Here is a 144179-nt window from a genome sequence, read left to right as displayed (position 1 = left end):
TTAAACTTTATAGAGTCGTATTAGAGGCTGACTTAGACGACATACTTTTGGTTTATACACAACCTGCGTTGGGAGTCGGTGATAAATCCCAAGTTCGCCGTCGGCTCCGCTTTTGGGACCCATCAATCATTACCTTGCAGCGTCGTCGCTGGGGATTTCGTGCCATAGACTAATTTTGCGTTCATGTAATTATAGTAGCAATGGTAATATCATAATTTATCTTAATTGACATACGATACAAAAAATATCGTAATGTATATTTCAAAATGTATTAGCTCTGCAGATTTCCGTACTGAGACTAATTTTAAACTGTTTCTTTTATGCATTATTTAGTTACATATTTAGTTTCAAGGTAAGCTTATCTTTACGCAACACAGAAAAACTAATTTGTAAAATTATTGTAAATTAGTTTTTCATCCGTAAATAAAACGAATGAATGCAAATGTCAACTGAATTGTTAATTTTATGTTTTAGCTTCTATTTTCGAAATATTTTAAATTGATAATTATGCTCTGTACTCTTTGCTACTCTGCGCGATATTCTAACGACGTCTTATTAAAAACTAAACTGTTTTTAAAGAGGATGATGTCGGTTGGTCGTGATACATGATAACTAGCGGCAAGGAAACGTTAAATCAGTTTACTCGCTCTTGACCGTAAAATTCACTTAATATCACTTAGTCCACTAAATTGGCGTAATGTGGACTCGTTATGGAAACAGGCTCCTGAGGATATTGGAGTGATGGATGAAAAGGCGTATAATTCATATTAATTTTATGTTTGATCGTAATAAAGAATGGTTTTTGTTTAGATACACTTACACATTTTTAAAGTGCATATTATTTATTATCTATTTATAAATATTCAATTTTCTTTTATACAAACTTGGTTCAGATAGTAATGAACACAAAAAAATCTAAAAAAATATTCAATTAGGTAAAATCGTTTGGAAGTAACACGCGTCTTATATACATTTTGGAGATTCGTTAAGTATTTTAAACAGATTGTAAAGTCATAATGAAATAAAGGTAGGTCATTTAAATAATAAATAATCAAATCTTTAGAAGCGCACTTACAGGAATGCTGAAAGTTAAACAATCTGAAAATTTGACAACGACTTTGCACAGTAGTCATAACAAATGACAATTACTGGTAACGAGTTGGATCCTAAATCCTTAAACATGACAAATATTTGTATAGGCTACACAGATATTTGTTATGAACTACTTGGTCGTGTTTATTTTGTGTAAACACATATATACACGTGGACACAATATATTATCCTTTTGGGCACCGCAGAATATGAGTATTTTGAACAATTTTTTTTAAAATATCATATTAAAAATCGACCGTTCCAGCGGGGATCGAACCTGCATCTCCGACTGACCGTGTCGGTGCTCTAGCAAATTTCGATCTAACGGGTATATCGTTCCATAGCTTAATTGTAAAATGTTTAGAATTCCTAATGTGTGGGTAACACAAAAATAAAATCGTACAAATGAGTATTTTGTTTGTTATTATTAAATGTTTTGTTGTAATCGTAGTCGTGTAATGTAAAACTTTATCTCGATTAATTCTACGAAAAATTGCAAGACGTATTTAAAGATGAAGAAAAAATTTGAAAAACACCAAATAAATTTTTATTGTAACGTAAATGAGGTTTTTTATACTTATATAATTATAATTTCTAGCCTATATTCTAATAATCGAAAAATAGCAAATGACAAAATTTTGGTTACAGAAGATGTACTACACATAATGGCTGAATGTGTCCGGAACGAAGCAGAAATGGCAGAATTTCTTATCAGAAGCAATGTTTCTGCAGCATTTTTTTTTTACACATGATCATAGAATAGTATTCTGGCCTTTGCAACATCTGAAGAGGTAAGAATGCTATATAAATTAGTATTGATAGGATTAAGACGTCGATGTTTGTAATAAATAGATTGTTTTAGAGATTAATTGTATAGAAGCTGTTCCTATAGGAGCGACATAATCACTTCGTGACCAAATTTCTTAATTTAAATAAAGATTATAAAAAAATTGGTTATTGTTATATTGTGTTTGAGCTCATGTGTATTTTTGATGTACATATTTATACGTATATTTATTGCTTTTAAGTATTTAACATTTTGTATGTCATGTAAATAATCACAGTACAGCTTTAAACATAATAAGATATAGACATAGGTATATCTTAGGACATATGTATCCTTAACTGATGAATTTAATAACAATGTGCAAAAGGAAACTGGCATTGGATTTAATCGTTGTTCGATATTCATTATTAGATTTTAGCCAGTGTAATCTTGGCTTTTTTTCGTTTAGAATATACATACCTATTCTTAAAAAATTCTGGCTACTTCCATAAAAACAGAATATACTAAGAAATACTGACTTGTGTTTCTGGGTGTGCGATTTATAAATTTATAAATCTATCTAAGTATTATCAACTGAACAGCAAGTCATTAGGGTCAAGACAATAACACTAAAACAGGCGATTTGTAGGCCCCTAGTGGGCATAAACACGTTTTGGCGTGATATTTTGATTGATTCCTGTTTAATATGCACCCAGAGATGTGTAAATCTTTGTTCAAACTTGAACCTTATTTCTGTGTAAGTAGGTTGTGTGAATTTCTGTGTACAATATCCCAGTTTTCAAACTGTACCTATATAACATACTATTTCGACTTTATTACTATGATTTTATGGTTTAATTTTTAAAATTTTGATATATTGAATGTCAGGTGAACGTAAAATTTGCAATAAGCTGCAGCTTTGCCCACAAGCAACGATTAGAACAGATTACGGAATCTTTGTTCAGTTATGTGTAGACATAGATGATAAAGAAGTGAAACAATTTTGTCTAAAATTGTTTATTTAAATTCATAAATTCAGAATCGATACTTCATAGATATACTCGTATATCTAAATTTCCTCAAGACGCTAAGTAAATTATTTGACGAAATTTCGTCACTGTGTGATCTCTGCATATAATGATAAATATTTGTAATTTTGGCCATAATTTCAATGTCAAATGTCAATAAATTTTATATAGTTTATAACAAATCTACTATATACATAATATGTATATATATGCATAGATTTTTTGATACTTTTAATAGTTGTTTATTTGTTATTCAATATTTGAAAGCTCTTCTAGAACAACATCAGTTGATCGTGCAGTGGTTATGACCCAAGAGCGGCAAATTACATAGTTGGCTTTTGAACCCGATGAGTGAGCCTTCATCGCGCCGGCTTACACTCCTAAACTGCTCTTCGATAGCCTACATTTTACTCGTGACAGCTAAAATGTTGGTAGGGTGATTACGCTGCATTTACACATTGACATATTTCAGTGCTTTAGAAACTTTATATAGTAAAATATTGAAATTAGACAGTAAAACAAATTATACTTCAGATTTAAGTGTGCATTTTCTTTTTTGTTGTAATTTATTTTATAATTATTGTGTAAAGAAATGCATAATAGGATGTATGAAGTAGGTACTTGAATAATTTTATTCAGAGTTTTTTTTATTCAAAATACGACTTTTATTCAGGTTTTCATTACCCGTATTTATGTGGGATTTACAACGCATGTCTTTATAATTTCCTTCTGGTGCTAATTGACATGTCACGCTAAGGAAGTATAGTCCCTCAATACGTAATAATGATACAATTAATAACACTCTAAGCGAACAGCGATAGACGGTGAGTTCCCGCGAATCGAGTCCGCAATCAAGTGTTGCGTCATTATGTTGTCGATACTCCCTTCGTGCTCACGAACATCGTTGAGTTACACCTCTATTTACTGTCAAACTTAATTCCTAACTCGTGTCGTTCGAAAGTTCATACCCGTTCAATTTCGCTATTCTACTCTTGCTATTACGGTTCCTTGATAAATTTCCTGAGATTTAACACGAATGCAGCGGCCAGTTACGAAAGAGGGTAAGCGAGGCATTACACAGAATTACAGATATTTGTCAGTTGAAGAGTAAATGATAAGGCTTAAGGTTACACGAGAATTATTAATCACCAAATTATTAATATTAGCTATGAGTATAACATTACTTATATTATTAAAAACTATTTGAAATTAATTACCCGATTGTCGTTCACTATGTGAGAATTAAGTTTTGATAAACAAAGCAAGGGAAAGCTTACCAACGATATTCTGTATTCATTAAATAGCTATTTATTGCTTAAGTATATTTAATATAATACGTTTAATTTATAACATGAAGTACAATATACCTATACCATTATTAGTTTCGCACAGTCACACCCATGGTAAGTGCTAATTATTAAATTATTGTATACTATGCAAAAACATATGTCTCTTAAAAAGATAATCTAATAAAGTCTTGTCTAACATTAAAAAACGAAACTGGCAATAAACACGTATGTACCAGCTAACGTTCAAGATAAAAAATGATATCTTACAATATAATTCGGATGAACTTCAAAAGAGCAAGCGAGAATTTAAAGATGGATTATAGAGATAATTTATTTATCTTTAGAGATTTAGAAGAGGTCAATCCACGCGTAAAATGCTGTGCGATGATGAGTGATTACTTAGCGTGGTTATAATTTAGTCTTATTGCGACCTCTACCTGCTGCTTGTTAGTTTCACTTGTTATGCGCGCTCATATTTGAACACATTAAGAGTTTACTAGTATGGAATGAGTTTCTATAAAAAATATATGTTACTAAATATTTAAATATGTAGGTACATAAATATGGGCAAAGCTGCTGCTGTCAACAACGTATACTAGTTGTTAATAGAAATGAGATCGGATTTTATGATTATTTACATCAATTACTGTTATTATAAATGTTTCTAATAAATACAAACTATTTTACTAACTTACTAATTAATTATCAATAATAACTGACACCTGGACCGACGATCTACGTAAGATTGAAGGTATAGGCTGGATGAGGATTGCGGAAAACCGGGATGTCTGGCGCGAACTTGGGGAGGCCTATGTCCAGCAGTGAACTGCAATAGGCTGTGCTGACTGACTGACTGACTGACTGATAACTGACACTCTAAATGAATATGGTTATAACTAAAACTACCTAAAACGGGTCTTAACTAACTAACTAGACGATTTCGCGAGCCAAATAAATAATATTTTTATATGTATTCTCTCTATACTATGAGTAGAATCTAGCCACAATACATTATATAATATACTTAGTTATGTATTTGACATTGTATATTGTATTTTGACAATAATTTCCTACTCTATTTTTTAGCAACGTCTTCTACATCAATAAACCATAGTGTGTCGATATTATTAAATTTGTTATTTTTATTTGAAGCCACTTAGTATACTACAAAATTAATTAAACAAATAAACATATGCATATCAGTCAGAAAACCGCACTAGATTAATTATTAAATGTTAAAATTTTACTAGCCCGTTGGCGCAGTTTGTAGTGGTCCTGATTTTTGTTCTGCGGGTTGCGGGTTCGATTCCTGCCTGAGTGTGGGTGTAATATAATATTTGAATTTCTATATTTATATATGTATTATTTCTATGTATTTTTATCAAAAAAAAAATAGTCATAACAGTCGGCTGTTACCTGTAATACAAGCATGTGTGTATGTTATATGATATTTATTTATTTAGTATTAAAATAATGAAATCAATTAAAATTTATTAAAAAAACAAGTAATTTTTACTGATTATAAGGATTCCATCTCCACAATAATACTACAATACGGACATTAAAATATTGCTGCACATTTATTCATATTAGTATCATTTCTTTATCACTTTATCGTCAATTGTCTAGAGAAGCGTTATCGATCTATTGTGCCTACAGATGTAATGATAAATGGCTCATGAGCAAATGTAAATATTAAAGGTTTTTTATCGCGTCGAGTTTATGCATGATTAGCTTTGACTGGAATCTTCTTGCTTGTTACAGAACTTATAACGGCCTTAATTTGATTGACGAGGCATCAAGTACAAATGTTGATTGAATATAGGTACTACAAATTAAAGTATACACAATTTAATGTCACAATTTTATATTTTAAACTCTTTTTCCTTGTGTGTTAGTTGTATGGATTAATAAAAGAAAAAAAAATTGGTAAAAAAAACACTGACACGAATATTAAATAGATTAGTAGTTCTTAATTCAAGTATACCACCATAGGAGTCTATTGTATTCAAGCCGTATTAACTGCTTCAGAAGTTCATAGTATTTTTTGTGTTAAATAAACAGTTGACATCTTTTGTTAAACGTCCTTCCTTACGAGTAGATCCTTCATTGTGACTTTTGTGACCCTTTTCACCAACCGCATCTTTTTAAAGCCCATCGTGTCCGCTTTGTGAGAGTATTTTGACACATTACATTGTATTGTTTGAGTATTTGGAGGTCGTAAATTATTTTTTTATGATATAACCTTTATGTAAATGGCATTTGACGATGATATAATGGTTTAGTATAGTTTGACTATATGATTTATGGTATTAAAATGTTTTTATTGTTAACGTTTGGAAGTTATCGGAACAATTCCTTTTTTAAAATACAATTAAAAATCTACGTAAGTATTTTTTAAGTATTACACTAGGATTTCGTGAAGTAAAACGTGGGTTGTTTACTGGTTTGTCTTAGGGTCTGGACGTATGCCCCCCCCCCCCCCGCAGTCTAGGATTATATTAGCTATGGCACAGGAGGAAATATTCTGGTCAATATCTCGAGCAGCCCAACTAGGGAAGTACATCGATCATGAGGAAGATAAAGCTAAATAATAATGCATTCAAGCAGTGTTGTCTGACTGTGATGAGTAAGGTAATCAGAGTTCTTGGGGAATTGGGGGTAGGGTCGGCAACGCGATTGCAATGCTTCTCGTGTTGCAGGCGTCTATAAGCTACGGTAGTCGCTTACTATCAGGTGAGACGGTTGTGTGCCGACCTAGTTGTATTTTAAAAAAAGATTGTTGCATATTTGATTGGGATATATAAGTACCTACGTATCAGTGCCGATATATCTATTTTTCTCCGGAAAAATCATTGAAGAAGATATTTAAATATTTACTATGACTTTGATTAGGGCCAGATAATGATGTCGATTATATAGATCGAAGTAAAGATAAGAATTTCAAATATATATACTAATGTAGGTATGCATTTACTTCTACTTTTTTTTTTGATATGACATAACATGGAACAAACAAACGAAACGCATGCTATCTTTATTTTGTAACGTGAACGAAATATTTTGGTCCTTGAGCATCTCCGATATGTTAGTACAGTTAGTGCGTAATGTGTAGACAGGTGACAATAGATCGCGGCGTCCTTTGGCTGGCGGAGCGCAACGAACAAGTGTGGTAACCGATTGAGGAGTGTCGCCGCCACAATAGAGTCACAGTAGCAGGCTTCCGTGTCGCATCACGGCCAGAATTAGAAACATATAGATTGGAACTTGTACAGCGAGCTGATTGCAAGAATGTTATTATTTTTTTATTATTAGATTATAATTTTTTTTCATAAGGATGCATTGAAGTAGAAAAATAAACAAGGAGTAACATTATATTACTTTCTTTCTTTTATCTTATGTTATGTCACTATTTCAAAGAGTGAAATTAGTGCTTTGTGTGTGCTTCTACAAAGATCACTTTTTTGAAAGTTTCGCCTCAATTATTAGGTACTTATCATACCAGCAATTTTAAATTTTAAAAGTGAGGTTGACCTATGATGTCGATAATTTTTTTTATTGATTTTTGTATCATATTCGATAATCGATACTGAAGCTAAAAATATATTTTTATTATCTATAAGTATGTTTATCGAGAAAAAAAAATGTAGCTATACAAGTCTGCTGTTACCTATATCACAATCATTAAATTGCTTACTTTAAGAACAGACGACCGTGTGTGTATTGTATAGATATTTATTTATTTATTATTTATTATTATTATGTTATATTTTTATTACTTTATTTGTTTGTCTGTCTATATGAAACTTATCTGCAAATAAGTTAGAAACTTTTGAATGAGTTTCATTTATTTGAATTCTTACAACGACACAAAACCGCTTGTATTTTCTATCCCGATTTCTGATTTTCGAGTGATGAATTTTGGTATCCTTGGAAGATGGGATGGAAGTTAAAATGTGTATACGCATTCACGAACTAATTTAACTAGTTATGTGTGACAAATAGGTACCTATGTATCACATAAGCTTTAAAAAATTTAAACTTCAGAAAACAAATTAATTGATAACACATCCTATTTATTTTTATGACTCTTCTATGATTTATTTTTATGACTGTTTATACATTTTTATATCAGTAACATAAGCATAAGAGAAATATAAAATGAAAACGATAAATTTCTGTTTTCTTTAAGTACTTATTTGTTTAAAGATTATTTTACTTACTAGGTGTTGTTACTTCATCCTACTATTAGGTAAGAATTCATTGTGGTCAAAATTTGCCAAAGGTTATATTGATTACATTATAATACCAGCTGTACCTGTGACTTCGTCCGCGTGGAATTTATCAAAAAAGTTATTGTTCAGTTCGCAGTTTTATAAAATAAATAGATTTCTAAAATAAAAGTAGCCTCAGTTAATTTTTACTACATCAGCTATCTGCGAGTGAAAGTTCCGTCAAAATTGATTCAGCCGTTTTGGAGATTAGCCGGAGCAAACAGACAGACAGACACACATAGACAAAAATTACAAAAAAAAGTTATTTTGGTATATGTACCGTGTACAAATATATATTAATTTTGTAAAAAGCGGTTATTTTAATATTACAAACAGAAACTCCAATTTTATTTATTTGTATAGATTAGCTATAGATATTAGTATATTATCATATTTATTTATTTATTTATTTATTTATTTACTTATTGGTTTACCAGCAGTTATTACACTAAAACATTCATTACAAAACGGAACATACATTATACTTAATCTAAAGTGCATAACTCATGTAGGTAAACACCGCATGCATATAGGTAAATACAATTCAGTAGACAAACATAAAATCAGTTACCTAAAAGAGTGATTAAACTAATGCTACAAAACTTACATCAAGTACATCTCCAAAAAGCACAGCGACTAGCAGATGGCAATGGACTTGGCTCCTAAAATGCGGAAATGTTGTACCAAATATATCAATCTGTTTACTGTAGTGATTGTATATCTTACTTAGCAATGAAACTAGCGAGTTACTGCCCAAAACTGATCTTTGAAAAGGGGGATACAGGAGCATAATTGGTTTTCTAGGATATTTGCGAGGGATAGTGAAATTAAATTTTGACAGTAATTCAGAAGAGTCAATATTGTTACGTAACAATTTAAACATAAATAATAAATCGGATGAATTCCTACGCTTCTCTAATGAATCCATTTTGAAATGTTTCAGGCGTTTCAAATAGCTAGGTTGTTTTTTAGCAACACCGGTAGAGTACCTACGCTAGATGATGTACAAATCGCTTTTGGATTCGCTCGATTCTTACGCTATGTGTTGCATAATGAGGCCGTCAAGCTACGACGCAATACTCAAGTATGCTTGTTACAAGACTGTACAGTACATATATAGTAAAATTTTAGTATTTGGAGACTAGAATGATTTTAGGTTTCTAATAAGAAATCCCAACATTTTAGAAGCTTTCTTCACAATATTATCAATATGAGGAACAAAAGTTAGCTTGAAATCTATCTTTACCATTATCCATATCATTTATCTACTTTAGTGTCTACGCGACTAAGACTTATCTCGTTGATATTATAACTATACTGTATCTTAATAAGTTTACGGGTAAAAGTTATTTGAGAGCATTTTTTAACATTTGGTCGCATACCATTAATTCTGCACCATTCAGAAAGTCTTTTAATATCACTTTGAAGTAACAGTGCATCTGTATTGGATTTTATTACGCGAGTCATTTTTACGTCATCCGCGAATAAGTATGGAGTAGAATATAGGAAGCAACTCGGGAGGTTATTAATAAAAATATTAAAAAAAAACAGGTTCCAAATGCGATCCTTGTGGAACACCTGAAGTAATTTTGAATTCATTCGACCTATAACCATCAGCCACAACAAAGAAGGTACGATTTGATAGGTAGGAGATAAGCCAATGAAGCAACGACCCGGAAAAGCCATATGATGACAGCTTTTGAACTAAGATGTGGTGCGATACGTCATCGAAAGCTTTGCTGAAATCAGTGTACACCACATCTACTTGTTTGTTTGCGTCCACAGTTTCCAAAACACTCTCAATAAAATCGACCAAATTACTGCATGTGGATCTAGCGACAGTGAAACCATGTTGGTTTTTGACAAGTATTTTCTAAAGTAATTTTTAATTAAGGGGCATATTAGTGCTTCAAAAGTTTTTGCTAAATTTGGAAGAATGAACATTGCTCTGTAATTGCTATCTATTCCTGCCTCAACATCAGGCTTAAGAATGGGGACCACTTTCGCAAGTTTCCACCGATCAGGAAAGATGCCAGATCTTAGGGATTGATTAAATATTAAACTCATAGGGATTGCTAACTCATCAGCACATTCTTTTATAAAGATTGGTGGAATATTATCCGATCCCGGTCTCTTAGATATATCAAGACTTTTAAGAGATTTAACTACAGTTTGTCGGTCAAATGAGTCAAAGTGATTCGATAACAACTCAAAAGACAAGGAAGATGAACCCTGGGATTGACTAGTTGGATTATATACAGAAGAAAAGTAGCTACTAAACATATTACAAATGTCACGTCCATTGCTTGCCACATCATCGACATGCATTAGTAATGCAGGATAAGTACTCTTGCCATTTCGGTTTGATTTAATAAAAGACCAAAATATTTTGGGATTTATTTTAATTTTGCTTTCAATGTTATTTATACAGTAATTATAGTTTTTTTTTGCTAGGATTTCAAAACACTTATTACATAACTGCATTGAAATCTTATCTAATGAATTTTAATACATTTTATATCATTTTCTATATTTATCTCTTTCCCGTTGTAACCTTAATTGTTTGTGATCAAACCAAGACGGTCTAAAACCTTTTCTTATCACAATAGGTGGTACATACTGATCTATAACGTGATCAAGAATATCATAGAATATATTTAACATTATATTGGGATCAGTGACTCCTCGATAAAGATCACGCCAATCGGTATTGTTAAGATACTTTTTAATAGCAGGATAATCTGCCTTCCTGAAGTTTAGTCTTATAGAATTATTCGCTTTTAACTTATTTTCTGGTGTATATTTTAGAATGATTTCAAGAGGAGGATGATAGCGATCGATTTTACAAAGACCAGTTAGAGCTTCAGTTACTTTACAAACAGATAAATCAGCAAGGACCAAGTCAATAAACCTACCCATGCCATTAAAGATATTATTACACTGACTTAAGCTGTTCAAATGCGTAACATCAATGAGGTTCTGACATATCACAGAATGAGAGCTCGCACAAGAATTATCTCTGCCAGTAACGACATTCCAATCAATTTGGCCTAAATTAAAATCACCGATAAGAATAGTTCGAAACTCATTGATTTTATCGACCAAATAATTAATTAAAAATACGTCTTATACTTTTATATTTTTTGTTAATAAGGTCTATGGTCAATTGCGTCGTTCTTTTAGCATAATAATTTGTGTCGAGGTGCACATACGCTACGGTAAACAATTAGCATAAATTTAAAATCACTGCTCTTTGAAAGAAACCGACGGTCTTGTACGTCATTAACTGTTCGTTGTTGTTGAAAGAAACCCGGATATGTTTGTATATTCGTTATTTCTAAAAGAATACTTCGATTTAATACTGGTCTCTTTATTATTCAAAAAGAATCAACCCAAGTAACCCGGCCTACATAATATTAAGTCATTTATACTACATATTAGCTGTGCCCTGTGGTTTCACATCCATTTATTTGAGAAAAAAATAGCTAAAAATAGCTCCGCTATTAAATGCGCTATCTAGCACAAAAATAATTTTTCAATCCGAACCAGTACTTTCTGAGATAGTATTCCTAGGCTGTGTGGATACGGTAGTAAAGAATATAGCTACCCCCTATCTTACCGTGGGTGTCCTAAGAGGTGACTAAGGGACACACAGTTCCACTACCACCTTGGAACTTAAAAAGCCGACCGATGGCGGGATAACCATCCAACTGCTGGCTTTGAAATAAACAGGCCGCAGACAGGCAGCAGCGTCTTCGGTGCGACAGTGAGCCCCGCGGTCACCAACCCGTCTGCCCAGCCTGGTGACTATAAGCAAAACACGCAAGTAAACTTGTGGAGGCCTATGTCCAACAGTGGACTGCGATAGCCTGAAATGATGATGATGATAATGACTTTCTGAGATTAGCGTATTTAAACAAACAAGCAAACTATTACTAGCAGATTTGTAATATTAGTATAGATTAAAATAATAACATAACATAAAATCGTATATAGTAGGCTTATAAATATACTAGGCTTTAGTTAAGTGTTTTTTTTTATAACAATAAATATTACACGTGATCTTGTTAATTCACGTCATGCTTATCATCTTTTTCATTAGATGATGGCCGTCCACTGATAGATAAATACTTTGAACATCAATTTCAAACACTCTTCGTCTTATGTTAGCTTCTCCAATCGAAACGATATAACATTATTATGGCCTACCTTTTTACTAACATATTATCAGCAGACTTACATATTAAACCATAATTAGCAAACAGAAAAAAAATACATAAATTACATAAAACCAACGATAAGAAAACACCAGTCACGTTATGTTTACTTTATATACTCGGCCCCTAATGCTCATTCATTGGCGAGCATTCCCCTACAATTAGTATTTTATTGACTCTCCCATTGGCCGAGCAATAAACGAGCGACACAATGACGCAGGTACCAACGTACATAGCGAGTTGTCTAACAATAGATATGTTTTTGTTATTATATCTTGTAGACCCAAGATGCAAAAAATTGTAACTGCGAAAATCTCATTGGATCTTACTCATACACACATTATGTAAATAGACCCTAATGTAGTATTTATTAGATTTTTATGACTAAAATTTAATACACTATGTGAAATTAAGTAACAAATAACTTACCTATTTAATAATTTTACTAATTATTCTCTTTATGTAGCATAATGTTTTTAAAAACTCAACTTACCTAAGTAAATAAAAGTTTGGTAACAAAAAAAAACAATGGCGGTTTTAAGCCATATTCATTGATAGTACCTATCTATTAAAATAGAATACCTAATTAAAGTTGGTAATATAATTGTGTGAACTGCATACACGTTATACAAAACCAATTAAAAAAGAATTATTCATACCGTTACATTTTATTATCAGCTTTGGAATGAAAGAATTTTCACATAAAATTATAAAACAATAGGATGTGGCAGTTGCTTCGTTTGAGTTTATCAACTCCATCGCAAATAAATACTTTTCTTTTACATGTCGAAAAACGTCGCATAAAAAATAAATATTTCTAACGAATCGAGTGAAACGAATTAGACAATTGTTGTTTTAGGGTTGTTTCTTTCAAGCTTTTGATATATTTTTCATAACATAATTATAATACATTGTACATTTTCCTATATGTTTATTATTATTTAATTACAATATGTGATTCTATATGTATAAAATAATAACTAAACGAGATAAAATGTGAATATTCGTTAATTGTAGAGAATTTTGATTTAGGATTTCTGTAGAGTACCTAATGTACAATATAATATAGGTAATTATGTAAACGTAAAAATATTTTTTTCTCATAGGTTGAAGTTTGTATTGGTGTTTTATCATTTACTAGAATTAATAATTATAAGGAATTCAATTATGTAATATAATTTTAGCTAAATTTTTGATAAAATGGTAGATTAGTGAATTGATTGTTATCGTCCTCTTAGTGTCGTACGCTTGTATAGGTAATAAACACGTTTCTTCCGCATGTTCTGGTTAATGTAGCTTTACAAAGGCGAAAATCAAAAGAAAGAAGTGAATGAAAATTGATTGGATATAAAATTAAACAATCTATCATTGGTATTATATACCAACTCTTAAAATTTTGGTGAGGGTATGAAATTTGTAGTTTTTACAATCGCACAATCTACACACAAATCTACTACCCTATGCATACCTATTACCATATCTGCCATCACGTCTTAAAGAAGTAATAGAATGAATTTTTAACATTTACATAAGTAGCATACATTAATTTTAGTTATTAATAAAATTTAGATTATGTACAGCGATCGTCACGGCGTCTTCCCCCCGAGGAGACTCGCTTGATGTGTTTTTAATTGTTGCGGCGCAAACACTCCGCCCTTATGTTCCACTTGTAAGTTTCATTTCGATGTTATTATTGTTGATAATTTTAAGTATGAATATATTATTTTAACCGTCATGCCGGTTGGCTAACTTTTGGGCTTATTAAGATGGCTTTTGATAATACCTAAACCGTCTTATAAAGACGTACGTAGGTACCTATTTAGTGTTTTTTATTTTATTATTTAAATTAACAATGTGCCTAGAAATGTTCTACTTTAGGCTATTTATTAGGTAAGAGAACCTAAACCTAAGTAAGTGTTACCTCCTTTACAATGCCGTTGTTTTTTTTCCTGTACAATTTTTAACGTTATTTATTGTTATAGGTAAAATGAATAATTAATTAATTAAATTAATTATGTTTTGTTCATTAATTTTTAATTACGTAAAATAAGTACCTACATGTTACAAGGAATACCTGCAAATTTTTAATCTGGGGGCACGGTAGTGCCCCCGCCAAGACGAACCAAAAAAAAAAAAAAAAAAAAAAAAACGAAAAGCACTACCTATCTTTTCTCGAAGTGCTTCGTCGTTTTTTTGAACCCTCATAACTTGGGTTTGGATTATACTAGATAAACAAAATTCTGGGGATGTGATGTCAATAGTGAACTTATTAAACATATAAAGTTTCAGTTGCATAGCTCTTATACTTTAGATTTTATTGATATCTAAAAAACCCCGATTTCGTCACTCACTGATGATCATCAAAATTCTTAGAGTACTTCCTGAAGTCCCAGAAAGCTGAAATTTGGTATGTAAGCTAGTATTAGTACACAAACAACAAAAAAATTCTAAAACTTGGAACTTTTACCCCCCAACCCCTTAAACTAGGGGATGGAAGTTTGTATGAGACTTCCGCAAATTTTGATGCTAGAGGTCTGAAAATTGATATAGGGACTCCTTAATATGTACGATTTTTATTTTTGTGTTACCCACACATTAGGAATTCTAAGCATTTTTGAATATCATATCAAAAATTGACCGCTCCAGCGGGATTCGAACCCGCGTTTCCGACTGACCGTGTCGGCGCTCTAGCCAATTAAGCTATGGAACGATGTACCCGCTAGAGCGAAATTTTTGATATGATGATTTTTACTTTCGGTTTAAGCGAACCGTGGCGCCGTCTATAGTGAGTTCTTTACAGAGACCCGTAACTATTCAAAGTTTCATATTACAATGAAAATCTTTGACAGGAGACGACACCATGCTATTTTTAATATGTACGATTTTTATTTTTGTGTTACCCACACATTAGGAATTCTAAACATTTTTGAATATCATATCAAAAATTGACCGCTCCAGCGGGATTCGAACCCGCGTTTCCGACTGACCGTGTCGGCGCTCTAGCCAATTAAGCTATGGAACGATGTACCAGTAGTAGTTACGGGTCTCTGTAAAGAACTCACTATAGATGGCGCCACGGTTCGCTTAAACCGAAAGTAAAAATCATCATATCAAAAATTTCGCTCTAGCGGGTACATCGTTCCATAGCTTAATTGGCTAGAGCGCCGACACGGTCAGTCGGAAACGCGGGTTCGAATCCCGTTGGAGCGGTCAATTTTTGATATGATATTCAAAAATGTATAGGGACTCCTTGTTATGAATAATAATAATAAAATACATTAAAAATAAAAATTAGTTATTAGTTTATGTCGAAAATTTACATTTTGTAATTTTGGTATTTAAGTTTTGGCGGAGATCACCGTTTGCATATCAGTTCAACATAAAATCAAAAACAGCGTGCTTAAACCGAATATGGTGAAGATTGGATGATATTTATGGTATAAAATGTGTCGGAGGTAAAATGCAACTATAATATTGTCATAAGCAACTTACAAAAAGAAGTGAAATCCCACCAAAAACATTTTCATGTAAAATGTTGCCAAGACGAGATCATATGGCTCGCACTGTCAAAAAGTTATCAGATCTCATGTAGAGCCAAGCTTCTAACTCTACACGCCTTAACTCTACAAGCCCTAACTTCACAAACTCTACACCTTAGTCAAAATATGTGGCTTGGCCGTTTCGTTACTACCGGCTGCCGATGTTGTAGATGACGACTTTACTGTCTCATTTATATAAATATATTTTCTCTTTTTATTTTTATTTGTATCATATGTACATCAATTATTCTTCTTCTTTTTATTTTTTCTTTAATAGAACTATTGTATGACAGAAAAGTAAAAAACAGTGAAAAAAATTTTCACCTTCACGTGACGGTAGCGAAACGGCCAAGCCACATATTTTGACTAAGGTGTAGAGTTTGTGAAGTTAGGGCTTGTAGAGTTAAGGCGTGTAGAGTTAGAAGCTTGGCTCTACATGAGATCTGATAACTTTTTGACAGTGCGAGCCATATGATCTCGTCTTGGCAACATTTTACATGAAAATGTTTTTGGTGGGATTTTATTTATTCTTTAGAATGAGATCTACTTAGGAGAATTGTACTAACCTACGAAAATAATGATTCAACGGATAGTATAATTATAAAATCAAATAATGTCTAACCCCATGCGCACACCTGTCTAACTACCATCATATTCTTTTTATTGTTTAAATGTTCAAGTGATCCCGCGCCCTGGGTTAATATTTTAAAATTCTAAGTGCCGTGCATCGAAATATCGCAAGGTGTGCGTTTGAATATGATTAGCAGCTTGTCAAAAATGAGTTAAGGGGTCGAATGCGTTCAGAAATAATCAAAGGCTTAAACAGATATTTTTATAAATAATTAATGGATTCTTTTTGTTTCGATAGCTTATTAAATATTCTTAACCTTCGTCTGCTCTATTTTATAACAATATGTTTTTGTTGTACAAACTCTTTGTAAGTCAAGTACATACTATTTTTATACTTTTATCTTCTTGGTTTTTTTTTGTAACTCTTTTTATTTTGTGTAATAAATAATTTCAATGATTGCAGTTACTCAATTCTTAAATTTATGACGATCAGACAGCGTGCTTAGTTTGTACGTTGTGCCATTTCGATTAAGATATTACAATCTCATAAAAATTAAATACGAACTTTTTAAACATTATGTTACCTAACTCAACTGTGTTTCCATTTATTCCTATTCAACTACCCAGTTACCACTAAACCAATAAAAACCGGTGGAGTAAGTATCAAATCTATAGTCAAATATTCAAAAGCATTTTAGCTTAAAGACTCGAATAATCAAATAAACGATTTAATTTTTAATAATGAAAATCAATTATTCTTCTTAAATTTCATCGTGTTAGTGATGTTTCATAACACTTGACATGATGAGTTTGAGATCCTTTGGTACCTACAAACTATGTACTAAATTATGTATGTATTCAAGGTCTGTTATTCTGCCCTTTAGTAAGTACTTATTCATATTATATTAGTTTATACAGACCTAATTACTTTACTATATCGCATGATCTACCTAATTAATACTTTAAACGTTTATTTGTACAACCACACATACATATTCAGGTCATTAAACGTTTTTAGTGATGAAAGGAATATCTAAGTGGTATCAATAATATGTAGATCCCCGATACGCGACCCTTCGCTAAACTAAATGTCTGCCGATACAGAGGGGTGCTAAATCGTCCAGACAACAAATTAACATATCGGTTCTTGCATCGTTTTGTATAATTCCTTGTTATGTCTAAGTTAAGTTTAATATTTATTGCCTGATATCCCTGTAAACGAAATGGAATAATAAAGACGTCTATTTAGCAAACAGACTAACCTCTCCTATTTATATTTGTATCGTCATGAAATAGTCTAGTAAACTCGTTATAGATATTGTTTCTAATCCTTATGAGCATATTTATTGTTGCTTGTATTGTAGTTTAAAGGAAGCAAAAATATGGTACTAATTTATAAGACCGCGAATATTTAGCCTAAAAACAAAATTTTAGTAGCAGATGAGGGTACTGTAAAAATTTATAATTTACACGAAAGTCTCCTCAATATTACCAATTTAGTACATATTACAATTAAATCCAATCAATAGAATAACTTAAGGTCCTTAGATCGACAGTAGATTTCTTATTATTAGGTAAACGAGTACTTATGTTGGTCACCAGATAACTTGCCCATCTTTGCTCAATAGGTAAAGAAAGATTTCATTATTTGTAATAGACATACCTAGGTGTTTGCTTGTAAATAAACAATTGCTTATTACAATATTAAATCGTTTCATACGTGCAACTTATTGCGTTGCACTACTTGATAATATGCTGTTAGTATTCATAGTTCGTGTCTGACATCTGATAAAAACATGTCAATTGTGCAAAGTGCATTGTTTTCATGATGACGATACCTGTCACATGTCGTGTTTATTGCGTGCTACGCGTAATGTGATTGAAACATAATGGTGGTAGTGTAAATAGTTTTATGTTTTTTTCCGTCGATGTTATGCCTGTTGCTTATAAAAATTCTAATTATTTTCTAGATTCTAGTTATGTGAATTCTAAGTTAATGCTTATTTGTATTTGCTACAGAATGACTGATTGAGATTTGAAAATATAGCATTTTCAGTATGATGACGTACGAATAAGAGATGTTTTGGGGTAATACAAATGAGCAAGTAGGTGACTCAATTTTTAAGCCCACCAACGCCTTTATATGAATAACACAAGATTTTTTTTTTTATGTCACTAGGTCGGCAAACAAGCGTACGACTCACCTGATGGTAAGCGATTACCGTAGCTTATAGACGCCTGCAACACCAGAAGCATCGCAAGCGCGTTGCCGACCCAATCCCCAATCCCCCCAGGAGCTCTGGTCACCTTACTCACCAACAGGAACACAATACTGCTTGAAAACAGTATTATTTTGCTGTGATCTTCTGTAAGGTCGAGGTACTACCCCAGTCGGGCTAAATAATAATATATAATAATAATAAGTTATAGACGCGTAATTAGTTTAGAGGAGGAATAAATAGCCGAAACGGGAAATAATTATGTTTTCTAACATTCTCGTTCAAACGAATTACGCAAAGATCATTCCTATTTATATTGTGTATTGAATGTTTTTTGGTTTGAGTAACCTTTTTTTTAATAATTGGAATGGGAAAATCAAAGTATTGCGTCATTTTTATAGATAAATTAAGTTATTTGTAACGGATTATTGAATTAAGAACGTATTTGTATTTCTCTAAATTCTTTATTCTATGAATTCTCACTTCATAATTAATATTAGGAATTTGTTCGTATTACTTAAATCGAATAGTTATGTGTAAAATAATAAGCATTTGTTTTATAAGGATCAAACCAATTATGAGATCAAGTCTAAAATTAAACCTTAACCTTTGAGAAGAAGAAGTGTAATTTTTCTAATATCCATTTATTTCGTTTTTATAACTTTCTGCTAAACTTCTGTGTTGCCGAGCCTAGATATTAGTTGTATAGTTAGCGGCATGTGGCCTGCGTTTACTCTTATTTGATATTCGTTCTTGTGAGTCGTCACCGATATGCAAATAGCAAGTGACATTCGAATACAAAAAGCTCGGGCTCGGTGGCAGCGAGTAAATCAATCGATCAACGCCGGATACGGGTTGGAATACGTCTTCATTGTGTTCATTAGCGTCGTTGGAGCCGCGACCACACCTGCCTTCGAGTATGTCCGGCATTTCACGGGGGACATATATTTACGAAATCCTCGTTTTGTTTAGGCGTTTATTTATGGTGTGCACTTTCACTTGTAAGGATATCACTTACTAAGCAATATTTTAACATCATTAAATGACGTGGAAACTTTTGAAATATTTTTAAAATATATTTCATACAATATGTTATTAGTGTTTCGTGTGTAAATTTATTCAAGTTATAAATTTAAATTCATAAAATACAAATGTAAATCATATGAAAGTAACAATGTCAGTAACTATATGCCTATATTGTCACAAGTCTATCAAAAATATAGAGAGCTACATACTAACATATTTCACAACAAACTAATATGGAGCTTGATTACCGTTTAGAAATGTTGAGAATAGTATTTAATAATCATAATAATACTATTATCATATTATATATTATTATTTTATTCGACCAATTTGAAGGACGCATTCACTTAATTTTCTTTTACGCTTTAAAAACGTTTAGCGTCTCTTTAAATACAATGTTATCAGATCGGGACCGTTACAGCTATTATGCCATTAAATACCCTAATTACAAATCAAGCGTCGCGACCACAAAGCCCTCATCTCGCAATTCGTTTTTACTTTTGTGTCGTATTCACGATGTGAGAGCGGTAGTTTAGTGGTTTTGGAAATTACTTTAGGTTCCGTTTGACGTCTTGTAATAACAGATGTGTAAAATAAGTCTCTATTGTCGCTAGAGCTATCGCATTGGTTGGTGAACTACGGTCGTGCGTATCGAATGCTAAAAATTAGGCTCATATGATTTCATATGGTTTAATTAATTGACAAAGGGAAAATTTATGCACCTACTCTTATTACGATGTTGACGACTTACTCTTTGGACGATGAATTAGCGCAACGGCCCAGCGAAGGCTTATGGCTGTTGTGCTGACGGTCGCAGGTTCGAACCCTGTATGGCATAGACCGTACAGATTTTTCTGTGGTCTGGTCATTTGAGCTTGTGCATTGTGTGTGTTTCCGGATGTTTTATATAGGGAATATAGGATTAAATCCTTGTGGCGGTTGAGTATCAGGCGTTATTTATTATTATTACAATTACTTAATAATAATACGAGTAGGTCGAGGTCAGGTAGGAATCAAAGGTTACGAGTAGTTTTGTTATTTCGAAGACAGAAAAATAATTCTTTGGTCGATATTTATTATTCGCTGTGCCGCGCGGTTTCAAAAGCAAAAAATTTTTTTTGATTCGAATCAGTAGTTCCTGAGATTAGCGCGTACAACCAAACAAACTTCACACTTCATCTTTATAATGTTAGTAATATTAGAGTTATGATATCTGTAATTTCAGGACTATCAAACCAGAGACCTTGTGATATCTAACGAATGACACTTAAAATTTCTACTTTTAACAAAAAAGCAAACGGAATCATCCCTTACGACATTTAACAATAATCTCTTTTCCTTGGGGATAGTTAGATTTAATTCCTTGGGGGTGATGAATTTCGGAATAAATATTATCCAGTGTCCTAGCTCGTAGTATGAATATAATTCGTGTCCAGTTTCGTTTCGATTTATTAAGAAATTTTATCGCCATTCGCACCAAAGATAAAATTACAGATATAATAAATTTACAGATAAAATTACTCCAATGTACAAAATTTGACCAGTTGCAGTATTATGATGAATATAAATACACAAAAAATGATAATTTATGCAAATTTAAAAATATCTTTAAAATGTTATAAAGTGAAATAAAAATATTTCACAATAAATGAAGGCCACTTGCAAGTAACTGTAGAACTAATGTTCTTTAAATTTCAGCAGAATAAACAAGTGTCGATATTTAAACCAAACTATATACATATAATTAACAACTTATATTTATTAACATTGAAGACAGACGTTGTACAATCATTAATATGTTTCTTTGTTACGAGATAAACAAAAATGTCTATGCATGCATATTCCGTTTCTTTAAAGTGCAAAACCTCAAAACCACATGTTCTTCCGTAGTTTTGTTGTGATTTCATTGTTGTTTGTATATTACACGGGGAATCGTAAACACTCATCAACAACAATTCCTCTTTGTTACTAGCACCGGGTGTTGTACGTCGGTACAGTCTACGTATTAAGAACATTTTTTCTGTTCTCGATTAACAAAAGCTATTTAAATAATACTAATAATGAATTAGTGTCTCAGACAAAAAGATCTCATTTAAAAGATTTTAAGGGGCTACTTTGTTGCATGGTTTTAAGTGCTCATTGAAATTACTGCAGTAGCTAACTTTATTTACATATATATACAATACTAGCTGACCTGGCGAACTTCGTATCACCTTATTCTTTTCTGAATAATAACATAATATATCAAAATAAAATATAGCCTATCTTTTAGGTTGGATCAAACTGCACACGGTGTTCAAATTTGATTAAAATCGGTTAAGTAGTTTAGGAGTCCATTGAGGACAAACATTGTGACACGTGATTTATATATATTAAGATAATCGAACTAATGTCATATAATAACCTAATAATAAGAAATATTATAATTATAATATTGCTAAAGGATAGCTAATTTACTCTTATTTTCAAGAGCCTTTACTTTTTAACCGACTTCCAAAAAAGGAGGAGGTTCTCAATTCGACTGTATTTTTTTTTTTTTTTTTTTTTTATGTATGTTACATCAGAACTTTTGACTGGGTGGAGCGATTTCGACAAATTTTCTTTTAATCGAAAGGTGGTGTGTGCCAATTGGTCCCATTTAAATTTATTTGAGATCTAACAACTGCTTTTCGAGCTATATCTAATAATGCGTTTTTACTTGACGCTTTTTTCGTCGACCTACGTTGTATTATACCGCATAACTTTCTACTGGATGTACCGATTTTGATAATTCTTTTTTTGTTAGAAAGGAGATATCCCTAGTTTAGTATCATGATAAGGAAACCAGGATCTGATGATGGGATCCCAGAGAAATTGATGGAAATTCTTGAAAATCCGCAATAACTTTTTACTGGGTGTACCGATTTTGATAATTCTTTTTTTGTTGGAAAGAAGATATCCTTAGTTTAGTACCATGATAAGGAAACCAGGATCTGATAATGGAATCCTAGAGAAATCGAGGGAACTTCTTGAAAATCCGCAATAACTTTTTAATGGGTGTACCGATTTTAATAATTTTTAATTTAATCGAAAGCTGATGTTTGTCATGTGGTCACATATAAATTTCATTGAGATCTGATAACTACTTTTTGAGTAATCTTTGATAACGCGCAATTACTTGAGTATTTTTTCGTCGATCTACGTTGTATTACTCGTCGATGTAATTGAAGTCGGTTTTTTTTTCGTTTGCGAGCAAACACAATTATTTGTTAAAGCGATCAATTTTCGGTTATTTTGTCAGACACATGTCGGATACGAAACCGTAAGAAAATAAACGTTAATAAGCCTTTATCGCTAACATGGAGCGTATTTACTGGAACATGTATCCGCTTTAAATCGAAGGCACTGGCGTCTAAGCCATAAACGTAGCCACCGTCTATTTTCCCGCTATCGCGACTACAGACGGCGAACACGCAGCTCCTTTCTCTGTTTACATCCTAATGATGTAACAAGGAATATTTACAAGGAAAATTGAACTTTATATATTTGTATATGAATACAAAATTGAAAATAGACTAAGTTTCTCATGTGCAGGTTTTACAGTAAGGAGTCTATTAGCATAACGACCCGAGCGCACCTTAACGCAATATGCTTGGTCACGCTGCCCCCCGACGTTGGTCGCAATTTCCATGAGTCGCGCCGTGAAAAGTGGTGTGGAAATAACATGAGACATGTTAAATTTACTCGGCTCTTAGTTTCTATTATTTGAACATTGCAACACTTTGAATCGTTATACTAAAGTACCAATTTTAATTCTTAGAATACCTAACTACAAAAATTTTGATTATCAGTTTTAAATAATAATAATAATAATAAATAATATTTTACTTTTTTGCCTTTGTTTTTTTTTACAAATTTAAATCAATAAATTAATGAAATTAATATAGGTTTAAAACATAATAATTTAATATATAAAAATTTTATTACGTTTAATTTTACAGTAAGTAATGGTTTGTATATTTCCATCAGGTTGCGTTTAAATTTTATTCATCCTCCCCGCCCATACCAATACTGCGTGGCCAACGCTAAATTCGTGTCGCGCCGTTAAAACTCGCTTTTCACGTAAATCCAATTTGTGCGGCTCGTCCGAAAGGGCGATTCGTGGCTGGCTGTAATTATTCACGTGTTATGACATCTCATTTACATATAATCGGTGAGGCAGTCCCCGATGCGTGAGGCAACGGCGCAGGCCATTCACACGAACACAGTATATCTTGATTGAGGCCAGCCTATGAAAAGCCACTAATTAAAAAATAAACTGCCCAAGATGCTTCGTGATTATGCCACGAAAGCGAGCGGAAGAGATTTAGCCCCGAGGTTGTGAAATGAGGATACAAATAATTACTAATCTACTAATTTTTTTTTAAGACTAGCTGCACCCGCAAATTCGTCCGCGTGGACTTTTAAAGAAATAGTTATTATTCAGCTTTAGAGTTATAAAACAAAAAAAAAAAAAAACTAGAATAAAAGTAGCCTAAGTTATTCCTTATTACATCAGCTATCTGCCAGTGATTGTCCCGTCAAAATCGGTCCAGCCGTTTCAGAGATTAGCCGGATCAAATAGACAGACAGACAGACAGACAAAAATTGTAAAAAAAATTATATTGGTATATGTATCGTGTATACATCCATATGTATTAGGTAAAAAATGGTTATTTTAATATTAAAAACAGACACTCCAATTTTATTTATTTGTATAGTTGATGATAATGATTTCAGTTTTTCAGATTTCAATGAAATCACAAAGTGTTTATGTAGCATACGTTTCTATATTTCAAGTGAAATTTGTCAATCATTAAATTCGCTGTACCTTCAACCTCATGTGCGTCAACATTATTTGCGGGTAGGTATATTTTTATAATATGTAGTGCGCTCGTTAATAAGGAAAACCAGAATAAAATAAGTTCAAGAAATGATTATGTTCCAACAACATTTTTTTTGCTTAGATTCCCCTAAGAGTACCAGTATATTTATTAAGTTATTTATTTTCGTTCCGGTTTGACTTTATCATTATTCCTTTATCGTTCAGCTTAAGCCGACGTTCGTATTCGTTGTTAAAACATAAAAATAACATTTGGTAACGCGCCTCGGAAGGCATTTAAAATTATTCGGTTTCGATTGTTTTATAAACACATATAGATCTTCAACCAGTAGAGAATCAATTAATGTTCGGAGTGATTTGGATGGCATACCTCAGATATTATAGTTACAGTTGAAAGAAATAGTATCCTTACAGGTACAAACACACACACATACACACACACACACACATACTTGTTTATTGTCAATTAAACACTAAGTTCATACTGAAGTAATTATGTCTATAGAATAAAAACTTACTAGCATCATGCAAAATATCCACCAACATACGAGGCTTAGACATCCAAGTATAAAGTAGCGTGGAAAGCGGAATGGGATTAGTGTGTACGGGCTAGGAATCTGCATATTTGCATGTGCTGCTCCGCTTAGTGCATATCTTTGCATATCGCTTTCCGAAACCCATTGTGCCTAGTGCAGACCGCAATGTGAGCTAAATCGCCACCTTCGTTTACGAAATGTAGCGATAGAAAAATATATACTTTATATAATTGTCTTATTAACTAAGAGTTAGAATAGTAATTGTGTTAATTTTGTATATATATTATTACAGATGAAGTTTTACATAGTTTACAATAATATATGACCACTTGTACATGTGTTTCTAAAACTTAAGCTTCATAGAAACTATGTACCTACGTGTGTACCTAACATCATGTGGGTTTCATAACATGACGTGTCTCTGATAAGTGCGATGTTGTGATATGTAGCTTATTTGCTTAAACAGTATTTTTATGGACGCTCTAAGTTCATGTTTGTCTCCACCGTCTTTACTTACTTTTATACCATATATATTAAATAAAAAGTCTTCATTTCAGCCTATCGCAGTCCACTGCTGAACATAGGCCTCCACATTTCGCGCCGAAAATGGCGTAAACTCACGTGTTTTATCCATAGTCACCACGCTGGGCAGACGGGTTGGTGACCGCAGGGCTGGATTTGTTGTACCGAAGACGCTGCTGTCCGTCTTTAACCTGTTAATTTCAAAGCCAGCAGTTGGATGGTTATTCCGGCATCGGTCTGCTTTTTAAGTCCCAAAGTGGTAGTAGAACTGTTTCCTTCGCCTCTTACGACACCCACTGCAAGAGAGGGGGTGGCTATATTCTTTATTTATTTATTTATTTACACTTTTTTACTGCTTGCCATAATCTTTAGAACCAAAAACACGGCATAATCACACGCTTTAGCTTTGGCTAAAAATAACCGGGAAATGGTGTCGGTTGCTCGCATCTACTATTATTATTATAGTGCATTTTTTTTGTCTTTTAATGTCTATAAAAGTTTGTTTTGTAAATTACAGGAGGACTTTCTAGATTATATCAGGTAGACTACCAGGTTTCGTTGTTTTCCCCTAAAAGAGCTGTATAACAAATTATCGTGAAAATTATATCGTCCAAGCGCACAAAAATGCTCATAAAATGAAAACTACTGGGTCAAACTAAATCAAATTTTTGTAGGACTAACTATTTTGCATCGTACATAAAAAGAATCACTTAAATCGGATCAGAAATCTCGGAGTGATCGGAGGGCGTACATAAAAAAAGTAGTGACAGAATTGATTGTGTCAACCTTTTTGAAGTCGGTTAGTAAAATAAAAATTTTGCAAGCAATTGATGATTGATTTCCGTGAATATATGAATAAATCTAGGTAGAGATTATTAATAAACAAATAATTATAAATAATTATTAGAATATTAAATATCTAGAAGTAGACAAGTGGTAGAATATTGTCTCTTTAAATTAGAAAAAAGTGTGTGTGCGTGTGTGTGTGTGTGTGTACTTAAGTACGCACGTAAGGAGTTATACTTCATTGGCTAGCTATTTTCACGTTGCTAACTTCTTCTTCATTGACTAGCTAACTTCAGGGTATCGGTTTTTTGTGACGGTGTGCGCGCGCATTGTAAAAATTTACTCTCATCATTTTTCCCTAAAGCGCCAAAAGAACTATAACTTCAAAAAAAAAAAAAATAAGTAACAAAAATACGCTAGAGCTATAGTTTCGTACTTTCGGTTGAGATAAATTTTGCGCACGGTACCGACAGAAGCAGACTGTATCTTAGAACAAGATCTACTCAGTTTAGACACACGTCCAAGACAAACGTTCATCAGTGGAAACCGTATGTGAAATGACGATTAAGAACAGTTGTAAGTAGCCTTTGTTTGATGTCTGATAAGCTGCCTATTGTGCGGGCAACGGTAGATTGATACAATACGCGAAGATTGTTATGATGTGAAAATACTGTAAGTCGATGTCTCAATCGATCTTTCTTTATATTGATAAGGATTTAAGTAACACCTAATCGTTATGCCGATCTATAAAATTCATGATTTCGGTAGATTTTAGCTTAGGAAATAGACTAATTATAAATTAATTATTTATAAATGTAATATACATTGAACTGGTGTTAAAAATAATTAAACTTGTAACAGGTTTACATATCGTATAATCACCAAATAATATAAATCGTAAATGTCACAAACACAATTGATTGCTTGCAATTCTATCGCTCAATTTAACAAATCAAAGGCTAATCCGTCAACATTGTTAGTTGTGAGTAGGTACTGTTGTCAGTTTTTTGATATAGTTGCTGTAGGGAGAATTGACTACAAACTTCTAAACCTTATTTTTTAAATAAGTGTTACTTATTATAGAATATTTTTGTTATTCCGAATTATAAATGTTATTGTAGCTTTCTAGAGATAATATATATATTTGAGATTAGTCAAAAGTCTGATACCTGTTTGATAAAATAAGTATTTTATTAACCTCTATTTTCAACATTACTTTCTTGTATTTAAATTTAAACGATATTATTATCTCTAACACTTTTTCACAAATGAATTGTGATATACATACCTATTATACCTATTATCTATTTATCTATATATTATTGATTTTTCCTTCTTAATTTGTGCACTCTTCTAACCGCTGCTACTGTATCGTGTCCAGTACCCAAAGGTTATCTGGAAGAAATCGCTATTTAGCGATAAGATCGCCTTTGTACATCTTGTATTGTATCTTTCTTTATATGTATTTTGGTGTACATTAAGAATAAATAAATAAATAAATATTATAACAAATCTGTTTATACAGCGAATAATTTTCCGTCTGCGAATTAAAATCGGTAAATGCCTATGTTGTTAAAAAAAGTTTATTTTTTAATTTCTAAATAACTAATGATAAGTGCCTATATATTGATAATAAATTTATAATTTCGCGTTGATAAATAGCTTCCCTTTGAAATTAAATTATATCTCATGTAATACTAATTTGTTAATAGCACGTTTTTTTTTTCGTCTTGCCAAGCGCTGATACATCCCCAGCCCGCAAGATCGACGATCTACCTAAAGTTGGTGGATCGAGGAAAACCGGGATGTCTGGCGCGATCAAGGGGAGGCCTATGTCCAGCCGTGGACTACAATAGGCTGAGCTGACTGACTTAACTTAAAAAAACAGCTTATTATAATTTGTCAAACGCAAGACTGATATAATTTAACGACATTTTAATGACAGAATAAGTGAATAGATACTTTATCAAATTATTGTATCAAGGTTTTGTAAATATTTGTTTTTTCTTCACAAATCATAATTGACAATTATCGAATACTGTCTGTACCCTGCGCGCGTTGCTACGCTTTTTTATTTATTTATTTTTTGGTCGTACCAACTCAGAAACCCTTGTGGGCTCATGTACCATACTTTACTGAAGATCATGTCAAATGCTTACGATTCTCTAACAGACATAAAGACAAATTTTTAAATATATAGATTAAAATATCTACTATTAAGCATAGCGTATATACGTACTTATATGCTATGTGATTACGGCAATGAAGAATATAGTCGCCCCCTCTCTTTCCGTGGGTGTCGTAAGAGGCGGCTAAGGGATAACACAGTTCCACTACCACCTTGGAACTCAAAAAGCCGACTGATGGCGGGATAACAATCTAACTGCTGGCTTTGAAAGACACATGCCGAAGACGGGCAGCAGCGTCTTCAGTGCGACAAAGCCAGCCCTGCGGTCATCAACCCTGCCCAGCGTGGTAACTATGCAACACACACGAATTCACGCCATTTTTGGCGCGAACTTGTAAAGGCCTATGACCAGCAGTGGACTGCGATAGGCTGAAGTGATGACGATGACGTATTTATTGATTTGTCACTACAATATTCCGACCCACATTTACCCTCTTAACATGAAAACTTGCAATGTTTCAGCTTGACTTATTTTTATAATGTCATGCAATATTTACCATGTCACGCAAATATTAATCTTGAAACAGTCATGTTGATATGTTAAAAACATGTACATATGTATATTGTTCTCGTAAGTGGTAAATAAGAAATGATTTATTTATTCTAGGGTTTTAATACGACTACTTACTTTATGGTGAGAATTACTCGTAGTATTTTATTGCTAAAAAATAGGTGTGCTATTGGCAAGCCAAGGTAATTTGGTAGTGGTAACTAGTCTGTATTTGTTTTTCTTTATTCTATCATATTAAACGGGAACATAATTTAGTTTTTGATGCTATTGATTCTTTAGATACAAGTATTAGATAAAATTAATTTCAATCTTATAAGACGAAACGTTGTTTTATGTCTTACGTTCAAATCTGCAATATATGTAAGTGCCTTTTTCAAATTTTCAATCTAATTTTTTACTGACTAAACACCCATACGAAACAGCTATATATGCCTATAATATTATGAAAATGACTTCGAAAGTCAACTTGAATAAAAAAAAGTATTATACATATTGGACGAGCACACAGATTGTTAAAAACGATTAAATGTAATAAGAAATTCATTTCGACAAAATGGAGAAAATCGTTACGATTTAAACGCCAGAACTTTACTATATATCGACCGTTACACATCATGTTTTCCGATTTGAATATAACATAATGCCTCGGCCATTGTTAGTTTTCAGTTCTCACCGTCAATTAATTACCTAACTACCGTTTCGTAATTAGGGGCTTGTAAATGAATTGAAAAGATGATGATGGACTGTTCGATGTCTTCTCTAAATAATAGATTTTGCCGTTAAATTGATGTGAACCAATTACCTTCCTGTTATATAATTTTTCGGAAAAAATATTATGAATTCATTAAGTATTACGTAAATTATTTATAAACTCGTTCTATATTGTAGACTGTTTAGGGAATATTTTCTAGTACCAAAGTCTTGTCAAATTTAAGTATAATCTTTTACATATTTTAAAATTAATCTTTTAAAACTTACATAGAAATTAAAGGGCAACAACAATAGAAGTCCGTTATTAAATTTTATAATTTCGTTTGGTATGGTCGTGCGCGGTGCCGCCTTAATAGCGGTTCGTGTGGCTATGTAAGCTCGTATTTACATAGTAGGTCGAGCGTCAGTTGCGCGAGTTTTTTTTCTGTTAATGTATGTAAATGGGAAACAATTAGGCGAGTTAAAACACGGGGTAGGCAGTCTAGGCAAGTGCGCCTCGCGCCCCTTCCTTCCAAACGCCATATGTTAGTGGGCGGGCGGCCAACGAAGCGAGTTACGGTTTGCTCGCGTTTCAATTTTACTATATTTTTTTTAAATTAGAAATTTTTGATTTTTATAGATTTAGATATTTTAAACGGTTTTATTGGTTTTTCTTTCATATCTTATACAAATAGTAACGATTAAATATTAATTAAGTAAAAAAAAATTGCATTGGTAAATTGGGATTCACGCAATTAGATAAAAATGTATAATTATATTTATATGAGGCTCAAAAAAAGAGAAATTGATTTTTTTAAAATTGTTTTCTCATTATTTCATTTTTTATTCTACAAGAAAAATATTGAAGTCCTGAATATCTCAAGTCGAAATTTTAACATTTAAAGGTCACTCTAAATTTTTCAGTTTTCCGAGAGAAGTAATTTACATCTTTTCGAGCTATTTGTGAACATGAATATCAATGAACTTGATATGCCTTTTTCGAACACTTAACTTTTTTATGTCTCGTGGTTTAATTCCATTCTTTAGTATGTCAAATTCACGAGCTTTTGACCACTATCTACTACTTATCTTCTACTTTTTTTATTGTAACTGAAAAAAAAATATATATAGAAATCTTCCGAAGCATTATTAATTATATAACAAAGAACACACTTTAGCCTTTATTCACATTCCCAGGAGTTATAAAACACCAAATTTCCGTACCTCGTGGTATAATCTCAAGTTTTGACCAGTTTCATCAAAACCAACCTCAACTTTTTTGGCGTAACACGGGACTAATTTTAAAAACGTATATTAATATAAGGAAAGCATGTACCTACTTCAATAAGAACAAAATAAATAAAATTTAGAATGCTATTATATAACAACTACACACAAAGTAAAACTAGCCACAGCAATTTATGAGGCAAAAGTCAAAAAGGTTAACAGTCAAAAAGTTTTTGAGTTCAATAACTATTGTTTCAATGAGTTTATCCAGTTATGTGAGACCAGTAATATCCATATTTTAAATTTCCGAGGTGATATCTCGTTATATGCAGATGATATTAGCTTATTTTACTATGGAAATAACTTAGAAACTATTGTAAAGGATGCTCAGAACCATTTGGATATCTTGAATATTTGGTTCCAATCTAACTTGGTTACAGTAAAGACTCAAAAACTAAATATATTGTATTTGCTTCAAAAAATAAAAAAGAATATCTTATAAGATATCTTTAACAATAAATAATCAAGAAATAACAAATGTTGACCAAGAAAAATATTTAGGATTAATATTGGGTAGTAAATTGACATGGAAACCACATATCCATAAAATAAAATCCAAATTAAGGGAGCTATAAAAAGCATCGTCAGATGTTTGCCACATGATGTACGTTATATTATATATAATTCTCTTATTAAGCCACACATAGATTATTTGGTTGAAATCTGGGGCTCAGCAGCAAAAACAAACTTAGAACCTTTACAAGTAGCACAAAATAAATTAACAAAAATTTTATTTAAATATAATTTCAGCACCCCCAACCAAAAAATTTACAAGGTAACATTTCTTATGAATGTTCATCAAATTTATGTTTATTATAATTGCTTATTGATACGTAAAATTTTAAACAAGGATTTACAGTCTAAAATGACTTTAAAAAAAAAAAAACAAGAAATACAAAAAATGAAATTAAGATCTGCCAATGATATTACACTTTATAAACCACGCACTAACTATGGGAAAAGATGTGTTATGTTCGAAGGTACCCAACTATACAATAAACTGCCAAACGACTTAAATCGCTTTTTACTTTCAAGAAACTACTCAAAAGCTATATAAAAAATCGAATAATATAATCATAATAATTTATAATTCAAATTCAATTTCATAAAAATATCTAATCGAAGTAATCTAAATCGAAGGAAAAAAGGATATCTAATAATAATTGAAGAAAAATTTATTATGATAAAAAAATTACTAAAATTTATAATAAAGCAAAACAATTGATACGTTTTCACTAATAGAAAAACAAAAAACAAAAATTGACACGTGTATTATTTTTTTGTTATATAAAGAAATATAAAATAACTCCTTAACAATGACACTTCCAGTTGTGCATATTTCTGTTAACTTGTGTATATATATTTTAAAACTACCCTACATATTGTTAATTTCTTGGCTCGACTATAAATTGTTTATATATTGTATTGCGATGTACCCGACATATAAATTTTTGTTTAATTTTAGTGTATGTAATTTCTCATGTAAGTGAATTGTATTCTTTTGAGTAGTAAATGATCTTTAACCTTATATGAGTATTAAATTATTTATTGTTACGTTAATCCATCACCTTTAGACCTTTAGAAGTGATGTGTTTGGTGTCCTGCTGTCGCGTAAAAGCAGAGATCTTTTTTTACTTGATCTATGCGTAAAAGTTGATTTGCTAATGTTGTCTCTGTTGAATTGCCGATTGCACTGGCAAAGCACTTTGATAATCTATTACGTAAATAGAGCTCAATGTTTCGACGTTATATTTCTAATAAAATCTAGCATAGTGTATGTAAAGCACCGACAGGGTAAGTCGGAGATGCAGGTTCGATCCCCGCTGGAACGATCGATTTTTGATATGATATTAAAAAAATGGTTTATATGAAGATTTTTTCATTGATGCTTATCCGATAACGGTTAGGGTAAGAGTTGAATAGTCGCCTCGCCTCATTTTCAAATGCACAATATTAGGCTAGTTGAGTGTGTTAGCGCTTTATAATAATCGGAAGTGTCCATCGAGCAGGCCTCGATGCTGCATAAGCGGTTGGTACTCATTTGTATTTTATCCTTGTGAGCAAAGATCTTCCGCGGGGTAACTTTGACGAGCGTCGAAATCATTATAGAGCAATTATAGAGTCAATTATCCGCAAATATAAATTCTTTAGCGAGCAAACTTGTTTTTTTCTTGTTTTTTTTTTCTTCATATTTTTCACATGTATTTCATCTTAAATATAATGAGAATTTAATGAAAGTCAGGCATAGTGGCGCGCCTCATGAGCTGGACAGGAAATAGTTTAGCACTAGCGTTCGATGAACTGGATAAAAACCAAAAAGAAACCAACGCAGTATCCCGAATTTATGGCATATCCTGTTGAACCTTAACAAGACAAGAAAATAATAACAACTAAAATGTATGTAGGGTAAAACCGGGATAGATGACTCACTTTTTGAAATAGCCACCTAATTTTAAAAATTTGATTTTTATACGAATAATTTTTATTAGTGTAACTAGCTCGGTCCTTTATGTTGAATTACTACTATTCTTTTTTAACCTACCCAATGCAGATTAAGCAGAAATTAGCTTTTCGTGAACCCCTTTTTTGAGGATAGATGCCTTCCTATATGGATAGTTGCCCCATCATGAAAATAGTGAGTAGGATAGATGCCCTTTAAACCGTGTAAACGAAAAACCCAAACCAAATGTTAGGTAGTTCTACTCCTAATACAAAGCTTTTGTTTAACTAAAATATAAATTCTTAAGTTTCAACATGAGTATGATATATGTATATAAATTAAATTAAATTTTACAAGCATTTATTCAACAAAAGTATAAATTCTTAGTTGTTGGTCTAAAATATTCATATCAAGTGTCAACATGCACATTGCACAACCATACTTTCTCATCGAAAGCTGACTGTAGGTTTTCTATAGTCCAAGAACATATTCGAGCTCGCATTCCTCCCTTTCTTTTATATTTTCGTGGCATAGTTCTGCTAGAATCAGTAAAACATCCAAACATAAATATACGGAAATACATAAAAAATATAACAGACACAAAAAAAATTAAACATATAAACTTACTCTGTATATGGTGAATGAAGGGATAGATGAGTAAGGGCACCTATACCTCAAAAAATCAGGGCAACTATCCTTTGTGATTGGGATAGATGCCCACGTATTTTTTAAATAAATTATAAACATAATATCATCTATTTACAACTATAAGCAGACTCAATGACCCAGTATATTGACGTGATAAAAAATATAACGGAATTACTTACTATTTATAAAATTATACAACCTTAAATACTAACCTTTCAAACTTTGACATGTTTGTAAATTTCGCCACGGAGAAAATTACACACATGAGCCAAACGCGTCCTTGCCACACGAATATCTGTGGGTATCTGAGGTACGGGGTGACTTCGACTCCTACTTAAGCGATTAATTTTTATTTGTGAGTTCGGGATGTTAGGTTTTTAGAACACGAGGCATCTATCCCACTGCGGCATCTCTCCCGGTTTTACCATATGTCTATATATATATATATATATATATATATATATATATATATATATATATATATATATATATATATATATATACATACATATGTATATATTTCTGATAAAAAACATTAATATATTATTTCGTAATATACATGTTTCAGAAATATTAATGTATTCTTTGCTAATATTATTATTATTATCATTTTTATATATGTATATAACTTTCCAAATATGCCGTAAATTGTTTGTTATTTAGTTCCCAAGGATATCATTTATATTCATTATATTCATTTGAAAATTATTTTTTTCTTTATCCGGTTTGATATCCGGTGATAGTTTACCATGAGGCAAAAGCGCACGCTTGTTTGCCACCTTTTTAGTATAAAAATATGCTGAAATGTATAAAACAACATGCTTATTAAGGGCTACCTTTGACGACGACAGGACGACAGATCAATACTAGTAGAATGGTTTCTTAAATATCAGTGTGAAAAACATGGAATATAACGAAAAGTCTGGTCTTTAGTAGTGATAACAAATATGACGAAATAATAGACTCGAAGGTCACTCTTTAGGAATCCTATGGTTGTCGATACTATTTAAATAAATATTACATTGAAGTGATCTCTATTTGTGTTAAAATTACGGCAAAAAAAAAACAGAAAGTAAAATAGCGCAAATATTGAGGTTTATAGTTTTGACGCTGAGACTACGAGGTTCTGGGCCGAAAAAACATTTTTGTAAAGAGCGATAGACAGGAAAATGAAAAATTCGCTGCTGGACTGGTCGAAATACTTTTCTATTTAGATATAAAATTTTGTTTCAGTTAAATCGACGACTTCTTTAATTCTTTAGGTGGTTCTTGTGGGTACTTATAGTGTATTTAGTAAGTACCTACTATGATACTCGTTTTCTTATTTATCTACTGTCTCACTTTAATTTAAAAGTTTATATTATAGGCAGGTGTACTTAAGTTTTTTAACTTATGAATATTAATATTTTTATTAAAATTAAAAAGTGGCATCAATTTGAAACAACAATAGCGAAATCAAATGCGTCTCTAAAACCCACAAACATTTAATATTATTACATAACCGACTGCACATATGTAATTTTATACCATTTACCAAGAGTTCGACTATTTATATTACCTAGGTTCATACCTATGTATTTTCTATTCAAATTTGATGAGTTGATTTGGTGAGTAATAATTTGCTTACCCTCACGATATCTAATATACAAAATTCTCGTGTCGCGGTGTTTGTAGTCAAATTCCTCCGAAACGGCTTGACCGATTCTCATGAAATTTTGTATGCATATTGGGTAGGTCTGAGAATCGAACAACATCTATAATATATCTATATAAAGTAATCTATAATAAAGTAATTTTTAACTTTACAAAATATCAGGTGCTGTAATTTTTTATTTTTCTTGTGTCTTTAGTTATACTTTTAGTTGAGAGTATTTATACCAGTCACCTAGTATTTTGTTTGACTTACCTATTTGTCGTTACGTGATTCGTGTAATCTACATGTGAAATTTTATTCAATTTAAAAGTTACTAATAATTATTTTTCTTTTCAAAATCAATAAAATAATAGTTTAATACTCACAGGAAATTACGATATGAAAAACATGTAAATTGTGTAGCGGACATAATTAAGAAAAAAAAAACAATTAAGTAACATTAATGAAAGTATTTATCACTAACCTATAACATAGCTGTAATAGATATAAGTACATAAATAATCGGATATTCAATGGCATTTTGAACAAAAATTATTACAGATAGGTGACTATAGCTTCCTTAGAGTTTTTATTTAACATAGGTATTACGTTGTTACGTTTTTTTAAATTTTGTACAAACGCTTTAATTCTATTTTTTTTAAACTATAACTATTACAAGATATACGTAGATACTTGTTTTCCTATTGGGTAGGTATATTTTTTTTATTCTACGTTAAAGTAAGCATAACTAATGATTGTTTTTTTTTTTTATATAAAATGGTATAGAAAGTGTGTGTGTAATTCACACATGGCAGAAGTAAACATTAAAAATAGCCTAGGAGAGATTTTTTTCACTAAAATATAAAATACTGCGTAATGTACCTACCTATCCTATTTCATTCGCTTTATACATTTACGTGCTTGTTTCTTTATTTTGACGTATTTTCGTTTTATCGAGTTTCAAATCAATACAATTTTAAGGAAAAATTACTTAAATTTAAAATAAATAAAAAATAAAAACAAAAAAAGTTCGTAATTAAAATAAAACTAATTTAGCTAGATAATTTAATATGGAGATAATATCGTACAACCATACAGACTGTATAAAGTGGCGAAAAATATATTTTTATTTTGAACTTAGGACATCGTGCGGCGCTTACGGGTGGGGCTTCGGAGGCGCCGCCCCTCTCAAAGCGCGCAGGGGGCGGGCACGAGCGCCTGATAGACGACGTGTTACCGTTACTATACAGTACCATGCTCTATGGTTTGCGGTCTTGAGAACAAATTGCTACACTATTGAGCGCCATCTTAATAGACTAACCCTTCTTGTATGTAATGATGTTTAAGTATTTAGAAGATATTCAGTTTTGTTGTAAATTAGTACAGTAATTTTTTTTGAATAATATTTTGATTTTTAATAAAATAATCTATTTTTTTATTTCCACTTTTTATTTAATTTTAGTCTAAATTTTAATGATACCTACTTGTTATATATATCTACATACACCTACACCTACTACTAATGCATTAACGTAAAAACCGTTCCTATTTATTAAATGGTATTATTCCTATTTATTAATAAGTCATGTCTGCATGGAAAAAATGTTTTTAAATATCTTGATAATAATTCCTTGAAATTCCATTATTATAGGTAGGTATGGAATAACTATGATATTTTTATTATGTGCCCGCGCTTCAGCCTGTAATATCCCACAAGTGGGCATAGGCCTCTTTCCCCATGTTGGGGAAGGATCAGAGCTTAATCCACAACGCTGTTCTAATGCGAGTTGGCGGATATACTCCCTACTATGAGTAACGATCGCTATCAGGTGAATGTGATAATAATCGGACCGACGGCTTAACGTGCTCTCCAAGGCACGGTGGGGAGACCTACAAGGACTGCACAAACACCCAGACCACGGCAAACACCTGTATGGCCAATACAAATGTTTGTCATGTGCGGGGATCGAGCCCGTAACCGCCAGCGCAACAGGCACAATCCATGACTGAGACCGTTGCGCCAACGCGGTGTCGGCGTTTTATTATGAAAACATATTAATTTATTTTTTATATTAATATGAGAAAATCCACGCGATTTCACTCCAGTTTACGACACCGTTCCTGCAATAGTGTTATGGAGTCATTGCTTCGGTAGTGATTATATATAGATCCTTTTTGTAAAAAGGTTTCCGACAGTAAAAAAAAATTTCCTCTACATCCAAAGAGCCAATTAGGTATAACAAAACAAACTAACATTTCGGATAGTTTTTTTACTCGTGAAATTTTAATAAAGGTATCTTATGTTAATGTATATTATGTATATTAAAATGAAGAGTTTCTTTACTTACTTATAAAGAATTTTGGTATCTTACGTAATAAGAAACGGTGATCCCTGTTACAAAAAAAGTTATTGTATTGGCAAGATTTAATTATAAAAAAGTTAAATCGGGCTCAATAGAGTAGGGTGTAGTGATTTAAATACAAGGAGATAGTTTTGTTCTAGCAGGTAGCTGTCAGATCGTATGTCACAACCGCCTGGGTGGTCCGCGGTAGATGGCACAAATATTTTGAACGTATTATAATGTTAATCGGTGATGTATGCGAGGCGGCAGAGGCTTTGTTGAGGAACCACGACGAATGTCGCGTGTCGAGCACTACGAGTGACCATACCATGAAGACACGTGCAAGCCGAGACCTAAGGAGTTCGTCTATGTATTTGTGCGTGGTCGGAGGTGTGAGGGAGACCGTGTTATGTTAGTCTCGCAGTTCTGCGCGAGCGACGTGTTGAATCCCGATTGCAATGCAATACCTAGTGGGAGAGGCGTCATTGTGATTGTTGGTTGACACCTCGTGTATTGTAAGTAAGAAGTGTAGTGGGGGGCGATGTGAAGCCATTCGATGCTGTTAAATAGTGCGGTAGTGTGTTATCTATCATGGCTGCCCACAGCAATGGCTGATTGAAAATACATATGTTACAAGTGATTGGATTTTTATATGAAAATAACACACTTCGATAAACCAGTTTTTCTTCCAGTGTAAGAAAACAAGCTACAGCAATTTAGGTGTTATGATTAAAATAAATAATTATTATTGACCAATTTCATCTTTAATTAATCTAATCGTTGAATATTAGTGTAATAAAAATTAGGTTACGTATCTATACAAAAAAAAAAAAAAAATAGATAGCATTGCTATTTGCATGTAATTAACAGATTGATCTTAGATATTGAATTAATTTGCGCGCATTTGAAAGTAACTGGACAATTTAAAAAGTTAATCGAGGAAGTTGTTAAAAAACAAAACATAAACTATTCAATAAAAGTGTAATGAAAAAATTTAATGCTTCTTTCATTCACTGCATAATTGTAATTGATTATTAATTGATAAATATTGATAAGTACTACAGAAACTAATAAGAAAGCGGAATTCCAGATACCTATATAATTTTACGTCTAGTCGTTTAATGAATTTATAAAATATTATACTTCATGAATAATCATAAACGTTATAATATAGTAAAGCTTACAAAAATTGATAGGATAACTTAAACTCTTTGACCAATATTTAAGTTGAAGTAGAAAGTAGGTGAACTACGTAACATACTAATCATATAATTATTACCTACCTTATATTAACGGCCATTTTTATAAACAAGTTTGTCAATGATACATAAAAATAACATCCATGCAAACTATCCTGAAATAAATCACCGTAGTCTAGTTTAAAGCTTTTAATACCGTAAGTAACAATCCCAAGCAATAGGGTACCTAACCTGTAGGATTCTAGATAGGGCCTGTCTTCAGTCGTTGTCAGATAAAAGTGCCGAGCGGCATCACAAATAAATATATTCATTAGGTGACACCCACGCGCTATCTCGACACTAAATCCTGCGGTGTCGGCGTCTGTCCCAAGGAGCCGGGAGACTCGGGTAAAGCAAACAAAACTATACCAATAAGAAGCCAGTGCTATCATTAAATAATAATAGTGGAAATTGTTTTATTCGAAACACGATAAAGAACCTTAATTGGATTCGGGTTCAGGAAAATGGCGTCGTTATATAAGTAACGTACTTGTGTTTGGAATCGAGAAGATTCAATTTCTTTTATACTTATATAATTTTACTAGCTGACCTGGCGAACTTTGTACCGCCTTCTTTATTTTTTTCTTAAATATAATAATTAATATATCAAAATAAAATATAGCCTATCTTTCAAGTTGGATCGAACTGCACATGGTGTGCGAATTTTATTATAATCGGTTAAGTGGTTTAGGAGTCCATTGAGGACAAACATTGTGACACGAGATTTATATATATTAAGATAATGCTTAAAACGGAGCTTTGAATAACTGTCATAAGAATATGTCAATGTGATTGAGAAATAAAGAAATAAGTTTTAAATTTTATCAATGATTAAATTATTTATGATATGTTAAATATATATAATTCAATACTAAGTATTATATATATACCTATATAATACTTAGTACCTATTGAATTTCGTAACTATTTAAAAAAAAATATATAAAAAAAATATCAGAGCTGTGTTTAGCTTGTTCTATTTTACATTATTTATCGAATATCTTACAAATACTTGTTAGTGTTTGTTTGCGTATTAGATTAACATAAAAGCAGATTTTTTTCCTAATAGCATGAAAGTTATCAATCGTTTAGATAGTTTTTACTTTTTGACAAGTAAAGGACACTAGTTTTCTGTTTTTGTTTATGTATATGTAAGTGTTATAAGATTGGAAAAATGATAAATGATAAAATATATACCTTAAAAATAAAAATGTATCTTCAGATTAAAGCTCCTATGATATTACAATGTATACGTAAGCGTGTTTTATAAACTATTTATTTAATAATTTAAAATCACATTAAATAAAATAATAATATTCGATCTCACAAATGTGCAAAGGTGGCCGATTATCAAAAGTGATCTCTTACATACAATATACCTATATCTTCAATAGATAACAAATCTACTAAATTTTTTATTATAATTATTTATTTATTTTTATTTTAAAGTTACACCACAAATATATTACAAACAGAGCATAAATATAATTACAGACAGTGAAGTACAATGGGCGGACTTATGGCTAATTAGCCGTTTCTTCCAGACAACACATAATTATTATTTTTTCTAAATATTATTTTCGTTTTACTATTAATATCAATCAGTTAGTATCTTTATATTACTGATTTTGACCTAACATTGCTTATTAGAGTGAGATAACAACATATTCTAATAATGATAATAATAATAATAAACAACTTTATTGCAACTGAAACTAGCTTACATAGCAAACCTACTACTTGATATTAAATACATTTAGTGCAATGGGCGGTCTTATCGCTAAATAGCGATCTCTTCCAGACTAAACAACAGAAAGGAGCTAGCAGTGTAACGGGCTTGCGCATCGGCCGATATCTAATATATGAAATTCTATTGTCGCGGTGTTTGTTGCCATACTCCTCTGAAACGGCTGGATCGATTTTTATGAAATTTTGTGTGCATATTAAGTAGGTCTGAGAATCGGCCAACATTTATTTTTCATACCCCTAAATGATAAGGGTGACCCACCACATTTTTTTCGACAAAATTTTATATTTCTATCTTATTATGATTTGGCATATAAAATACACGTAACAATAAATTTTCACCCTTCTACCACCAACCGTGCCACCACCAAACGTTTGCCGGGTCAGTTAGTTAAAAATATATTTCTCTGTGATACGTATGTACGAAGCACAAGTTCCTACCTACAACCAAAGTTATCTTTGTATCTAGGAAGAAAGTGTTAAAATATTTTACGATAGAACGAAATTAACATTTTTAGATATTGCTACTTATTAAAATTTCTTAAATATTTCATTAAAGTCGGTTAAGTGGTTTGGTATGAAAGTCAGATTCAATCGTGCGTCTTATCTTCTGCATTTATCGATTACATTCAAATTAATACACATAATCGATGTAATATTAATATTATGTAAAAAGCTCTAGCGGTTTCATGGGATGTTTAGCTACGCTAGAATAAGTCAATGCCAAGATGGTGTGTAAAAAGGCTTACAAAAATTTGAAAACAACTTTTTGTATGTTAATGTTTACGTAAAAATTTTACTTTAATTCGGTTATTGATTGTTATAATAGGTACATGAAGTCTCTATACCTATAGATCTAGGCCAGGGTGTGGGAATCCAATAATATAAGAGTAGACTATTGTGAATTGACATTAAAAAAATATTTGCTGTAAAATAGCCCGTTGACGCAGTTTGTAGTGAACCTGCTTTCTGCTCCGGGGGTTGTGGGCTCGATTCTGACCCTGAGTCTGGGTGTAATATATATATTTATTTATATATGTATTATTTATATGTATGTTTATCAAAAAAAATGTAGCTATGCCAGTCGGCTGTTACCTATAACACAAGCATTAATTACTTTAGGAACAAATGACCGTGTGTGTATGTTGTAAATTTTTATTTATTTATTATTTATAAAAATAACAAAAACATAAAAGTAATATTGAAAGGGTTAAGTTTTTATTTGGAAATTTTACAATATTATATATATTTACAGCCGACCTATGGCGAGATAACCATCCAACTGCTGGCTTTGAAATACATAGGCCGAAGACGGGCGGCAGCGTCTTAGGTGCGACAAAGCCAGCCCTGCGGTCACCAACCCGCCTGCCCAGCGTGCCCAATTTTTGGCGTGAGCTTGTGGAGGCCTAAGTCCAGCAGTGGACTGCGATAGGTTGAAATGATCATGATGATGATGACATATTTATAATACATAACATAAGAATTAAATATTCACAGAATGTTTACGTTATAAATAATTTCCGCGTGGAATGGTGCCAAGAATACTGGCAGCATTTCCCCGTAATAGTAATTGTAATTTGTTGTCATATATCTAATTACACATCGCTCTTTAAATAGTAATTATGTTACATATTTCAATTAAATTAAATGATAAGAGATTAAGGTTGACAATGTTATTTTTAATTATTTCATTTCTATAATGCTATAAATTGTTGTTTTCTCACTATTGTAAAAAGTATGATATTTTTTTATTAGTCGAGATCAGTGGGTAGAGCTCATGTAATTTCTATAAAAGTTGTGTTAAAGGTCAATTTTAAAATTTTCAATCTATAAAAACAACATCTCATTGTAAGAGGTAATAGGAAATTATAATTTCATATAACAGAGTAAACTCTAAGGTAGGTAAAGCAGCTAACCGCAATTCGGATTAAATCAGTGTGAAGAATTAAGCTCTACTTTATTTTTTCTCTAAGTAAGAAATGATTTTATTCCAGCGGATAAAGTAAATGAATAAATAAATAAATATCCTATAACATACAAACAGAACTACTCAGATCACGGCAAACATCTGTATGGCCAATACAAATGTTTGCCATGTGCGAGGATCAAACCCGCAGCCGTACTGTGACCGTTGCGCCAACGTCGTAGGTATATCTTATTAAGGCTTTTATAGCTAAAGTGTACTATTTGGTTCAAATTATACTAATATTCAAGATATCTAAGTGACGCTGCTTCACATGAACATACGAGACATAACTAAATTTATAAGAAATTACGATATGGTAGCAATGTGACCAATAAAGACGAATAAAAGTTATTTGAAGACCACTTAAATTAATTTTCGTTTTTGATTTTGATTTTTTGACTAAAATAGCTACTATTTTTGATTACAATTCTTTTTTTGTGTAATTTGTTCGCCGTCAATTACTGTCAATTTAAAACAAATCAGAACAGATATTTATTCACCATTCGTTGTTATAAAGACAGGCTACCATTAGTATCTAATGAGGTCTGAAATAATGGTTGTCAAAGGATTGATACCGGTAAGTGCTTTATTAGAACATTAGTCAGGTTGAAATAGACATTAAAGTAGCGCTAAGTTTACAAAAATTTATAAATTATTACTGTGTCTTAGGGATCATTTTTTTAATATAATATCAAAACGACGTTCCTACGTCGGTTAAATATATTTGGTTAGTAATAATTATTTTCCTAAGTCTTGTAACAGTTTAAAATTGAAACATCTATTCGGGCTGTTTTTTTTTTAAATGGTATCCTAATTTTTATGCCTTTTTAATTTTATCACAAATAAAATTTAGTATACTTATTAGTAGATCTTTTGTTTTAGATTACTATTTACCTAGTCTTCCATATACCTATTAATAAAATTATAATTTAGTCTCAAACAATATTCCTACAGGATAAACATTGAAGTAAATAAATACTTTTTTTATAGCTTGCTCACTAAATCCCTACATAAATATCTCTAATATAAAATATCTTCTAGTACTAAAAGCATATAGTTACCTAATTTGAAGAAAAAGGGCTTATTTTCTTGGTAGTTTTTTTTTTTTTAAATGCTAACTGCATAAAATAATATAAAAACAAAGAGGAATCCTTTAAACGGCTTAATAAACCAGAATGAAGTATAAAAAGATCGACATATTAAAATAATATTGAATGTATTGATTATTCTATAGAAATACCATGAAAGTAAAACCTAGTACACTCACTCTACATAAAAAATAAAATAAAGATAGCAAGCCATTGTATCTGTAAGCGGAAACCACAACGTCGATCGAGATTGCTTCAAATTAAAGAGCTAGCACAATGAAAGTGTATTTACGATCAAAAGAACGATTCAAAAACTACAAGGTGGTAGCAGTTGCATTTCGACCAAGACCTTCCGGCAATCCTTTTCCCTGTAATTATAAATAAAAACGTTGCACTGATACACGTTCTATTATATATATTATTGAATGCGAGTACTTTATGCCGACAATATGAAATAATTGCTGTTGTTTTATTAACAAAACTGTTGATAATTAGATTCTACCTAACTCTTATTAAAAAAATAGGCGGCATGTTGTGAAGAGAAACTGCCATATGACGTCTATTTTTTATTTTCTGTAGCTTGTATGTAAACAAAAAAATATTCCTTATTTAATTTTTCTGCTATTATCAAAACACTAGTTAATTCCCATATAAATAATAAATACTAAAAATACATATAACCTCAAAACGAAGTGCGCGAAGAATGTAATAACGTCTCTACTTCAACATAATTAGAATGGATAGAATTGCGTTTGTTACATCAATTATTAGAATGCTAAGCATGATTAACTAGACCTACGTTTAATTAAGAAGTCGTTGTTTTAATATCGCTATCCCTATTACAATGCGCCAACTATTAAAAGATAAAGCAAGAGAGGTATATATTAACACCTTCGCTATAAAGAAATGGTGAAAGATCACCTGTGCTCACTACTGTAATACTACTACCGAGCGGTAGAGCACCTGTCCCTTTCATACAGTTCAAGCCTAAGCTGAATCGCACGAGTGTGAGTAGGAGTAGATTTATTCAGGCGCGATTATAAAAGATCTTAAGTCGTAGCATTTTTTTGAACGACTAAAGCCTTTATAGTCGTTCATTCAAGTATCATAGTGTTTTATTAGGTTCGATAAACTCAAAGAACAGGACGGAAGGCTGTAAATGAATCGAGCGCTGCCGTAGTTTTGCTTTTGACGCGTTCGGAAATCGAATTAAGAGCGTTAGAGTGAGAGGTGTATTGAGGTTCGACTCAGTGAAGGCAGTTTTTTGTTATTGTTTGGCGGCGGTGATTTTTTCCGAGGCGTGCTAATGGGAGTAGGCGCGCGAGTGGGCGCGCCGGTACGGCAAGCGCGCTCTTCAGTGTTCTGGCTGAGCTTCAAGCGAGCGCGTGCTGGCCGAGTACGTCCGTAGTTTCTCAACTTGTTTAGGTTAAAGAACTGATCGTTCGTGAACTGTTGTGTTGGTTGGTGCTTATGATCTCGTCCGCGGTGGCTCGACCATGTTGATATCGGCGGGCAACGGCCCCACACCCGAGTTCTCTCCCGCCTCGTGCTGCGCGTCCTGGAAGATGGAACCGGCGCCTCCAGCGGCTGCAGCCATCACACAGCCGCTTAACATTTCACCAAACGGTATGTTCACATTGTTTATCTATTGGAATTATTTTATTGTTACACTACAGTGTCTTTAATTAAATAGAAAAATAAATACAGCAGATTATATATCTGCAATCATAATTACTCAAAAAAAATTTCAGAATTGGAATACGTCACGTTATAATGTCTTATCATTTCAGTCGTCAATAACTTTAGTTTGTAAAAAAAGTCGTAACTAAAGTTATACCTATATTATGATATATTTTATATTTATATTATATGTGAAAAGGGATATATTATATTGGTAGATATGGCTACAAATGCATATTTTGGCATCGACCAGTAAAAACTTTAGCAAACCCGTGACCATGGCGCTTACACTATTATAAGACCCTGTACCGAAATATCGCTATATATAGCTTATAGCCAACAGCAAACATGGGAAATATCCTATTTTACATATAGATCATAATGTCAGTAACATGAAAAAAAAATGTTTAATTAGTCACTGGTAGTTTGACAGAGAGGACAGACATCTGAATGTCGAACATTCATAATTAGCAGGTGTATAAACAAGTTTGTTCAGTTATTTTTATTAAAAAAAAACACGAATGATTCTTAACATTAATGTGCATTAATTACTCTCATAAGAACTTACTTTGTCTTAATTCTATAATTGTATTACATTTTTTTTTTCATTTAAATTCGGGTTTTACCCACCAGACTGTTTAAAATGTTTTATCAATGTGAGGTCGAAAAGTTTATTTACTTTATATTACATCAAAAAATATTAGCACGTAAATTAAGAATATAATTATTACACTTATTATTTAAAATATATTCGTGTCTATTAAATATATATAATATTAAGATTCTTAATATAAGTAGGTAGGCTTATACGAAAATGTATATAAGTACCAAAAATATTTTATTGTATTTCTTTTTCCCGTCGGCATGTTCTGAATGTTGATTTGTTGATTTATAACATTTAATATGTTATAGATAGTTCTTAACTGAAATAAAAAAATATACATATATATGTATACATATGTATGTATTTATTTATAACCATATTTAGAAATAATCTCGTTGTAGATATATCAAACAGAAAGTTCACCTTTCCTTACAATGCTTATTATTATTATATATTATGTATATTTATAATTTATTAAAAATAAACAAAAATGTTGGCACATTTAAAATATTGCAGCTGGTATTGGTACATGATCTTTGGGCTTGTTATTGTTTTATAATTACTGTAAGAATGTTAATATTTTGCTCGTAAAAGCTTTGAACATATAGCAATTACTCTATTACTAACTGACTTCCAAAAAAGGAGGAGGTTCTCAATTCTATTGTATTTTTTTTGACTGGGTGGACCGATTTTGAAGTTTTTTTTTAATCGAAAGGTGTTGCATGTCATGTGGTCCCATTTAAATTTAATTGAGATCTGACAATTACTTTTTGAGCTATATCTAGGAATGCGTATTTACTTGACTAATTTTTTCGTCGACCTACGTTGTATGATACTGCATAACTTTTAATTGGATTTACCAATTTTGATGAAACTTACTTTAATCAAAAGCTAATGCTTGTCATATAGTTTTATTTAAATTTGATCAAGATCTGAGTAGTAGTTTTTGAGTAATCTTTGACAACGCGTATGTAACCCTACGTTGTATTGCTTGTCGATATAATTAATTCGGTTTTTTTAGTATACGAGCAAACAGAATTATTATATTTGATTTAGTGTGATATAAAAAAATAAGAATAATTTAATAATAATATTTAAGTTGTCTTTCTATTTTAAAGTACATTTACAATAATAAACGAAGTGTGTTACACTGTAATGTCTACATGGTTTTTAGTAATTTTTTTTTGGTTTTGTTAACCTTATAAGATAAAAAAAAATATGTATTTGTTATCGGTTGATGCATATGTTTGTATTAAAAAATATGTTTATGAAAAGTTGCTTCATTAGTACTTGTATGGTCAATCATTTAAATTTAATCATATCAATCATAAAGTAAGTTTAATAATTTTAAAAATAGCGAAATCACATTTAGCAAAATAAAAACATAGTTACCTTAAATATATTTTATTGAATTCCTTGTAGGTATAAAAGTTTATTTCGAAAATATACTAGATACGAACTATACACTACGCTCTTGGTTGTAGAAAAAAAAAATATTTATCGGTATCCACAGTTAATTAGAAAGAGTTAGTAAAAATGTCATCTATATAGGTATTATTTTTCTTACTTAGTAGAAATTTTTTAAAGTTGTATGATACGTGCTATTAATTATTGTATTTAATTCAAAGTTATATAACTTTTTTATTATTATTATTTGGAAACAAACAGCACAAAACAATACAATTAATTCACATGACTTTATATTATATAATCTTTAAAAAATACAGAGATTGTTTAACACTAAGGGCTTAATTTTCAAAATTGCTGAAATACTGTTAATTTATTTCTAATATGGAGCCCAAACAAAAAAATTCTCACTTCCAGCTTAAGAATAAGAAAGCTTGCATAAGAACTTTTAGCGCCTTTTTCACCATCGGCAGAGTTAAATTTTAATAATAATTTAGACCAAAATTAAATATATGAATGTCTCAATCTTACTTCTTATTAGAAATCTAAAAATATTACGTTCTAACTTTTACTTTTCCAAAATCCATATAAACTTTCTTGTCATTTGTATTTCATATGTTATTATGTTCCCCTGAGGATGGAATAACTATAAAAATTAAAATATATAGGCAGGTAGGCTACCTACACGCTCGTATCAAAAACCGAAAATGTAACTTAATATTTCTAATTTTAAATATAACGAACTTTTATAACATTTGTATTTCTCTCTGAAGTATATGTTCCAAAAACCATTTCTTGTTGATTTTATACATATAACAAATGTATAGTATATTTATGTGAAAGAGCCTATCGATAAACTACAATAGTGTAGGCTTGGTGATAATGAATTAGTCAATCAGGGTATTACGTTCAAAATATTTCGAAAATATCAAAAAATTCTGTATTAAAAAACTTATTTATTATACATTTCATAATTATAATATAAGTTAATGATTAAAAATATTAGCCTGAACATTGTAGAGAAAAATGATGTCGTAATTTTTAAGCCGTTTTAAATAAAGTAATCTATAAAGTATAATAATCCATTATTTTCACATTTATATTGATATTATACTGTACAGTTAGCCATTTTTATTTTATTTTACCATATATAATGTTAATATTATTTAAAACTTAACAAAGCGTTATTAATCTTTATAGCTGAAATATTTTTCATTAAGTAGTTAATATTTTCTTCAGTGCTAAAATAAAAATGTTATTCGGGAAATTGTTAAGGTTCATTAAATTAATTTATATCTTTTACGTATTTCAAAAAGCTAGACCGACAGTAAGAAATTCAAATGTCGTTTCAAAATTTTCACAAGTTGTATTTGATGGATTGTCATTTATTTTGTCATAAGGCAGCTGCGATGAGTGAGCGAAATGTATCACATCACAGGACATTGGCTGCATTGTGTTGCTGATCGAACTAATTAATCGGTAGATCGGTTGATAGATAAACGCTACTGCGTTTCCGGTGAAGGTTGATCAATACTATATGCTCGATGTTGTTAGCGACATAAAATTTATGATTAATGATAACAGGAATCGTACTCGAGTTTAAGAGAAATGATTTTTGTACACGTAATACACACGTACATGCATATGTTGTGTTCGATACAATTAAATTACTCGAGTGATTTTAGCTGCATGATGACTTCTGTCTTAGAGGTAGCGCCTATTGGGATCTACATATGTTAATCGCATAAGCCATATTGTCAAAAAAGTAAAATTTCAACTATATCGTTAGCACACATTTTAATTTAAATTCTAATGGACGACGCTTAATCTGTATTACAACAACTAACATTTTTCAGTGTTTAAAATTAATTCAAAGAAACAATTACAATTTTTTTTATTGCTTTTTTGATTTCTTACAAGTCTTTTATATTGTCTGTTGCTCTAATAAATATAAACGAAACATAAAATCGTTAAAATAAATATGCTTAAAATTTTCCATTATAATTATAAGCAACAAATACCTTTAAAATGCTGCGAATTCTTCTAGCCGCTGTAAACCGTAACCTTTTTGTGAATAGTTTTTTGGGCGCAAGATGCGCCTATTTTCCGGATTTCGTTTTATAGTTGCTGGCTCACCTTCTATAATTTTTATAAATTTAATATTAACTTGCCAATGTCGCGCTAGATTATGACAGTTACTTAAAATGCTCAGAGTTGTGTATTCTTTTTTCGTCTAATATTTTAACAGTCAACATTACACGATGTACGGTTATTGCAGTAATTTTGAGCGTTAATTAAAAAAAGTATTTATTAGTATTTATTAGTTTAGTTATTAAAAAAATTCTATAACTAAGACTTGACAGCGTTAAGTTGATTTTGTTATAATTTACTTGCTGACTTCACAGACGTTTTCCTATATCATTAACTTTCAAGAACGAAAACTTTGAAAAAGTTTTAAATAGGGACACCATAGTCACCTAGCAGTATGAAGATCACTATACGATTATACCTGTGTACCTAGTTTTATACCTAGGTACCTGCTTAATACATTAAAAAAATCCTAATAATTGGTCCGGCCGTTTCGAAGAAATGTTACCACAGACATCGTGACCCGAAATTTATATCTTAGATATACGAAAACATAGGATTAATATACCTACATATTTTTTCATTTGAGTTGTTTTTACATAGGTTTACTTGTCGTGATATATGTATATTAATTAAATGAACATAAACGAATAATTAGATCTATTTATCGTATGTTTAAGTTTCGTGAAAATTGTTATTTACTATTTAGATACATAGGCAAATAGTGGTCAACAACGTTTGTGTCATTCATAGACAAGTTCACGTTACAACGTAATGGTAGCAAATTTAAATAAGAGACGAATTTATTATCCACGCACTACACAAATATAAACAGTAAGAGCCGCATTAAGTCACAGATACTACCTAGTTTGGTGTAAGCTAGATTAAAGGCTCGAGTATCTGTTGAAATCCTAAGATAAGTTTGTGATAATCTATAGTTTTGATTCCCTCTGATATCTCGTTTGTATTTCATTTAAATGTATTGGTATTAGTACACAGTAAGTATTTACATTTTGTTTGATAAGTTGATATAGATTTCAATATAATTTCTTGGTTTGTATATTGTATTTTTTAAATATATTTGTATCACATATAAGCATAACAAAATCATATAAAAATATGTTTGCTTGTAAATGATTAATATATTTAGCAACCACTTATACATAACTGATAAAGACACATATTGTTTTTTACACATATGATGTATGTATGTTATACGCCTGTTAACTGATTTTAGAAAATTATATAGTTTATTTAAAACAGCCATGCTGTAAAGGATAAAATCTTCTTGCTCAGACAGGTATCCATACTTAACGCCAATATTTAAAAGATAAATCTTGAAAATTTATACATATTTCAGAGATTAGATAACCTAATGGATAGAAGTCGTATATCCAAATTTTATTAACAAAAGTAAATCATAAATATACACGTGGTAGTTGAAGGAAGAACCCTACTATAGACAATTGGCAATAGCTGTAACTGAGTTAGGCACAGCAGAGGATTTCTTGCTCAATTATGGAGCAGCCCGGAGTCTCAACCTTACAGAAGGACACCTGTTGTTGAATGAGTAAGGTGACCAAGTTCAGCAATGCGCTTATACCACAGTAATAAGGTAATCGTTTACCATTAGGTGAGCCGTACGCTTCTTTGCCAACCTAATTATATATAAAAAAGCAGGCAATAGCTTGCTCAAAATCTAGAACAGCCCTTCCAGGGAAGTACCTCAAATTTACAGAAGCTTATGTTGTATTCTTTTGGTAAGTAAGGTGGCCAGAGCTCCTGAGAGGGGCAGGGGTAGGGTCAACAACGCGCTTGTGATGTTTTTGTGGCGTTGCAGGTGTTTATAGGCTACTATTGTTACCGCCCCCGCTGTCTCAATCTAATTAACAAATTGACAGCAAGTGCATACAAGTAGTAGTCGAAGAAAGGATCGTACTGCACTGCCTTGGGTGCGTACTGTTTTGGGAATGTTTACCGTGGAGTTTGCGGGCTTTATATATACCTAAAATAAATTTCTAGAACACACAAATAACACAATATCATTCGAAGCTTTTAGAATTTATTTAAAAAAATACATACTTAATAACAAGTATTAATAATACAAAACAATTGTTCTAGCTTACTAATATTATAAATGCGAAAGTAGTGAAGATGGATGGATGTTTATTACTCTTGAACGCAAAAAACTGATTGTAATAAAACTTGGTATGTAGATACTCGTAGTTGAGATTCAGAATTAGGTAGATAACATTTGTAAAATATATTATTATTGCGCGGGTAAAACTGCAAAGCGCAGCTATTATTTTCATAAATCTGGTTAGCTATAATATATGTTGAACTATATTTTCACTGTGTCAATGTACAATGCGTTGTTTGTCGCTGCGTCAATTGTTGTCGTCACATAGCCTACTTTAGGTTACAATTTTTTCTATATTATGATGTATATTATAACATAAAAAAAATGTACAATTTCTTAGAATTAGGACATCGAAGAATGTTTATTGTATTCGTGTGATGATGACAGTATGAGAAATTAAATGTCAAGGAAATAAAAATTTAATTTGCATTGAAAAATAAAGGTTTTTCTCGATTGAGTGAATTGTAATTTTTTTTTCGGGAAATAAACTTCACTATTTATTATGTAAATCTAGATCCTAGATACTTACTATACATTTAATAAAGTGATTTACACAGTTAATTACACAAGAATTTTATATGCCATCGATGCATATTAATACTTAAACATTTAGAAATCTATATCAATATATAATTAATTAATGAAGTGGAAGTTGTTTTGATTAAAAGTGTGATATCGGAGTCTATGATACTGGCTGAAAAATTCTTGTAGAGTTAGATGTAGACAGCGTGTTTAGAAAGTTATTCTATAAGCTATAAAAATAACGCTAAAAAGTAAAACAATTTAACGAGGATTAAAACTTGAAGCGGTTAAAACATTAATAATGTTTAATAATTTAATTTTTAATTTATTTTTATTATATTAAAGCTCTAATTACCTATATAAAGTATTTAAAGATTTAACACGAATTTTAAAAGGGAATAGGTACAGTATGGTTTTAGATTAGGAACTCAAAAATTTGTAACTCTCAAAAGAATACAATTCACTTACATGAGAAATAACAAACACTAAAATTAAACAAAAATTTATATGTAGGGTACATCGCAATACAATATATAAACATTTCAAGAAATTAACAATCTGTAGGGTAGTATTATACATATATATACACAAGTTAACAGAAATATGTGCAACTGGAAGTGTCATTGTTAAGGATTTATTTTATTTTTCATTATAAAATAAAAATTAATACACCAAAAAAGGACTACAATAAAAAAACTAATGTGAAATTTCGTCATTAAATTTTTTATTGTCAAGTTTCTTGAACAATCCATAACCAACGTTAATTTTAAATTTCATAAATATACGCGTATTCTAGAGAATTTATCTAGGTATTGCCAATTCAAACGGTGGCTACTCGTATCATCATTATCAACATCTTTTATACCATAGGCCTCTGTCTCCATGTGTAATATTGTAACAACAATAGAAAAGAAACATTTTTAATTAGTACAAACAAGACATTAATTTTAAAATATTACTTTTGGTTCATTGGGACACATAATAATATTTATTTATCTTTTATATTTTTTACTGGAGAAATAATTTCAATTTGTAAGGCGGTCCCGCCGTTCTGGCGTAGTTTCCTGCTCGAAGCGGATGTATTTTTACAAATATTTGTGCCTAGGTGCGTGTTCCTGTGGGTCTTCTCATTACATCTCAAAGACTATTCAAAGCAGTCGTTCCCGTTGTACGGAAATTAAACGCCATACTGTAGTAAAAGCGATGACGCTTCTCAGACAGTAGCTTATGAGGTCATTTTTAATTTTTCTTTATCCTTACGACTGTGCTTATTTTAGCTTTCTTATTGGCAAATGTTTTTATTTCATAACTGGTCGCAAAAGTCACATATATTTATTAGTCTATTATAATTTTATTATATAAAGGACCGGGAGAGGTCGACAATGCGTTTGCGGTATTTTTGGCGTTGAAGGCGTTTTTTATTACCATCAGGCGGACCGTACGCTTGTCTCCCACTATCTACAAAAAGGATAGTACTGATTTCAAAACTCAGCACTCGATAATTCGATATATATAATAATTCGATATAAAACATATTTCGTTATATACCTCATATCGAAATAAATAATTTTTACAACAATTCTCTATTCTATAGTACATATAAATATAAAAGCGATTCTTTAGCATAAAAATCGAGAGCGGCTAGACCGATTCGGCTTACTTTTTTTTAAATAGTAGATTAGTAGCCGAGGGCTGTAAGGCATCAGTTGCAGCCCGAGATAATTCGCAGGGCGCAGCGAGGGCGCCTATAGATCGAGGGTGCAATCGATGCTTACACCCGAGTTAACTTTTCTGCTTTACATCTCGATTGTGAGGTAAGTAGAAAAAAACCGGCATTACAAGAATAAAAAATTTTATTTGTTTTTTTTTTTCAAATTTAATATTATATTTTCCCATCTTTTTTCATTAAAAAGAATCAAGTAAAGAACTTTTAATATTTTTTTTTTTCAAATTCAAAATTGAGCTCGCTGTTCGATATTTAAAATTGATGACTATTATACTCACACGAAGACAAGGCTGAATAGCCAAGTGACCTCTTTGGTCATTGGGCTAAATGCATGATGTCTATTGCCAGTATGATGGTTAGATGTACGCGAACTTTTTGAAAGAAAGAAGTGTTTTTTTTAATTACTTACCGCCCTAGGGCTTTTCTAACTACATTATTACCCTAGAGCGCTAATTAGTCACCTACAAGCCCCATTTGGATGTAATAAGAACCTACTTACCGAACGTGAGATATGTAAAAGTTTTTTAATGTTTTTTGGGAGGTTACCATCATTTACCTAATTTTCATTATTATGCTTTTGACAATTTGTTAGATAGGATGACGTATGTAGATCCAGCTAGTTTAAAATAATTTGATATTCAGAGATATTGTAACACCTTAAAAATGGATTATTTATACAGAGATTGCAACATGTCACATGCATTTCTTCAAAAGAATAGATAAATTTTAAACGTTTGATAGCTGTTAGATAAACCATTATAGTTAGTTAAGTTAAATACGACGTACAGATAAATTGTTAAAATTAAAGATAATTTATTTCTCAAAAGAATACAATTGACTCACATAATAAATTACACACACTGAAATAAAGCAGAAATTTATAAGTTAGTTACGTCGCAAATTGAATCGAGCAAAGTTTAGTAGTTGTTGCCAGTTTGACGAAATTTTGGAGCATCATGGACAAGCTCAAATCATTCTCAAAAGAACCTTATCTCAGCAGTGGGATAGGGGACGGCGTTAAGGGGTTAGAAGGGGTAAGAGGTTATGAAAGTCATTTACATTTACAATTTTAGTCTATGGCAGATAATTGTTTATTTTTTTTATTAAATATTGCATTACACTTGTATTTTAATTATTAATTGCATACGCAGGCAAACATGGATAACATTTATCTATTTAGTTTTTTTTTTTTTGTAAGTGTGTTAATGTTAATGCATTACGCATATCAGAAACCTTATTATTAATTAAAAAAAAAACTATTGTTTTAACGAGCTAATTTGTCTTGTAAGGCAAACATAATTATATTATAAGATTGTTTGTTCAATTACATAGCACCATGCGATCTACGAAATTTTTTATTAAAACATCATATCAAATTAAATTCCTTAGTTGTAACTGTTTATAATACACAGAAAAGATCAATTATGTTTTTTTTGGGAAGAAATGTTATATTTGAGGTAATATAGTTAGTATATCTGTATGATCATTTCAAATTATTTTAATTTTGTAGAAATTTTATTTTAAACATATTATGTTTAACAGTAGTGTGAAACAGTATTTTTATGAAATAAATAATGTTAAAACATCTTTGTCATTTTGCTTTTAAAATACTTTTCGTTGTGTCGGTGCGAAGTATTACATTGAGCCAGTGTTATTAGACACTAATGGATTATTACGAATATGCGATCCCCCTAATAAAATTATTACCATTTTTTAGGGAAAGGGAAATTGTTTTGAATATATTTAATATAATAGGGGGCTATGGGTGATAGGATAACTCAAAATAGAATTTTTTGTTTATATTTTATTGGTTATTTCCTTTTTTTGTACTGTTGCTTATTCTTGGTATACAATAGTTTTATTACGAGTATGTATAAGATTAACATTACTTTTCCTTGTTTAATGGTTTTTAAATATTTGAATGCGTAATATAAATATTATATATATTATTTACTTTTTATTATTCCTATTAATTTATAATAATTACTATCTTAAACATTTTAATTTACTTTTTTTAAAATAAATTAGCACCTTTTTAAGTGCTTATTTTATGTATTAAATTGTTTGGTAAAGACCTTTTATAAAGCTATATCGACAAATAATAAAGTTAACTAAAGTTAAATGGGGCGCGGTCTCCCCACAAAATCTTTAAACATACGTAAGTATGGAGTTTTTAAAACTCTACGGTGGTGCCTTTGTAGGTGTACCGCGCACGCATGGTCAATTTTGTTTGTCATTTAGATTTTCGGTAAAAATAGCCTCTACGTTAAAATGACGAAAATAACAGAATTTTGCTATTTTGATTGTAACTATGATCTACACATCTGATAAAAAAGTTTGTTATAATTGCTTCTTTAGCTGTTTTAAACTTGTTGGTATAATTTGAAAAAAAAAATGCATTATACAGTTTACTTACTACTAGATAGTGCTAATCAATGTTAACTTGAGATATATTGCGCGAGTCAGCTAGTCGATGGTATTTTCTTAACTACAAAACGATTGTCGTATAATTTTCTTACGAGCATATTTAGACAAGAAACAAATTAAAACTAAAGGTAATTCCATGGAAACCTTGTGTAAGTATTTATTAAACTAATTATTATAAACACTTGACTGACATTGCCTTCTGACCCGATTGGCACGTAGCACGCCAGTGATTTACTACTTATCTAGAATACAAATACTTTTTCCAATCTGTTCCGTTATAATTATGGTAAAACTATTCTTGCCGGCTTGAAATGGTAAAGCTTAGGTCTTTTGTCATTAGAAAACTGTGTTATCTAAAACTTATATATAGATATATCATCCTATAGGATATCAAAATATCAACGCTGTTAAACAGCACTAGTAGGTAAATACCATACAGTTGTTAGGCGTTAAAGGTCAAATGAAATCAAAGGTAAAGTTATTATTTTAATTAACACATTTTTCTTTAAGTGAATTTAAATAATAAAGATCGCACGAGATAATCAGACATCTCATGTTTCTCCACGCTTGCGATTTCGAAACCCACTCGTTAGATCGATGGACGGTTATAGAATGATACTTAACATTTACAAGTCGTAAGATAATATTTTAAGGCCAAATACCTACCTTTTTGTGTATTAATTTTCCCTGAATTTATTCGATATGGTCAAGATGTCGATAAATATCGATGCAACCTAAGGTAAAGCATACATACACAGAAGCCTATTTACTCCACTTTAGCTTTATAATGAAAACACATCGAGATGGTCTAATCTGGTGTATAAGACTAGTCTTATATTATTTTCAAATAACTACATTTAAATTAGCGTGCAAACACACTGATGAGAAATACTTAACTTTAACTATATAGTTATTATTTAAAAAAATATTTATTTAATACGTAATTACACATTTGTAAATTACTTAAAAGAATATTACAATATACACTTCGCCGTTTAGGAGAAGGAACAGAGCTTAATCCACCACGCTGCTCCAATGCGGGTTGGCTGCATACTCGTAACTTATCATAGTGTAAAAGCAGAGTTATCACTAAAGGTGATTTTCAGAGGATTTTCGTTACCAAGTTTTATTAATTACTAGCTGTGTCCGCGACTTCGTCCGCGTGGAATTTAGCAAAAAGTTATTGTTCAGTTCACCGAGTTATAAAATCAATTATAAAATAAAAGTAGCCTAAGTTACTCCTTGCTACATCAGGTAACTATCTACCAGAGAATGTCCTGTTATCTACCCGAGAATGTCTTGTTATCTACCAAAGAATGTCCTGTTAAAATCAGTCCAGCCGTTTCGAAGATTAGCTGGGATAAACACACAGACAGACAGACAGACAAAAATTGTAAAAAAAGGTTATTTTGGTATATGTACCGTGTATACATATCCATATGGATTAAGTATAAAGCGGTTATTTTAATATTACAAACAGACATTCTAATTTTATTTATTTCATCATCAACATCAAACAACATCAAACAAGAATTAAACGATTTATTACAATTTAAATAATTTAACTGCTACAAATTGAATTTTAAATTAATATAATTTATTTAATTAATTTAATTTTCGCTGTGTGGCTACAGTAGTGAAGAATATAGCCACCCCCTCTCTTCCCGTGGGTGTCGTAAAAGAGCGACTAAGGGATAACACAGTTCCACTACCACCTTGGAACTCAAAAAGCCGACCGAGGGCGGGATAACCATCCAGCTTTGAAATATACAAGCCGAAGTCGCGTCTTCGGTGTGACAAAGCCAGCCCTGCGGTCACCAACCCGCATGTCCAGCGTGGTATTTATGGGCAACACACATGAGTTCGCGCCATTTTTTGGCGTGAGCTTGTGGAGGTCTATGTCCAGCAGTGGACTGCGATAGGTTGAAGTGAAGTGAAACAATGTTAAATAGCGGAATTGATAAGAAATAAAAAAAAAACTTTGGTAAACAATTAATCACTGTCCATTTTTGTACACGATGATATACACACACTACATGATTTCATTGCAAACACTCTATTCTTTAAAAACAATTATTTCGATTGAATAATCAAGTCCAAAAAGCTCTTGCTGTAAATAGGTTATGTTAATCGGCTTAGAATTTGTTGCTAGTTGATTTCTAAGAAGTACTTAATTTTGCAAGGTTGAGGTACTACCCTAGTCGGGCTGCTTCATATTTTGAGCAGGAAATTTCCTGCTGTGCCCTTAGTTTAATTATTATAACAAATCCTTAAAAAACCGTATATAAAAATGTGTATGAGTATATAATCAAATAAATATATAATAGTAATTACTTTGTAAGTAATTACTTTACGTGCTGTGTGGCTACGGCACTAAAGAATTTAGCCACCCCCTCTCTTCCCGTGGGTGTCGTAAGAGGCGACTAAGGGATAACAAGGTTCCACAACCACCTTGGAACTTAAGAAGCCGACCGATGGCGGGATAACCATCCAACTGCTGGCTTTGAAATACACAGGCCGAAGACGGGCAGCAGCGTCTTCGGTGCGACAAAGCCAGTACTGCGGGCACCAACCCGCCTGCCCAGCGTGGTGACTATGGGCAAAACACATGAGTTCACGTTATTTTTGGCGTAAACTTGTGGAGGCCTATGTCCAGCAGTGGACTGTATGGGCTGTAATGATGAATTACTTTATATATTGTATAGTAAATATTGTTTTCAATTATTTAAAAATCCCTTTGTACCTATAATTTTCTTTGTTTGCATTTATATTATGTACTAAAATATATGATGAAAATCAAAATAAAAAATTACTTTATTCAAATAGGCATCAAAAGTACTTTAGAATGATCATTTTACAAATTATAATTATACTAGCTGACCTGGCAAACTTCGTATCGCCTTATTTTTTTTCTTAAATATAATAATTACATATATCAAAACAAAATAAAGCCTATCTTTCAAGTTGGATCAAACAGTGTGCAAATTTGATTAAAATCGGTTAAGTAGTTTAAGAGTTCATCGCGGACAAACATTGTGACACGAGATTTATATATATTAAGATTTGTCTTGATTAATTAATTATAGCTAAAAGTGAAGCTACCACTGATTTGGAATGTAGATTCTGCAGAAAAAAAAAATCGGTAAGAAACTCCGCAGTTATTCTTTAATTTTTTTTTTTTTTTTTTTTTTATTATAAAATTGGCAATATCTCGCATGAAATACAAGAATGATAAATAATAGGTAAAAAAATGTTAGTTAATAAAAAAAGCCTTACCCACTATTGTACATTGAAAAAGGTGTTGTAAATTGTAATAATTTTTTTCATTAATTTTTTAATACATAAAATAATCGTTAATATTATTAAACTGGCATAGAAGTCTATAGTAGAGTTTTTTTTCTTTTCTTAACGTATTATATTTAATTGATTTTAGTGAGTGGTAAATTTTATTTCATTAATTCATTTATCATTAAATTCATTTATGCACGTCATTAAGGTGTGAAATGTTTAGTTACAAAATATTATACACTAGCTGTATTCTGCGCGCGTTGCTACGTTTTTTTTGGTGGTATCATCTCAACCTTTGTGGGCTCGTGCAAAACACTTTGCGGAAGATGATGACATGATCAAATGCATAGATTACGATTCTATAAAGGACATACAGAGAAATATTTATATATATATATATATATATATATATATATATATAGATAGATAGATAGATTAGAGAATTATTGACTTTGGCTTGTTGAATAGAGAACTAATACTTAGGAAAATCAATAAGCTTACCTCTTATTTGTACATAAAGGTATAATCCGCATTAAATTGCTTGTAACCAGTGTTATAGACACATATAAAATAATAAGTACTCAGATCCATTTAGACATATATATATCAATCGTATCCTAAATTTTTTTGTACATTTTTAAAGGTAAGATATTTTGCTAAAGTAATTGTTACTTTTTATTCAACGATCAACTTCAATTCACACGGGTGCCTATATAGAGGGTTTTAAAACGTGACGAGTGTGCACATTATAATACAACCGGTTTCCCATATTAAAAAATGCAACAAAATTGACACCCACAGCTAATGCATCTTACCGCACACCTTTACCACGTTTCTCCGCATTTTCAATCGAAAGATAACATTTTCTAACAAAATTTTACACTACTAAAAGTTTGTTTCATCGGTAGCCGTTAAGGCTATCGGACGTATGACGATATCCAACTGATAAAAGCTTGCTATATCTTACTATTTCTCACCATTGAATTTCATTTTCAAGCAATCAATCAATTCAGCCTATCGTAGTCCACTGCTGGACATAGGCTCCAAGTTCGCGCCAGAAATCCCGGTTTTCCAAATCCTCAACTAGCTTACACCGGCAATCTTACGTAGATCATCAGTCCAACGGGCTGGAGGACGTCTTACACTGCGTTAATTCAAAAATAAAGTGTTATTAACGGTGTTAAATAAGGTGTTATTTACGGTGTATTGCTATTCGCTACCTGTGAATTTAAAAATTGTCGTAAATTAGTTGAGGTGAAATCGTATTGGAGTATTTTACCTCGTATTAAAGTCTATTCGTAACTTACGTGTTACTGGCCCGTTGGCACAATTTGTAGTGACCCTGCTTTCTGCTCCGGGGGTTATGGGTTCGATTCCCACCCCAATTATATTTATTAATATATGTTTTATTTATATGTATGTTTAACCTATAACACAAGTATTAAGTTGCTTACTTTAGGAATAGACGACCGTGTGTGTATGTTCTAGTAATTTATTTATTTATGTGTAAGATATAATTTATTCACAATCACTAAAACACCTGAGCCTCCAGAGGACTTCCTAAGTTTAAATTATTCTAACAATATTGACACTAAACAGTTGTCAGTATGTCTGTTTATAAAAAAAGCTGTCTGATTAAAACATCTCGATAAGAAGATATAAGATAGGCAGATCTATTTATCTATCTTGATAAGAATCAAGGGACTATCTCCAGCAATAACATAAAATGTCAATCGATATGTCAAGGCACGAAACTTAAATGGTTGGTACTGCGCGGGTTTTCTTGTTTATATTAATTTCATTTACCGGAAATGTTTTTTGTACGTTTATGTTATGCTTATGGCTAGGTGACGCTATCTTTAAACATTATGATATGATGATTAGAAAAAGACTGTCATGTCTTTTTGTAGAATTGCTTTTACTTCATATAAAATTGTCAAGCAAAATTATATTTTCAGAATTTTAATTTATTTTTACAATATATTTTGTAACTACTGATGACATTTTCTGATACCTTGACTTAACCTTTCTTTTTTAACTATTATTTGACAACCCCGACCTCAGCAAGTATAAAAGACTTAGAGTAATATGTGTAAAATATTCTCAAACCTATTATAGTTTAAAACTTTCATTTCGCTATCGTTGATGATGAAGCCATGGCCATTAATGGACGAAATACACTTATCTCTAATGCTGTGCTCTATGGCTGTGTGGTTACGGCAGTAAAGAAGATTTATCCACCCTCTCACTTCACATGGGTGTCGTAAGAGGCGAATAAGGGATAACATAGTTCCACTACCATCTTGGAACATAAAAAGCCAACCTATGGAGGGATTACCATCCATCAACTAGCTTTGAAATAAACAGGCCGAAGACGGGCAGCAGCGTCTTCGGTGCGACACAGCCATCCCTGCGGTCACCAGCCTGCCTGCACAGCATGGTAACTATGGACAACACACATGAGTTCAAGCCATTTTTGGCGCGACCTTGTGGAGTCCTATGTACAGCAGTGGACTGCGATAGGCTGAAATGAAGTGACTTATCTCTAAAACGTGACGATAATTTTACTGTTCATGTATCATCCACAAAAAAGATATTACATTCAAATAACAAACAACCTTAACATACACAAACTAAATTTTATAGGAAGTGTAAATGAAGTATGAAATTAAGTAAGAAGTATATAAGTGGTAGTGTGAAGTTTTATATGTGTAAAAATAAATATAGTAAAAGTTGAAAGTATAATGTAATTTAAATCACCGAATTAAAGCGGCGCCGATAGTTCGCGCATATTATATCAAATTATTTAATTTCTTTCTTTTGAGATAACTTACTTTCAAAATTACTTTTATATCTACGATTACGTTTTATCTTATTGATAATTAGGACTTGGTAGTAAAACTTGTTGCCAATAGATAATATGCGCTAATTTGTAATAAAACAAGTATTAAGTATGCATGAGTACTTCAAGTATTAATTAGCCGGAGTAATAAACATAAAAATTTACAAAAACTCTGTACTCTTAATGGCCTCAGTAGAATGATAGTCCTGTTTCTAGAATTCTGATACACATACCAAAAAATTACAAATAACCAGGCCACGATAAAGTTAAATATGGCGTAAACAATCATTTGTGTGTGCTGGGAATGAACCTATAACAGCTAGTGCATAAGCGAGTTGGTGCGACCACTGCGCCAAAGCATCGTCAGTAAGTAGTTATCATTTTATGGTTATAATTACGCGTAACTATAATTTTTGTATTCGCTTAACTTTAATACTACCACGCTACATTTTTAAATAGTAAATATCCAAATACAGAAAAATAGCTTACTATGATATAAGTTTTTATTTTAGTAATTATTTAAAAATACCAGAGTACCTAAATGTTTTTGTATTTCTTTGTATTTGTCAAATTGTCTTGTAATTTGAAGACAGCTGCAAGTTTTGACACGTTTTACTTTTTATAATATTTTGTCAACAGATTTCCTTTAAATAACAAATGTAGTGGCAATAATTTTTCTGAACCTTTATTACGGCTAGACTTAATATTCCTTTTCTTAAAAAGCAAAAGTTTAAAATGTAAAACATTGAAAATAAAGTGAATTTGAAGTAAAAATAGTAATTATTAAGCAGTAGGTCTTTAACAATAACATCACACATTCTTTGTGTGGGTATAAAATCACAGATTCTTGATGTAAGTGGGTGGGAAAGTGGAGTATGATCTTGCAGAAGCCTTATATCGTCAGTGTCATCCTAACTAAATTATGTTGAACTAGATAGTTATTGTTACGTGGATTTGTAGTCAACCAGTTGATAAAGAAAATCTGACTTAAAAATCTTTAAAACAGTTTTTTTTTTGTTATATTAACAAAAACATCTCAAATTAAATTGTCGGGTTTCGTTTAATCTCCAGCGTATTTTAAATGTCTGATTATACTAAACTAATTTGCTGTAGAAATAATTAGGTACTTAATGTGAATTATTTAACAATTGTAACAATCGTTTATTTTTATTTCTTGATAATTTAACTAATTATAAATTTAACACTTAACAAACATTTTTATTTTATGGTTCAGATGTTTCGGTGTACGAGTATGTATGAGTCGAGCTTATATACGTACTATGAATACATGTATGTGTGGGTGTCAAGATATGTGTATGGTTGAGTTTGTGATCTACATAAAATTAAATAAATACGTACCTATTTTTTTTAATATAAAATATTTTTATTTTGTCTATGGGCTACTAATATATATTAGCTAATTATACTAGCTGTGCACGCGACCTCGTCCGCGTGGAGTTATAAAATAAATAAATTTCTAAAATAAAAGTAGCGTAAGTTACTTCTTATTACATCAGTTATCTGCTAGTGAAAGTCCCGTCAAAATCGGTCCAGCCGTTTCAGAGATTAGCCGGAACAAACAGACAGACGTACAGATAGACAGACAGACAAAAGTTGTAAAATATCCAACCATATTCATTTAGTAAAATGTGGTTATTTTAATTTTACAAACAGACACTCCAATTTTATTTATTTGTATAGATATACCTAGTGTATATTTACAAATAGGTACGTCAAACTTTCGTTTTGCTATACATTTAATTTGTATTTATACGAGTATTAAAATATTAATAAAAAATCTACTTCAAGTAAAACTGCCAAATATGTTTAAGGTAATATTTTTATTTTCGTAAACAACACTAATAGGTAAGTATACCTAGTTAGGTATATACATGTTTGTGTCTGATATCGTGCCGCCTAGTGTATATATACCTACGTATAGTTTACGTATGTAATATACATATATTAGGTTTGGTTTTAATATTAACAATAAAGGAATAAATGTTATATTTTGTTTTATTGCTTTTTAACAAATTCACCGTTCGTCTTCAGGTCACAACTTTATTAATACCCAAACTCCGAAATAGTAAACACTATAAAAAAAAAGTATGAGTGACCTTTGATTTCCCTCTGATTACACTATCATATCCCGATTTGTGGGATATGAGTTCACCTTTGGAGTGTGTCGTTTTAAACAGTAGAATATTTCAATATCGGTTCCTAATGAACGAAGATTTTAGCAAACATAAAAAGAACATGAAGTAAAACATAGAACTTTTTTAAAGTCGGTTGATTAGAAAATAACATATCGGCATTTCGCTTTGTATACACACATACAGATACAGATTACCGAAAGAAGTTTGATCAGGTGTAGTAATAAATCTAATTAACATTTAAATGGTGATCACGCATAATCAGCTGGCTTCGATAGCTGAAACGATGTTGCTTAATTAGTAGACAAACGCCACAAAATATTAATGGGGTGTTAAACCGGCTAAAACATTCACCAGCCGCATTCATGAATACACTGTAAACACTTGTTCACACTACACGCTACGTGTGACGCAAGATTTGTCGAGCTTTTAATTTTTATTCATTACACAAGATATTTCTGCTGTTTTCTCAACTTAAATGCCATTCTCATTCTGGTCATTTTTCGATTAGGGCATTGTTTAGGTATTGAACCAGGATCTAACCAACTAGATGAGCACTTGCGATTGTCGAATAGAATCTATTTTTCATCACAAGTAACAATGCGATCCAACATGCCTTCGTTTGTGTGTCTGTTGAGCAGTGCAAGGCACGTCTCGACGCGTATTTCGCGCGGGCGTTCATTCAATTCGTTAGGCACTCATTTATCGAGCTTCTCTACCTTGCCAATTTGACGAAAATGGACCAATGTTATTTTAGTGCTAACTCCGAAAGCTGTCGCTAATTCAGCTGTAGTTTGAGAATCATCAGCCTCCAATCGCCTTTAATTCGTCATTGCCGACCAACATTTTCGGCCGATCACGTGGTTCATTTTTTGGGTCAAAATTTCCGGAACGAAAGCGAGCAAACCAATAACGGGTGGTACGATCGTTAGTAGTGTTCGCACCGTAAACGTCGTTGATGTTGCGTGCCGCTTCAGCCGCTTTGCCATAACGACGGAACTCATACTCCATAATCAATCAAATTTTTAACATATCCATGATGACGAAAAACATACAAATGCGATGTAAATAGAACGCTAATCATTAAACAAATGACTAATTATAAAAAAAGAATTTTATATTTTTAAAATAAAAATAAACTGAAATTCGAGTTCTTAGCGATTTTTTTTTTGTTTTGAAATAGCCGGTACGACGAAACGGCAATTTCATAGGTAAAGACCTAATATATATAATTATAATTTGATTCAATAAACATAGCTCATAGCTGGATATTTTTTTTTAAATAACATATTTGTGAGATATTTCGCGACAGCGCTCAAATTGTCTATTTAGAAAACAGCAATAAAATTGATCTGCTTAAGTTATAACAGGACGCGAATATTTGAATGAAGATCTTAAATCTCTCTGACTTTTACGAGTTTAGTTGATAGCGTATTTTCGACATGTTTTATTCATGTATTTGGTAATTAATTATATTTTCGATTTTTACCGTTTTAAGCGAGTGCACAACTTAGAAAGATATTTATGAATTTAGATAATCTAATTGCGTGCGTAAGAGTTGAACACGTCGTTTATGAAATTAACATGATTGGTAAAATATTTAAAGACGTGTCGGTAACCTCGTGTGATTAACATATAACTAATAATAATAAAACTCTTTTAAGTGGTTATTTTACGTTTTATTTGGTTTTTAACACTATTACAAATGATTCATTTATTATTTAATAAAAATGTAAATATAATCATATTATATATATATCGAAGTAATGTTTTAACTTACTCTTTTTCATTCAATGAGTAGTATGATCGATACAATAGTGACGAAAAATCCATTAGTGACGATGTTCGCTCGTTTATCTCATCATCATTTCAGCCTATCACAGTCCAGTAGTCATAGGAACAAGTTCACGCCAAAAATGGCGTGAACTCATGAGTTTTGCCCATAGTTACCACGCTGGGCAGGCGGGTTGGTGACCGCAGGGCTGGCTTTGTTGCACCGAAAACGCTGCTGCCCGTCTTCGGCCTGTGTATTTCAAAGCCAGCAGTTGGATGGATATCCCGCCATCGATCGGCTTTATAAGTTCCAAGGTGGTAGTGGAACTGTGTTGCCCCTTAGTCGTCTCTTACGACACCCACGGAAAGAGAGGGGGTAGCTATATACTTTACTACCGTATTTACGCAGCTTAATTTTTACTCGGAGTTTTTTATTAACTATTTTACTTATATTTATAGTACTAGTGTGGTGGATTAAGCTTTAACCTATTCCTGCAGTAGTTTGTAAAAACTAATATAGGTATAGGTTAAAGCCGTTAACCGTATAGTCCTATAGTAGTTTGGAAAAGCTAAATTCTTTGAGATTTTATGTTGATTTTTAGTAAATTTCCATATTTCATTCTTTCGAGACTATCCAGAGTATACAAAATATTTTCCTGTTACGCAAAATCGTCCAGTACTCCTTAGAGTGTGTTCAAGAACGAAATTCATTTTTTTTTTTATATTTACACAATGACAACAAAACACTAATATTCTGCACAAATTAATAAAAGTTATATGACTTTAATGCATTTTTAAAGTGAAAAAATAACGGCGCGGTAGGCAGTCCCATTTGACTTATTTATTTAAAAGCCTACTTCCGTTGTTCGATGTTATTTGAGTTCAGAACTAACTATTAAATCCTGGTCGTCCGCATTTAATATACAAAGCAGCGATCGCTATAACCTAAATGCCACGTTTGTTGATTCACTTAAGCCCTAAAATTTCCATAATTCTGTATAATTTCCATTACCAAATCTTTTTAATATTTTTTTTACTATAGAATAAAAATATATAATAAATATTTTTTACAATACATCAAAGATACGTTAATGAATCGTAAACGTAATCCATTAGTTATTTCATGTATTTGTATCAAATATCTAGATTATAAATCAAGATCTAATGCGTATACACAACTGGTCATTGAATCATGGTATAGCTGTCAATGTCGCCAAGTGCCAAGCGATTATTGTGGGCAGTTTTCGGCAACTGGCCTTGATTGAATACAATTGATACAAATTCTTTACCGAACCTGATTTTTTGATAGATACTCAATACCATTTGCCTCAAAGGTTAAGGATCTGGGCATAATTATTGATAAATCCCTTTTCTGGTCCGATCAAGTAAATGAAGTTTCGCGTAAATTCTACTCAACATTGCATCCCTTACTACACTTTAAGCATTTCTTACCAACTAAGGCCAAGCTCCACTTGGTTACCATACCTTACTCTTGCCCATAGTCGACTACGGCGATGTGTGTTGTCTGGACCTCAATCAGGTCCATTTGAACAAACTTGATCGATTGCTCAACACCTGCATTCGTTTCATTTTCGGTTTGTGGAAGTATGATGATATTTCCCATTACAGATCTCTCCTTAAATGGCTACCAATCCGCGAGTGTAGGAACTTGAGAATTCTTTTAATATCTACGATTTTATTTTTGTGTTACCCACACATTAGGAATCCTAAACATTTTTGAATATCATATCAAAGATTGACCGTTCCATAGCTTAATTGGCTAGAGCGCCGACACGGTCAGTCGGAGACGCGGGTTCGAACCCCGCTGGAGCGGTCAATTTTTGATATGATATTCAATAATTTTTGAGAATTCTTTGTTTACTCTTCACTATTCTGTACCTTACCTGTAACCTAAAATGTAAGTTCACTTTCCTTTCCAAATCTCATGAAAGATCTTTCCGCTCTTCAAATAATCTACCTCTTTCTACTCCTATTCATCGGTCTGGGTTTTTGTTTGATTCATTTCTGTTTCTGCTGTTCGTCTCTGGAATTCGTTACCCGAGTCCATCCGTAAAGCTCCTTCACGTGACTCATTAAAGAGGCAAGTTAAGGGGTTCTTCTTAGCCAAAATTTAACCTGATTTAGTGAACTCAATAAACAATGTAAATTGTGTTTTGATTATTATTGTCGTCAGCTTATTAAGTATTATGTATGTAGATATGTGACCTGTCCATCTCCATTTTTGTTGGTCTATTCTGGTTAATATATCGATAACTTTGGTTTTGTCTCTTATTTCGCTACATCTTACTCTGTCCTGTGTCTATATTCCTAACAAGCTTCTTTCCATGGCTCTTTGGCAGCGTTCTAGATTTTCCCTGTGGTGTTTAGTCAATGCCCATTTCACAGATGGACAGGTCACATGATACGAGACACACAAGAGAAATGGTGTAAAATAGTCACAGATTGGTATCCTAGAGATGGCAAAAGAAGTAGAGGACGCCAACAGACAAGATGGGAAGACGACCTAAAACTCACGGCAGGACATTACTGGAGAAGGGTAGCACGGGACAGGTATCAGTGGAAAGTGTTAGAGGAGGCCTATGCCAAGAGGCAAACTGAACTTCGGGACATTTTATAAAAAACAAGAAAACATATATGATATGCATTGAAGTTCAGATTGAAAGGGCTTATTATTATTATATATGTAGATATGTATGTATGTATATGTGTCAGTATGTATGTATATGTGTATGTATGTATGCAAGGTTGTATTTGTTTATGTATGTTTATATTTTTATGGTATATATAAATGAATTTATTTACTCATGTATATACTAAGCCACTAACTTTATATTTCCTCCCTTTTTTCTTCTTCTTTATCTGAATTTTACTAATACCCGATTTTGCACACCTACAAACCTCTGCTCTTGTACGTCCTAAGGTTGGCTGGTAGAGAATGCTTTTAGCATTAAGCCCACCTTTTGTACAATTCTTTAATGTATTGTGCAATAAAGTATTAATAAATAAATAAATAAACAAATATATATATATATATATATATATATAATATTTATGAAAATGTGATATCCAAATCATATAATAAAATAAAAACTATGAAATCTTGAAAGTTTAAGATATTCCTAAGGTGTTTTCAAACACGACACTATTTCACCGATCGTTACTAAAAGAGCTCTTAAATAAAGCTATTTAAAAGTAAATTGAAGAAGTATCAAATAGAATTTGAAAACCAAATCGGTTTTATGAGTGTTTATTACTCTCAATCTCCATAATTCGTTTCAACTCCAAAGATTCGACACATGAGTTATGGAATGGTCATTTGTGGTTGTAGAGCTATGTTTAACTTTCGATATAACATTAAAATTTACACAAAAGGTGGCAATTTTACGCTGCATGATGACATTAATAGTAGCGAAACCCAGCGGTAAGACAATATTTCTTTTTTTTCTTTTAAACTGTTCGCGTTTGAACGAACGCGCTGTTATAACGCTCCCCTACGCATTATTTTGCATGTATGAACACCTGCGAGGTGGAAGCATTCCAAGTTGATCGTATTTGTTTAATAAAGTAATATTGCAAATACGGGAATGTTATATGATACGCTCTTTAACTTTAAATAATTGGATTACTATACACAACGACGAATAAAGTTTACAGAACCAAATAGAAAAAATTATTAACTAAAAACTTATATGCAAAATAATATGTATATTAAATGTAATAAAAATTTTATATTTTCTATTTATGATAAAGAAGTTGATAGTAGACAAAACCTATTTCTTTTTATATACGGTATATTTCAAAACAGATATGATTACAATTTGATAACTTGAGCTTACAACATTAAATATCATCTATGCTTCGATGAAATTTAATAAAACCGAGTTATCTATAATCTTTACGTTCAATATTGATACTAAAATCTTTTTTTATAATAATTTATTTAAAGAAAAAGTTATTGCTTGTGTTAAGCCCGTCAAAAACCTGTCAATCCACCTTTATTTTTGAATAATTAATTTAAAGATCCGCCTCGTTTATGATCAATGTGTAAAAGATAAGCGATGTATAATTTGCAGTAGTCGTTAATTAAATGAACATCTCATGTAACTGCGGTAATGGGAATAGAATAATGAAGTCATAAAACTCTAAAAAACTTATCGGTTAATAAATAAAATAAAGAACCGTGCGCCGAAGTAACTGCCAGTCAATACATTCTAATCAGTGATTTATTGGTCCTAATCCTCAGCAAAGCACAAATAAGCTATCTTGTCGACTTAATGTTGTATCAGTTCAGGCGTGAAACTCCCGCGTACCACTAAGTGGTCCTTCCAGTTTCCACTCGAAATATTTTAATAAGGCCTCACTGCTCACGCACCCAAATAAAAACATAATTATACACGCACTCACTGACACGAACGATCACTAAAGCCTCGCCAGGCTCCAGCTCACCTTATTTATAATAGTAGCGACACTAAGACTCTACATTTTTGCTCTAAACGGTGTTAATTTATTGACCGTGGGCAGATAATATCACTTTTTTCTCCCATTATTGTAGCGATTACACCAGAAATTATACGTCGAAGTCCGATTCCGAGTTCAAACGATCGACGAGAAGCAGAGGAGTTTAATTCTTAAGTGAAAGTAACAAGAGGCCTTTATCGTATACACGAAGCGTAAACTCGGTCTTACCTTTCTTGATGAAATCGCCTTATGGACTCGCTAATAAAAAGTGTAAAGTTATGAACAAGTTATGCCACTCGCATTAATTTCGATGCTTAACCTGATAAACAAATTATAGTATATTAAGTTAATAGCTTAATTTATAATTGAATTTGTTACGATGTGTTCATAAGAAAGCATTGTTACGACCGGCCTTTAGCATATCAGGACGCTGTTAACGACAAATTGCTCGGATATTTTATACGTATAACTATTGCGAAAGCGACACATTTAACACCAAAGGAACATTTACTGGTTCGTTTGAACGGTCCAGCCAGTTCGTGGTGCAATTTTATTAGTAGTTTTACTCGAACGTACTGTGATGCCGTTCCGCATAAAAAGTTTATTGTCAGTTGAATTTCAATATCATTTTAAAATCGGTTATGCATATTATAGGGCACGTAACACCGCACTCTGTTATAACGGGTAGTGATTGCACAAAGGGAACTTTCTCACGGTTAGTGATGTACTCTGTCTTTATCGTGACAGTCACTTTTAATAAAATTGGTCGCTAGTCCTTTGACACAAAATGGATCTAAATTGTACAGAATGATCACTCATTAGTCTGTAATCAAAACGAACTACGCCCAAAGGCATTCTTATGAAGTAAAATAGTTAAAAAATTAATTCTTTTCAAACGACGAACGAAGACAATTTTATTACCATTATTAATTACAGACACGATAAAACTGTGAATTTACTGTCTAAGTGTCAAAATATTGTAAATTTAAAACAGTGATGTAATTAATATTGTAAAAATAATATAACAATACAAAAAATTTGAAGTAAAATATTATCTATGGCATATATGGCATTGAGCTACGATAGAACTGAATCTTCAGTCGTATATCAACAGATGGCGCCAAAAATATGCCGTTTTTTTCGAATTTATCTATCAAAATTAACTATTTCAATTTTTTTCTTCAATAAAACAGTGCCTTGAGATTCGATTACATAATGTTTCTTTAACTGTACTTAATTAACTACGCTATACTTTTGATGAATTATTTATAGTTGCAAATAGTCGGTTGTATATTTTTGACATTGAATTCTATAATTAGTCATTCATATTATTTGAAGAATAATGGGTTGTAAATTATTTTATATTTGCTTTGTAGTTAAAGCTTATATCAAAGTGAATCTTATGCGTATGAGACATTACACTTTGCTAATTTTTCATTCTCTCTTAAAATTAAGTTGTGATGTCACAAATACATAGGTATTATTTTTCCTAATAGTGTGAACATAATTTATGACTGGTTCGTGTAATATTTACTGTATATATAAATTTATTCTACTAAAAAAAAAAACAATCTACAGAAAATTATGGTTAATCGCAAAGTGGCCTTATCTCTAGAAGAGATCTCTTCTAGTCAACCAAGAGAGTGTAATATAACCGGGTAGATAGTGCAAGAAATAACAGCGTAAAAAATAGCTAAAAAACTGTAATATATTAAATACTTACTTTTAGATTTAACTGCTGTAGGGCAGAGCAGGAATTTCCTGCTCAAAATATGGAGCAGCCCGACTGGGGTAGTACCTCGATCTTACAGAAGATCACAGTAAAATAATACTGTTTTCAAGCAGTATTGTGTTCCTGTTGGTGAGTAAGGTGACCAGAGCTCCTGGGGGGATTGGGGATTGGGTCGGCAACGCGCTTGCGATGCTTCTGGTGTTGCAGGTGTCTATAAGCTACGGTAATCGCTTACCATCAGATCTTCGGATTCGCAGATCACGCAAGCTGCAAAGCTAGAAGGTAAAACGTCAAGAAAAAAAAAATAGTACGAGTCACTGTAGTTGGAGGCAAATAAGATGATGGGCGTTTTCGAAATACTCCTATAGATTACTATTGGGAATGCCTACAGATGTCACAGGTACTAAATTCCTGTTAAAGGAAGAATTAAAAAAAATACAAACAACAACCGACCGCGATAGGAGAAAATTTAGAAAAATGAAACGGCGTGCTTTATGTCCGACGGAATTAGAGGGGCGTACCTAAAGCTTGGCTATGATGGTCCAACCTAAGCGTAGAAGCCGAGAGACTATATATATACTTTGTATCTTAAAGAAATATATTAGAAATTAATTATACTCTAGACAAATATTAGGTTTGATCATATCTTTGTTAGTCATAAGTATTTCCGACTTACAGGTAATATACCCGATTGACCTGAAAACTCTGATAACCTATAGGTTATCTGAGTATCGTAATAGGTTGATTATAATTTAACTGTTATTTTGTTAGGAAAAAAAATTTCGTTGTAAAATTAAATATGACATGTCAAATAAAATTTTACTTTATTCAATATGACATCTTGAACCTGTAGTTTATTTATTAAATTAGATTTTATAATATTATTTTAAGAGTGCGGGATCTTGCGTGATATTATTTTTTTTTATGTCACTAGGTCGGCAAACAAGCGTACGGCCCGGCGCACCTGATGGTAGGCGATTACCGTAGCTTATAGACGCCTGCAACACCAGAAGCATCGCAAGCGCGTTGCCGACCCAATCCCCAATCCCCCCAGGAGCTCTGGTCACCTTACTCACCAACAGGAACACAATACTGCTTGAAAACAGTATTATTTTGCTGTGATCTTCTGTAAGGTCGAGGTACTACCCCATTCGGGCTGCTCCATATTTTGAGCAGGAAATTCCTGCTGTGCCCTACCTCAGTTAATGATAATCAGATTGATAAATACCGCTCAATCCCGCGGAATTGAAAAAGCTACGGTATTACTGTCCCAAAATACAAATATTTCTTATCAAGACTGTTATAGAAAGAACTTTAATTATACATGTGTAAGGGTCGGATAATAAAAGTAATGTGGATTGTAATATTCTTTATTTCTTTGTCGTGTGTTGTACAGTCACCAGAACAATATAATTAAAGGAGGTAACGTGATTAAAATTATTTTTGCTTGGAGGAACTTTTACAAAACTAGCTATCAATCGCTTAAATTTTTGAAAATATTTTCTAAAAAATTGATAGGGTTGAAATTATTGAATAACTTTTATGGAAGCTGCTAATCTAACATAATTTTTGATATAAAACTTTAAGATATACTTTTTTTTCTTTACCTTACCCATTGCCTACAAAATTATTGCTGATTTGCATATTTATTTTACCAGTGAATAAAAATGTGTATATTTACATATTATACTTATAATTATTTAACTGAGTTAGTGCACAGCAGGAATTTCCTGCTCAAAATGTGGAGCAGCCCGATTGTGGTAGTACCTTGACCTTACAGAGGATCACAGCTAAATAATACTGTTATTTAGCAGTATTGTGTTTCTGTTGGTGAGTAAGGTGACCAGAGCTCCTGTCTGAGTGTACCAATTTTGATTTAATTTCCTGGTCATCGAAAATTACAATAAGGTTCGTTATTAAAAGATATTACTGAAAGAGACATATAATAATGACGTAAACCTAATTGATAAGTATTCACACGTTATTATTATACTTGACATTTTAAACTCTATTAGGTATAAATAATATCGTTACCAATAATCAGATAAAGACGGCAATAGAACTTGTCAGATCGATCTGCAAGCGAAACTAATCTTTATCACCTATGAATCTGCAAGCGGCATTCAACCTTAGGGTGGTACACCATTTTCTTGGCCGACGGTACATCGACATTAATTAGTTCTTGATTACGTCGTATGTAACAAATTTTTGAAAACCAAAATATTTTTTTTACAGTGCCTGTGTCCCCTTCCTCGTCGGGTGGCGGTTCAGGGACCCCTTTGTACCCTGGAGCTACATCTCACCCGTTGTCTTCTCTGCTGTCGCAACAGAGGCTGCTCGAGCTGTCCCGCTTCGGCTTGCGGCACTACGACATCGCGCATCATGTCTTGTCCCAGCAAGGTGCTGTTACCAAGCTGCTTGGTAAGCTTGTAGTTGTAAAGTCAAATGCTCACATTTAAACTTAACATACGCTTCAGCCTGTAATACCATGCTGGGCATAGGCCTCTTTCCCCATATAGGAGAAGGATCAGAGCTTAATCTAAGACGCTGCTCCAATGCGGGTTGTTGGATATATTCCCTACTGTGAGTAACGATCGCTATCAGGTGTACATGAAAGCAACCGGGACCGACAGCTTAACGTGCTCTCCGAGGCAAGGTGGGGAAACCCACAACAAGGAGTAACAACCATACCGGAAATAAATAGTTGTAAAAACACAAATATCCTATACTTTGTGCGGGAATTGAACCCGCGTCGGTGTTTAGGAACTGCCGACAGGGCACACGTACAATTACACCAGAGCGGTCGGCAACTTACATACTTTAAAAAAAAAAAAAACTAAGAGTTTAAAAGTCCCTCGACTTACTTGTGTTCGGCTATATAACTGTGTTGCTTTTCGACTTATCGTCCTGTTGTCAGAGATGTTTTCTTTTGGTGTAAATATTAAAATTAAATTAATATCGATTACTTTGCAAATTTGAAAAATCAAATATTCATTTACTAAAAATATTTTTCACTTTTAAAAGTAGTTGGCACCTATTGTTTTGTAAATTGAATCAAAAATATTTTACGCCAACAATTTATTTTCAGGAGTATTAAATATTTGTAATTTGTATGGCTAGATAGTACTGCACTTAACAGTTTAAGTTTTTATCGTAATTTCATCTTATGTGGATTAGTTGCGTTACTATTTTTTCGAATACTGCTTTAATGGTAGCCTTTCACATTTTGTATTTTTATTGAGTTGTAAGTGTCGTAAAGGCAATACGATAATAATCATTGATAGAGCAACATACTGCCAAGTATCTCTTCCCTGTAATTAGTAAGTTTATTATTAATGGGGTTCGCGTCAGGCACTCTTCACTACTCTATTGATTTATACAGATATCTCTAGCGAATTGCCTTGCAGCCCGCTATTGCATCCAACTAAATTACTTCACTACACGCCCTAGAATGATCAATACGTATTACGCCAAAGCTGAATGATATCAGACTTCTAACTATATACCAGCTATTCGTATAACTTTCATTGCACGTTCCCTAAATTTAAAAGGAAGTTTGAGGTATGTTTTTACTCGTTGTTTGTTTCATCACCTGGTTATGCATATCGAAACGTGAATAATAAATATTTGTAAAATGAGGGCTGAGAATCTTCCCCTTTAAGATGTGAATAGATAATAACACATATCATATCTCCCAGCGATAATTCGTTGATTTGTCGAAATCGACGGAGTACGAATCGTATTTAACTCTTTCTTAATAACACGGTTAAGGCAATAATCTCAATTGCTATTAATCAACGATAAGCAATCGCTGGATTCTCGACAGAGCTGCTATTGACGAAAGCTTAGATCCTAATCGGTTCATAAAACTTGCAGCGTGTTAATTATAAGCCACCGGGCTGCGAACCATTGCGTTGCGACGACTTCGCCGCGAGCGCCTCTACCGATGCGAGCTACGTGTCAAACTTTCTTAATATCGATGATTCTCGTATTAATATTCATTTATTTCATTCTTTTCGCCGTAATTATCGAAGCTTTCGAAACGATCATAATCTTGTTACCGTTTTCAAATAATTATTATCTCTTCGCTTCTCTTGAAAACAAAATACAAATATTTAAACTCAAGGCTTGGCTGGATTTTAATATATTGACTTAAACTGCACATATTTCAGCTGCTAGGATTTAAAACGTCCCATAATTGTTGTAGGAATATGCCGTCAATTAGCGTGTTGTAATATCACAGTAAGTTGTAAGCGAAGCATGAGCTGTCATTGTAGAGGGGATTTCATTTGTAGAATTAGATTGAACTATACAATTAGGACACATGCTCACTTTGTGTTTGCTCAAGAGTCGTGAAAGGACGATTTCAAAAGCAACGATGCGTGTGTACTTCGCTGTATAATGATGATACGCAGTTTGAGTGATACTAACACTTATGAAATCTTTGAGTAATTTTTAGCCTGTGACACACGGCCGAATTGAATTGCTGTTTCTTATAGAGCACATTTATTGTAAAATTATATGTAATATGTAAGTATATTATTATTTAAAGACATTCAAGTATTTTCAGTCACAAGTATGAAATGAAATTGTAGCTAAATTATATGCAAATTTCTTTTAATGAGTTAGTAGATGCATTATTATATTATTAAGATATAAAGCACATTAAAAAAAAACGAGTGTGCTTTAAACCACACGACTGAAGTAAGACTTCGTAAAAACGTAACTATCTTTTTCTATCTTCACTAGACTTATATGTATATCTCCCTCTCAACTTCCGTTCGTCACGCTCACATAGATGACATTTTTTGTAACGCTCTCGTCACGCATTCACCAGCTTACTCTCCATGTCATGAGTGCGCAAAGATTTTTTACTTAAATTTTTTTTTTATCAATTAAACTATTTAGGAATCTCCATTCAAGAACGAAGCTAACGGGACATACATATATTTTGCGTAAATGAAATAGTAGGTGGATCTAATACTACAAAATATTACGGCGCGAGTGTATTGTCAATCAATTTCAGCCCGTGGTGATTTCGTAACGTCACGTGTCGGGTTCCCACGGAAGCTCGGCTGCGATCCGCCCAGGGCCGTCATGTAAAACCACTTACGTATTTAACATAGTCAACCTAGCCTTAGCTCAAACGTTATTATCTAGCCCAAACAACCACCGCTCCGTGAAAATGGGCACGCATAAATAACCTTTCAATCAAAACGTCTTAAGCTGTGTAATAAACCTAGCTGTAGAACAATTTTCCAGTAATTAACCTCTATTATTTGACACTTTAATCAAGTATAAAACTAGGATATAATATAAGAAAACTTAAATATTAAATGTGCCGTCTAATATACTTATTGAAGTTATCCACGACTAAAGACACCGAAATCACCGAGTGGGTTAAATTTAAGATTAGACCGACATTTTATTTCTATAGTCTAAAACGTGGTCGTAGTTAATGATACCTACTTATGAAGATTGTCCGCGGATCGTCGCTGCGGGTAATGAAGCCGTATTTAGGCATTGGTCCTATAATCAAAATTGAATTACCAGGGTTGACATTCTTGCTTCACAAACTATACTTTTTCCTGTTCCGTTCCAATTCACGTGGTTAATTTGAATATTTAATGATCTTTGCCGTCGATGGAATGTTATTTTTAGTTAACAATGATATAGTAATGATACGGTAGAATACTATTAAACCTTTGATGTTTTGATAGGATTTTGACTATCTTTGTAGTGTCAACTACGTAACTTAATACAGTTTTACTGTACCTACTGTTAGTAAATATAACTTTCTTTTATTTTTTGCAGTATAAAAGTTTACAGAAGTAGAAAATAAATAATAATAATACTATAAATAATTTTTTAATAACAAAATGTTATTTTATTAGAAACCATTTAAAACGATGTGGAAACATTTAAATTCCTCAAAGTTTTAGAAGTGAATCATTTCGTGGGCACAGCTTATTAACTAGTGAGATATTGTTTGTTTTCAAAAATAGCGATATCACTGCATTAGCTTAGAAATATTGTCTTTAAAAATTATACTTTTTCTAAAATTATTTAGCCTTTGCAATTTTAGTGGCGCAATGATAGTGTAAAAAATAGTCGTTTAGTAGTACATAGCAATTGTGGCTTTGCCTAAAAGGGTAATTTTACTACTCCCACACTTGTCTACCTTACAATTAGTTTTTTTTTTTCAAATATATAAATATTTTAGGTTTTCCATCTTTTTATCTGATTAATGTTTTCTAAAAGTATTTTATTTTGTTATAAAAATATTTTGAAAATCGTACAAATATAAGTTTTTAAACTTCCACGGTCGTTATCAATTCTTTTACTTACGAGTATACAGCGCTTACTTGTTATTTTTAAACACCCACGAATCACCGACCTATGAATATTTTAAATGCAAAACATGTGAAAAGAATCATTGGCGTGATCTGAAAATGTATCTAAATGAAAAGCTGAAATGACGTAGATTATAAAAATATAGACCAGGCTCATAAAGACTATCAGGAATAATTTTTTATAATAATATATTTTTTTAAAATGAATATATTTGAATGAGTATGAGGTGATACTGAGAAAAAAATAAATATCCAATAATTGCTTTTTGGTTTAGAATTTCAAAACCAAGATGTGTTTGAGTTATCATGCAAAAGCCATACCTAAGATATTTATTGCTTTAGTGGTGCTTTACATATTTTACTAATACACTAACATAATTATGTCGTTTCTTGTTCATGATTTTTATTGCTAAAAATTGTTGCCAAAGCTTACAATATAAATATTGATAAGATGATTTTTTATGCTGCTCAGTTCTTATAATACACTTTACATAATTAAGCGACGTTCTTTTGTTTACTGTCATTTTTATATTAATGTGGTAATAAATACTAAAAGTATTATATATTCGAAGCTCCCGGGTATCTATCCGTGTACCGTAAATCTTGCGTGCGCCATTTCACGGGTTCAAGGGCAATGTTTTTAAATGTAAAAAAGATCTAATAACTAACCATATTAGGCCTGAGTTAATTTTCTATGCAAAAAACACAAAGATATAATAAAAAATAACGATGGAAGTCTAGTTTCGAGTATATTAATAGCTTCTGAAGAAGCGAGCTGTCTAGTTAATTTTTACAAAAAGTCCATCAATCACCGAATCAGGCCTCGTTAACACACGCGCGCGTTTAGTTCTATAAGTCCGGGCTATCCAGAACACTTTGCCGTTAAAGATTTTGATCTATTAGGTGAATGACGCGGCGTTTCCCTGACGGCTAGCGCCAACCAATATAAAGAGTCGCTTTTAATACAAATTTAATCAACCGAATTCAGGCCTTTCGGAGTCGCTTGAAACATCTTGTCCTTCTTTGTAGACGCACCGTGTAATGACTTTAAGCGCCCATAAATGACTGTTGTTTGGAAATTTATTAACTGACGTTTTGGGTACGTATTGTGCTGTTTGTACTCTCACGTCCTCGCTCACCTCCGATGATTAATTATACATTACGTTCTCGTAACTGAAGAAAAAACGTGAGGTGTCGATAAGTCATTATTGATTTTTATTACTTTATATAAATAACTTTTTTATTTGCACTAATAATAAAGCTGTTAATTTAGTTATAAACTAGATGTGAAGAGACTTTTATTACGAATATGATTTTTGAAAAAATTAAATAAACGTAATTAACAGCATAGCTATACATTATAATTGTGTTTGCAAGCAAACGAAAAAAAAACCGACTTCAATTATATCGACAAGTAATACAACGTAAGTAGACGAAAAAATAGTCAAGTAAATACGAATTATCAAAGATTACTCCAAAAGTTGTAATCAGGTCTCGATGAATTTTAAATGTAACCACATGATAAACATCGGCTTTCGATTAAATTAAAAATCATCAATGTCGGTACACCCAGTAAAAAGTTATGCGGATTTTTCAGTTTCCCTCGATTTATCTGGGATCCCATCATCAGATCCTGGTTTCCTTATCATGGTACCACACCAAGAATATCTCCTTTTTAACAAAAAAGAATTATCAAAATCGGTTCATCAACGACGAAGTTATCCCTGAACATATATTAAAAAAATATATACGGTCGAATTGAGTAACCTCCTACTTTTTTGAAGTCGGTTAAAAATGGGAATTTATAACTACTGCGGAAAAGCGCGCACGAAGCACGTTCGCGTTTTACGCAATAATAACAATATTAGGAACCTCACACGATCAGCCTGCGCCTAGGCAACGGCAAGTAATTGGCTCCGGTCATGCGATTACGTTCCTAGTCGATTTAATTACCGCGAAATGATCAGTGTGCCGGCCTCCTGCAATTTACCTATCAATCAATAACTGAGCGGCTAGTACACTGGCAGGAGTCGGACAAATATTTATAGGTACATAGGTTTCAATCACTAGCTAAATACAGCCTCAGTGAAAGGTAACGTCGAAAGCTGAACACTGTAAATAAAAGACAAGGTGGTAATATTATTGTATACATATAGGTAAATATTTTGAGTTTAAAACTTAGATAAATTCAAAATGTAAAATTAGCATTAAATGAAAAGCGCATTGCACTGTCATATTTGTTTTAGTTATGACACTTTATGACTAGTTGGTCATAGTCCTCGTTTGTGTAATTATCGAATTATTATTAAATATTGTTAGTAAGCATGTATGTAGTTCGTGGCGCAGTTTTGTGCAAAGGTCAGTTTCTAGTGCGTACACGTTTTTGCACCCGCTTAAGCAGAAGTAATAATCTATAGAAATAGCAAATACAGCCTTAAAAACTTTTACGTGGAATTTTTGTACGTATAAGTACTTTTAATTGAGCTTGTCGATAAAAATAACGGTGAAGACAAATAACATTTATATTTTAAAAGATAGGTAACCAGAATTTTACTTTGTTAAATTACACTTTAAAAAAAAATCATAACTCAATGCTATTCAAAAAAATTAGCGAAGTATGCATTTATTACATGTTCTTCAGTACAATTATATCAATATTTAATATCTGGGGGCACGGAAGTGCCCCCGCCAAGACGAGCCAAAAAAAAGCTAACATATATGCCTATAAGCCACATATTTTGACTAAGGTGTAGAGTTTGTGAAGTTAGGGCTTGTAGAGTTAGGACGTGTAGAGTTAGAAGCTTGGCTCTACATGAGATCTGATAACTTTTTGACAGTGCGAGCCATATTCTCGTCTTGGCAACATTTTACATGAAAATGTTTTTGGTGGGATATTTTTGAACGTTGACTGTAAGAGACCACTATTACTGATAAGGCCGACTATGCACTTTTTTTAAGTTATATTATTATTATTTCTCTTATGTAATTACAAATGTGCAATAAAATGTTAAATAAATAAATACAAGCTATTAATATCAATATTTTCTAGTATAATGAAAAATATTTAAAAGGATGTAAACGCTTTTTTATCACAACTATTTATTGTATTTAATTAAAGTGTATTTTGTACCCTTGAGTTTATAATATGATATAACTCGCTACATTTAGGTCGTCACAAGAAATTTATTAAATTTATAAGCGCGTTATTTCGAAGTTTATTATTCAACAAATTACTCAATTCTTTTCCCAAAGGTGAAGTTTGTAATTTTTTTGCGATATACATGTCAATTATGTGAACAAAAAAATACACTATGCTGACTTTCTTATTAAAAATGTTGTATTTTATTACAATTGTTATATTTTTTATACGTCCAAGCATTTAACTTTTTTAAGCAATCGTATTATAGACTTGATCAACTTGGTGAGACATATATAAAGTATTATGGTTCCGGATATATTTCGAAATTTATATCATGATGTTTACCATAATCAAGCATGTACAATTTATTATTTTTCTTACAGCACACATAAAATGTTTCTCTTCTTATGACATGAAAGTTTCAATTAGTATTTATTTATTTATTTATTTATGCATAAAAAAAAAACTTAGAACTAACATTACAGTAGCCCAACGCGTTAGTGTGTGTTAGTTTTAAGTTTTTTTTATGCATAAATAAATAAATTATTCAGTACTTAAAAAAACATGATATTATTTTTCATTTAATGTTATGAGTTTTTTTTTTTGAACTGCAATAGGCTGAATTGACAGACTAAGATATTATAAGATAAGTTAATGTTATAAGTTTTTAAGCCATATTGTTGCGTAAGAACGTATTTTTGACCGACTTCCAAAAAAGGAGGAGGTTCTCAATTCGATTGTATTTTTCTTATGTATGTTATCTCAGAACTTTTAAATAGGTGGACCGATTTTGGTTATATTTTTTAATCGAAAGGTAGTGCGTGTCGTGTAGTCCCATTTACATTTTATTGAGCTATGAGAAGTCGATACTTTTCGAGTTATGTATACCTAATGCGTATTGATTTGTTTTTTTTTTTCGTCGACCTACGTTTATACTGAAAAACTTTTCACTAGGTATACCTATTTTGATGATTTTTATTTTAATCGATTGTTAATACTTGTTTTGTTGGTACATTTAAATTTTAACGAAATCTGATAACTGTTTTTTAAAAAATCTTTGATAACGCGTATTTATACTTGACTATTTTTCGTCTACCTACCTTGTATTACTTGTCTATGTAATTTAAGTCTTTTTTCCGTTTGCAAGCAAACACAATTATTTTCTGTAAAAATAACAAGCATATTACACTTATTAGTTATTTTCAATTAAATAGTTTAAAAATGTTATAAGAAATAAAACTGATTATGTTTGCCAGGAACCCTTATTTCTTAAATTACTTAACTTGTTTTAACTAATTTTATTAATAATTATCAAAAATATTAACAACATATATTCTTAAGGAACATTAACCACATCACAAATAGTTTGTGTAAAGATTGTTTTTTTTTTTATGAAGCCATTACGTCAATGATTATAGCGATACAGGATTACTATAATGGCTTCGAAAATGGTACTTCGGCCTGGAATCTGGAGACGTGTAAAGTTGGAGATCTTTTTACTTACGTCACCATTTTAGGCGTTAAGCTTTAGTTTTATCAAGACATAAAGACCCGTATGAATTTATCTTGAATGGCGTTGACAAAAATGAGAATATAAATAATGTAATGAATTATTCAGCGTGATCGGTATGGAGGGCCGTTGTTCCTGAGGAGTAAAAACGTTTCGCGCGCCCGTCTGCCGGAATGCTGCGTCCGATGCCTTTTTGTGTAATTGTCTCCGAGCACGCACTCATCCATTATCTACTAACTGATTTAGGAATTAGAGATTCCAAAATTTTTTACTTAGCTCTCAGACACCAGTTAATTTATGCTGAAACCAAATTTGACTCCGAAAACTTTTATGATCAATTAAAAAAATGTCAAGATACAGTTTGTGTTAATTAGGTAATAAAATAATCGATTAAGGTGTTTTAAAATTCTAATTGGTTATAAAAGTATAAATTACTATTGTTTTACACTTGTTAAATTTACAGTTAAATTCCAAGAAGTACTCTGTTATATATACTTTTTGAATGCGCTTGAGGTTTGAAGTTGGATAATGTATTTTATTGATATTGTATGATATGATATTGTGTTGTTTGTTAAAATTTATTGATACTCCTGGAATAAAATAAAAAACAATTATGACTACATTATTTTTAGTATAAATATTAAAATAGGTCATTAATCTATATATCACGCATAATATTGTAATAAATAAATATTTTTTTAGTTGAAATTGTAGTAGGTAGTTATTTTGTAAAAAGTCATACAGAATGTGAAACTTACTCGTTAAAAAAAAGTTACTCGAATCTAATAATCGTATAATTTCATATACCTAAAGGTGCAGTGTATTTGCAAATATAACTCTTGATCAATTTTTTAAAACTTTCAATGTGACACATAACGACACAACGTTTCACACAAAAAATTTGCCTAACTATAAGGCAAGTTAAGAATTCTCGTCTCGCTGCGCCGACTTCATTTAAACCGATGTCATTGTTTCTATAATTAACACTAATTTGCAGTTTTCATTATTATTCCGTACCGCGCCTTTGATTATCAGATTTTTTTAAGGCAAGCACGTCCATCTTCCTTTTGAACGCTGAAGCGGTAATGTTTGGCGAAATCGTTAATTGAATTTTCAGTCTTAGTCCTGTGCAATAAACTTTAAAAACATATTTTATTGTTCTTAAATTATGACTGGGCACGGTATTGCGGCAGTAGTCGGCGTTTACTCACGTTTAGCGCTCAATGAAATTGCATCAATCGGTATCGTGCCGCAATTATTGGTATTTTTATTAAAGGTATACCTTTAATTTAACATTTTTTTGCACAAGAGTGTTCAGGTGTCACTTTTTAAAACGTACATTTGAAAAGTTATTCGCAACTACACACGACATTTCCTCATTGTCGGTGCTCCTTCTGTGTAATTATTTTGATTTGATAATAATTGCCGGCAGGATACAAGTGTTCATGAGTTGAATTAAAAGGAATTTTGGTTTTTTTTAATGAAATTATTTATTACAGGTACACTTCGACCTCCGGGGCTCATTGGCGGGAGCAAGCCTAAAGTTGCTACACCGGCGGTTGTTTCGAAGATAGAGCAATATAAACGCGAAAATCCAACAATTTTTGCGTGGGAGATTCGCGAAAGACTCATTTCTGAAGGTAAGTTAGATATTAATCGTTAAAGATATTCTACAAACCAGGAGCAAAATGTTCTCTTTATTAAACAAACGCCCTGAGCGATCACGCCTCGTCTTTCTCATAATCATGCATTTATTTCTTTTGAAAACAACGTGTCTCACAGAAATGAAATGTCAACTAAAACCCATTTATAAATGAAACTAAATTTAGAAATGTTTTTTAAAAGTTGCAATATTTTATAAAAAACAAGAAACATGACATCCTTTTATAAACGTATATAATAAATATTTGCGGTATAAATTACACAAATTTTGTAAATACGTAATTAATTTAACTCTAATTACTGCTGAAGATAAAAAGAATAATAAACGTAAAATCTGAGTATTTCTCTGTTACCTTTGAAATATTTTACAAAGGACTTTACAACCAAACCAAGTACTTACGAATAGTCTTGACAATAGTTGTGTTGGTTAAAACAAAACTGTGCAGTAATTGCTACCCAAAAAATAAAATGAAGTTTAATGACCTCTTGAAAGTATTTCTCATGGTTTTATTTTTATAGTAGGTATGTGTACCGGTAGGCTGCTCGAGTTACAAAGCGCATGCGTGCGTGTTTACAGTAATTTTATAATATAAACATCAATTTTTCTGAATTCGAAAAAGAGAAGCTGAAATCGACTTTCTCGGTAATAAGTTTTTGATCACCTTTTGTAAATTTAAAAAACTTATTAAGAGTCATTTTTCAGTTTTGTTATACTTTATAGATTTACTTACATGTAAACGTTAAAAATTCAAAGTTAAATTTAAGTAAAACTGTAATTAATTTTTTAATTTGAGGCCCCAAATGTGTAATTGAAAATAAATATTATCAAAACTATCTGACAATTTCAAAAATGTACATATTTTCGAAATTGACAGATATAATCATAATCAAATTAATAGGTATATTTCAACTCAATAATGATTAAACATGTAAGTTAAGAATGAAAATAATCATATTATGAGTTAATAAGTTTAAACAATAAGGTCACTGCTAATAGGCGCTCTGGTTATCTACGCAGTCACTAAATACCTTTATATCCAATTAGGGGATTTGACCGCTTGTGTATTGAACTTTAGTTATTTTTGTGTCAATACGTTTTGGGAGGTCACATGGTAAAGCCAATGAAGTGCAACCCCGAATATGGTCTATTAGTTTTGGTGATGGCCGCCGGCTTACCGAGCGGATATCTTGTAATATGAGAACGGTTTTGAAGTAAATAGACTTAAAAACACACACGATATAGTACATAGTAAAGTTTATAAGCTATCATTACACTATAAAGTTGATTAGGAACGTACAAATGATTCGCGTGTTATATTTATAAATCCAGTCGAAACGAATCTTTATCTCTCTCTCATTGATCATCAGTCTTCTCTTTTTGCATTTTATACGAATCATCAATACTTTTTTTGTAATAAAATTGCTCATCTTGTTGGAGATGCAGTGATCCGCTAATTAATTTCAAAATCGTAAACTCGGCGTCGTTTATTACACTCCATTTCAAATAAGAAAAACTAATTGCTATCTTTATTTTTGCATAAAGTATTCTTATTATATACAATGGCTTTATCATTAAATATGCGAATTACAGAATTATCAGCACCGTACGTATCAAAAAGAACACGATGGGCGTTTTTAAGTTTGAGGCCATCGAGCCAATTGCGATAATTGCACGAGCGACACCTCTCGTTTCCATGTAATAAAAATGCATTTACGAAAATGAACCTTATTGCTCAAGTACCGAATGACGGAAATCAGCTTATAAAAGTAGTCTCTTAAGGTATGAAGTTCTTTATGGTTCTTAGAACTTATTGTAATTCTTTAACTGAATGCTCTTGGGCTTGCAGTTTCTCTAGTAACGAGTCGGCTGTGCATGCGATCATCTGCTAAACTGGTTTAGCTTATGAGACCATTTCTGGTTTAGACGATATCATTGGAGACCGGATTAGAAGACGGTAGCATTCTTGATGGGAAGCGTGCAAAACTGGGTTGTTACATTGGTTCACAATCATAGAATATACGGGTATCTAATTTACATGTACATCATCATGAAATGTCATCGTAGACAATGCTTATCTTATAGCGCCCAATTTACTAATTAATTTACATTTTTTATCTATTTTCTGGTTAAAAAATAAATTTATTTCTCATTAAAATCACTATTCACTTGCATTTACAAATTTACTACTTGTCTATCTTAGACTCAAAATTCATATACGATTCAGCCTGCAACATCCCACTGGTATATGCCACTTGCTCCATGTAGGTGAACGATCGGAGTGTAATCCACCACGCTTCTCACGGACGACACGAAATTCATACATGTAAGAGTAATCAAAAAAATTTGATTTTGTTTTGTAGGTAGCTTACATCATTATTATTTAGAACAAATATTTTTAAGTATCACTTGATTGGTTTTTCGTGTGGTGAGTAAAACTAACTTTAAAAAGAAATAACTTTTAGTGACAATAGACTTGAATTACTAGAATATATAAACGATGGTTGTTGTTATGAATTTCTATCGTTTATCTCCAGATAGAGAAACAGGGCCTTGGTGGAAACAAACAAAGAGTTCCACAAATCGATCTAGAAATCTCGAAAATATCCGTGTATTGGTATACAAAAATAATACCGCTAAAAATATTTTCGTTTTTCTTAAATCGATTGAATTTTTTTCTACTGAAGCTCTGTAAAATCTAATTATTATGAAGAAGTAAAAAAAGTTAAGTTTGTACAACTTCATGTACTTTTAAAATATATTCTTATATAGCAGATAAAAAGAAATAAACTTCAATTTACATACCTGCTATAGTAAAATAGTTTTCTAAATAACTTTAAATCATAAGAATTACTAAACTAGTACGGAAAATCATACTTCAATGTAAGCTGGAGCGACTATTACGGTAATAGCCTAGAGCCTGGTGCCCTTAAAATATGTACTTACTTTTAAATAAATTGAAGTAAGCAGTAAACACTAATAATTGTTTAAGGTTCGTTATTGAGAATTGACTCTTATGGTTAGTGGACGAAAAGTTCCAGTGCAACGTTTGGCATTGTAATATTTTTTTTCTCTTATCTCCGTTTCTGACTGATATTATCGTCATTTGTTGAAATGTGTTTAAAATAATTGCTCGATCGCGGTGCACTCATGACTATGCTGTATGTGAAAATTGCACGCGATGCCATGGCGGTTGTTATGCGTAAATGCTTACATATTTGCTGTTAAACGTGGTAGGACTTTAGCCTCGAAAAATTAAATACTAAATTGTACAGTTAGGTTTCATGGCTGCATTCACAAAACGCGGCGGAGGCATTGTTCGTTTTCCGTGCTCGGACTGTCTGAAAAGCCGTGATGTAGTTATGATTGATTCTATTAGATCAGCGATGGTTTCGGTGTATCAAAGCGTGTTGACCGGACCGGACCACCTGCTGACGAAGGAGCCGCTATGATCTCAAATGTCGCGGGAAGCAAGAATTAGTTAGAAGTGATCATTGAATAATTTAATTTAATGCTATTATTTATCATTTTGTGACATACGTCCATATGTAATATTTACGTTTGCTATTTCAATTTCAGTACATATGTATTACTATTTGTAAATTATAAAATGGTGGTAATTAAAGACTTCAAGTAAAAAAAAAAACTAACATTTATGCAATATTATCTAATCACCAATTGTATCGTCTACCTGTTTATCAGTCATTACTATACTTTCAAATAAAATAAAAATAGTAACAAATATTTATGATATAATTATGTTGTATTGACAGTAGTAATTTGTCGTTATGTATCTGATGATTTTGGTTGTGTCTATCTTACGTTTAAACTCTGTGGTACGTACAAAATATAACTAATAGAATTTTAATCAAATTTATAACAAAATGATCGCGGACAATGCCATGATTTTTTACTAAGAAACGCGTGCCCAGCTCTCGGCGTGCTTATGAAACTGTCTAAATTGATTAAACTTCATATCTGAATAGCGGCGTACTTTCAATGTGCTCCTTTTTTATCTCCGTGACCTATACAAACTTATTTTGAAAAACGAAAACGTAAATTTATCTGGAGGATGTAATATACATGATACATAGTTAAGACCACTACTTAATTTTTTACATTTCATTGCGAACTAAATTAAATAGAATGCTAACCTTATTAGAAACGTTAATCAGTTTCTTAAGTAAGTTTAGATGTTATGTTAAAATACAGAGAGAAAGTAATAAAAATTGTCCTTTGTTTTGGTTTTTTTGTTGTTGTAAATATCAATAACACATTGACTTTGTCATGATTAAAACTGTTTTATTTAACAAATATTTAAAGTTATAGGGTGGACTCAAAGCGGAGGCTACACCGCGCATTTTTGTTGTTTACTATTTTGTGAATTTGTTATTCTACTAATATTATAAACGCGAAAGTTTGTATGTATGGATGTTTGTTCCTCTTTCACGCAAAAACTACCGAATGGATTTTAATGAAAACTTACAGTACTTATAGCTTATACATTAGAATAACACAAGGCTATAATTTTTTGAGATAGTGTGTGAACTGTCCAAAATATAACGATAATTGTCAAGTAAGTCGGAAAAAAATCTGCCATCTTCGAGCTATTCCTGCGTACGCTGCAAAAACTGTGAAGTTTACATGTATATATTATATATATAGCAGGAATGTTTATCTTAATTAGTCCTACAAAAAAGTCCGCGACAGCATGTATCTATCTTTTATGAGTAAGTCACTACCACTAAAAAAGTGAACCATAAATACAATAAAAAGTGATAATACATTTCTAATGCACATTTGATGGTAACAAATTGATTTTTATAACAAAATAAATACTTTTATTAAACTTCGTCTTTTACACTACATCATTTGGACGATAATTAATCTATATAAATAAATAAAATTGGAGTGTCTGTTTGTAATATTAAAATAACCGCTTTGTACTAAATGTATATGGATGTATACACGGTACATATATCAAAATAACATTTTTTACAATTTTTGTCTGTCTGTCTGTTTGTTCTAGCTAATCTCTGAAACGGCTGGACCGATTTTGATGGGATCTTTTATTTTATAAATTTATTTATTTTATAACTCGTCGAACTGAACAATAACTTTTTTGTTAAATTCCACGCGGACGAAGTCGCGGGCACAACCAGTATAATATATAGTGAATACAAATGTACTCTTTTAAGTTATTCATTTAAATTTTTAGGAAATAAAAAGTCATTAAGATAAATAACAAGAACAATAAAACCCATGATTCAAAATCTTCTGTTACGTTATTCCTACGATAATGATGAAAACAATAAGCCTCAAACTTTTATCATTCACATAATAGGATCTGTCATAAACACCGCTTTCACCTCGTGATGTGTTCACGTTAATTATCGATAGTCTTCGGAAGCGGTTATCAAAACAGAGCGATTCATCGAGACCGTCTAAATTTTAATAAGGTGCCCACTACCGCTTTTGTTGGCGATGACTGCGCTGTTTCGGACAATAGCTTACGCAACTTATCGACTAAAAATCGATATCGTTTTACGAGGCGTTACGGCCGGCTCTGGCTACTGACCAAATTTTGATTAATTGCATTCTTAAAACCACAAAGTGTAGGGGCTGTTCCTACCTTAATTATTTAGTGGCGCCGATTAATTAGCGAATCCAATGACGAGATGTTTTACGAGAGGTTGTTAAAATACCATGAATCGAGTTTTCATTTTTATGTTAATGTTTTTTGTCAATTTACTCGTTACTATTAGAGAGAGAGTTTGGTAATAAAAATTAAAAAAAATGCACTATTCTTTAATGTTAAGACGATCTGTGTAGATGTTATGTTATGATGTTGACATATATTTTAATTGTGTGCAAGTAGCGTTATTTACATACTCCTCGTTGTAATCTATTTTTTTTTAATTTATTTAGGATGTAACGACAAAAACATACAAACTTACTCTTAACGGAAAGAGTAGTACCTCGTCATGGACAAAGAATGGGAATGTTTTTTATTTGACAAGTTTTTTGACATTTACTAACAAGGTCTCGCTTCGGTGTTCGGGAGAAATAAATCAAATCGATATCCACATAGGTCCCAATAAACCGATACATTTATTAATTTGTTACAGCATTAAATTGGTTCTCAGCATTATATGTACTTAAAATACAATGTCATCTAGTAAGGCTCATGGTTTTCATCTTTATAACAGAGTTGTAGACATGGAATTCCTATATCCATTTGTGACGATCTATACTTACCAAATAATATTAATATTTACGAATTCTGTTTAACTGGTGAGACTTAACTGACTTACTTTATCTAAGATTAATGCGTAAGAAGTTACTAGCCGTATTATGACGATCATTAATAATATTGGCACATTTGTTAATTCAACTATTGATTGCTAATTGAAACGGGTTGAAGAGCGGGTGCGTAGCGTAGGCGTTTAGCGCAACGCAACGGTCGGCAGCGGCCCCCCGCCGGCACGGACACCTTTTTACTTGGTCCACACCGCGGGTGCCGCTTGATTGCCTCCGATCTCATCGTTTTACGTTCCTCATAAAGCCAACAATAATTCATTTAGACGACGTGACGCCACTCACTCGTTAACTGGCTCCACTTGTTCGGAGCGGACGTGATTCCAGATCGCTTGCGACCACGTATCGCGTACAATTCCGATACGTAACAAAATGAAAGTTTACAATTAGTGTCGTTTACCCCCGCTCGAGAAAGGGACTGTCCGTGACTTCCCTCAAACGAGCCCGTAATGACTTACCTTTAATTCTTTAATTATAAAACATTTATAAAATCTCACTATCTATAGTCATGATAAGCTTGATGTGCCATTTAGTTTTTTTGGAAGACGTCAAATGATACGACTGGTATTTTTTTGTATGTAAATATTGTACGAGCAGTAAATGTAACAAATAACTTTCTTTTCTTCGAATCTAACTAATAATATGATTATTACCTGCATAGCTAATCAGTTATGAGGTAACAGTCGAGTAATTTCCATTTCTCCGGTAATGGGACTAATCAAATTTATCTAAAGCCGGTTCAGGTAAAACAAATAAATTCATTCCGAACCATTAGGCACGAGATCCGTTTGTTAATGTCTCAATTTAGAAGCGGACGTAAATCTTCAAAGGCGTGACAATTACTGTTACTTCCCGGCAATACAAACAAAAAGGTTTTCCGTCAATTATCGATAAATTAACCCGATTAAACACTCCACAGCAGACGGCGCCGGATTGTCTTATCTTTGGACATGCCACGCTTTTAGGCAGGGACCAACCTAACAACACTCCAAAGTAAAACATTAAGATTTTTGGAGCCAATTTGCTTTTTATTAGGTTTTCATGGATGTATTTTTGTATGTCATCAAGAATACGTAGGGGTATAGGTATAAACCTTATTTGGGTATTACGAAAATTTGTTTTTTTTTTTATGTTTTTATAAATAATCGGTGTAACAAAGTCGCTAAGTATCTAGCTATAAAGAATATCCAGCTTCTTTTATTTAATGCATCTAAAGCTTTTAATAGAAGCGGACCCCATTGTGACTAATCATGATAAAACGACTTTGGACAAATTGCATGAGCGTGACTAGGCATTTAGGGCCCGCGTCCGATCCCAAATCATTAAAAGAACAATTATAGATATCGGATTCCCACCTGCAACCTGTTGACGGATAATGATCTCTTTCAAAACAAATAGTTAACCAGTGGTCTTTGTCATTGCATGATCAACGATGAAAAACACATGACAGAAGATACAGTTTAATAATCACTTAAAGGTAAAAACATTAAAATGACTGGAATAAGGCTACCACTTGAAACTTCAGCTTATGCAGCTTTCAAATAAATGATAAAAATAATAATGATTAACTGTAAATTTTAAGAGTGCTATTAAAACTTAAAGATCATTTAGCAAATCAGTTTATTTTAGCCTTAAGTAAAATAGCTTTTTCGCAAAAAATACTTTATTCAAATTGAAGATAGGCCCTGAATTATAAAGTGTGGGTACGGTATTTTGTGGTTTGTTGATGAAGAACAACAAGCAATTTAACTGTTTTTCTAAAGATCATGTACATTTTTTATTTGTGATGAACTGGGAAATAGATAACTGGTGACTCGGTGATCTTACAAAATGTTACAGCATATTCAACGGTTTCTTTTCTTTTTTATTAAAATGTTGTTGCCAATTTAATTGAATATCTCGCCGGTAAATGATCAGTTCTCATTGGCGCAAGTATCAGTCAGCCATATTGGGGTATTAGCTATGCGCTCGATTCAGACAGCCTTCTAAAGAGGCATCTTAACGCGCCGATTACGAGTCAAACAAATTGTGTTGAGGGCAGCTTTTTGTACTTTCGACGTGCTAACAATAAGCGAAGGCGCGCAACTGATCATTACTATTATACTGTATAAGGCTTTGTGTTTTGAGTAAATTATAACAGGTCGGCTTTGCATTGTGTTTGATGCACCAGTATCGTTCCGACGTGCGCGAAAGTCTCAATGGGCCTTCATTACGAACAGTGACAACAATAAATTTAACTTTATCGAGTAAATGTTTAAAATTTAGTTCTACACGTGTAATAGCTGTAAAATAATTAACAAAAATAACAATAGGAGACACGTATAGTTTATTTTTGCACATGCTGTTATTATGGAGGCGTCTAGGAAAACGTCATTGACGGTATAGTTAAGGCGTCCATTAAGCAATTACGGAGAATTATTGTTTCTCGTTATTATCGTAAGTAGATATGTTAAGTCCGTCTACTAATAACGATTGGCGAATGAATTGGCCTCTTTCATTTAAAATCAATTGAAAGTCAATTTAATTGTTAAATTGTGAGTAAATTATATTTTAACTTAAAACCATAACAATTTTGTTTTTGTTATTTTTAATTTTTATTTCTTTATTGCATATAAATCAAATACACAAGAATAAAAGAGTTGCTGAGTTGATACGCTTACTATTGTAAACAAACACTTAAGACGATTTTTCATAGTGATCGAAAATTAAAAAAAAAAAATGTTTAATGATAAGGCTAAGGTGAAATGATCTTTTAGGCACAAAAGGGATTATGAAATTTAATTTCTTTAGTTGCGTTTATTGACCGGTGTGTAGGTAGTGGCAATAGCTTAATTAACACCGTCGGTGATGGGAACAATTTCAGAGCGCATATTTGTATTTGTAAACAAACATATTGGTTTCTGTCCTGGGTGTGTATTTTTGTGACTATCTCTGCTGTGCCATAGAGAGGATATAACACCACCGGTCCTGGTTATACTCATGAAAAAAAAAATGAATTTTATCTTTAAGGATCGTCGTTATACAATGTAATAATGACATTTTTTAGGGTTCCGTCAAAAGGAAAAACGGAACCCTTATAGGATTACTTTGTTGTCTATCTGTCTGTCAAGGCCCGGCTCAAGAACGCGTGGAGGCATTAAGTAGAAATTCATATCAAATATTTAGGTCTACTGTCCCTTAGAGCTGTGAAAAAATCAAACTTCTAAGTCAACGCAATCAAAAGATTCAGCCGTTTATGATGTAAATTTTCGACACTAGCAAGGCAATCAAAACCAACAGGTTCCCGTGAACTCAGAATATTGTAATTTGGTGCGAAGCCTTATAGTACAGATTATGGAAAAATTGCCAAAAGCATAATTTTTTAGTTACATCATGTAATTAAAATATTTTAATAATTTTGTTTGTAAGGGTTCCATCCTTGGTGCACGAGTCCGAATCGCCTTTGTCCGGCTTTTTTATCATTTATCCAAATATTGCTGTTTGATTAAGTAAAAAATTGAGATAATATATTTATTATTCCTATCTTAGAAAACTGAAGCAGTGTATTCTTAAAAACTTATGCAATTGGTTCCTAACAGACATAACATAAATACTATAATCTATAATAAACCGTTCTATGTCTGAAAAGTAAGATCAGAACGTAGAGAAGAAGCCGTGTTCTATGATAATAATATACAATGCTTCCGTGCACATTTTTACTCGTAGTCTCATTTAAATCCATTGGTAAATTGCGCAATGTTATAAAGCAGTCATATATTTTAGTTTTAAATTGCTAGTGCGATGACCAAGCAAAGCAACTGCTCAGTAGCTCAACAACGAAATCTACGACAATTACAACCAGACAGGGTATGATTAAATTATGCCACTTACCCAGAGTGTTTCCTGAAAATTACATGGGATGGCTCTACCAAGGCTGCCTCGGCACGCGATCCTCAGCACGCATTAAAATATATAATAACTGCCGATTTAAAACGCGACCAATGACGCATCGGTTTTAACGCGCTGCTGGTCACTCATTTTCTGTGCATATTGTAATTACTCGAACGTTGCTTAAGAAATAGCACAGAAAACTATAATTATATATATGTTAGTTCGCGCAACTATAGCTTTCATATAATGAGAACATGGAAAGGGAAGTGAGGAGCGAACTTGCGTTACAAAGTCATTGCACTTCGAATATTTTTTATAATAATCTGTACAATGTTATTTGTAACAACGTTTTCTCGATATTAGAAAAAATAATCATTACAGGAATATACGCTACAGCGTACTTAACAAAAATAATTTAGTGGATTATATAAGATTGTATAGGTTTACTTATATTGCAACTTGCTTTTCTTAACAGGCGTTTGTACCAACGCAACCGCACCGAGTGTGTCGTCAATCAATCGGATACTCAGAAATCGAGCGGCCGAGCGAGCTGCTGCAGAATTTGCGCGTGCGGCGGGCTATGGCCTGTACGCTGCTCCACCACCGTATGGTGGGTTCCCATGGGCGGGGGGTGGCGTATGGCCTCCTGGAAGTCTATCGCTTCCACCAGGAGTTCCAGCGCCCGCTGTTGGAGTGCCACATCCAGATGCCATGAAGCAAGGCTTTCTAGGATCTTCAGGTCGTGGACTTATAGGTACGTTTTGTTTTAAAGTTGGCACCTATTTTTAAAAATTAATAGCTATTCATCGCATTTTACAAGCTTAATTTTCGATGCCGTTAAAATTTGAGGTGACAAATTTTATTGGTAACTATAATCGTCTAGATATAAAGTTTAATTTCAGATTTATTCACACCAAACTCAAAAAAAATATTTGTATAGTTTGTGTGTGTTTACTGACAATTATTTCAATACTTACCTTTTGATTGTTTTTAATCAGATGTGGACGGTGATGACTCTGGGTCACTGGATGGAGAGCAGCCCAAATTTAGAAGAAACCGTACCACCTTTAGTCCCGATCAGTTGGAAGAATTAGAAAAAGAATTTGAAAAGTCTCACTATCCTTGTGTATCCACACGAGAACGTTTAGCTTCTAAGACTTCTCTATCGGAAGCTCGAGTTCAGGTAAATGCTTGTTAAAATAGTAATTTTGGTATCAATTTTATTATTTAATCGAAGGGCAATATAAGCCACATCGTTTTTTATCTTACTCACATAATCCAATTAATTCAATAAATATTTCCCTCATACTTAGGCGTCAACACTGTAATATCTGTAGTCAAATCAGAGCTTTTATTTCATATAATTTGCATAAATGAATATATGTTAACACGACAAGAACGGAATACTAATCAGGTTTATTTACCGTTACTGACAGGTTTGGTTTTCCAACAGACGAGCCAAGTGGAGGCGCCACCAGCGCATGAACCTCCTCAAGCGCGGTGGCGGCTCTCCCTCGCACCGCCTGCCCCATTCCCCCTCCCGCTCCCGTTCCCGTTCTTTGTCCCCCGCGCGCGTTCCCTACCACGCTCCTCAGATGGGCGGTGAAAACAGCGCTTTTAAGGCTCTAGCGCATCAGGACACTAGTGCTCTCAAAGCCCTCTCGCAACAAGCACAATTCGAAACCAATGCTCTGAAAGCGTTGCAGCAGACACCATTCGACGGTAGTGCCTTTAAACCTCATCCTGCTTTAGAAAACAGCGCGTTCAAAGCGCTAGTGCCTAACTCAGCTGCGGCGGCGCTATTAGCCGCACAATCGATACAATTAGCGCGCGGATACGAATCTCATTCGGACTCAGACGAAGAAATAAATGTTCACGACGAGAGTGAAGACGAGGCCGAAAAACAGATCAGTAAGACTAGATCTAGATCTCCGAGCCCCAGTAGGCAAAGAATGGCTTCTAACGATTTGCCTTTACAGTTAACGAAACATGACCGCTGATTAGTTAAAAGTTAATTTATTTCTATTGTAATAAGAGAATAATGTTTCCTATTGTATCCTATTTTATGTGATGTTCCGAATAAATAAATTATGTAAATTATAGTCCTAGAGTGCTATTTCACCAGATCGCTTGTAAATTATGTACATAAATAGGCCTTAAGTTTTGTCAATAAATGTGAAAGATGGCTATAAATTTAAGTTTGCACAAATAAACTGTATTATTTATAAGTAACAAAAAAGTCAAAGCATCATAAATGTCAAAAATAGCAGAGAAAGTGTTGTTTACACTTTTTAAATGGAACATGACAAAATTAACTGTTTTTATTGACTTTTCGTAAGGGAATTAGAAGATCAGAACATGTCAGTGATCAGAAGGTGTCACGTATGAATACTAATATATGTACATTCCAATTTTAATGTACATCGTGGTGCTAAACCTTTGGAATGTAACATAAGAAAGAAAATACCAAAGTGTCATAACAATTTAGAAGCCACGGTCTCACCTTATTTATAGTTCCTATTAAGGATTGATGATAACTAATACATAAAGATATTAACGTAGGCATACCATAAAATAATACCATTAAGTCAACATAATTATTTTTTGTATATATTTTTTTTTTCAATAAAGATTTAACAAAATTCACTTCATTTGACATTCAAATTGTATAAAGATGGCACCATTATATTAATTTTATTTCTTATTCTGTTATGTATATACATGTATAGTGTTAAGCTCCCCTAGTACTGTGGACTATTTATTAATAGACGGATATATTACTGTGAAACGAAGTAGAAAATTTACATACGTACCTATAAAATAAAATAAAGTTTATTAAAAAAAGAAACATGTATTTTTATTTGATGAGCGTTTCATTTACATTTAGATTTATATTTATGGAAAAATGCAAATTTTTTAATTACATTTTTATTGTAATATTTATCATCCATGTTTACAATTCACAATTAAAGAATTAAATATTTACAGATAGTTATGGTAAAAAATCATGTCCGCGTGGAATGGTGGCAAGAATGCTGGCAACATTTCCACGTTGAATCGCTATGCCGATTCTCTGGGCTAAAAAATGCACCAGCCTTCTTGTCATCAGTGGAGACAATGTGACGAAGAGTTATCTCTTTAAAAAAAACGCAAAATTAAGTCATAAACTTTTAAAATAAATAGTGATTATTTTAGTACCTACTCGTACTTTTTCGCTCAAACAACACCAACGGATAACACAAAAAACAGATACAAACAGACACTTACAAACGAAAAACATATACGAAAAAAATTCAAACGCCCAGATCTCGACAAACATTTGACATATTTGTATACTTTGTCATGCATTGAATCCGCAGCTTAATGCAGTTGCCGTTTTTGTAACAATTACGTAAAATCATTATAAATAAATAAATCAGTAACTAATAGGCAAAAGGATATTAAAATTTATTATTAAGTTTAAAATTATTTTATAAATCAAAACCAATATAGATCATATAAAAATTGTAAAATAACAAGTTTGATTGCAAATGTTGCAAAAAAGCACTGCCCAAGAATTATTACAAATTTTTTTTCAACATTAATTTTATCACAAATACTTCATCATTACAGCCTAAACAGTCCACTGCTGGACATTGGCCTCCACAAGTTTACGCCAAAAATAACGTGAACTCATGTGTTTTGCCCATAGTCACCACGCTGGGCAGGCGGGTTGGTTACCGCAGTACTGGCTTTGTCGCACCGAAGACGCTGCTGCCCGTCTTCGGCCTGTGTATTTCAAAGCCAGCATTTGGATGGTTATCCCGCCATCGGTCGGCTTCTTAAGTTCCAAGGTGGTTGTGGAACCTTGTTATCCCTTAGTCGCCTCTTACGACACCCACGGGAAGAGAGGGGGTGGCTAAATTCTTTAGTGCCGTAGCCACACAGCATAAATACTTACTATAATAAAATGTAAATAGCGTTTCTTATTAACCTATTTAATTGGCTTATTACTAACGCCTACTAAAATAGTTAATCTTAAGCGTGTTTTAACCGACTTCCAAAAAGTAGGAGGTTCTCAAGTCGACTGCATTTTTTTATGTCAAGTAACATTACTTCAGAAATTTTGACTGGGTGGACCGATTTCGATAAAAAAAATTAATCGAAAGGTGGTGCGTGTCATTTAGTCCCATTTAAATTTATTTAAGATCTAACAACTACTTTTCCGCATAATTTTTTACTAGGTGTACCGATTTTGATGATTTTTAATTCAATGCGTATTTACTTGACTATTTTTTTGTCTATCTACGCTGTATTACTCGTCGATGTAATTGAAGTCGGTTTTTTTTCTCGTTTGCGAGCAAACACAATTATTGAAGCTAAAGAGTGATTCATTGGCCTTAGTCCGTCTCTTGTAGACGATTTAGACAGTGTCAGACAGACACTGTGTCGCCTAGGACACTCTTCAGGAAAACGCAGAGTTGCCTAAGCTCTGGGCCCCCCTCTCGACCTCACTAGCTAGGCCCACAGGAACGACGAGTCGATACGTGTGGAGCCAGTTCGGCTGCAGGAGTCTTTCGCATTTTAGAGCTATGCCACGAATGCTTGATGGATACCCCATTCCGGGTTTTAAATGAAGTTTTCCTTCTCCAGGACCAGGATGATTTTGAGCCAGGTTTATCCCTCGGTCGCCTTTTACGACCCCCACGGGAAGAAAGGAGGTGGTGCTATTCTACTCGGCCGACACCACACGGCAAAAGAGTGATTGAGCTTGTCTTAAAGAGAGAGTTACCTGTTCCAAAATATAAATTCTTTAAAAACCCTCTACTAAATATAACAACTGAAAACTTGAAAAGAAAAGTGAATGAAACCTCTAAATTTGTCATTAATTTTGGGCATGACCAATTACAGTAGGATTCGTTTAATTAATCATAATCGTATTTATATTATATACATTTATATTAGCTTTTCTCAAAGTCTATATTTATATCTCTTGATTTAATGTACCGGGGAAGGCATTTATTCCACTTAAGTGTTCACCGTTTCATTATCAGAATCGAATCGAATAAGTGCATTGCAAACAACATCATACTAATTATTATCGAGGCTATCGAGTCGTACGTCTGTTCCAAAATAACTTTGATTATTATTTGAAAGAGATATATTTATAAAGAGATATATTTGATAATTTGAAACTAATGATACATTAACTTGTTTCTTGTTCTTAAAACCGACTTTAATTACATAGACAAGTAATACAACGTAGGTTCGTTGACGAATAAAATTAACAGACGCACTAGTCGTCACTACGATTTTCGAGGGTTTCCCTCGATTTCTCTAGGATTCCATCATCAGAACCTGGTTTCCTTATCATAGTACCAACTAGGAATATCTCCTTTCCAACAAAAAAAAAAGAATTATCAAAATCTGTTCATAAACGAAGGAGTTATCCCCAAACATACATATAAAAATTATATACGGTCGAATTGAGTATAACCTCTTCCTTTTTTTGAAGTCGGTTAAAAAATTTATATAATAAAAATGCTTCCGATAAATTAAAACAATAAACCAGGATAACAATCGCGATCTGAAACGAACTCAATTATGAAAAACATACTCCTATATCCTGTAATTACAACTTTCACGCACATCCTGACAATAACCTCGTACTCTCACTATAACAATCGGATCGTACGAGACAATTATACTTTTTCCTTAAGTTATTACAGGCCCGAATCGACCTTCCCGGATATCGTCAATCATCGCAATATGTTATAAAGGAAGATTATTGAACGAGACATCATGTGTACCTGCCTATATAATGTTCTTAGAAATGTTAATTGAAAGTAGTGAATTGGCCTATGAAAATTCAGCTTTGAAAAGTTCAGCTACGGATATGTATTTACCAACCAACTATAATATTAGATCAAATTTTCGTTTGCCATTCTGTTCAGCGCTTGTTCTCGGATATTTCTAAAATTTTCCAAAACATTCATTTGTTTTACGATAGTTTTTATTATTGTTAATCATTTTAATAAATTATTTTGTTTTTATCAAAATAATGATTTTTAAATTTCTAAAGAACCTTAAAACGATATAAATAATGTACATTAAAATTATCAAGAAGACAAATTAGGAAATTAATGTTAGAAAAGAAGATGATTAAATATAGAGTTTCAATTATTTTTAATTTAATTTTTATTATATATTACATTTTTATTTCAATGTCTTTAATTTAACATTATTATGTCTTATTTAAATGATATCTTATACGAGTATATAATTAACTGAACATTGAACAGCAATCAAACGGAAGAAATTAAGTATCAAGCTCCCAGATAACGGCAAAAATTCATAATCCTGTGTGCTCTTTTGTTACAAACAGATTAAACTCAAACATTACCATGACGGTTGATGCAAGAACTTCACCAATTCTTCATTTGTATGTATATTTATTGTTTATAGTAAATGTCGTTTAGTCGCTACACCTTCTCATCTTTCAACTCAGTAACTTCAAGAAATAAAGTCAATTACTAATCGAAACATTGAGAAAAACAATAACTTTTATACGAGTATATTTCGTATTCTTCAGATTTACATTGTATATTCATTTAATAATAAACAGACAATTTATACTCGACGGCTCGAATAGGATTTTCTCCTGTGTTGAAGGTGCATCACGCAATATACAAGCACAGAGGTCCAGACCAAGACAAACATAGATATGGCCTATGCAAATATTTGCCACGAGCGGAGGTAGAACCCGCAGTCGCTAGCGCAACAACCTATTCTCTGGCTGTTGTGCTAATGTATCCCTATTTATTAGTTTTTTAATTTATTATTCTGTCCTAATATATAATGAAATCTTTTCACTATTTACAATTTAGAAACATGAGTTTTTACGCAATTTTATAAACATAAATATGAAAAAATTAAATATGTATTTATAATTAAAGTATATGACACATGATTTCTGTTGCGTTGGTCTTTATTATTATACCTCTGACGCTTATCATTTTGACAAAACTAAATACCTACCGAGTTAAATTTATAGAGACATAATAACATAATACACAAAAAGAAAAATGTAGTTTTAAAATAGTACGTACATGTAGTAGAAATTAAAAAAACAAGTTAATGTATCGTTAGTTTCAAATTATCAAGTATATTAATCTCTTTGCAATAATAATCAAAGTTATTTTGGAACAGGTAACTCTCTCTATAAGACAAGCTCAATCACTCTTTAGCTTCAATAATTGTGTTTGCTCGCAAAGGAAAAAAAACCAAATTCAATTAGGTACATCGACAAGTAATATAAAACACGTACACATAGGTAGGTACACGAAAAAATGGTCAACTAAATACGCGTTATCAAAGATTATTCAAAAATTGGTCATCATCATCAGATCTTAATCAAATTTTTGATTAAAAAAATCATTGAAATTTGTCCACGTGTTCAATTCAAATTCCGAGGTAATATAACAAGGCAGACAAAAAGTGGTATGTTGTAACATGTTAGCACTTTATGTGACACGAATTATTATTTAGGAGTTTGATTTTAATGATGAGAAAAACATACATACAACAACACAAAACACAAGTTTCCTATCTTAGGAACAGATGAGCGTGTGAGTATGTCAAACATTGTACATATGTATTTATGATAACATATGTATTCATTTGTTAACCGACTTCAAAAAAAGGAGGAGGTTACTTAATTCGACCGTATATTTTTTTTTTTTTTTTAATGTATGTTCGGAGATAACTTCTTCGTTTGTAAACCGATTTTGATAATTCTTTTTTTGTTGGAAAGGAGATATTCATAGTTTGGTACCATGATAAGGAAACCAGGATCTGATGATGGGATCCCAGAGAAATCGAGGGAAACTTTCAAAAATCGTAAGGGTGACTAGTAAATTTAATCATGTTTTCATTAAGTACTATAAAGCACTACTATTTAATAAAGGTCTGGAGTCGATCTGATGATGGAGAAGAAAGATAGTCGAGGGAATTCTTTAACAATTTATAGCAATTACCAGCTTTTTGAACTTAATTCGTTTCTATTGATGAGAACTTTCCACCTGTATGAGTTATAAGGGCCATTATAGTCTGATGATGGAGACAATAGATAGTCGAGGGAACTCTTTAACGATTTATATCAATTACCTGCTGTTTGAACTTAATTCGTTTCTATTGATGAGAACTTTGCATATATATGAGTTATAAGTACCATTTCAGTCTGATGATGGAGACGAAAGATAGTCGAGGGAACTCTTGAACGACTTATAGCAATTACCTGCTGTTTGAACTTAATTCGTTTCTATTGATGAGAAATTTGCATATTTATGAGTTATAAGTACCATTTCAGTCTGATGATGGAGACGAAAGATAGTCGAGGGAACTCTTTAACAATTTATAGCAAAAACCTGCTTTTTGAACTTAATTCGTTTCTATTGATGAGAACTTTGCACCTGTATGAGTTATAAGTGCCATTACAGTCTGATGATGGAGACAAAAGTTAGTCGAGGGAACTCTTTAAAGATTTATAGCAATTACCTGCTGTTTGAACTTAATTCGTTTCTATTGATGAGAACTTTGCATATGTATGAGTTATAAGTATCATTTTAATCTGATGATGAAGACGAAAGATAATCGAGGGAACTCTTCAACGACTTATAGCAATTACCTGCTATTTGAACTTAATTCGTTTCTATTGATGAGAACTTTGCACCTATATGAGTTACAAGTGCCATTACAGTCTGATGATGGAGACGAAAGATAGTCGAGGGAAGTTTTCAACGATATATAGCAATTACCTGCTGTCTGGTCATCTGTGTCGCAGGACCAGGTTTGATGATGGAGCCTATCAACACTCGAGGGAATTTCTCAACAATTTACAGCAGTTACCTTTTGCTGTTTGACGACCGCTTTGATATAATGTTGCATGTGCCGTGTCGGCGGCGCCTAAACACCGACGGTCGCGGGTTCTATTCTAGCTCGGAGTGGATATTTATGTTTATATAAATATTTATTTTTGGTCTAGTTGTTAATCCTTGTGGTTCTCCCAACCTAGCCTCGGAGAACACGCTAGGCTGTCAGTCCCGGTTGTTATTACGTACACCTGATAGCGAACTTTACTCATAGTATGTCGACGCGTTAGCGCAGCGGTCACAGCACCGGCTGTTGCGCTGGCGTTAGTGGGTTCAATTCCCGCGCACGACAGACATTTGTATTGGCCATATAGATGTTTGTCATGATCGGGTGTTTGTGCTTGTGTATTGTGTATGTTTCCGAACCCCCGACATAAAAGAAAAAGCATCCTTGTTAGGTCTACCCATCACTAAAAATTGTAAAATAAAATAATTTTTAACAAAAAAAAAACCGACTTCAAAAAGGAAACTAAAAAGTGAAAAATAAATTTACTTAGTACAAAGTAATTCGTATTTTGATTTAGTTAATCAGAAATGATTAAATAAATATTTTATAATTTTGAAGTTGGTGCCAAGTAAATACTACAACAACCTGGCTACAATAACAAATACAAACAACACACACACAACAAACAAGTACAAAAAATATTATTAGATATGTCAAAACAATAACAGAATAATAACAGTATTCAACCTAATAGTCAATAAAACAAATTATGAAAGAAAACTGAATACAACTTACGAGTAGATACTAGAGTAGTTATTGTTTTACTTGGCACCGACTTCAAAATTATAAAATATTTATTTAATCATTTCTGATTAACTAAATTAAAATACGAATTACTTTGTACTAAGTAAATTTATTTTTCACTTTTTAGTTTCCTTTTTGAAGTCGTTTTTTTTGTTAAAAATTATTTTATTTATATATTTGTCATTATGTATTTTTTATTCTCACATATTGTATTATCATTCGATAAAACAAAAGGATGTTCATGAAACAATATTTAAGGGAACGTCATTTGTATAAACGCAGCATAAATCTATGGTGTCACTCAGCAGTCGCCCAAATGCCACATAAAAGTCGAACGCGACACGTAGAGGGCACTCGGTTTATTCGGAATAGTGCAGCGACGAGATAAAGTTGTACTGTCGTGATAGCCGCGGAGTAAGGATGCATGTACGCGACTCAATCCAATAACAATAAATTTTATGCGTCGTTTGAAGCGCCGAGCGGACAGCGCCGCGAACGCTTTCTGACCGTTCCTACGCAATAAGTACAAATGCGCTAAAGCAGTTTACGTACGAAGTGCGACAATATATTAATCTTTCGATTGTATCACGAATTAAATTTACAATTATTTTGTAGTTATACTATCAAAGAAAATATTAAATAAGTTTTCGTTCAGTTACTGTGCATTTTAGTGGAATGTAAATAAAGTTAAACTAGAAGTAACTTCATCTGTGCCAAACTTGTAAATCTGAGTCCTACTCCGATTATATCAATTCACTTCTTGCTGTCGTGCTGGTCGATTCTTAGCACATCTATTGTTTTAGACAGAAAATATTTCATTTGACTTAAATAAAAAAGAAACTGAAAGCAATTAAGTTAAATTTAACGAAAATAAATCATCGTAATATTTATTTTTCACCAGAATTACTATTGCACTATAATAATATGACATTTATGAGTAAGTTGCTTCGAATGTTTTATTTGATTATTTATAAGCCCTGAGGTATGTTGGACACGGACTGACAATATGTTTCATGACTAATATAAAATTCTTATACGTTTGTTTCGTAGTTAGTATGGGGTTAGTAATCTACTTAGTTCCAGAACTAACTGTGCTACTGTGTTATATTCTCCTAGGTTAACTCGGTACTGTACCAATTTTCGTAAATTTAAAGCATTTTGCAAATCTATTTATAAAATTAGATCTCTTAGCAAATACACGAAGACAGCTAATTTCACCTATGTATCGTTTAATACTGGCGCTAACGATTATATTTGATCGGACATACAAAATAACCTTGGTAGAAAATGTTACAGACAAAATTGTGTTGGAGTGAGCTCATACTAACTAAATAATAAATCAATCATCCTTTAATCGTGTCAATTAGTAAATGGAAAAAGACATTGGATTTCCGTAACGTAAAAAGTTATCGTTCAAGACAGACAAAAAATAGCGGATGCAGTTTCGAAAGTAGAGAACGTACTCGGTCAAGTTGTTAATGTTTTTAGAAAATAACCAAAATTTTATTAATCCATTTTACTTGCAGGGGTACCAAATACTTTGATATTAATTATAGAAATCTGTGCCTCCTGTGACAAGTGATACAAGTTCAAAATTGATACAAGTTCGTGGGCTAAATTCTACTGGAGTATCTTCTTTTGTAGAGTAAAACATTCTCTTAATATACATTTTACGTGTTTTTTTTGTGTAACAAATTGAATTTTAAAGGTACTTTACAAAAATATCTGTTCAATTGTATCTTTTTTCACAATTAAGTGCTTAAATTGTGTGATAAAGATAGTAGGGAAGACTCTAGGGTAGATCAGTGTTAAAAAATATTATTACTCTCCTCATATGAATAATTGAGCATCTGAGTAATACTGCTTAAAGTTTTAAAATATTAGATTCATCTTTAACAAAATCTATATGTAGAGTATTATCGTTGTCTAATATTTCAGCAAGATAGGTTATTGCTTGGCTGTATTGATATGATCCAGTAAAAACAGTTTTAATTGAGTCTCATCTAGTTGTGGAAAGTTAGATAAATCGTGGCAGTTTAGGCGTTGAAAACTTTTCAAAGATGAATCTAATATTTTTAAGCTTTGTGTGCGATCAAGACATATAGCACGAAAATCTTATATTTTGTGACTGGTAGAAAAATTACAAATAAATATTAGATTGCAAAAGACAAATTTTTTTTTCAAAATTTGAAAAAAAAATTTTTTTTTCAAAAACTAGTGCGTTCAGAGTTGTGGTAACTTAGGGAAATGTTCCTCTTAAGGCGTTGATTACGTTATCAAAATTTTGACTTTTCGCATATGGAATGACTATGGAATGCCTTTCCACGGGATATACGTCAAGCTGAGTCGATCTTTAAGCGACAAGTCAAATGCAGTACGTATTTTTTACGTATATTTTATTATTTGTTATTTTTTTTTAAATTTCGGACAAGAAGTTCATAAAAATCACCAGTATATTACAGTAAGCGTAGAAAAGTAAACAGAAATAAAATATTACAACATTGTGATAGAAGGAAGCAAAGAAAAATAAAATATGTGCGTAGTTTTTATTATACAATTTTTTATTTGTATATGATAATTATGTGTATGCATAAAAATTTTTACTGTATTTTTTTAGAGTTAGAATATTGTTATTTTACTCATGTAATTTGAAATGTGCAATAAGATCTATATAAATAAAAATGAATGATGCTAAGCGCATAACTCGAAAATGGCTCGACCAATTCAGCTATTTTTTTTTATGTTCCTTAAGGCCCACGAAAGGTTTTAATACAAAAAAAAAAAAAAAAAAAAAAAACGAAAATTGGTTAATTTTTGTTTACAGAACAAAGTCTGTCCGGGCATCTAGTATTAAATAAATAAATAATTAAGGTGTTACGAAAATCTTAATTGACTTACTAAGACTTGTAAGTGGACATGGGTGTTGGAAATTTTATTTTAGTTAACTGTTATATAAATGAGTAATGGCACCTCGCGGTTTTAAGGTTAAAGTTAAAAGTACGATGTTATTGTTTGTTATTGTAAGGTTATGGCAATACATCCAATAATTGTGTGTGTTATCGTTCACGATGATTATATTAAACGCATATTCCAAACATCTTACAAAAATGGCTGATGTTGAGTTTACACCAATCTCTTACAACTAATGTTTAGAGACTCACTGATTAAATTATAAAGTATGATAATTATTTAATAATTATGATTTTAAAGTAATTTATAAACGGTATAGATATATAACATTAGATATACGCATATTATATCTGAAAAATATTCAGAGTAATTAATGAATTTGTATTAAAATATGCTTTGAGTAGAGTTCGAGGTGTCAATACTATTCATAATTGGTAATGCTAGATAAAATTAATACATGAATATACATGTTACTTTACGTAGCGTTAATTAGATCGAAATTTTGTATTAATTTGAACAGCTTATCTGCTACGTACTTTGCTCAGGTTTAAATAATAATAAATAGATATGCTTAGCATACATAAACAGTCGTCTAATCTTCAGGTAAGCAACTTAATGCATTTCTTTAAGGTAATAGCAGGCTGATATAACTGTACATATTTTTTGAAATATGTAGGTATACATATAAATAATTCTTCTATAAATAGGAATACATAATAACCAGACTCGAAGCAGGAAACTCAGGAATAAACCAACAGCTCTCGGAGCAGAAAGCAGGGTCAATGCAAACTACGTCAACGGGCTATAATTTATTTTTACTAACTAATGCTTAGTTGTATAGTACTATGAGGGCATGACTACCTATTAAATTTCATAGGCATAGCTTCAAAATATTGTCAAAACTTACATAAACGCTTTTATGCCTATATGTTTATTTATATGATTGTTACTTTAGCATTTTGTCACCAGCCACTGAAACGTCGTCGAAATACCGGAAGTACTAAAAAAACACTTGCTGTAAGTCCCGTATACGCAAAAGTATTGATACTTAGTGTCCATAATGTTTAAAAGTTTACATATTTTTATACACATAGTATATCTATTTGTAGTTTGATCGCACATTTTTATATACTGTGACGCGTGATTATTTAAAATTTATAGTTATACAGTAAAAGAACGAGATAATATCGTAGGTAGTTCCATAAAACCATGAGCAGATCCAAAATGTAAGCACATTAAGTTATCGTTCAAATTATCTCGATGTGTGTTACAATATTTATTTGTTTCTCACTCGGACGGAGTTTCGATGATTGTGGGTAGAGTGTTCTCTCCCAATTAGGTGGTTATTGACGTTTTACGGTTATCAGCTAAATCTTCGAAATATGCGCCGTATTCGTAGTCTTGACTCGATTTCCTTTATGAAAGAAAAAAGAAGAATGTATGTATATTATATTATTCATAAAATTTGTAACATAGAAATAAGATTAAAGATGAAAAATAGTTTAATAGAGACTTGGTTAAAATTTATTTTGCATATTAATAATTTGTTTTGAAAAACTGACAGCTTAATAAATGACAGTTCTCTTCATTTTTTTTTTAATTTTTTTTTATATTACTAGGTCGGCACAAGCGTACGGCTCAACTGATGGTAAGAGATTACCGTAGCTTACAGACGCCTGCAACACCAGAAGCATCGCAAGCGCGTTACCGACCTAATCCCCAATCCCCCCCCCCCCCGAGCTCTAGTCACCTTACTCACCAACAGGAACGCAATACTGCTTAAAAACAGTAATATTTAGCTGTGATCTTCTGTAAGGTCGAAGTACTACCCCAGTTGGGCTGCTCTATATTTTGAGCGGAAAATTTCTGCTGTGCCTTATCTCTTTATTACTTACATAAGATAAGTTAACTATGTTCGTAGAATAAGAATTTTGTATCGCTAAACCCAATAAAACTTGTCATTAAACAAATATGGTTAAAAAATTAACTTATCGATAATAACTTTCATCAATACGTATTTTTAGAATCGTGTACTAAAAGATGGTCAATACTACACATAAGGCTACATTTACACTAAGTCTAAAGTCGATATTTATCCCTAAAAGGGAAGCTGTTAATAGAGTCATTCAACGTTACCGGCCGAATTATCTACAAAGAGAGAAGTCGGTCCGTATCGGTCGGAAATATAAATTTATTTGGTGGTTGTCGCTGCGACACGGGCGCCCGCGCCTCTATCTCACCGCGTAATCTTGAACATTGGCGTTAAAGAATTTAAATTATACGTCGATACAAATGAACAGGCGACCCCGACATATTTATTGCTCTAATCCAAATTATATCGACTAGTTTTTTCGGTTTTTAAGAATATGTCGCCTGATTTGTTCTATTATATTGATATTGATATGTCACTGTTAGCACACAATCTCTCGATATAAACGACTCAATTTTGAGATGATAAAGGTATTTGAACGCTTATACATCTTTAATACGTGACCAGCTTTGAGTTGTAAATATTTTATATTTGTAATTATAATATAGACAATATGGAACAACTAATGCTTTATTGCCTATCACCTACTAAAAGATATATTGCGTCGGTATTATAAATTCCATTACCAATATTTCACTTTGCCAGGTACTAATTAAGTGGTACGGCCAATTCGAGCATGCGCATTGATTGGACCCGCCCGAAGACATCATAATTCTTGATACAATAATTCACAACAATCTCGTTGCGGACTATTAGAGATCTAATTAAACCGAATATGTTTAAGAGTAATATTTGCCATATAATTTTATATTAAATTAATTATTAGAACTGATGAGACGTTGGTGTTTAAAGTAAAAAAGGTATAATAAATTGCCAAAAGTAGTTTCAATTTTGATTTTTATAACAAACAATGCTTTAATTTAATTTTTAATGGATAAATTTTGTATTGTTTTAGCGTAGAATTTAAATTACACATATCTATTATCAATACTTGGTAATAATTATATAATTGCTTATGAAAAAGGTGGAATTTGTTAAAAAAAAGCACATATGAATGTGTCAACCTGCATCAGCAGCAGCCCGGTGGAATATAATCGAACATTTCATTTATACAGAGAGCCCAACTGAGGGACTCGTAAAAGCTATTTCAGTTTATTTTCTTTTAAAAATACTTCGCTTTTAGATAGCTATCATTATTATAAACGTTAATATTCTCATGGCCTCACAATTTGTTTTTGTGATAAAAATAGTTATAGTTGTATAGTATAAAAATAGTTACATATGTATCATTTAATGAACACCAGTATCATTGATCATTTTTGCGTAAGGTTATAAAGGTCTTCAATGTTTATTACTTAAGAATTATACCAATGTCAACCTCTGAATAAGGCAATCGAAAACATTTAGCCCCAGGCTGAAATATGCTACGCATATCATACAGAAAATGTATTTAAACGAATTTTTAGAAACGAGAGATATTATATTTATTAAAACAGAACAATTATTATTAAACAGCAAACAAATAAAAAGAAATATTGATTATTTTACTGTAAAGTCAAAGAGTAAGTTTAATTCTTAAATTTCGCTTTTCTTCCAAAATTTTTTTGAGGTTATTTATTTCTTTCGAAGAAGATATATCTATAACATTTTTTGAATTTTTCTTTTGTTTTCTTATAACTTCTCGTTCAGACATAAAGGTTTTAATAGCATTTTTTGTTTCTTCTAAATCATTCTTTGCAGCCTCTTTTTGTTCTTTTATAACTTTTCTCTTTTTATCAAGCTCTTCCTTAAGTTCAATTTTAATCACATTAAGTTTCTCCTGTAGTTCTGCTATAGACATTTCACATAACAAACCCAGTCCTGATGATTCTGTTAAATCGATTATCTTGGGAGCTTTAACTTTTTTGGCAATCATTGCTAAAATCTTCAGTTCCCTAATCATGTTAATTTTTCGTTCTAATTCTTCCTGTTTTTCTTTCATAGATTTTGATAATATTTTTTCAGACTCGTTTCTTATATTATCTGCATTTTCTTTCTTTTTAGCTATATTAATATTTTTCGCATGAAGCATATCAAGTTCTAAGAGTGACAACTTTTCTACTTGTTTGCGATTTTTAATCATTTCATTTTTTTTCCATTTTTCAATTTCTTCTTCCCATAATCGTTTTTCTTTTAGAAAAACGTCATATTTCTTTTTATTTTCATCATAAAGTTTTCTTTTCGCTATTACTGCGTCTTCATAAGATATTTTACCTAATAAATGTTTTCTTTCGATATCCAACAATCGTTCTCTTTCTCTTTCTTGACGATCGTATTCTTCAAGCTCCTCGATTTTAGTGGTGTTTTTACAATTAACCATTAAATCTTCAAGCCACTGAAGTTCTTCCTTTTCTGATAGTTGTATTCTTTTGTTGATTCTTTTCAATGTAGTTGCTGTTTCTTTCACGACTGGTGGTATTGAATGTAAATTTACTTTTGGTTTTAATTTAGGAAGCGTATTGTCATATTCACTTTTAATTTCTTCTTTAATGCTCGACAATTTTGAATAAAATTTTTCAGATTTTACATTAGCGTAATGAAAGTTTTGCGTCTTTACAGTATTCAAAAGGCATAAAGCTTTCTGTTTATTAAGATCGTGGATTTCTTTCAATTTCTGATCAATAACACTTTTTGTAAGCATCTTGGTTCCCTTGCGTGAAGAATTTGGTGGAGTAACTAGCAATGGTTCTTGGATAGATTTAAAAAACGACTTTTTTATTTTTCTGTTTAAAACTCTCGGCGATACAGGTACAGTAGCATGTTTTATTTTTTGATTCTCAATTTTGGATACATATCGGTTAAACTTATCCGCCATATCTTTCAGATAAGGTTTCCATGTAAATAAAGGTCCAATTATGTTTTCAGTAATAAAACTTGTATCATAATAAGATTGAGCTACTTGCGATATAAATGATAAAACTTCATCACTACTTAACAAAGTCGTTAAGGTTTTTAGCAGCGGCTTACTTACATTAAATAGACATTTATAAAGTAATGGCGTATCTTTAGGGGTGATATGAAAAACAATTGCGTCAATTATAATAAGAAAATAGTCTTGGTCTTCTTCTGACAGTTCTTTCGAAATATAAGTTTTGAGCTCGTCAAAGAATTGTGCATGTTTCTGAATGCTCAAAAATGTTTCAACAATCCAAGTGATTTTTGCATTTTCCATAGTTTCAGGACATTTTTCAATGTATGTTTTCATGTATTCGCAAGGAGATGTTTCTTTTAAAGCGCCGTAGTCATTTATAATATTTCTTAACATCTTAACATTTTTAGATATGTAATAATAAACCATAATAAATAGGTGTATTATTTTTTAGTAATATGGATGAAAATCTGACATTGCATTAAGAACTGTTTATTAATGTGTAGACAAGTAATTTTTATTTTGACAGTTGACCGTTGCGAATTCGGTTTTGTTGCGCAAAAACTAGCATTATGTTTTTAATCAAAAAGGATTTAATATATGTTTACGTAACAAAATAGTATTAGGAAGCAAAAGTGCGTTAAAAACAAAATAGAATGTAAATAAGTCGTAAGGTAAATTACTTAACTCTAACAATTCAGCATATTAATAGGTAAATTTTATATGAGATCGTACTTCGAGAAAAGGTAAAAACACTTTATCATAACCAATTTATTATTTGATATTATTTTATCTTCTTTTACAATAAAATTATAAGACACTGATTTTTGTACTTATCTTTGTAAATAGTTACTGCATATTATTTATTCTGTTGTTTTGTGCTTAGTTCGTGAAAATTTAGCGAAATGCAAAGACTGTTAAATTAGTATACCTACTCATAATTAATTGATTACAACTCAAATGATTCGCCTCAGTTCTAAAGTACCTATAATTCTAATCATTATTATTCCAGAAAATAAAAATTTGCTCTCATACAATATTACTAAAACACTTAACAACGAAATGAAAAAAAAAGTTTTTACTGGTAGCATACCCTTTCTTAAGTATTTTATGAAAATTAATGAACAAATGATACATGTTTTCATATTAATATAAGATACCATGATCAGATGAGATACCATGAATCATGAACGGCATAGTCAATCTCCTTATGACGTTCATCTAGCCAAGCACTGTCAGAAATATTTAATTAGATAGCTGGCCTGTTTTCGCCGGGTCTGTCATTAATCAATCACTCTGGCGCAAAGCTATTTATTCGATAGATCGACACTTCGAGCAGGAGCGCTCCGTGGACTAAATGCAAGTCACAGAAAACCTCTTAAAATATAATAATCGTGTTAAAGACAACCATAAAGACCATATTCGATTAGAAGGAATTTTAAACAGGTTCTTGTTATCTGAACGCTATTGTCGGTGGGTTACGTGTCATGTCCGATCTGTGCGTTTTCATTCTCTTTATAATTACTCTCGCATCGTTTTGTCGGTAACTACTGATGGGCGCATTGTGTTCGCGTATTATACGTGGAGCGACGAGGGTCAGTCGCGATCTTTTGTTGAGGCTGTTTCATATAAAAGATTGCACTCGTTACCAACGTAACGTAGATATTGACTGACATTTACTTGTACCATCAGTAATGCATGACGATTGTTTGGCGAGGTACGTATTATAATATAATTGTACAGTATATTGGAATAAGCTTTAAAGATAAATAATAAATACTTAGTTAAAATTAACTTTTAGCTATTTTTAGTAATGTGTACCTACTAAAATATATCGTTATCTAGTATAATTTATTTTAGGTAATACATACACATATATGTATATCATAATTGCTATAGCAATCAAAATAATTATAATAAAGAATCGTTTACGAATACCACATGTACAGATACCCTTACTCACACTAACGATTAAATCTAATATGTAAATGTCATTCTATACCAGCCATGAGAACTCAGTGGCTTATTGATTCTGTCAAAATCAATTCAACTTTGAACACAAATCAATTTGAACACAATATTAGCTGTCAGGGCTTGTCAAATTATCGTCCCTAATTAACGACCCGGTTCTTCTTTCTCACGTCTAACAAGTATCTAATTTAATATGAACCTTTCCTCCTTTGTAAGCACTTTTCTCCGTACATGTAACTTATAATTATAATAAAGAATAAGACAATTAGTATGACATTAATAAGACATGTGAGAATTACAACAATACCACCTATTTATTTAGTATTAAACAATTATCATTGCTATTGCATTGTCACTATATTTAAAGACTTGTTAAAGTTGTCAGTTAGTCAGTTAGTTCAGCCTATCACAGTCCACTATTCGACATAGGCCTCCCCAAGTTCGCGCCATACATCGCGGTTTTTGGCAACCCTCATCCAGCCTCCACCGATAATCGTACGAAGATCGTTAAACCAGCGCCGGCTGGACGACATCTCAAGCTGCGTTTGCCAACCACGCGGTCTGCACTCCAGGACACGTTTGCTCCAGTGGCCATCGGTCCTGCGACACACATGGCCAGCCAGATACACGGTACATACCTATACCTAAATAACATTTTTTAGAATTTTTGTCCGTCTGTCTGTCTGTTTGTTTCGGCTAATCTCTGAAACGGCTGGACTAATTTTCACGGGACTTTCGCTGGCAGCAGATAGCTGATGTAATAAGGAGTAACTTAGGCTACTTTTATTTTAGAAATTTATTTATTTTATAACTCTGCGAACTGAAAAATAACTTTTTTGTTAAATTCCACGCGGACGAAGTCGCGGGTACAGCTAGTAAATAATAATAATTAATATAATTAAAGAAGTAGCCAAGTAAATACACATTATTAGTGATAATTAAAATAGTATCATACCATCAGATCTCAATTAAATTTAAATCTGACCACATGGTACGCACTAGCGCACTACTTTCGATTCAAATAAAAATCATTGAAATCTGTCCAAGCAATCAGAAGTTTTGAGGTATCATAAATTTAATTAATTTTTTTTAAGTCGTTTAAAAAAGGTTTATTCTATTGCTAATTTTGTAATTTGAATAAAAGTTCCACTTCTTAGAGCAAATAGTAAGTTAGTAATTAAAAGATTTAAAAAAATCTCTGCAAAAATAGTAACATGACCCAAGTAATTATTTAATTAACCAAGGAAGAGTTTCAAAAGAAAGAGAAACATTTAGCTTTCCGGCTGCCGTCACCGCATCAAAAATGGGTGAACACTTGAATTTTAAGTACTTGCAGATTTAAAGGTTTACGGACTTGTTCCCATGGAAAAAACATCTCATAAACATTAAAATAATACAACAATGTTATTGCTTCATAGCATTAACTTTTAATGGCTTAGAGGATAGTTTTCTATTAACATCAGATTCTTCAATTACTTTTATAAATCCTAAGACTTTTATTTTTAAATGTAACCATTATTTTCACCGTAAACGCAAAACACTGGATTCTGGTTCGAGCTTGAGACTTAAGTAGAATTAACGAATACTTATTATGAGGCCACCTAAGGAGATGTTCCATCAATCTCTGGACGGCCACAACAGACTTTAGCAAAGAATTATGAGCCTTTATACATGCTCGCTACTATGTAGAGAGTTATTGCTTCAATTTAACGACCACGGGGTGATTAGACGGTGCCTTTCCGCGGCTCTTTAAATATCTTTATTATCTGAATATTCATAAATACGTAGTTACTCTTAGATTGTAAACAGCTTAATACGTGCTAAGTTTGTCGTGTTATGGATGATAATGAAATGTGGAAGCTGGGTAGATAAAGATTGTAATAGACATACACGTATTATCTACTAGACTTCACAGACTTGACAGCGTTCACTAGTAAATGGTTTTGTTTATAAATTATAGCTGTAGCATAAGAAAGAAACAAAAATTAATCTAAGGCTTATACCATTTGAGTCGTTACATAATAAAGAGATCAAATCAAAATTGTAGATTTTCTAATGGTTTTTAGAAATTTAAAAACATATTAATTTTGTTAACATTATAGAATATTTAATAAAATCCTCACGAATTTGTATATCAACGACGCTTTTAAACCGAATGTTTCTATTTAATTATTAATTAAATCTACTTCATGAGTTAACATATTACAACTAATTTGTACCAGTTGAAATTGTATATTTATGTACAAATAAAAACATTGAAAAATTTATCGGTGCGCGCTCTCATAAATTCAGATAGCATCAACGTTTCGCTATTAGCATCAAACAGTATCCAATTTGATGCTGCGCTCTGTGGATATAAAGTTGATGACCACAAATGTTATTTATTTGTTTAGTAATTTATATAAGGTTAGTTACTGTTTTATTGGCCGTATTAAATCAAGCCCCAATAAGGCAGCCATTCATGTTTATTTTTACGAAGTTTCTGCTCGGTACGCCCAATAAATTATCGACTTGGTCACTTTTATCACAGGCCCATGGCAACATTTATCGGACGTTAATAGATGTATGGATTGACTCGTAGCCGACTTTATATCTTTTTCAATTTTTAGGATTGCTATAAATACGTTTTTATAATATGAGGTTACTTTATTTTACATTATAAATAAAAAACTTTTATGTTTAATATTCAGAGAGGTTTATTTTTTTCACCTTTGTGGCATTTCTAATATGTTATTTATATCTTTTGAATCTCTTTTACTCATTATAACCATTTTTCTTTTAATGAGAAAAAAAAGTAAAAATAATAGTTTAGAGATTCCCGATATATTAGAAGTCATAGTCACGGAAAGTGTAGTTTGCGTAAAAGCTTAAACCTTTTTGTAATTAGTAGAGGCAAAAAACTGTCACGATATCAATATTATTCTGCGATTTGAATTAACATCCCGCGCTATTTCAAAGGTGGTAATAAAACTTAGGTACTTCAGTTGGTTTAATTTAACGAACGTGTTTTATAAGACAAATTAGTATAAACGAAATTAGTCAATAGCAATTAAATTGTACAATATACATCAATTTGTGCATACCTACTCGTACAAAATAATATCGTTTTTTAATGTCTCATAATGTGTGATTACTGAACATTGAATTGTCGAGATTCGTTGAAAACAGTCGGTGTCTCAGAAGCATATCGCTACTTGCATAGCATCGCGTGCGTATCAGTGTCGACAAACTACAATGCACATCGATTCGTGAGGTTTCGCGAACTGCAAAATTATCATTACGAATATGTTGGCAAGAATCCATAGACTTTCGTCTACTTTAATAGTACTATGTTTATTAGAATCTTTAAAAAAAATGTACTATGACCTTACTTGTATCAGACACGTAATTGTTAACGTAATTCGATTTTATCTGATATTAAACAATTGCATTATTGTTAGAATTCAAGTTTTTAATAAATATATGCAATAAATACCTTTTTAAGATAGCCGCGTCCACATTATGCCTATCCAAAGACCTAAGTGGTCCGTCTCTTTCGGGTTTATTGATTGACAAACGCAGATTTCGATTAAGTTCTCGCGACTCGGCACAGGCATTAGCTGTACGTGGACTCTAGAACGATATTTCTTATAAAAATATATATTTGTTTTCATTTGCTTCGATAGGTATCAATTAATGTGTTCGATAAATCTCCGCTCATGAGCCTAATGAAGGCTCGCCATATCTGATTTTTATTTCTATATAAATCCATAACATAAAGTTTTATTTATGTTTAATGATAAAATGTTAACTACCTTAGCCTTTAACGAGGATCGTCACAGCTAAGTACAAAAATAGTTTTAATTTACCCAAAGATAAAATCTGTCAAGCGTTCAGCATGCCCGCGGAAGAGAATAATTCAATTTTGTGAGTGTGCTACAGCTCATTAATTAGCTTAGAATTTATTATCAGGTTGCAACGCTAATAAGATGAATTAGAATATGGTTGTCGGCCTCCTAGCGGGGAATAAATCTCATCGTAAGTTTTTATTAGGGCCCAAAAAATCTCTGATCATGACGAACCATTCATGTGTAATTGGGTTCAGCGGCTTCACATAAAATATGAGTTCGTGGCTTCGAAGATTTTATAGAGAACATAAATACTTTATTGTGTTTTTGTCCGCATCTCTTCATACTAATGCGTGTCTGTAACTCCGTTTAACTAGGTTTCGTATACGATACGCTTTTTACTAGTTAATATTTTAAAATATTGCTATTTAGTTAAACATACAAAATTATATTTGAAAAGATGTAAAAATGGATTCATATACTTTTTTATGCATTTTAAACAATGAGACACAAAAAAGTCTTCCGTTTAGATTTTCTTAACAATATATGGAATGTTTTCACGGAATCCGCATCGAGACATGTTTTGGAAGAGAATATACCATTGGAAAGTTGTAACGCTTCTGTTGTTATATAAAGCGTAATTACAATTTAGGACAAAGACAAAGGTGCGAGACACAGAGGCAAGTAATATTGCCATTCAAAATTTTCCGAGTGAGTTCCACTTCAGGTGAGGCTCATTTAAGCATAAAATTACATTGTCTTCCCGACATTGTCGAGTGGCAATGAACTGCACTTTGACATAAAATCACCGTGGACGATATAAATCTATTTCATTGCCTTAATAAAGGTGATTGAGGTATTCGATAGGAAAGTCATCATTTTCTACTCCTATCTTTAAAATTGCAGTCGTTAACATCTTTATGTTTAGCGAGAACATATTAAAAAGAACATTTGCTTGCTCCGACGGATCGAATACAACAGAAAAAAAAAATTAAAAAAATATGAGTCGAGTACCTACGTGCTAAAATTCTTCTGAGGGTGTGTGTTCGCTTATTTTAAATTGACGCTAACAATCGCTAACGAGGTGAAAATAATTATGTAAACGATACATTAAAAACTTCCTTTACATAACCCTTTATTGTGTTGCGTACCTTTGTCAATCAGAACCAGTTAAGTCTACATTTTGTGGTTGAAATAATAACCCTCGTTAGCTTTAACAAAGAACTGGGAGATATGTAAATTTGTGAAAGGATCGAATACAAAAAATCCAGGCTCATACGAACAACAGGTGTGTTCCTGATTTCTAATAGTGGCATTCGTACTGTAATTACGACCGAAATCAGGTATTAAAGTTATTTTTTATGTAACTTTTACCATCGAAAACTTTCAATTTTATCGATTTGTATAAATAATACCGTATCAGAAAATAAAAGTAGCAACAGATGCTAATTTATTTGTATGTTTTTCTACATCTCGTGTACACAATACGTCGATTTAGATCAAATTTAATACGTATAATAAAACCTTGTTGAAAAACAAAATAGTTTTTTAGTATTTTTTTATTTTTTTTAAAAAAGGAGTTTATTTTCTATAAGTGAATATTATTCAAAAGAGTTAATTAACTCTACACCAACTTTTAAGCGATGGAATCTATCTCTAGTTATACGGTAGAGTGTAATGAGTTAAAATTTGTTAACAATAAGTATAAAATGTAGGGATATAAATGAAAACAAAGTGTTATCTGGAAAAAATTGCTCTTTAGCGATAATGAGATCGTCTTTGTACATCTTATATTGTATCTTTCTTTACAGGTATGTGTTTGTATTTCGGTGTACAAAATAAATAGATAAATAAAGTATTTGTATGATATTGACAAAAACAAGATTTTAATCAATTTTAAGATATTATCAATGTTTGTATGTTAAGTGTAAACGTTTATTAATTATTTACTAGCTTTTACCCGTAGCTTCGTTCGCATTGATATTTTTTTATATATAAAACTAGCTGACCCGGCGAACTTCGTATCGCCTAACACAAACTTTATCGTATCGTATTAAAGTTCAAATTGACTTTTAAGTATTATCACAAATCTTTTGTATGGGAGTATAGAAAAGTGTTGTTTTTAGGCTTTTTCAGGAAATTTAAAAAAAAATTTTTTTTCAGAATTTTTCTCTCCGTAAGAACCATCCTCGTACTTCAAGGAATATTTTAAAAAAAGAATTAGCGAAATCGGTCCAACCGTTCTCGAGTTTTGCGCTTAGCAACATATTCAGCGACTCATTTTTATATTATAGATGTATCCTACGTTACTTCTAATACGTCTAAAAATATGTGAACAAAGTTTCATTATGATAGGTTAAGTAGTTTTCGCGTGAAAGCGTAACAAATAAACTTACATTCACATTTATATTAATTATTATTAGGGATTACTTAGGAATAAAAACATTTACACAGCAGTGGAACGCTTTCAGACTGTTTCGGTATCAATCAGAATGCTATTATTATTGGTTCTTTTGGTAGTTAGTAGTAGTAACAGGTGTAAAATAGACCGCATTTGAATTTAGATTAATTTTCTAAGATTTCGTGACCATGGTTGCTGTAAAGTATCCGAAACGCCGGGAATCTAAAAAGATAATTTAACCGCAATAAAATCCGAAAAAGTTGTTTCATTTAAATGAGTGAAATTCGCGTAAAAATTAGAAAACAATAATTAGCACTAGCTGAAATAACTATAAGAAACTAAGTTATGTAAATAACTACTACTATCGTATAGTTCGTACTATCATAAAATAAATAACTTTTTATTTAAAAATAATTTAAAACTAAAAACTTCAAAGAAGGATAAAAATCCGGAACTACCTAAAAAATATATGTTCCAAATTCAAACCTAAATTAGGAACATGGGTTTTTGTATTATTTATTTAACGCCAACTGTGACCTATTACGTATTTTGGCGGTAAAAGATAAAAGTTGTTTTAACTTTAGAACACTTAGATAACTATCTACAAATTTTCCTTACGTTTTGAAGCTTAGATTTTCTAATGTAACGGTATTTGAAACGGTTAATGGATCCAAAACATCCAATAAAATTATTTACACTATTTTAGGAATGTTAATGTCAATGTTATGTGTCCCAGAGGTGCTTGACTTTCTATAGTATTTGGAAACGGTATCAGAATATTAATTTTTTACAATATACAAAATTATTCTTTTATTTATTTTTAATTTTTTATACAGATCTTGTCCTGACCATAACGAACAAAAAAGTATTTTCAATTTGGTGCAGCTGACTTCCTTAAAAAAATAATAAATAAATTCAATACTGATTCCATCATATGAGAAGGTACTTGTTTAGGTTGTACACCATTAGGCCAGAAGTTCGGAATGACCTAATCATCCTCCTGAAACAGTGTCTACTACTGGTCGTGATAGCTGAACGTTAAATAAAAACTTAAAAGAATTAATTGGGCTTTGGGATCATTAAATATTAGTTCAATTGTAATTAAACAAAGGAATTATCAGAAATTACTTCATGTTTATTAAATTAGGAGATTCTAAGAGCAAGTCATTTCGAAACAAACAACGCTGTAGTTAAGTCATTTTAAGACGTTAAGTATTATCATATAGTATCAGTATGCTAAGAACGGCAAGAAACGTTTCTAGGGACTATATATAGGTACATTTTTTTGCAAAAATAAACATAAAGGTGATAACAGATGTAATCTCGTCCGGTATGGTGTATTACGGGTAAATATCAACAATGTTTATCTCGGGCTCCTGAGATGCGCGGCGTGGGCGCAAACCTCACGTTAGATTTACGACGTTAGCCCCTCACTACTCCGCGCCAGCGTTGTGGACCGCGAGAGTTATACCTTATTACACTTTTATTGCCTTATTACAACATCGAACTTACCTAAACAACCTTATTAGATTACACAGATATCACGAATTTTATCAGAACAGCGTAGGCTTAACGGGCTGTATTTATTAATAAAGCTCTTAGTTTTAGCACTCTTATGAAAGTAAAGATAAAAAGAACAAATGTTCGTACATTAGTTTAATCAATTTATAGCCTTCTATTCGATAACTTTTTGAGAAATACTTATGTCAGAAACTGTATAATGATACAAAAATTTAATTGATTAAAATCAAAAATATTCATTTTTAAAATAGCAGGATCAATGAGAACCGATAGGTACTAGCAAGTAAAATTCTTTCACAATTATTAAGCAGCAGCTCGCTCGTTTATTTTTCGTCATTATTTTTAGCATTTGAAAAGTTACGGCCAGATAGGTACCTATAACTTTTTATAAACAAAAAAATAAACATACAAATATCAAATAAATTAATACCAATTCTAGCAATAAAATGTTGAAAACTGTGTAAATCTAATAATACATAAAATTATTTAAATATCGAGGAAATATAGGTACGTGACATATAAATCTATTCCTTCATAAAATATTCGACGCGTCGCTGATTACCGGCATTGTCTGCGGACTGCGTACAGCGGTAGCCATCGCGAGCGCTTTATTCGCCGACGGTGTAAGCCGATTGAGAGTTTTAAGGAGTCTGCACATTGCACTGTAGTTTATTTGCGTTAAGAAAATAGGGAATCATCGCTGCCATTTAGCCTTGTCCCTTAACCAATTAAATTTTTAGTAAAGTGGAACCCGTGTTCAAAGAACTTTATTTAACTGGTCAATTTAACGGGGAGTTTTAATTTACTACGATTTAACAAGTCAAGGATCGTGGCTAACCTAAGTGAAAACAATGAGTCTCTGTTTTATTAGCATGATCAGACTATAATCCCTTTTCCTGAATATGTTTTCGAACTATCAGGAATAAAACTGCTACCTTGCAAGAATGTATCAAAACATATACAAATTTTCTCATTTTGAATTGGTTATAACCTTGATCATGACAGACAAACTAAGGTATTAATCGATGATGATGACAATCCCCAATTCCCTCCAGGAGCTTTGGTCACCTTACTCACCAACAGGAACATAATGCTGCTTGAAAACAGTATTATTTAGCTGTGATCTTCTGTCAGGTTGAGGTTCTACCCCAGTCGGGCTGCTTCATATTTTGAGCAGGTAATTTCTGCTGTGCCCTACCAACCTTTTTTGAAGTCGGTTAAAATAATTTATTGGTTTCTTCAGATCCACACAACAAAGGTGTTTCGAAATATTGTCCAGATTTAAAAACACGCGTAGAAGATATAGAATAGAAGCGCAATCACTGGCGCTCCACTCGTTGCAACTTAATGCCAAATATACGTAACGCTGCCGAAATAGACTATTGTATAGGTATAGTAGAATAGAAAGAATGTAATGTAAAGATAGTATGTATTATAAAGTACCTAATATAGATTTAAGATTACCTATGTAATTTTCGTGGGAGTGCGCTCTTTAGGATGAGCCGCATCTGCTTTATATAAAGAAAAATTTACTGCTTAATGTGTCATTAAGTGCAAAATAACTCGAGAGCAGCTGGACCGGTTCACTTAATTTTTTTTTTTTGAAAAAATTTCTTGTACTTTGCAGAATATTTTTACGGACCGAAAAATAACGAAAATTGCGACGAATAATGGAAAATTTCAGAAAACATAACGATTATAACTTTATGCATTTGACAGTTCGCTAGACAGGTCTGCCAGGTCAGGTCAGGTGGTCTGTCAGGTCAGCTAGGTAATACAGATTTGCTAAAAGTCACGTAACAAATAACCGAATTGAAGTTAACTTGTCTTTGCACGAGTACCAGTACCTACAGTTATCATGTCACGGTTCATATCACAGTTACAGTATACCATGGTGTAGTGGATACAGCCCTTTATGCAAGACTCATAATACTATCTCCGAGGGTATGATTTATTTCAACACTGCAATTACACTACTTGTACTTGTGCGAATGCGATTTGGTTTTGTTATTTATTTATTATTATATTTATTTCATAAATGACACTTTTAAAATACTCGATCGATAGCAACTATATTAAAAAAAATATTTGATACTTATAAATCCATCTTCGATATTTATAAAAAGCTAGGGGTCGCCCATAGGTCGAAATTGGACCATAATTAAAAATTTAAATTAAAGAAAAATTATTAAAATAAAGAACCTTTTTTAAAATTTTCAACAACAAAAGAGTTATAATATTCATGTGTGTGTCAAATATATGGTAGTTTTTATGGAAAAAAAATATTTTTTTACGAAAAATAAAAAAAATGTTTGAAAAAAAATCTCAAAATCTAGCTATTTCAACGCCATCTAGCAGTCCAGTAATGATGTTCCAACCATGAGTACTGTAATACCGTTGCACTGTATTATCGACAGTCACGTCAATATCCAATCCAATTGACTATAGTTTCAGCTATTTGGGATTTTTCTATATTTATTGTTATTTTTTTCTGTCATTATATTATACCTATATAATATTATAAATGTGAATATAAGTTTTTTCTTACGCTTTCTCGCAAAAACTACTTAACCGATCATTATGAAACTTTGTATACATATTCTTGAAGGTATTAGAAGTAACATACGATATTTTTTATTTAAAAAAAAATCAATCCGAGCGAAGCCACGGGTAAAAGCTAATAAACCATAAGAGTACGAAACTTCATACTCCCCCGTCAACTCAATTTTTGTAAAACGGGGTACAAATTTTTTGCTTCGCGTATTAAGATATAGGTAAAATTAAATATTTTGAAGAAAAAAAAAATTTTTTTTGTTAGAGATTGTATATAAACATAATATTCGTTTTAATATTTTTAACTCTATTTTAATAATATTATGTATTTTGTGATTTTAATTTTTTATGTATTATGTGATCATTTGCTGTGTGGCTACGGCATTAAAGAATATAGCCACCCGCTCTCTTCCCGTGGGTGTCGTAAGAGGCGACTAAGAGATAACACAGTTCCACTACCACCTTGGAACTTATAAAGCCGATAACCATCCAACTGTTGGCTTTGAAATAGACAGGCTGAAGACGGGCAGCAGTGTCTTCGGTGCGACAAAGCCAGCCCTGCGGTCACCAACCCACCTTCCCAGCGAGGTGGATATGGGCAACACACATGAGTTCACGCCACTTTTGGCGCGAACTTGTTGAGGCTTATGTCCAGCAGGGGACTGCAATAGGCTGAAATGATTATGTGATTATAAATTAGTTAAAAATATTATGTTATATCGAATATACGATTAAAAATGTATAAAAGACAAAATAAAATTAGTTACTCATTAATTTTTTATAATAATCTAATTAAACAATCAACAAAAATTGAAAGGTACAGGTGTATTGCTAACTAAGTAATAGCTATGTAATCATACTATATCAAAAAGAAATTATAAAATAATTCTCAGGCGTATCAACTTCTCAAGCCAATTAGGGACAAATTTTTCAAATTCAGTTTGTAGCTTGGTTCTGTTGGTATTTAGTGTCACTACCTACCGGTATGTGTAGCTACACTCTGTTTTAATTATGAGAATATTGTTAGCATATTGTATATAGATTTATAAAAAATATTAAAATTATAATTTTGGATAGTACGCTACAATTTTACCATGTTATAGCAAAAATAATGTAAAATACTTTTTTATTTTATTTAATATTGTTCTGTCATATGTTGAATTAGATGTAATAAGATTTTGTATCTTGGCTACTGTTAAACATCTCTGTATTCAAGAGTAAGGCAACTCTACGTTATTCTAATTTCTAACGTTATTTTTGACACAAGGTACAGAAAAAAAAATATTATTAATAAAATATAATGCTATTAAGAAAACTATTTTTTTTTTGCGGAAATAACTATTATCTACAACTCTTTTTGAAGGGGCGTTAACAGCGCGGCACTTGTTTAAGTCCTCACTCTATAACTTTAATATTGCAACTTATAATTGCAAATTGAAGTAAGGTCTGTATCACAGATCACCTATTCTATATTTTGTCATCTCTCGTCATCATCATGTCCGACCATGTTCTATATCTAATGACTTATAATGTTGTGTTAAGTAAGATATTAGTTCACGTGACAGGCGACCTTTGGTCCCATTGGCTAACAATTGGCAAAGGGTGCGGTGTGCGGTCGCGGTGACCGACGAGCGACAATTGATGGATGGATGATTACGTCTTCATCCCGCTAAGACCCGGCCACGACGAATGTGCTTCTGCGACATGTACCACGCGTCGACAGCTTTGATACTTTTTGTTTTTAATTAAAGAAATATAATGAAATAAAAAAATATTTCAATTAATTCATCATTGGAGTACTTCTTAAGATATATAAAGTCCGTGGTGAAACCGTTTGAAATAGTAACGCCCGAGCAGTGACACGGAGAGTGATGTTTTACCGCGTAACATCACTTATTAGAACGAGATAAATATATTTTAAAACATCACGGTAGTCGTTCTAAAAGAGTAAACTCCACTCGTGTGTGGGAGTTATCTCCCACACTTTTTTAATTAATTAAAAACACGTATTTGAAAGCGACATATGTTTTTAAAATAGTGAAATAACTCATGTAATGAACATTACATCTTTGAAATGTAAACTATATAATTACAATGTTTTCAGTTAGTTATTTCATTTTAATTTTGATACCGATCAACGACAATAATGACACGTATCCCATTTTACATCACCATAATACTGTGACTGTGAAAGCCTTTTTTTTTTTTTTCGATTTTTTCAATAATTCATTACTGTAGGTCATTGTCGAACTACCAATAACGCACTTTAAAGTGGGTTTACCATATGTCTAGATCAATTTTTTGTAACTTATATTTTGTAGTTTGTATGCGAACAACTTTTTAATACAACAAATGATTGAGATAGGTACAGATTTAGATAAGTATTTTAATTGCACCCGCGCTAGAAGTCGTACCAGAATATTGTAAAACATTGTGTGTAATATTTCTAACATTATTATTTCGTTTCATTATTTAGGCTATAATAGGCTTTAGCTTATTACGCCTAGATAAGCGTGTCCACATAAGTAAATAAATTATCTTTGTTTATGATAATGGCAAAAAAATATATTAGTTAAAATAAATTAATAACTCCTTTTGTAAATGATCAAGATCGCTGGTTATTTAAGTACGACCTACTACCTGTGTCATTCACCGTGTTGTTACAGGTCGCTTCGTTCGACACAAAAAAAGCTCCTTTCAAATGTAAATTGGCCTAAACCGACAAAGCAAATTGTCACAAATAAACACTGATACATTTCGGTTTTTTTTTTGTGAAAGGCCATAAAAAGTAAGGCGCATCAGTAAAGGGTCAGACTGAACCAATCAATCTAAGATAAAAATTTCTTTTATTGATTTTTTTTGCTGTCAGTTTTTTTCTACTGTCCCTTGCTTTGTGACTTTGAACTTTGATTTTTATCCGTGAGAATTCTGATCATGTGTACGATGTTTCCTGCCCGATCCCTGTCAGTTAACGGATCATTTAATAGGTACGATATTTCATACAATGAAAAAGCGCTAATTAAATAAGCCCTTGTACAATATTATTTATACCAGCTGAAGGATCTGCGGCTGTACCAATACACATTTGTCTACACCCATGTTAAAATGTCTTTAACATGATAAGACAAAGTCTCTCTATGAAATCTCTTATGTACAATTATTAATTTAAATTAACGACCATGAACTCAATCTACTGATTATCTTGAATCAAATAGAAAAATATACCATGGTAAGTGTTCTCGCTTTCGTTTATAATTGATATAATATTATAATAATTTTTCTAATAAGGTAGAACGTACGCTACCTCGGTCATGGAAAGTCTAATACACGTTGAGTCAGATAATTTGCCGTCTGTCTCGATACGTGTTGTAAGTACTTATAAACTGACTTTTGATACGATTTTATATACGTTTGATTTGGAATTGGGTAGGTATCTACATCATTATATTTATTTACATTTGAAACATCTCTTTATAAGAAAGTAGTAGAATATGAATTATGCTAATAACCGATTAACCGATTTAGCATACATAATAAAAAACAGAAAAAATTAAACATATTTTAAAATCGATAAATCTTAAATAGACCAAAAAGACAAAAGATCAGAATACATTAGCCTAAATATTGATTTAACCCTATCAGCGACGGAAGCAGGTGCCTGGTGCACGGCGCACGCGCCTCCCAGTCACAATCAATGAGCGTTTCCTAACTATGAAATTAAATGATAATCACCATTTTTTAATATTTGGATAAGAAGTTTAATAAGTGCATTTCGACTACGGTATCAGATGTTCACAGCCTTGAAATGCATTTTGAACAATTATATTTTTTGAGTCATTATAAAATAGAATACTTTTAGTAGTACAATAAGATACACGAGTAAAATTATTACTTATATATGTGCATAGCAAAAAATATGTTAATTGTCCATGTAATGAGACAATATTGAATATTATGGCATTGTTCCTAGCTTTTGTGTTATGGGTATGAAGGTGTAACATTACATGTAAACAGATATGGTATCTAGTTAATATGTTTTGATATTTCTCATTACAGTTTTATTTTTTATATCATATTATACGTTTTTATAAATCCTAGAACAAAAAGTATGAATTAAAAGGTATATAATAATTGATAATAGTTTCTTTAATATAAAAAATACATAATAGGTACAAATTTTGAAAAAAGAAATAATAAGTTAGTAAAAATATATATAAGGTAAATGCAAAGTATTACCAAAAATGATAGTAAAACAAAATGTTGACGATGTCTGCTTTAAAATCATCATCACTCATTTTAACGGTTGCCGGCGAGAGGGTTAAACGTCACGCTGCTCTGATGTTACGGATAGAGTATCTATACGATGTTTTTTGGGGCAGATGCGTTAGACTTATAATTTGAGTATCAAAACATTTGGTTCGTTCGGAAATTTGTATGCAAGCGTGTTTAGCCAATTAGGTAATTAATATTGATAAAGAAAATCATTTATATTGTTGGCTGGGAAAAAGAGTAATTATAGAGAAAGGTAAACATATTGTTATAACAACGCTAGTGACAGTTCATCATGCTATTTCTTAAACAAAGAAAATATACATATGAACGCAACGTTAAATATCCTACAATTTAATTCATTTAACGTTTTCGAAACTGAAAAGTTTAAGAATTTAACTGATATGTTTTAAAACTAGAACATTGAAATAAACTCTCAAACTAAGAAGCGCTTCAGATGTCTATTTAAGTGAATATCAATAGTATACCAACTTTCAAAAGTAACAACAACACAAAAATAACAATGTAACGCATCGCATATCTTAAATGTAGAAACTTTTTTATATTTAACTCAGTTGTAAATGAACGTAATATTATGCCTACAAGCCTTTAACAAATCGAGCACAATTTAGCAGCTCCGTTACAAAAGCCGCGATAAAGTCAAAATCCCTATCATTCTTCAGATCTTAAAATAATGGGGTAATTTATCAGAGCAAACATTTTGCATATGAATTCCCGTATTCACCCGAGGGCGACTGATGACTCTTGAACATGGCGTATGCTTCTAGCCATTACTCCGTGATAAAGACTAATGCGCTCATGATACGACGTTTGAATAGAAATCTGTATCAATATTATCGAAATACTGAGCTTGTTTTTATTTTACCTGGACTGGACTTGCACAATAATATCGTTCTATTGTCGTTGAAAAAGAAATTAACTTGTTGTCTGTTCGTGAACATACGATTTAAAACTTTTGGTACCTTAGATAGTAAAACTATTTATTCAAATTTATATTTCAGACACTTACACATAGATACACCCTATTACACCTATATACATATTTATATATGGTTTTTATAAATGCTACTAAAAACAAAGTAATATCCGATTTCCGATTGGTCAAATTCTGCGATTTAAAAAGATACCTGAACATTACATCAATACGAATTATGAAATATACGTTGAAGTTCAATAAATTTAAACGTCGTCATAAATCACTTGCTATAGTTAGCATAATAGCTTTTACCCTGAAACCTTCATTGTGGACACGATGTAGTCTATATTGACGAAAAAACTTACTGAAATCAACGCTAAATACTCGACAAATCTTAAAATTAGCAAACTAAAATGGTGATACATGCTGTGTGGTTACGGCGGTAAAGAATATAGCTTCCCTCCTTTCCTGTGGGTTTTGTAAGAGGCGACTAAAGGATAACATAGTTCCACTACCACCTAGGAACTTAAAAAGCCGACCGATGGCGGAATAACCAGCCAACTGCTAGCTTTCAAATACATAGGCTGAAGACCGGCAGCAGCCTCTTCGGTGCGACAAAGCCAGCCTTGTGGTCACCAACCCGCCTGCCCAGCGTGGTGACTATGAGTAAAACATATGAGTTAGCATCATTTTTGGCGTGAACTTGGGGAGGCCTATGTCCAGCAATGGACTGTGATAGGCTGATGTGATGTAATGAAAACGGAGCGCATGTTCTGCAACTTTGAGAACGGTAATACTTTTGGTAAGTTTTCCTTGAAACTTGAAAGCTATACAATAAGCTAATTCGTCGCTACTTTAAATATTTCATTAATTTTTGTGTAGTTTATGATTCAGTCTATAACTTCTCACTACTTCATAAACCTCTTTCTCCATGTAAAGGAAGGATTTTAGCTTAAACCAACACTCTGCTCCATTGCGGGTGGCGGATACGTTTCCTATTATGACTACCGATCGCTATCACGTATTTATGATAACATTGCAAATACCTGAAAGCGATCAGATATAGAATATCTAAACAGTAAAAAATTTGTATAAATATATACTAATAACGTGGTCGATACAAGATATCTTAAAAATTTTGCACTATTGATAATTGATTGGAATAAACATTGTGATTTATATATCTATATATATATTCTCATTTTATTTTTATTTGTATTATATATCAATTATTCTGCTTCTTTTTATTTTATTTTTTAATAGAATTATTGGATAACAGAAAAGTAATAAACATTTTTCACCTTACGCCCGTGACGTGACGGAAGCGAAACGGCCAAGCCACATATTTTGACTAAGGTGTAGGGTTTGTGAAGTTAGGGCGTGTAGAGTTAGAAGCTTGGCTCTACATGAGATCTGATAACTTTTTGACAGTGCCCGCCGTATGATCTCCTCTTGGCAACATTTTACATGAAAGTGTTTTTGGTGGGATTTTAATTTCTTTCGCACGTGCTTTGTTTGTCAGTACTATCTCAAATTTTGACCTAGAAACAAGAGAATAAAAGTTCATAAAATGTCCAAACGTAAATATAACACATTATCAGTATCTGAAAAATTAGAGCTTCTATCAGATTATGATTATGGAAAGTCGCGTGATTAACTGTGCTCGGAGTGTAGGATACCAAAGTCAAACCTGTGTAGAATTATTCAAAACAACTAGGAAAGTCGGTCTCAGTCATCTCAGTGTATAGATGGAAAAGGAAAACTAAAACGAATAAAAATCGCAGAGAATCCTGAGAATCCTACCTACACTTAATTCATAACACCAAAAATACGCATTTTTATGAACATTTTATAAATGGAATAACGGCCTCTGTAAATGAGACAACTAAATTTTAAACCTGTCTAATTGAAAAACTGGATAAATGAAAACCTCTTTAAATGGTACAAAATTCTTGGTCCCTTAAGATCCCAATTAACCAGGTTTCACTATATATTGTATGGACCACTAACTAAAGTTCGAATAAAAACACATAAAAACTTTTAGCTTAAAGAATGACACTGAACAATGAACTTACAAATGAACTTCGATAAAACCATTAATGATTTTAGGCCGAAACAAGCAGACAGAACTATAAGTAGGTACGAAATGAAATCTACTTTTATTAGATTAGTTAGTGGTACATTATTTTCTTTAAATAATTAAAAACGGGACAAACGAGCATACAGTTTTACTAGACAGCTATTTGAAGTAATTAGTGTAATATTTTACTAAAGTAAATAATTTATTAATCATAAATACATAATTTAAAAAAAAATATATTTTTTACTATCTCAGTAGCGACATCTATCCTTGAAGATTGGAAGCGTTTACTTGTAAATAGCTAAAGAAATAGTTCAAATCTGTATTACTAGATGGCACATTTTGAAAGTTGTTTTCTGCCATCTAGCGATATAGACTATAACTAAGCAGTGTTCTAAGCAATTCCGAGTAAGGGTTAGTGACGTGCAATTTTCTTACCAATTAGTGTAGATGGCGTAAACAGCTTAAATATATATTTGTACTTTTCCAGATCATTTTGGTGCAATGGATTCAATAATTTTTGTAAACAAATCGTGCATTCATATTTGTTTCATATTATGTTTGGTTTCCTGTTTTGTTAAAAATTTAAATTTTATTGTTATAACGCATAAATATGTTAAATTATATTCATGCATTCATTTCAGGATCATCCCAAAAAATTAATTCAAAAATATACTGTGAGGAATATAATATTAGTGTGAAATGCAATGGATATATTCCTAAGTTGAATATCAAAGAAACCTGAAAATCATATACATACTCGTAGAATAATCATATACAGCAATACGTCATGTTATACTTAGGGTTGTCAAATTTTTTGCAATTTGGCTTAAGGGTAAGACGTTCATTGCAAGTAAACCCAGTGTTTCTAACGATTAATTATAATTTTTAAAATATGTTTTACTAGCTGTAGCCTCGACTTCGTTCTAAGATTCTATCTGCTTAGATGTATAGATACAATTATATCACAGCAATTATTAAAATAAGTTATAATATTCGTGTAATATGTATATTTTCCTCAGTACTAATACAATTTTAATATCACACTCAACACTTATAGCATCCGTGTACTGATTTATTCTAATTGCGTTTATAAAAAGTTTAAGCATCAACAAATTTAAAAAATAAATTTAAGTTTAAAACATTATTTCTGCACATGCAGTTCATTATGCTTTTTATGATAATTTTAGTACAACAATGGTAGGAGTATTTGTTTTACAGAGTTCTGCATGACAGTTCCCGCTAAATTATTGCATTCTTTACTTGGACGACAGACATGATATCTTGACTTACCTGCTAAATAAAAGAAAAATGTTAAAACTAGTCACCATGAAAAATGTAGATAACATGTAATTCTGATAACATGATATGATCTGCTATAAGCATGTAGGTACTAACTCTATTCGCTCTACTCGCTAATACGCAACATTTGTACGTGAATTGATTAAACTCCACTACTGATTTTTAGGGAAAGGCTTCATTAATCAGCTCTTTAGACATTCAAAAGCTGTTATGGATAAAAATAATTTTTTGTCGTAGTTAAGGTAAATTAAAATAAAATACTTATTTCGTTCTTCGTTTACAACTTTAAAGAATAAAATTCCAAATGCATAGTTTTTTGTTTCAACTAAAACGTTTTATCTGGTTCAAGGTGTTGTCACTTACGTATTCGATTAAAAGATGTCCTGAATACGTAATGGGAGCAGAATGATTCGAGTGCTCTTTCTCTCCATTCAGTGGGCGCATAAATTAGCGGTTGGAGTTCGCCGTAATTCTACAAAAACTCCAATCGTAGGGGAAAGTTTGGCGATTAAGCCGTGAGGCGTGGTGTGGCCAGGTCTGCTCGTGACAGTTAGTGCTGCCACTTGTTATAATCCGCTAAACTTTCGACCCTCGTCAAGGTACCCTGAATTAATGGAAACCACCTTTGAAAATTTATTACACTTATTTTTTTGATTTCTCGCTGCGTTTATCGACGGTGGCGTGAAATAATGCGTGAAGATACCTTATTCAGTTTATTATTTAAATAATTGTATTGTTTTATTATGATACCATTTTGTATTTTTTTTTCTTTAGTAGGTTTTAATTGTATATAGATCGGGGTTTAGGAACTTATAACCAAATGCCCAGATTACAAACATCTTCATGAACTACATTTTTTTCATTTGGATATTCAGTGCAATTTTCTCTTTGTTTTTGGGACCGTAACACCGACCGCCAGTTGCTGCGCTAATCTGAGTCACAAAAATGGGCATAAAACTATCTAAATCTTTATCTTTTATAAAATTATAAATCTTTTATAAAATTTACTATATAGTTTTCTTATTAACATATATTTATTGCATAACTAGCGACCCGCCCCGGCTTCGCACGGTTACAAAAACTATCAGTGTTCCTCTAGTATGTATATTATGGACATATTATTATAAACCTTCCTCTAGAATTACTCTATTTAATAAAGAAAAACACATTAAAATCCGTTGCGTAATTTTAAAGATCTGAGCACACAGACAGCGGAAAGCGACTTTATTTTATACTATGTAACGAAAGATATGTATTTGTGTATTTTAGACCTTTTAAACCGCGGTAAAGAGTTAAATTTTAGCAATAATATAACAAAGTCATTTAGGATTACAACAAATTACTCATTCCGGATAACATTAATCTCTTCTTTGTACATAATTAAATCTTCAAAATGATCTGGTTTATATTAATTTCCCTTCCTGATATTATTGCTTCTTTCGCTAATTGATCACCCTCTTTATAAAAGGACGTCTCTTCTAAAATTACATAAGCATTAAACTAAAAACATTAAATTGCTACAATTTGCTTCAATCAGGCAATGATGGTAATCTTCTTAGTCCCGATATACAGCAATTGGAGCGTTTTCGTGCAATTTTGTTATCTGTCAGTAGGTACATCAGAAGTTCTTGTGACCTAAAACTGAGTAAAAGAAAATTCTTCTGAAATTCAGTGTAATCACCTACCAGGAATTAATACAATTTTGACATTTACGTAGATTTTTGTTCTTGCTGGCGATATCTCCAAAATGATCAATAATTATAGCAAAATATCGGAGTCAGTGTATTTATTTTATGTGTGTATTTTGAAAAAATAATTGTGTTTGCTCGCAAACGAAAAAAAAACCGACTTCAATTACATCGACGAGTAATACAGCGTAGATCGACGAAAAAATAGTCAAGTAACTACGCGTTATCAAAGATTACTCAAAAAGTAGTTATCAGATCTCGATAAAATTCATATGTGACCACATGATAAACATCAGCTTTCGATTAAATTAAAAATTAACAAAACCGGTACACCCAATAAAAAGTTATTGCGGATTTTCGAGATTTTCCCTAGATTTTTCTGAGATCTCATCATCAGATCCTGCTTTTCTTATCACGGTACTAAACTAGGTATATCCCCTTTCTAACGAAAAATAATTATTCAAATCGGTAGATCCAGTAGAAAGTTATGTGGTATAATACAACGTCGGTCGAAGAAGAAAGCGTCAAGTAAAAACGCATTATTAGATATAACTCGAAAAGTAGTTGTTAGATCTCAAATAAATTTAAATGGGACCAATAAGCACACACCACCTTTCGATTTAAAAAAAATTGTCGAAATCGGTCCACACGGTCAAAAGTTCTGATGTAGCAAACATAAAAAAAAATACAGTCGAATTGAGAACCTCCTCCTTTTTTGGAAGTCAGTTAAAAAACAAAGAACAAACGATCATAACTTGACATTATGGGTGATAAATTAACTTCTTAATATGTTTTTTTTATTACGTGAAAAAAAATCAACGTGCTTTGATCATGTTTTGCAGTTACGGCTAAATTATAATCCAGTTCATAAGTAACTTATAGGATTTATTAGCAGAAACATTTTTTTTTCCATTTATTATCGTTTATATACAATCCACAATACACAATTAATAATAGCAACGAAAAATCAGCTTTATACCTGTGCTCGTAGAGTATTTATACATAAAAATTATTATTAAAGGTCACAGACAATGTACGACTTATTTTTCAATACTTAAAATATAAACAAAAATACAATAATTGTGTTTGCTCGCAAACGAAAAAAAACCGACTTCAATTACATCGACGAGTAATAAAACGTAGATCGACGAAAAAATAGTCAAGTAACTAAGCGTTATCAAAGATTACTCAAAAAGTAGTTATCAGATCTCAATAAAATTTATATGTGACCACATGACAAACATCAGCTTTCGATTAAATTAAAAATATTAAAATCGGTACACCCAGTAAAAAGTTATTGCGGATTTTCAAGAAGTTCCCTCGATTTCTCTGGGATCCCATCATCAGATCCTGGTATCCTTATCATGGTACTAAGCTAGGGATATCTCCTTTCCAACAAAAAAAGAATTATCAAAATCGGTACATCCAGTAGAAAGTTATAAATAAATAAATAAATAAATAAAGTTATGCGGTATAATACAACGTAGGTCGACGAAAAAAGCGTCAAGTAAAAACGCATTATTAGATATAACTTGGAAAGTAGTAGTTAGATCTCAAATAAATTTAAATGGGACCAATTGACACACACCACCTTTCGATTAAAAAAAAAATTGTCGAAATCGGTCCACACGGTCTAAAGTTCTGATGTAACATACATAAAAAAAAATACAGTCGAATTGAGAACCTCCTCCTTTTTTGGAAGTCGGTTAAAAAACAGCTAATATCGAAATGATAATTAACTGTACACGGTAGCATTAAGCGTCCGGACGGTGAATAGATTTATGAATAGTAGTTGTTACTCCACTACATCAGTCTGGTCTATCATTCTATTAATATTGTAATTGCTAATAGACAATGTGTATGCGTAGTACTAATTAAAAAAATTTTTTTACAGCAAGTAATTAATTATATTACCTTTATGCATTTCATAAATAAACTTGGATAATTCTATAGAAATGTATATAATAATAATATAAATAGTGGCGCAACGGTCAAAGCATTGTGTTGTGGCTGTGGCGCTGGCGGTTGTGGGTTCGATCCCCACACATGACAAACATTTACGTTGGCCATGTAGATGTCTTTTATTTTATATGCGGTAAAAAGAATAAAATAAACTTGTCCTTTAATACTTTTACCAACAACATTTACCGTCATTTTACACAATTTATATGATACACTTGTCGCGAGATTTAAGCACTCGTATTTGTTTAGTTTGAAAATTTAAAATTAAAATCAATTAGAACAGGTTATTTAATTTACTTATTTATATTATAGGTAAATCTGGCGACAAGCTTTTATATTATATCAATTGTGTAAATGTATTATTATGTGTGGGTAAACTTCCGTTATTGTTAAGAAGTTAAGCATTATTGTTTCAACTCTTTCATTAGTATTTTCTTATTTACATATTAATCTTGAGCTGGTTAGTCGTATTGCGAAAACAATTAGAATCATTCATTATGCGTCAATATTCTTTGCTCTTTGCATGCGGTAATAAATCTATTGTTGTTTTCACTTCCTTCTATACACCGTTTATCTCATCGTCTGTCTACATTGCATTGAAGAAGATTCTTATCATTCAAAGTATTACTGGCCCCTTCCTTCTGCTGATTGATTTCTCTCTTACTATTACTTTCAATCAACGCGTCATCATATACGACAGTTGTGGGTATAGCTGCCACTCCGAGTTTGATAATGAATACGTTATATAAGTATTATTTATAAGTATTTATCAAAGAAAAGAAGCTATATAAGCCATTTTATAATAGACTGTGATTGTGTGTGTGTGTGTGTGTGTGTGTGTGTGTGTTTGTGTGAGTCTGTACTATACATTAACAAAAATTTAACATTGTGCTTAAATAATCATTTTCAAGAGTTGTATATCAAAGGCTTATTATTTAAATAAAAAAATGTATAATTTTATCAACTCTAAAATAAAAAAGAAAACCTTTAAATGAAAGTCATAGACTAGAAAAAAAAAATTAGTCAATTAAAAAACGAGTTCTTAAAAATGCATAATACGAGTATGTTTATAAAATTTTACAGAATTTCAGTATCTTATTTATAAAATAGTAACAAATAAGTATATTACAATTGAAATAACAAACTAGAAAATTTTCAAAGTTCCCATGAAGCGTAAAGCTTTGTGTGACATGTCGCCTAGGTATTAAAATGAAGCCTATGTACTAGCTACGTACTTGTAAAACTTTTCCAACGTAATAACGTTGGATAAAGATAGATTTAGCTAAGAAAACACTGAAATTGTTTGTCTGAACTTATACTAAACATTAATATTACATCATGTGCTTGTAAAACATTATAAAAAAAAAATATTAAAAATTATGGCAATTTCATGTTGTATGTATATGTCTGGCATATTTTCTACACAAATAAATAAAACTGTGTTTACTCGCAAACGAAAAAAAAAAAACCGACTTCAATTACATCGACAAGTAATACAACGTGAGTAGACGAAAAAAATTAACAAACGCACTAGTCGTCACTACAATTTTTGAGGGTTTCGATCGATTTCTCTAGGATTCCATCATCAGATCCTGGTTTCCTTATCATGGTACCACACTTGGGATATTTCCTTTCAAACAAAAAAAGAATTATCAAAATCGGTTCATAATCGACGAAGTTATCTCCGAACATACATAAAAAAAATATATATATATATGGTCTAATTGAGTAACCTCCTTCTTTTTTTGAAGTCGGTTAAAAATTGGAGAGTCTGTTTGTATTATTAAAATAACAGCTTTTTACTAAATGCATATAGATGTATACATGGTACATACACCAAAATAACATTTTTTACAATCTTTGTCTGCCTTTTCTGTTTGTTCCGGCTAATCTCTGAAACGGTTGAACCGATTTTGACTTCCACTGGCAGATAATTGATGTCATAAGGAGTAACTTCGGCTACTTTTATTTTAGACATTTATTGATTTTGTAATTCTGCGAAATAAACAATTTTTTTTTTAATTCCACGTGGACGAAGTCACGGGCACAGTCAGTATAAAAATGAAGTCACAGTAACATTGTCACTGCGGTGTGATAAAATATTAAAATAAAATTTTGTGGTGTCATGGGACACCAGGTAGGAAGGAACGAAGTTCCTTCGGAAAGTATAGAAGCAACACAATTTTAAAAAAAAAATTGAATTTTATATATATTTTCTAGTTCTTGATTTTTTTTTAATTTTGTTGAATGGTTTTTAATTTTTAATTAAATACATAAAAGTATTTAGGTAATTTAGTATTATAGAAAATAAAAAATACTGTAGAATAAAATAAATCAAACAAAATAATAATAATAATAATAATAATTCAAACTATTAAGTGAAATAAAAAAAACATAATTATGGCTTTATTTATTTTTGTCAACAGTATAAAATTACATAAATAATTTTAAAAAAGTTTACAAAGTTTACATTTTAGTTTTACAAACGTCATATTATACAGTCGTGTGACTGATATTACGTCACTTTCGTTATATATTTTTCTTACGGTTTTAGTATTACTTTTTTTTCAGTTCGCTCGCCCAGTCAAATGTCAAGCCTGCCGTAAGGCACTTTGTTCCAATATATATTGTAAAGATGGCATTAAAAATTAATATATTAATGCAAAAAAGTAAATTTATCCATGTGCAAAGTAATATTAAAGAAAATTGTTGATTAAAAGTAAAGTAAACGGTTTACAAGGCGGAGCATGAATGGTTCCCATCAGAACGTTATATAGATGGCATCGCGGGACCCTTTAACAGAACAGACGCATGTAAAAAATGGAAACAACAGTTTCTATCGTTCATAAAAGCCTCAGGTGTGTATTCGGAAACGTCAAGTATTCAAGCCAGCTTAATTGTAAATCTTATAGGTCCCTATCAGCTTAATATATATATCAAACTTTTAATCTTGAGCAAGATGATGACCGCAATGATCTCAATTATGTATTAAACAAAAAAAAAAAAAAAAAAAAATTTTAGAATGAAGTAAGTTGTAAAGTTGATATGATATAACTTCTTTTCACTAATTCAAGAGTTCGGTGAATCTATTCAACAATGCGTTACAACACTCCGTCTACTGAGCAAAAATTATGGATTCTCCACATTAGAAGAAGATTTAACAAGGGACAGAATCATTTATATATGTCAATATATACGTCAAAATTGGGTTCACTCACACTCCACTTTAGTCTATCGCAGTCCACTGCTGGACATAGGCCTCCACAAGTTCGCGTCAAAAATGGCGTGAACTCTTGTGTTTTGAACATAGTCGCCATGCTGGGCAGGCGGGTTCGGAAAATACGGTAAGGGATCAATTTTATTAAAATGCGAAGAACTTAAATTAGAAAAAGCGATGTGAATTTGTCAAGAAGAAGAAATAGCACAAGAATGAGGACAGCAAATGTGCAGTTCAAGTGAAAATTCTACGCATGTTCTTCATACTGTGAAATTGAGACGCCGTGACTAAGAAGTAGCATGTGTAATAGTTGGCGTTCCAGTATCATCAGCAATGACTCTATGTTTGAGTTGTGGTAATTCACGGTGTGGGAAAAAAAATGAATGCTCCGCACGACAAATAAAATGTTTCACCTGTGGCAAACCATTTTTTTTCCATTTCTGTAAAGTTAATCGTAATTCGACTAGAATTATAGGTAAATTTAATCGCGTTTATTAAACGTAAAAATCGTGATAGTGATTCAAAAGATGATATTGTTCAGATTAGCGTTGTTGAAGAAACAAATAAAAAGGGTGAGAATTAGTTTTAAAATGTTCTTGTAATATAGAGTAGGAGAATTTAAAATAGATACAGGATACAATAAAAATCGTGATAGTGATTCAAAAGATGATATTGTTCAGATTAGCGTTGTTGAAGAAACAAATAAAAAGGGTGAGAATTAGTTTTAAAATGTTCTTGTAATATAGAGTAGGAGAATTTAAAATAGATACAGGATACAACGCAATATCCTATAAGAGGGACAACTTTTTACTGATAGGTACTTTACAGCAAATACGGTCACTGGAGGACTGTCCTCCCGTGACCTAGATAGAGCCAAGCAAATCAATTTTAGATTTAATAAAGATAAATGTAAATTTATTGTTGAAAAAGATAAATACTTAGGGTGGTATGAGACCAGATGATGAAAAAATTAAAGCAATTAAAAACTGCAGGTTTCAAAGAATAGAAGAGATTTATTAATATTTGGGTACAGTTAATTTTCTATCAAAGTATAAACTTTGAACCTGTCATTCTGAAAGGAAACTGTCCCTTGACAAATCATTTAAAAAGAATAATTCATGGCATTGGGAGGATGGCAAATGCAACCCAACGCGTCAGCTTGAAAAATTGAAGTGATGTTATTCCAAGTATCTTTATAACTCATAACGGAAGACAGTATTCCAGAAGAGAGCTTAAAGAGTTTTCTTCTGAATGGAGATCGTGTTACCTTTTCTAACTATCAACAATTAAGTAAAAAAGTGAATGAAGATGTTAAAAAAATCGCTTCTAGCTCTCTAAACTCTACTTACTTAAAGAAAGTCAGCTGCCCGTTCATCCTAATATTTTAAAGCCTAAGCTTGTCAAACCACTAGAATATACAGTTATGCTCAACAAACAACATCAAACCAAAATGTATTTATCATCAACGTTGCAAAGAAGTGAGAAATTAAAAGAAGTTGATTTCATTATATTTATACGGAAAAAAATATATAGACGGAAAGGTAAAAAAAGGGTAAAAGTAATCAGATACGCTAATACTTCGCGATCATATTTTGTATAAAACAGTATAGGTAAAAGATACAAACGTAATTCTCGTCATCTAGTAAAATGTGAAAGTTATGATTTTATTTTATTCCGTTTACTATAATTAATTACAAGTAAATAAGTTATTTTTAGTTTTTTGGGGAAGATGTAGTATATGTCTGGCACGATTTATAAAAATAAAGTCAATTGTCAATGACGAGTCGTTTGATTTTACAATATTTCTGACGCAAAATCTTTACACATTTGTTTCAAGTATGATTTTACAATAACGTTACATAAGAGGGTAACAGTATTTTGAGTATTTTAGTCAAGTTCATTGTAAAAATGATTATCAACCTGTTGTATTTGGTTTTTATTTATAGCACCCTTTTTTTTTAACTTACTGTGATATTTTAAAATAAGTTATCAAATAAATTAAAAATATACAGATTCATTACAAAATGTAAAATACTCTGTAGGCAAAAGCATTAAGTCTTCGTCTACATAGTCTTATATGAATTTTCAGAAGTAGATTCTGCTTATTTATTTACTCCAATTTAGGATTCTTTGACAACGCCTTTTTCCGAAGCGACGTTGCGCCCGTGTTATGTAATTATATAAGTGCATACAACGCTCATCTTAATAGAATTAATTTGCATCCTCTTTTATGTAAAGCTCCTTAACAAGTTTGCATACAATTTGGCTGTTTTCGTTTTTAATTTTCATCACAGACTTTTCTAAAATTAATTTAAAATTAACAGCTTTATAAAAAGTATATATATATATATATATATATATATATATATATATATATATATATATATATACATCCAGATACATTTTTGGCGTCAAGCACAAACTGCGTTATTACGACGTCCCTCAGTTATGCTTACATTTTATATGTTTTTTCTGCGAATGTTGCTTATTTTTTTCATTTTAAATTCCGTGGGTTATATCAATTTCTTTAAATTTCTTTTTTGAGAATATTCTGCTTACAGTTGTGCCCAACCATTTATGAACCCCTTTCATGATACTTATGTTATTGCTTCCTCCATATATCCATATAGCCTCACTTAATGCACCGATTATTTAGCGTCCTATATAAGTAATGATGAAATGAGTGAGAAGTAAGCTGAAATGCGACGTTGCCAGTTTTCTAGTAGGTGTGATCATCTATCGTTAACTTAAGAAATAATTCTATTACGCT

General features: G+C 31.9%; 2 protein-coding genes across 2 annotated transcripts; one reads left to right on the top strand and one right to left on the bottom strand.

The window, feature by feature from the left end:
• The first annotated feature begins 45998 nt into the window (after positions 1 to 45998).
• LOC123669886 (paired box protein Pax-6-like) lies at positions 45999 to 98213 on the top strand. The gene is made up of 6 exons (XM_045603406.1): positions 45999 to 46128; positions 75599 to 75784; positions 85865 to 86005; positions 96689 to 96967; positions 97212 to 97396; positions 97650 to 98213. Exons 1-6 carry the CDS (start codon positions 45999 to 46001, stop codon positions 98211 to 98213), a joined length of 1485 nt encoding a protein of 494 aa, XP_045459362.1.
• A 14115-nt stretch (positions 98214 to 112328) lies between these two features.
• On the bottom strand, positions 112329 to 114110 carry LOC123670383 (cilia- and flagella-associated protein 99-like). The gene has a single exon (XM_045603880.1). It carries the CDS (start codon positions 114108 to 114110, stop codon positions 112329 to 112331), a length of 1782 nt encoding a protein of 593 aa, XP_045459836.1.
• Between the last annotated feature and the right edge of the window lie 30069 nt (positions 114111 to 144179).

Source organism: Melitaea cinxia, chromosome 4 (assembly GCF_905220565.1).
Source record: "Melitaea cinxia chromosome 4, ilMelCinx1.1, whole genome shotgun sequence".
NCBI lineage: Eukaryota > Metazoa > Arthropoda > Insecta > Lepidoptera > Nymphalidae > Melitaea > Melitaea cinxia.
The sequence above is the reverse complement of the archived record's forward strand: the minus strand, read 5'-3'. Positions and strand labels throughout refer to the sequence as shown.

What these genes read in the sequence shown, in the direction of transcription:
- LOC123669886 (XM_045603406.1), top strand. Translation starts at nt 45,999, where the DNA reads ATGTTGATATCGGCGGGCAACGGCCCCACACCCGAGTTCTCTCCCGCC. An exon ending in GCTTAACATTTCACCAAACG is followed by an intron (nt 46,129 to 75,598) that starts GTATGTTCACAT and finishes TTTTTTTTACAG; the next exon opens with TGCCTGTGTCCCCTTCCTCG. An exon ending in TGCTGTTACCAAGCTGCTTG is followed by an intron (nt 75,785 to 85,864) that starts GTAAGCTTGTAG and finishes TATTTATTACAG; the next exon opens with GTACACTTCGACCTCCGGGG.
- LOC123670383 (XM_045603880.1), bottom strand. Translation starts at nt 114,110, where the DNA reads ATGGTTTATTATTACATATCTAAAAATGTTAAGATGTTAAGAAATATT.